The sequence below is a fragment of the Balearica regulorum genome, chromosome 10 (assembly GCF_011004875.1).
Source record: "Balearica regulorum gibbericeps isolate bBalReg1 chromosome 10, bBalReg1.pri, whole genome shotgun sequence".
NCBI classification, from domain to species: domain Eukaryota; kingdom Metazoa; phylum Chordata; class Aves; order Gruiformes; family Gruidae; genus Balearica; species Balearica regulorum.
This window is the reverse complement of record NC_046193.1, coordinates 16,207,267-16,351,445: the sequence shown is the minus strand read 5'-3', so window position 1 is coordinate 16,351,445 and position 144,179 is coordinate 16,207,267. Positions and strand designations below refer to the sequence as shown.

The 144,179-nt window shown below is 45.9% G+C and overlaps 2 protein-coding genes across 3 annotated transcripts; both read right to left on the bottom strand.

Annotated features, from left to right (window-relative positions):
- Positions 1-22,890: 22,890 nt before the first annotated feature.
- On the bottom strand, positions 22,891-25,759 carry SNTN (sentan, cilia apical structure protein). Its single transcript, XM_075762583.1, has 4 exons — positions 25,605-25,759; positions 24,939-24,973; positions 24,029-24,168; positions 22,891-23,185 (listed from the first exon to the last, which is right to left on the bottom strand). Exons 1-4 carry the CDS (start codon positions 25,712-25,714, stop codon positions 23,027-23,029), a joined length of 444 nt encoding a protein of 147 aa, XP_075618698.1. The 5' UTR covers positions 25,715-25,759; the 3' UTR covers positions 22,891-23,026.
- Positions 25,760-32,289: 6,530 nt separating this feature from the next.
- SYNPR (synaptoporin) lies at positions 32,290-143,166 on the bottom strand. Of its 2 annotated transcripts, XM_075762337.1 has the most exons (6): positions 143,134-143,166; positions 142,983-143,048; positions 63,504-63,628; positions 44,076-44,274; positions 34,810-35,001; positions 32,290-34,067 (listed from the first exon to the last, which is right to left on the bottom strand). In XM_075762337.1, the coding sequence occupies exons 1-6, from the start codon at positions 143,149-143,151 to the stop codon at positions 33,801-33,803; spliced, it is 867 nt and encodes a 288-aa protein (XP_075618452.1). In that variant the 5' UTR covers positions 143,152-143,166; the 3' UTR covers positions 32,290-33,800. The 2 variants fall into 2 exon arrangements, with proteins under 2 accessions (XP_075618452.1, XP_075618451.1); XM_075762336.1 differs by lacking the exons at positions 142,983-143,048; positions 143,134-143,166 and adding an exon at positions 78,855-79,183.
- Positions 143,167-144,179: the final 1,013 nt, after the last annotated feature.

Genomic DNA, 144,179 nt, shown 5'->3' with positions numbered 1-144,179 from the left:
AAGAATATCAGTTACTTTGACATGTTAATGGTTTCTTTTTAATTAGATACACAGGCACAGAGGTGATTGCAAATAATTCAGTTGTTGCTGAGCTAATGCCTCTTTACCAGGACAGGTCCCCAGATGTACTTCATTCTGCACCAAAGAGCAATACATCAAGTATGGGGAAGCCCTTCAAGCAAGACCAAGGCTGGGAACACCATCTGTGAAGTGAAACTGAGCCCAAGTGCCTTATTTGCCACAAACTGCCCCGGTTATGGTGGGATCTAGCCTGACCCAGGCCCTCCCCTAGCTGGCAGCAAGGCGGATGTGGCACAAAGCATCCGGGCTCTGGGTGTACACGGGCTGCAGCAGGGAAAGGAGGAAAGATATTTGGGGTTGGGGGGTGAGCCCCTGGCAGGTCACGGTGAGCTGATTAACACACCACCCCACACGCCCCCAGGACATACAGCTGTGCACGCTGCGCTGCGGGTCTGGGAGCTGTGACCGTCACACCTTTAATTATTGAAGCCAGAATAAACAGCAAAATGCTTTGATTTTGTGAAGCTGGGGGATACCTGTCAGCATTTGGCAGGGCTGGAGGAGGCTGCCAGGCACAGCTGACAGCGGGGAGCCTGCCGCCACCGCCTCGCCTCCGAGGGGACAGGGTCCAGCTCCCTGGTCAGGGGAGAGCACGGGTGGGCACCCTCGCCTCTGCGGGAGGCAGCGCTTGCCATGCCCTGGTGCTCACAGACCTACCGCTCCTGCCTTGGGACCGCTGAGGATGGAGGAGGCTTTGAATGGGAGATTATTGCCTCTTACATGCTGTTTTCAGAATGCAGTTAGAGAAATAAATAGATAAATGCTCTTTTGCTTTTGAGCTAAGATATGAATACCTCGAGGAATTACCTTGTCATTACATGGAATATATGATTCCAGCCGTGTATATTTTTAATAACTACCTAGCATTAGCAGCATGGCTTGCTTTGTCAAGCTTTCAAGGTCACTGGGGAGTTAGTTTCTGAGGAACTGCAGCTGCAGGTGTCAATGTACATGAAATGATGGTATCTGTATATGGTGACACAAAGCCTTTGCACACAGGAAAATTTTTAATGTCTTATTAAAAGTCCTTTCTGCAGACCCGTCTTATTTTCATATCATGTAAGCTATGTTTCACAGAAAGTTCAATGCACTTCCTAAAAAACTGGCCAGTGAAGCAGCTTCCACTTCTCTCTCCAGACACTACAGCTGTGACGTTGTGACCGACCATCTTCCCCATAACTCCATTTCCCCAGGAATTTCTTCCTTGCAGCCTGCAGTGAATGCCACTGCGTAAAAGAGAGCAGCGAGCTGTGAACTGGTATTTAATTCCTTGTTTCTAGGGGTAGGATGCAAAGTTGGCTGGATTTCCAGAATGGATGCTGGCTCAGTTAGTTTTTCCAGTGTCCCATAGCAATCCCGTTGGCGTATATTATCCACTACACAGGCACCACGAGCGCATGTACGTGTGTGAGTGCAAAACCTATATGTGCTTCACCTTCTCTTTTTTCAACCTAAATAAGGATAATGGAGCATGGTGTGGAAGATGAGGTGCTGGCTTCACTGGGATTTAAGGAAAGAAAAAATTTCCCTCGTCCCCCTGCCTGCATCCAGCAGTCTCCACAAGAAGAAGAGCCTCTCTGTTTAGCAACGGCCATCCTTGCTCAGAAAGACAATTTTCTTTCATCGAGACATACAATTACTACATATAGCATTTATAAAAACAATGCCGTGTTTAGCAATTTGTAGCATTAAACGTTGAAAGAAATTTTCTCTGATGGAGTTTGACAACTCTGTCCAAAAAGAAAATTAAATTTCTTTAAGCTGCAAATAGTCTTTGGCGGAAGCAGATTTAAATACAAACTAAAATTCCCTCACACTGTGCTGTAAATCACAAGGGAAACATAATTCATTTGCAGCAGTTTTCAACAAGAAAACTTGGCAGTCTTTCAGCAAGTTTCATAATTGCTCTATTTTAAACTTCAGCTTGAAAATGCTCAAGATAGCTTTTAGTTTTATTGAAAGGTTAATTTCACACCTACAGAAAAATATCAGCTTTCCATTAGATCTAACGGAGTGTTAAATGCGAAAATTACAGTCCCTTCATATAAATGTGCAAAGTTTGTTGCAGTTTTAACCTGTCTTTCTTTCCCATAATTTCCCGGCGGAGCCAAGGCGCAATAGGCGGGCGACACCGATTGCACGTACTTGTGTGTTATTCCTGGGTGGGAGCTGCAAGACGACGCCAGCCGCGGTAATTCGGGTGCTAGCGATGCGGGGTGCTGGGCCTTAGCAGCCTGAGCTTGAAAAACACCCAGCAAGGAGGGCAAATGGGGACGTATCCCTGGGACATGCGTTGAATGAAAACACTAATTTTTCGCAGATTTATGCCAAAGCGTCTCAAAAATCACCATTGCATCTCTGGGTTCACCTTATTATTGGAACAGCATGAACAAAGGGTAGGCAAACAAGAAATTTGCCCGTCTCCCTTCCCATCCCATAAGCTGAATTTCCTGCTGGGGCGAGAGATGCTGTTGGGGCTCGGTCTGCTCCTGTGGCCCCTCTTGCATGACCAGGCAAACACAGCTTCTCTCCCACTGGAGGGGTCAAATTAAGGTGCAGAATTAAGAAAAAGCAATAAAATATTTCTGGTGAGTTGCACTCTTGGTGAAACGTCCCATCCCACCGAGGTGCATCAAGTCCATCAGTCCACCCATTCGGGGTGGGGGAATGTGCCCCTGGAGCCACTCCTGAATAGCCAGAGGAGCCCCAGGAGCACACTTCGAAGCATCTAGGGCTAAATATCTTGCTGTAATTTTGTGACACAGCCTGAACTCAGCCCAACCCCCCATGTCCTAGACCAGGGTTTGAGAAAATCCCTGCAAACATGATGCTTTCACGATCTGCGTTTTGCAATCTCCACTTCCTCAAAATCGCCGCTTCCCCCCACCGCTCCCCAGCAATTAAACACAGATAGCACTTGTAGCAGTAGTTTCAGTTACCCCTGATGGATACAAACACTTCATGGCTCCGGAAACCATCATTCCTCCAAGCAACAAGTGTGCGTGTGAGTGCGAGCGTGCACGCTGCCGGAGGGGGCGGAGGAGAGGCAGATACAGAGGAGTGAGTTTGTGCAGCCATATGTGCAAGGAATGCCATGAGGAAAAACCATAGCTTCTGCCTTCAAGAAAACTATCCAGTCACTACTTTATGGGGGGGGGGGGGGGGGGGGGGGGGGGGGCGGGAAATCACACTGAATTTCATTTAGGTATTTTAAATTCGATCTCACCAGAAACTATTTGTTGAGGGAAGAGGAGGGGGGTTAGTTAATCCCAGTGAATCCCAGTACCATGGCTCTGCGCAAGGCGTATTTACCATTGCACAGTGCTCCCTTGAGTGTGAGGCTGACCCAGTCCTTGCCAGGGGCTCCTGCCTGAGGAAGGTGCTGCTTGGGGCAGAGGGATCGTCCCTGGTGCTCAGGTGATGCGCGGAGCTGCCATCCATCTCCTCCCGTTCAACCAAGCGAGATGCAATGCACGGCCACCGGTACGCCGGGGTGCCGAGCCACAGCTCAGCTGGGATTACAGCACACGCGTGGGCTGCTGCGTCCCAGGTTCCCCAGGAACAATTTAATCTCTACTTGCAGACAAAGGACTAATGCAACAGAAGAAACAGGTTTATCGATTGCGAGTTACATCCCCTGCGCGCGTGGTTCTCTATGCCAGCGCAGGGCTGCGTGGGGGGAGGCAGCGCGGCACAGCCCAAACGTGAGCCTCAAAGCACCTTCTCCTCCAAAGCACACGGTTTCCATCTCACTGAGGAAGAGCTCTTGGGTTCGTGGCAGTTTTGGTAATTGGTGACAATTTTTATTGCAAGCTTTAGATCCACACCCCCCAAGAAATAACTGGGGGCACTTCATGCTCTAGAGCGCTGGCCTCAAAGCCAAACGCTCCTCCCTGCAATAGCAAAGCATGGTGGAGACAGCCAGGCCTGCAAATAGCTTGGCCTGGACTCCTCACGAGGCAGAGAGATTTGGAAAACAGCTCGGAGAAGCCTTCACCCAGGTGTCAGGCTGGGAGCGGCCAGTGCTGCAGCAGGGTTTCCTAAGCTGTGCTCCAGGCGAGGTGGCACCTTGCCTGTTTAAGGTTGGAACATCTGAGAAGCAAGGCACAGCCCTGAGAACTGCCAGAGAAGACATCAATAAAATAACTAGGTTTTCTTTACCTGCTTGCTTTCTTTTTAAAATAGGTTTCTAGTTTCTCCCCATAATTATGAAAATCAATAACTTGGATGTCTCAGATTCCCTTGTCTAGAAACAGCAGGAAAAGCGTTGCTTATGAAAGGAGCTGCTGTCTTTTTAAAAATAAGCTTTCTTTTAACATTTGCAAGTTATCAGCATTGCAAGGATCCTGGCAGGGGGTGAGCCATCCTGCAGGAGATGGATGGGCAATTGGTGAACAAAGGCTTGTGCAATTTGGCTGAGTTAGTGCAAAGTTGGGGGGAGGGAAAAAAAGTTCAGTCATCAGCGAGAGCACCTCCAGGCATCCCTCTGAATGTCCCAGGTGAGCACCATCCCTCATCCAAAAGGTAGATAACCTTTATGCTGCTCTCTGGCATTCAGTCTCTGGCCTTTAGAATCGCTGCTCTTCCGATCTTCCCCATGTAAATCATCACACTTCCCCTTTTTATGATATTCTAATTAAGAAAACTGTGATAACAGTAACTAATTATGTCCATAACACATTTTGAAGCGCTCTCTCTGCCTGTCAACACTCAGAATGGGAGTCTAAACTTTGGCAAGGGTCCCAGAGCCAAAAAAGGGTCTGGAGCAAGATGCCACTAACCTCCTGTCATTAATCTTAGATAAAGAAGTTCCTATCAACAACCAGCTATTCGTTTGCCATCAGTCTCCAGGATCCTTGCACAGCTTTTCTGATACAGCTCAGTTACACTCTTTTAATCACTTGCTCTCCAGCATACAGTCACTGCCATGTTACTATCCCATTTTCCTGAATATATGATACCTGTTTGGAAGAACTGGGTATTGGGATGGACTACAAGCAGTATTTTATCTTTTAGGAGACACTGAACTACACCAGTCCTTAAAAAAAAAAATATCAACATGTAACTGTAGGACAGGGGCCGTGAAACAGAAACTATAGAATCAGGTTGAAATAATTAGATTGTAACCAAGGTAATACGTAATGAAGCTAACTGACCATGGCAAGGTACAATGCTGCTCTGTTCCATGTACAGTCCCTACCAAACTGAACAATAGGTTTGGAGATATTAATCTTATGAAGTAAGTTGCTATGGACAGGTGCACCCACAACAAGGATACTGCGCAGGCCTGCATGAAGGGGGTCATCCAGCAGACACAGGTGCAAGACCACTGACGACCACCAGAGACCCTTGAGGACCACCGACTGAAATCACTGAGCATGCGTGACGGGGAGGAGAATATGGAAATGGATTCTAAGAAATGATTATCATAGGACTGCCTTTTCTGAGAAAAAATGATGAATATGTATGTTTTGATCCTACATACCCTGTGTGTTGGTGATCACCTGGCATGCACATTGGGTGGAGCTATCCCCCGTGCATCCAGCGCTGCAATAAAGAATGCCTGCCTTTTAACACTACATTGGTGTTACGAGGTTTATTCCCCGATTTCAGTGACAAACAGATCAATGCGATTGAAAAGCTTCCCCAAATACACGCAAACCCATCAAGTTTTGTCACCTGTTTCAGCTGCAACATCTTCCTCACGGAGCTGCTCAGCGCAGCGTGCGTGCACCAGAGAAAGCACGGCCTGGGGAGCCTTTCGTGCTGTGGTCAGAAGGCAAAGCTTCCCCGAGCTCCAGGAGAACTCAAGACACAGGGATTTCCAAGTTTGAGGGAATCTCATTTTAGCATCATGAAATGGCAAAGCTCTGCAGCCCCTTTGACAGGTTGATAAAGCACTCAAAGAAACAAATTTAAATTTCAGAAGTTGGTGCAATTAGCAGAGACTCTCACATCTGCTTTGTTGGGACATCACCAGAGAAACAGTGGCCCATACATCTGATGGGAGGTGCCTGGAGCTATCATCATTACCAACAAGCCTCCTCCATCTCTAATTCCCCCACCTCTTTGTCCAGCAGCAACACACTCAGCCTGGAGTTGCAACTCCAGCCTCCCCCCACCCCGGTCCTAACCAGGACATCTGCCCCTGCTTCCCCAGCCTCGTCCCCTCCCTTCCCCCCCCAAAGCACTGTAGCCTTGCAGGCATCTCTGGTTGCCTCCATAGGGGATTTTTGTATTTAAAATTACAGAGAACAGACTCCTGACTGCCAACCGGTAGCAAATGGGGGGGGGTGGGTTCAAATCTCCCTATAGCATCTTTGACAAACTTGTTTATACTGTTCCCCCACCATTTTAATTCCTGAGAAAAATCATCTAATGCACTGGATTTCATATTGCAAAAAGAGATGTAAACCGTTTGAATGTCACAGCCCTGGGCTGTACCTGCAACCTCAAAGGAAACCCATCATCTTGACAAATAACGGGTGAAACCTGAAGGTGTCTGGCTGTCTAGATGGTAGGGAGTGCCTCACCAGGGAGCTTTAATATTTCACTCATCAGGCCTGTGAGTTACAGCTTTTTGCAGTGAGTAAATTGATTATGTAGATTCATGTGGTCTACAGAATACGTGCTATGCACAAAAGGTAGCATAAATATATGTTACAGTGCCAACAGCTTGTTTTATTTCAATGCCTGACAGGTTACAACTGACATTGAAGAGAATAGCGATGAGCAGCCACTTTGCAAACTCTCTCTGTAAAAGACAAATCTATCTGGCAGTGGTACTGGTGGGACAAGCCTCAACAGTTTGCAGCTAAATTGTTCTGATAGGGACTAGAGCAGCTCTGCAATATGGTTTCAGAAAGTATCTGGTAATATGCTGTGTACTCTCCTGAGCTCGCTGCAATTAGAGGTGAGTTATTGGTCATTTCTTTTGGATGAACTTGTATCATGTCTGTGTAACACAGTAGAGTCTTACTTGCCATTGAGAAAGCAAAATGTATTTAAAGGACTAGATAATGAGCCTATTAACAGTACAAATTTCACTTGTGTTATCAGGGTTAAAACACACACAGCTATTGCCAAGCTCACGGGTGCAATCAGTGTCTGAGAAACAGCGAGTACGAATCAGACCACAGCAAAGAGCAGCGGCTGGGCTGCTGGTCAGGGCACCCCAGCCAGGTGGGGCAGGTGCTCCCCGTGTCTCTCTCAACACGCTTTCAGAAGAAATGAAACCCCATCCTTCTGTGACACACCATACACCATGAAGAGCTGCAAACTCAGACCCCAAACAGCCTGGTTGGATTCCAAGGGTGTTGCAGCCAAGCTGTCAGCGCCGTGCGGGGATCGGGCTAATCCAGGCGTCTCAACCAGCCTGCTACGCTGACTGCTGCTCTGTGTCGGCACGCTGCAATCTCTGCCCACGGGCTGTAGCGTTTGCATGTAATGGGGACACAACACCGGGATGCAGACTGACCAACACAAGCTTGCAAAGCAGCAGGGAAAAAAATATTAGCCAGGGCAAAAAATGAGTAGTTATTTCCCTTTCATCCTACTTTGTACGCACAACCAGCTGTCACGGGAGCTATTTTATTTTGTTTATGCCACTCCAAAGTGAGAATACAACGTTGCCAGGCTAGAACGGCAGCCCCATGCTCCCACTGTGACTGTAAACAGAGCAGGTTCACCGCTGCTCGAGAAGCTCACAGCAGCAGTGGTGGTGCTGGACTTGCCCAGGGAAGGCGGCAGGTTAAACCATGGCCAGGCTCACGGGGGACAGTTTGGCACGGCTAGTGGGCTACAAAGGTTGATCTGATACTACATAACACCTCGAGGGGTTTCGCCTTCTGATCCCAGGCAGCTGGAACAGGAATGACCAGGTGGAGTCTCTCCCAGGGCAATTTTGTACTAAAATGCAGGTGTCTCCTACAATAATGTTGGTGGGGGGTTAGGAGCATGAATGAAATCAAAAAAGTGAAGGTAAAATTAAAAGAAAAAACCTAAGATTCAATCGAAATGTATTTAATGATTAAAGGAAGCTAAAGAAAAAAAACTGGTTTCCACAGTAAAAAAAAAAGTCAGAACATTTTCATTTCACAGCCAGAAAGTATCATCTTATTTCTAGTGTTCTCTGCTTTTTACTGAGGAGCTAGAAGTTTGCAGGATGAAACAACTCTGGGAAGTATCACTTAGTGGAAAAGCAAAATTTTTGCTGAGAAGCCATTTCTGGGAGTTTTAACCATACAATGGGATGCAACACAGCATCTGCTCCTTTGGCAAACTATTGCCTCACATTTGTTTTGGGACATCAACAGCTTTATTCATTATTAAAGATTATTCACATGCCAAGGAAAGATTGACATTTCTGAGAGATGCTCACAAAATTTCCATGAGTTTTAGCACATGCCTCCTTATTCAAAGTTTACACCAGAAATATGGCATCCACCATCCTCTTGTCCTTAAAAATATTTCTCTCATTCATCAGTGCGTGGTTTAGATCAAAAACAGAAGGCAGAAACAATTCCAGTCAACAATCCCTTGCGTGAAGGATACACATCCAGAAGTAATGAGTTGTTGATCCCTTAGACAAAAAAAAAACCCTGAAAATGCTTTGTAAATTAACTGCTTATTGAGAAAGAGATCTAATTTGCAGCTCATCACCTGACTGTGTCAGCTCCAAATCGATTACTGCCACCGCATTGCTGATGGATTCTCACCATGGCACTTCTCCTTGAGACCGCGGTGCTGCTGTAATGATCCTGCTCTTCACTGCGGCCAAGGCATGCACACGCTGGAGATGCTGCCCCCCAGCTTCACATACATGTGGGTAAGATAACAGGCAGAAAGATTATCAAATCATAGATAAAACCAGAATGGCCCTGGTCTGTGATGAACTGTACATGAAATATGGGAGTTTCGTAACACAGATGCCCTCAAACTCTTCCATCAGATCGGAAGGAAAGCCCAGCTCCTCCGTACACCAGCCCCTGGGTGCCCGCAGGGCTTTACCCACAGCAAAGCTGGGCAGGCACAGAGAGGTTTTGCCCAACCACCGTCCTGGTGCCTGGCAAGACAGCACTGCTCTCCATAGGGAAACCTGGCCAGAAATCCAGCAGAGCGGAAGTAACTCTTCCCAAGATGATAAGCAGCTGAGCTCCATGAAAGTCAGAACTGATTCAGAAAAGGCAATGAGATACCCTTCCCAAACACAGCACAGGGCTGACCCCTTCCACACAGGGTCCCAGAAGGTCCCATCTGCCATAACCCCATCCCAAGAATCCCTTTTAAGCCACAATTTCACAGAACTTTTAAAACCATATATTTGAATATTTGCATGCATATAAGGATCTGCTTCACTACCCTTTTAGGATAATCCAGTTAACTGATAACATCCACCTATAAAATCTGTCTTCTGGCTGCAGCAAGCATCAAGACATGAACAAAATCAAAGCAGCACAAGGGTATGTCTGCATAGCGTCAAGCCTGAGCCAAAAGCCTGTGTTTGTAGCTCTAAACGCTTGTGTACACACACACGCCCCAGGTCTGTATTACCTGTGGAAACAGCATATTTGAGAAGAAATGCAGTGCACGTGGCCTGCTCCCCGCACCTGTTCCCATGGCTGCTCCAGTACATCTCGGGCATCTATCGAGTGGCCACAGCTCCCCCCCCTCAGCAAATGGAGCCAACTTGCATCGGTTGTGCTTTAACGTGTTCATCTGTGTGCTGCAGCAGCTCAGCAGCTGCTTTACAGCTGATTGAGATGTCTCTGCCTCTGGCAGAGCGACAAAGAAACCCTACAAAGCCACCCTTTTTGTGAGTTAGAGCCCAAACACATGCTTATGTGAGGCTCTAAGTTAACTCACTTCATCCACTATGTAGGCGAGGACAATATTCTCCCCCTGCACACACGTAGCCATACTAAGTGTCTCCCTCGACTTACAAGGATGCTCCGTTTGCATCCCTCACCCCCAGGATGTACCTTTAGCCAGGTAACACCATTTATCAAGCATGGCACACTCCCTCTTTCATTGCCTATGGCACAGGAGCTGGTATTTATAGGCTTTCATGGGCTTTGGATACCTTAAATATCTTTCTGTTACTATATACAAAACCAAAGCCATTTCCAATATGGAACAGAGCCAGCTGTAGCATGGCTCCTTCATCAGACAGGCTTAAAAGTCTGTGTTCAACCCTGCAGACAGCACTGCCTAAAGCTGAGACCCAGCGGCAGCGTGGGAAAGATGTACGTGCCGCTAAGTCTCTAGGGGTACTCGCCGTGCCGACGACCACCTACTGACTTTGCTAACTAATTGCTTACATAAAGGTGTGTATACACAGGGAGGGCTCCTTTATGGAGCAGCGCTACGATATTTGCACACACACTTTATTTAGACAGTTACTCCAACATTGCAATACAGACAGAAGCCGCAAGACACGCCAAGGATGCCAGCTGTTTGAGGCACCCAAGTAAAGATGTCCTATTGCACATCCTGTCCCAAATTAACTCCAATTTTAGCTTGGGGAGCCTGAGATCCTATAAACCAAGGCATCACATCTAAAGTTACAGGGTGCTTTCTGCATTTTCTAGTAGATGTCTTAAATTGAGTTATTTGAGCATACAATACTGCAAAGCCTAGGTTATTCATGTTTATATTTGGAAACATTTACCCTTCAGAAAAAGCTGTATTACAGAGACAAGGAAAAAAAAGTCATATATAAGGTGGGGGTAGAATCTGTTGTGCATGAGACACAGATTTCCGCAATGATTTGTCTGGGTAAAGGTTATTTAATTTAGAGAGATATGTTGTACTCAAGTGTTTAAATTAGAAACCTGCTCTGAGCTGAGGATCTTTGATTAGACAAAGAGGAGAACAGTAATCACTTGGAGCACTGCACACAAGGGGCGAGCAGCCACTCAGAATCCCTAATTTGTGACTTAGTTATGCACTGCAAAGCCCACACACCTTAATGGTTTAGATATTCTGCTTTTTGCCAAATATCTAAATGCTCCTTGTGTGAGCAGACAGCAACTCCCAGTCAGGCCATTTATCTTTCAAAACAGCAACAGAGCAATCTTGTTCTCTCTGGTTGGAGGTCTCTCTCTAGGCACAGGCATCTCGAGGTGGCTCCATTTCAATATGCATCATTTGAGAACCTGCTGTGGGCAAGTTCAAGCAGACAGCAAAGTTGTAAAGTTGCTTCTGAACATGCAAACTGTGTATGCTGTGAAAGTACCAGCGTGCCATGGTGCGCAGTGACCACAGGAGAGCTACTTCAAGAAACAATGAGAGTTTCCTTTATCCCAGCAACAGACAGACCTCTATTTGTATAGATTACACATGGAAAGCCTGAGCCAATGAACTACCTATTCAAATACATCAGGACCAATGGAGCACCCGCCTTGGGCACTTTAACCTGGCCCCTTCCAAGCCCAGTAACAGGAGCACGGGGCTTCTTGATTTGTCTTCAACTCTAGATCTTTCCCTGGGGTTGAAATGCAGATGTACGAGCTAGGAGCTTCTCTCCTCAGGTTCCAGCACCAGACAGTCACAGCTGCTTGCTGCAGGACCAGAGCCCTCGCAGCAGGGAGGATGCACTTCTTGGGCAACCAGTGCAGGAGGATCACAGCATGCAGCAGGCTCCAGGATGGGGTTCACTCTCCACATCTTGAAAATAAACTCTCTGGAGGGGAATAGCATCACCACTCAAGGATTGATAATGCACTGGTAAAAACCAGACTAGAAAAAAAAATACAGCTGGAGCAAAATAGCTCTGCACCTGTCACCTCTGGCCTAACATCAGCTCTGTGGTAGGCCCAGAGATGGTCTGAGCCTTTTTTTTTTTTTGCTACACTTTTAATAAAATTAGCACTGAGCTAGAGACATCCCCCACACTCTCTTCAGGAATGAAAGACCGCTGCAGCAAGCTAGGTACCCACACTGGGGTCTTGGGCTGTACAGGCTGGTAGGACACACCTCCGTCCTGTGCATTTGGGAGCAGATTCCCAGCAGCCTGCTCTGTCTCAAGCACAATTGCTCACAGTCCTATCACAGGGGGAGAAGAGAAATGAAAAGCCACAAGCATCCTCCAAGGCAACCACAGATACTGCTGTTATCTTTATGGCAAGTTTTAGCAGCATCAGCATGCACCATGCTCAGCAGCGCAGTTGAAGTCTATCGTGTCTGGGATCAGCAGACAGATCTTTGCCTGCTGTCTTTGCTGGTACATTAGCATGTCTTACATTAATTCATCAAATTAAGAGCCCTGCAGTAAAGCAGAGAAAACTTGTTGGAAAAAAGCTTGCTAAATATTTCATGCAATTTTGTTTTCAATACTTTGGCCAACAGTGTCCGCACCCTGCGGCACAGCAGGCACACAACAGAGTCCCTGGGCCAAAGACTGGGCTGGGGGAAGTCAGGAGGGCTCCCTTACACAATGATCACAAACAGCCAGGAGCTGGGCTTGTATGTCCTGAAGCACATGGAAGGAGAGGGCTCAGCATGGTGGCTTCAGGACACGCGATGCTACACTGGATGTAGGACATTTGTTCCAAATGATGGGTGTCGAGGCAGTTTTGCAGCTTGCGCTATTAAATGCAGGCAAGCGCCTACGAGCAGAGCACTGGGAGCTGGGGTTTGGCTGGGCTAACACACACTTCAGAACATGTGGTATTGTGCTATAGATCTCAGTGTGTAATTCCAGTTACCCCAGTACAGGCACCATTTGTCACCAGTCTGTCTCCTACAGCTCCACCAGCAGCATGGCTGTCCTGGGAAGGTCGCATCCCAGGGAGGCCCTGCTCACCCTTCCTCACCCCACCCCACAGGTCTGGGGGTTCAGCTGGCTGGGCTTTTGTTGGCTGCTCCTTGAGCCAGTCCATCACCATAGGGGAGGATTTAGGGTTGTGCCCCTCCTTGAAACCAGGTTCACAGAGCATCACTGGGACCTCTGTTATTGTAAACAATATAAACCTCTTGTGGTTTTGGTCTTGTATTTCTAGACAGGCTCCCAAGTCCCAGCCTTCCCCTTATGTCCCCAAGGACATTAACTAATCAATAATTGAGAGACCAGATTTTGGAGCAGCGTCTCAGAGCTCACTTGAGCACACACCCCACAGGACCCAGCATTTGGCTCCCACCATGTGCACCTGTGAAAGCGGGTCTCTCCAGAAAGAGCCAATGACTCTTCTGTGATAATTACCTTCAGCGAGATGCAGTTGTAATGCAGCAGCATGTTACAGATGAAATGGCAAAACAGCAAGCCTCTGCTATTGTCATGCCCCCCCTCTCTCTGCCATCTCCCTATAAACTAATGGGCTATATTAAAGTGCAGGAGGTTTTGAACAATCAGATTAAAAACAAAAAAAAAAAAAAAAAAAAAAGTGGCCCATGCCAGCAAAACCCACAAACCTTCATGGAATACTTGGCACCTTTTGGAAGCTGATTGGCAGGGAAAGAGAGGAGAGATATTAAGCTATGAGAAAGGCTGACTTTGTACTCTTCACACTCTTACTGCCAATAAACTATTCTTTCCCCTCTCCTGTGAGCTGAAGACAAAAAAAGTAGGTTTGGTTTTTTGTTGTTGTTGTGGGTTTTTTGTTTGTGTGGGGTTTGTTTGGTTTTTAAGATCTTCAGCCACAGATGCTAGCCACAACTGCTGCTGGTGGACAACCCCTCTCTCGTTAACATCAATACCAGGGACTGAGAAATGACAAATGCAATATTGGATACAGGGAGAGGTCTGGGATAGGGGTGGGGGTATGGAGACCTGTTAGCTTCAGTACCTGGCAAACTAGACAAAAGTTTTGTTAAGAGCATCAGCAGCAGGGAGGGACCAGGATGGCTCCTGGCAGAGGAAGGCACGTTGCACCAGCACACTGAGAGGAGCAGTGACCAGCAGAGTGGTCGCCTACTCCATTTAGCAGCATTTTAATGCCAAAAGGCTTTTGATGAAGCCCCTCCCCAAGCCACTTAAAGCTGCTAGGATGTCACAGGATGAGAGAGAGGATCCTTTAATGCATTACTAACTAGAGGGATAAAAAACCCAAAGCCCACAAGGGTAGGAACAAGCCCTGGTTTTTCCACAGAGGAGGGAGGTAGCCAGGGTTTTGTATCGCTCACTGTAGTCATAAGTGCCATGGGAAGTCATTTGGCAGCGAGACAAAGCTTGTAGGTGACATAATTCAAGGTAGTGAAAACTGGAGGAAATTTAATATATTATACACACACAGATATTTTATACCTAACAAATATATTAATTGCTATATATTATACAGATTACACATATAACGTATATTTAAAATATATATATATACACACACACACATATAATCTAATAGCCACCCCCTTTGCTACAGTCTTTGCCTGGGTACGAGGCACCAGGCTCTCTCGCAGGGAGGAGGCAGGGGGAGGCAGTTAGCGATAGCGAATGCAACGCAGCAGCACTCAGGGCTCTGCGGAGCAACAACAGCAGAAACATCTCAGCAGCAAGTTAAATGCATTCCCTCAGAGGAAGCTAAACGCCAGACGCTGAGCCTGGGCAGCACTACGGTCCCAGAATCCAAACCCTCCTGTTCTCCCGCGGGGCGGCACACACAACCAGGCCACACCAGCCAGCTTCCATCCCAGCCACGCAGACAACCGGGACAGCCGCTCTCCACCGAGAGCCACACAAACAGCTTCCAGGAGGGCCCGTGAAGGCAGCACGTGGTTTTATGAGTCACTACAAAGACCCAAGATGTTGCAGCATTTGGTACGATGGAGTTTAAAAACATAACAGTTTCTGCTCATTTGTTTATTAGGTAGTAATTCAGGCTCTACTCTATTGTTTTAACAAACTGATTGGATACTTCAAATGGTCTCAAAGTACCTATTGGTCACTATTAGCTCATAGTACTTGTTTGGATGCATACATCTAGCCAGAAACTTGTTATGAAATAATTGTCAATAACAAAATGCTCCCAGGTCACAGGAGAGCACACAGATGGCTCATGTGGCTTCCAGCACAAGGGGACAATCCTGCTTTTCCCCCGAGGTCTTTGTGCTTACAAAAAAAAAAAAAAATAGCAGCAAGATCAGACTGGTCCTTCCTGAGGCTACCAGGATGTAAGCTTCAGGCACAAGACAGCTTCACAACTGAGTTAAGACAAGGCCACCAACAAACTCCCCACTCTGATTAATACCAGCATTTATTTCCTTGTATATAATAAATCTCTGATGCAAGGAAACATTTACATACCTGTAAGGCAGTGCAAAACAGCTCTCCCATCTGCTCAGCCTGGGAAGTCCAGCATCCTGACCTTTCTCCTAAAGGCTCTGCAGAAGAAGAGTGTTTTCCCTTTATCAGTATTTCTGAGCTGATTTGAAACACCCAGCAGCTGAGAGCTGCCAGTTAAATGCCTAAGGAAGAGCTGCTAAACATTTTTCTGGGCTAGGAAAAAAAAAAAAAGGAGAACCAGAGCCAAAAATGCTCTGGTTTGAAGCCTCTGACTATAACAGCTCAGGGGGCAGCAGGCATGTCCAGAGCATGGCTACTACCCAATAAAGTTAAAAGCCAGTTTCCTTAGGAGATATTTTTCTACTGTGCTAGATGCCCACATCTAGCATCCTAAAAAAACCCCAGTCATTTCAGATTTCAAAGGTCTCCAGACCCAGCCTTGGGCTTCCTTCAAGTCCAAAGCTTGCTCTCCTCTTATGCCAATGCTCTCTTTACTCCCACAGAGGATGTAAATCCCCCCAGACCCCGCATCAAGCAACATAGACTTGCCTCCTCCACCACACCCCCGAGGTGGTACCTGCCTGTCCTGGAGCATCAGCATGTCATCCGCATCCCAGAGCTCAAACACCCACCCCAGCCCCACTTTGCACCCACACGCTGCCCAGGCTGTGGGGCTGGGACAGCCGCTCCCTCCTCGGGGGGCAGCACCATTGCTCCTCAGGCAGAGCCTGGCATCCCAAGCTCCACACAGCCTGGGATTTGCTGGATGAATTCAGACACATGTGGAAGAACCTTCCTTTTAACCCAGCTCAGGGGCAGCTCTCATCATCCTCTAACAGGGGTAGAAAGTCTGCAGCTCTCCTGTGGTCTCAAGGGCTATAATAAATATTGGAGTTAAGCGTTGCTCTTTTATTTGATATGCTTACCTGCTCTTTCCCCCACGTACACTTAAGCACTCCCAGCATTACTTTGCCTCAGGATGCATTCAGCAGAAGGCTTTAGGTGCTCATTAATTAATGCCTAATTTGTGTGGGCCTCTGCTTACAATTCTTATGCAAATTGCTCTCAAATTGTGTTCTGTTTTCAGCTGAGCTGAATCCAAGCACTAAAAAGCCAGAAGAGGAAAGACAAATTGAGGAGTGTATGTGCAGGTAATAAAGCTTCTCTGTTCCTCAGAGGCTTTGCAATAACCTTGGGTCATGTGTACTACAAGCATAAATTTAAAGAAGAGATAAAGAGCAGTGTAATGGCTGAATTTTGCAGAACATGCAAGTTAAGAGCTGCTGTTGGAAAGAAATTACTGATAAATGCTCACTGATGTTTTGGTTATTAATGTGATGTTTTTATATAAACTCTTCTTCCTCTAGGAATATAATAGATTTTTACCAGAGGAGGAAAAAAGAGCTTTTCCGTATCATTTAATCATTGTGTATGTTGCCCGGTATTAACACAGCATTTGACAAAGCCACGTCTAGCATGATCTGCTTCTAATTTGTGCTCTTTATTACAGTTTGTTGTAGCTGCCTAATTAAAGTTTGTCAGGGAAGTAATCAGCCTTATTTCCGTAGTGAGATCAGTTTAATAAGAAGCTAATTTTGCAATTTGTTTTCATTAATTAATTAGATAAAACCCTATAAAATCCACACAATAGGGTATAAACCCAGGGAAGTTGTGATGCTAGCTACAGTGTCTGAGGAAAAAAGATGTTTACCTGCTGGTGGTCTGTCCCTGATGTGATTTTTGCCCCTGCCAGCTTTAGAGAAGCAAATTCTGTCATATAATGCTTAACCTGGGTGTCTCTGTCAGTGCATGTTGTCTCCAAACAAAACCCAAAAGATCATCATGTGGGGATGGAGGCAGAACAATTAGATCAAGAAAAATCCACCAGCAGATGTGGGAAATGGGTCAACATCTGTACACAAGCTTCCTCCAACAGCCCCAGGTGTCGAAGTAAACCAATACCGCACTCCTGGGAAAAGGAACTAAAGAAATGGTGGGAGGACTCTCTGGGCCACCACTGGAGGAGAAGGAAAGGTCTCAGGGTTGGGTAGTAGATCTTTCTACTTGTCCCCATTGTAAGAATACTTGGACCATTTCCAGTACTAGCCAGCTTTGTTTTACATACTGAAGCAGAGACCTAGCATACATCAATTTATCCAAAGAGTTGTCCTAGCTTTAGCTGCCTTTCCAGAGAGCTCATATTTCGTTTTGTAACATTGACTAATAATTAACAAGCCACACAGCAATCACATGCAGCAAAGCAAGACTTTCACCAAAGATAATTTACTGTGATGCTCGTTCTCCTTTGCTCTGGTGATGCTACAGTGCCTGGGGGCCAATGAGCTGCTGTGTGCAGGAGGTTGTAAGGGTGAAAGAACTCCTGGTATCCTGTACGTCATTTATCGATCATCTCAGGACAAGCAGGTGCTTGATTTTGCCCACTGATGAACTTCAGCATCTATTTGGGCTGCCGGTTTTATTGGAGGGTTAGAAACATGCCCTCCACCCCAGAGGTCCTGGTCTCTCATTGATTTGATGAGCAGCTTCACAGGAGCATGTGCTGTGGCTTGTGTTTCTCTAGACACCAAGATCCAGCAGACAGCAACTGAGAAAGCTGGATCATGGCAAGAGGAATAAAACAAAGGGGAAATCACAAGGGCAAATTGGTCCCTTGTCTCCAGGGGTTGCACTGTGGCTGGCAGAAGTGTGAAGGTGCCACCTACCCCTACAAGGAGCCGCAGCTCGTGCTGCCATCGCGTGAGGAGCCATCACCTGGGGGACGGCTCGGGCAGCTGGGGTCCCTGCCTGCCCAGAGGCCCTTGGTACTCCAGGTCCTGTTTGAGTCTCACTGGCTCCTTGGTCAACCATTACACACTCATTCACTATAAAACCCAATTTGCATTTTGGCCCAGAGGAACAGTGCACCGCCTGTGATTCCCTGTGCAGGACGCCCTTTCCAAGCTGGCCTTTTGGGGGCCTTTGAACGGGAGGTACGATGACCGAGGCACTACACCACATATGCACAACCAGCCTCTGCTACAGACACCCGGCACTAGGCTTGGGCCAGTCTCACGAGTTTCTTTAGGTTCAGTTTGGGGGATCATGGTTTCACCTCCTCTATGTGCTGGACGTTGGGACTGATTCTCGTTATGGCTATGCACAGCATAAACTAACTCCTGCAATAACAATGAATAAAAGATAAGTCCCATGGCTCTGAATCTATCTATGTCTAATGGTTGTTTTGTGCAGTTGGGGATTAGAGAGACAGCCTGATACATCTGGCTGCTGAACATCATTTGCTGTTTACCTTTGCTGGAGGAGGACTCAGAACTAGGGCTATAAACTCTTGCAGAGTTAGGGAATAGCAGATGAACAAAGCGAGGAGAGAAGACACAGCTTCACTGGAAACCTTGTAAACCACTGACTGCAGTAAAAGTCAAGGCAGGAAATAAAAGCTGTCAGTTCAGAAAGCCATAAAAAACACCATCTCTTCTTTATCTAGCTTCCCTGACTGTGGTTGAAACAAAGATTATTTTTTTTTTTTTTTTTCCCCCCAGGAGGTGTATCAGAGTCCTCCTTTGTGGCTCACAAACTATTACACTGCGGAGAGAATATAGTTCTGGGACAAAGCATCTGCTCTGTAACGAGCTCCTAAGGGGATGCACCACGTAGCATGTTTCTGAGTCATTCCAACATTCCTGAAGAAGGTTTTCCTACTGTGTAGCCACAATTTAACTGCTACCTAGGTGGGCTATGATGCAAACCTCTACTTCTCTCTGCAAAGTGACCTGCTGCAATAACCACTTGAGTGGATGTAGCAAGCAGCTGCTGAGAAGCCTTCACGGGCCACAACACATGGAAGTACTGAGGTAGGGGTGTGCATCACACACATACTTGCAAATTGTGTGCAACCAAGGCAAGTTTTATTTTACATGAAAAAGTAACACAACACTTTGAGGGAGAAGGAGACAGGCAAAATATCTCTCAGACTGCAAGGCTTCCTCAGCACCCAGGCTCCAGTGCCCCAGATCTTACTGAAGATGTAAGAACAGTGAAACGGTTGGAGACCACATTTCTCTTTACTGAAAGATTTATGCAAAGTTGTGTGCACGATGCATGTGGCTGTAGGCACCTGGCAGAAAGCTCAACATGCAGAACTCTACCATGGCTTACCCCCTGCAAGGGGTTGGATGTGAGAGCTCCCCTGCAGTATGGGAGAGCCTACTTTAGAGATTAGACTAAAGCTGGATTTTTCAAAATCTCCCAAGTCCAGTAGGCCATAGAGTTAAGGTGAGATACTAAGTAAGAAGTCATGGGGAGAAGCTGTAGGCGTGCTAATTAAAGTATGAGAATGAACCTGCCTTCCTGAGCTGATACTCAAAAATGGAAGCTGAAGATCTGAGGCTGAAGCTCTCCCTGACCCCCATTTCTCCTCTGGCAGTCATTTGAAAGCTCACATAACTGCAGAGATGACTCAGACTTTTCAGAACAGAACTTTAAACTTAGATCCAAAGTCTGCAGAGCCTCCCAGGGAGGCTGTTCGCACCTGGACGGTGTAGCTGCACAAATCCCGCCATGCCCACAGAGGTTAGGTTTTGACTAGCTGCTCTTCATGCTGCCTTCACTTCTAGGGGGGATCAGATATTGACATGATGTTCACACTTGCTGAGGCAGAGGAGCCTGCAGATTTCATCAATTTAGCTGCCTGCTCAACTCCTTAGCACTTGCGTGGGTTCTGCTATGAGAAATCGATGATGAACTCCCATTGCTTCCAATAGGAGCAAACTAGGAACAAAATAAAGCACAACAGTAGCCTTTTAAGCAAGCTTTTAGCCAGCTCCCCAAGGATGCAGCCAGACATGCTGTCTATGCCAGATCAGCTTCAAAGCCGTTATCTGAGAGTGCTCAGGGCAGCCACAAATAGTCTGAGCTAATAAAAGAGCATCTTCCACAGCTGAGGGGCAAACTTCTGCCTACTCCTGACTATAAGAAGATGCTGGGGCTCTTCCAAGTGCGTCCTTCTGCTTTTGAGCATCAGGCGGGACTTTCAAGGACCGATGCAGATCAAGCCTTGCACATCCCATTCACTTTGTTCAGAAACTATTGCAGAACCCATCATGGTGCCTCTTGGAAAGCCGTGGTCTTCTGTGCGAGAAGCCCAGCATAGACTGGCATCCAGTTCCAGCTCTGCTACCTGCGCTGTGCAAGGCACTTTGTGTATCTGTACCTCTGATTCCTTCCCTACCATTTGAATAACTTTGCTATTGAGTCGTTCAGGAATTGCTTCTTACTTTGGATTTTCACTGTGATTAGTACAAGGGGCTTTTGATCGAAGCCAGAGATTCAGGATGCTAGCTTAGAACACACTGCATTAGAATAAAAAGGGTTTGCGTACGACGAGATGACAGACTGAATTGATCTGATAAAAGGCTCTTAAGTCATTAATTCAAGTCATGCAAGATTAAGAAACGTTTCAGCAATAACAGAAACTGTGTTAAGGCCTTACTGATTTCAAAGAACTCCTTCTTAATTGGCTCCACAAAATATTGTTCCTTTTGGCTTTTTGTTGTAACAGAGGGATACTAGGACATTTATGCTTTCAAAGTCACCAGTGGCTCCCAAACAAGCTTTTCAGGGCTGTGCTGTGTTTACTTTCGTAATAGGAAGGCCTTCTAGGGACTCTCACATTCAGTCCATCTTTCCACACCAGCAAATGAGCATCAGCTGATTTTTTAAGCTTTCACAGATCTTCCACCCGGCCCAAGGGGACAGGAGAAGAGACTGAGCATCACTAGGGATACATTAGCAATATGAAGCTGTGATACCTGCATGCATGAGCCTAACAGATTAAGTCCTTGTTTTGATCTGGGGTCCTTTGTTAAGCTCTGCTTCCTCAGAGGACACAAGCCCAGAAGGAATGGTCTGCAAGAGCGGTTTGCCCTCCTCATCCATTCCTGTGCTGCCCTATTGCATCTCTGGGAGATCTGACATGCACCCCATGGGAGCAGTCATGCTCACAGCATGGGGCCACCGGTCCCTCAGTGGGAGGCATATGGGAGGAACATCTCCATGAGCAAGCAAATGGATAGAAACAGCTGCTTGCTGGTTTTGTCACTTCTTGCCACAGGTTTAATACTGCCTATTGCAAGCCACCATCAGAGCAAGGGACTTGGCTAACACGAGTTTTTATTGGTAGGAAGACCGTTTGTTTAGCCTCCAGGCCAGGCAATGTCATGGCTGAAGTTCAAACCCCACAGAGCAGCGCCTTACCTGCTGATCTTCATTTCAAAACCCACCGCATCCATTTGCATTTCCTCTTTCAGCTCTATCCCATAGTGCACAAAGACACAGACCTTCCCTCTTGAAACAACTGGCTGCCAGCCTCCTGCTGCAATGCGTCTTTCCTTTGCACTGAAATCCGTTACAGAACATCCTCTTAGCTTCTAGAAACACTAAGAGCCTTTTTATGTCAAGGAGTTAAATCTTGTTACTCAGCTGGTATTAATTTCCATCTTTTAACACCAAAGGTTTTGATCTCTTTTAAAAAAATTATGCAGCAAAGCTAAATCATTCTTGTCTTCTCCCTTCCAGACAAGGAAGAAGAGAAAATACAAAGGGTTGCAATGTTTTGCTGGCTCGATCATCTTAACTATCTTGGTAGAGGCTTGTGAAATTCTTAGAGAATATTCTGTTCCTGGGGAGTGAGACTGCTTTTTGTGCTCCAAAAGGGATGTCACAGTGGGATAGATGTTGGCTCTGAGCCAGGACCTTATAGGTAGGAATCAAAACAAAGACTAAGATGATGAGCATTTAATACTGAGGCTCTGGCCCTAGCCAAGCCCATGGCTGGGTGGCCAGTATCACTCAGCTCCAACACCTACAATTTATTGGCCACCCTTTTTCTCTACCACCCCTAGTCTGGACCACCTCTTAGCTTATCTGGCTTCTCCTCTTCACAGTTTCATGAAATAACAGGCCTAGCTGATCGACATGTTTAAAAGTCATCCCTTTGGTCACACGAGCACAGCACTGCCACAGATACATTGCAAATGCTGGACTTGAAATTCCTTTCATAGTGACCAATTAATGAACAAGTCAGCTGGAGAAGGAAATAAAAAATAAATAAATGCTCCTTTCAGAAGGGTTAATGGTGGGTTGGAAACCACACAGACTAAAGTAAACGTTTACCAAAGGCTGCAACAGATTGTGCGGTCACTGCAATTGTGCAACCCGTCACTGGTATCACTCTGCTCAGGGCTGAAGCACCCTGGAGTGACTGGGAGAGCCCTGGGGAGCCGAACAGCCACACCATGCGTGCTGCTGCCCCGAAGGGAGATGGGGCTGCATACTCTTGCAGCGATCTCCCCATCATCCCGCCGCAATGGTGCAGGAGATGATGGAGAGGTCTGGGAGAGCGTGGGCTGCCTTCCCCTGGCACGGAGCTGGGCTGGGGGCTGCTCCCAGCTGCTGACTGGTGTTGGGGCTTCGGCACCCACCGACAACCAGTCAGCCACCCTCCCAAAGCACGTACGTAGCAGACACGAGGTCCTGAGCACCAACACTTCACAGAATGTTCCATGCAGGAGTTCAGCCAGGTTTGGATGAGGCTTTATTTCATTTGAAAGGGAACAGCACAGGGTATTCCAGGCACTCGGTGTTATCTCTGTGTGTGCTTCACTCCTGCTTTCCTTATAAAGCGCAAAGCCATTTCTTCTTTTAAAGCACTGATCATTTTGTGGTTTTCACATTTTTGATCTCCTGGAGCAAGTCAGACATTAGAGTGAGACTGACTAACAAGATCATAAAATCTTCAAAATCAATTTTGTTCTCTGACTCCTCATCCAGGGCAGAAATTATTTCCTGGTATTTTGGTTTGTTTTCTTGCCCCTGTAGAGAATTTTAAATGGGAAAAAAAAAAAAAAGTTAAACATGAAGTTCCTTTATTGCACCATTTAAAAAAAGACATACCTATGTAAAAATTCATGTATTTTCTGTTTTCCCATTCAGGTTTTTATTTCCACATTCATATTAGTTTTTCTACAGGTATCCCAAGAAACTCAAACAGAAATATTATTGCAATCAGGCAGGAGAACAACCAGTCCCCAAAGTTTCCCCCTAAATCCAGAATACATCTTTTAAAAGATACCTAATCATGACTGAAGATCTGGCAGTGACTAACGTAGCTGGTAACTGCTGGAAAAAAAAATCTGCAAGAAGTTTGCAGTCAGAAGTATTGATACAGCTGTTTTTCACCCTACCTGGCTGCCACCGACACGCGGGGTGGGTGATCGATGGAGAGCTGCTTTCTGCTCCCTTTCTCCCAAGGGCCCAGCAGCGCCCGCAGCTCTGCACAACAGGGCTGGCTCTCCTGGTACTGGGTCAGTGCTCTGGCAAACTACCAAACAACTAACAAAATGCAATGGGTTTCTTCTCTCTATAAACGCCGTCTCTTGTCACTTCGTTTGGTGGTTTGGGTTTTTTTTTTTTTTTTTGGCAGTTGCCCTACTTCGTTAACAAAAATGCAAGCAGGCACGTCAACAGTGGTTTATTGCTGTCCCCTCTCCTTTAGCCCTCAACACAAAGCAACTAATTCACTGAAGATGTCTGTACCAACTGAAGTCTCACTTGGGATTTCCCCGTGGACTGATGCCTGCCCGAGCTGCCATTCCTGCACCCAAAGTGCCCGGCCAGTGCCGGCCCAGCGTCACCCGCCTGCCCAAACCCCCTCACCTGTATGAAACCCCAAAACTGGGTTTGCAGCAGACTTTTGGTTTCAGCTTTGCTGAGCTTGCCCTCAGGGTCAGCAGCGTTGTTATACACCAAGGCTGCAGTAGCAAAAGCTTTTTCAAGATCTGAGCCTTTTCCTAGAGCTGGGGAGTGGAAAAAAAGTTATCAGCCTATCAGAAAAAGTAGCATTTGAGATATAATTGAAAGGAATCTGTCAGAACCATCCTGAGTGGGTGGAAATCTGTGTAGTTTCATTAATGTTAATGAGACTGAAGCTGTTTTATACCCACAGAGGACCTGGCCCAGATTTTATTTGGAGTGGGCCAGCAACATGCCTCACGTCCCATGGAAACACACCCCGAAAGGAAGCTTTCGGTCGGAGCTGGGGCAGGGTAACACGTGAGACCCATCTGGTCTGCTCCCACCCCGGGCATCCAGCAAGAACCTGCCCCACCACGGGTACAGGCAACGCCAGCCATCTCATGGGTGCGTTTGGACTCCCAGGATCCTGTATCAGGGAAAACGTGGCCCGTTTGGAAAGCCTGGCTGAACAGAAATGCCCGTGTCGGAGCATCAGCGCTGCGCTTCAGCAGTACGGTACGCTTGGGATTTTGGCTGGATTCATTCCCCTCACTCCTGAGCCACATCCTAAAGGCTGCACGCTCACAGCCCTCAGTTAGCATCAGGTACCACGATGATTTGGGGTATGATTTTAACAGAAAGGCAAGCAGCGGAGGGGATGCAGATCAACACGAGAGCACGTTGCACAGGGACACACGAGACCTCCTCATCTTGCACGGGCCGGGGGGCTGCACAGCCTGCGCAGCTCTGCTAAATCACCAGGGTTTACTGCACTCGGGCTGTGACCTTGGAAGACCTGAACCCCCAAGGGGTAACGAATGGGTCCCCTTACCTTTTATTGATGCCAGCTGCTTGGCTATAGGTATGCTGGTAGGGAGAGAGAAGAGAGGCACTGTTATCACCTGGAGAATTGTGCATGTACATATCCTTTCTCCATGAGTGAGCTTGCTCATTTCTGTTTCATTTAATCCCCCAGGAGCTCAGGGCTTCCCAAAGGACACTGACTTTCCTTCACAGCAGAAAGGAAAGTGGCCTTTACAAGCAGCACACAACATCACGCAGCTCCTAATTCTTCACCTAAGCAAGTAGCCTGGAGTTGTTATTAAAGGTGCTTATTAAATAATTTTGAGAGGGGCATTGCAACATCCTTCAAGTCATTTCTTCAGAAGATGAAAGAGCTCCAGAAAATTTCTCAGTTTTAAGCCCATCCCTGGGGAACTACAGCAGGGTCTGTCATCCCCTGCTCACCAGTGCTCCCAGTTTGGAGCAGACACATAGCTTTTACTTCCAGCAGGACTCACATCTGTGAGAAGCATCTCTCTGCTTTCTATAAAAACTTAAAGCCTGCTTACTTTTGCTGAAGTGCTGGAAACTAATTACAAAGCAGCCAAAACTCAGCAGAAGAGATTGCTTGTGATAAAGACAAATACATCCAGGTAATGAATTTCAAGACAAATGGCACATCACCGGAGATGCAAAGACCAAAATGATGACTTACCGCTTGGGCATGCCTGCTGCAGCCGAAGGGCTTTTTTTGGTGGAAGCAGGAGCCGGCTGATTGACTGAGTATTGCTTCGTGCTGGGAACACTTGCTCTGCAGCCACACATCTCGAGGCTGGGGTGTTTGTGATCTCTAAGCAACTCGAGTAATAGCAAACAGGTGAATTCAAGCTCTGCCCTGTGCAAGCAGCCTGCTTGCAGCCATGCCCTGTCAATAATGTATACCTGGTGATCATGGAGCTGGCTAAATATATCAGGCTAAAGCAGCCCCTGTAAGGCAGCATGCTGGGATGGCAAGTAGCGTGGCTTTTATCTTATGTGAGAATTTGAAAGAAACAAACCAAACTAATGGAGCCTGAATCCTCTTAGATCTGTAGGAATGTAACTTTGCCATCAGGAATAACTAAGACACTGACTCCATTCAGCTATAGGCATTATCATTTTAATTTCTAGCATGGGCTAATGTAACTTGTCCCAAGCCATAAACTGTTCCTGTAGACAGAGTCAGAAACCAAGCATTTCCCAACTCCTGACCCAGCATTTATCCTAGGTGAGCATGCTCCTGCTCTAATATTTATTCCCCCAGTGCAGTGCAAAGAGGAGAGCTGTTCTTCCTCTGAACCGCTTGCAAAGCAGCATCCAGCACGGAGTCTCTGCTTCGGTTTCTGCGCAAACGGATACTGCCTGCTTCCAAAAGCAGCACGGAGCCATATGGCAGAGCAGTCGCACGTTAGAGGAACTGGAAGGGCTCCGATGAACTTTGTTATTTATTGGCATGGATATTGCTATTAGAAAACACACAGCTTGTCACGCTGCCGATCTCTGTGCATGGTCTCCTTTCTGTGGGTCCTTTGCCTAGAGGTGTCCAGACAGGATAACTTTGACCTAAAAGACCAAGTGGCCGTTTTAATCCCATGGTGGTCTGTTAATAGATAGCGAGTGACTTCAGCTACCTCATCCAGCTCATCATTCCTGGTGAGAAGATACAATACTGATGTTAAAACTACCCAGAATGAGACTTTATGTAACAGGACACGCAAAGGAAGACTGCAACAGATGGCCTAGAGAATTAAAATGTTTTCCTCATTTAGCAGAAGCTAAATTACTGAAGGCTAATGAATAAGGATGTTCACCACCTTACTGTTCCTGGATTTTAATTATCTTAAAAAGCATGGGAAAAGAGAACCTTTAATTTTCCATCTAAGAGTGTCATTACTCAAACAATTCAGAGCCTTTTTCTGAGAGGTTTAAGCTGTCTTAGATCTCTAGTGCGTTCTTTAGGACTGGCTCATGAATAAAACAGAGCCTGTAATTGCAATGACGCAGCCAAAACACATATAATCAATGCTCATTATCCCATCAATTAACACACTAAAATTAAACAAGAATTCAGGCTTAGTAATCTGCCATCAACTAAAAAAAAAAAAAAAAAAGAGTCTTGATATCATGTTGAAGTGATAATTCCCTTTCACATCTGTTGAACCATACAACAAGGCATGAAAAGCCTTACATCCCGGTTAATCCGCAGACTGGTAATGTTTGGTCTTAGCATCCAAGGTAAAAAATGAGAGTGAGAAACAGACTCTGTTGCATGTTTATCAGCTACAGGCAGTGCTGGGAGCTGGCTGGCAAAGCCAGCCCTCTGCGTTTTGGGCTCTTTCCACCGTAGATCAGGTTTCAGCTCACAGGTTTTTTAATCTAGCCGACTTTTGAAAGCCTGAGCTCTAGAACAGGTGATTTGCTCTGCTGGGATAGTAACAAGTTCAAGCAAGCCTGGGGTACGTTATCCCTCTAGGATATACTAATTAGCGTACGCAGGAGCGTTAGTGCCTAACAGTTAAAGCGTAGCATGAGGATAACCCTTGCCTTTGCAGATGATCAGCTTTGAAGACAGCAAGATTTTGGCTGTATGTGTTGCTCGAGTATTCTGGTCAGCAAGGTGTGCAGGGAGCCAGGCCATCTGCTCTGTATCTATTTTGATACACTCTATTTATGTTTGAAATATCCAGGTGCTTTTATCGGTCAATTTTTAGCATGTTTCACACATGAACAACGTTGTCTGCACAAAATATGCAACTCAGTACTTAAAACTGCAAAATCTTTACAGGCAGTTCACTTAAAATAATTGCCACTGCAAAAAGCCACAGTCTCCTCTTCACTGCTGGTATTTTCCCAGAGTTTTCCCAACCTTTCCAAGTACTTTCTGCAATTCAGGAAGACTTATGTTGCGAAACAGTTGCGTGTGATGGAGCCCCGGCTCCCTTAGAGATGACCGTACACTCGGCAGGGGCAGGTGTGGGCATGCCCGCGGCGGGCTGGCGTAGCCGAGGGACGGAGGCACGAGGGAACACTAAACCCGAAGATGTGTTCACACCATTAGCTACTCAGACTTCATTTCTTCAGTGAACTCTTCGGCAGCTGCAAGAGAAGTGCTGCTAACTTGCACCTGGGGAGGTAATAGCTTTGTGGCCAGAATACGGTCATTTTGATTCTTACATGATATGTGTATTTTTTTCCAAAGAGCCAAGACTGCAGAGCCCCCCACTCCATCCTAGCCCAAAGCAGGACCGGCTGCCACCGCCTTATACTCATTTCCTCTTGCTCTATCCCTTTGAAATCAATTACTTACTGTGGGAAAAGCTCGCAGAAGCAGCAGGTCTAATGTGCTCGCTGCGGTTGGTCTCTCAACACCAGCCACAACCCGTGGTGCCCCCGCGCTGCCCGTGCCCCTCCTGCCCAGGCAAGCGGGCTCAGCCCCGCTGGGGAAGGACCTTCTCCTTCTCTTCTGCACGGTGGAGTGCAAAGCGGAGGTGCAGCCCAGAGCAGGTTAAGGGGGGATTTAAACCAGCTCAAGGGATCGCTAGCCATGCTGCTGCAACAAGCAGTCTGCTTTGCACAAATTAAGTTAGCTGACGGCCACTGTACCCCTCTGGTCGCAGGGCCAAACTGGCTCCTGTTCGCTGGTAGCTGGTTTACCTGTGCTAACATACTGCTCAGCATCTAGAAAAAAACCCCCAAATCTCACCCCTTGCATTTTTTCCAGGAGGTAGGGAATGTGGAGGATAAATAAAATCACAGGGTGAGTGTTTCCTACCCATTTGTTTCTCTATCACCGTGCCTTTTGAGGTGCATGTTACTGCTCCCACCTGTGCTGGGATGGCCTAAGTGATGTTCTGTGTGTCCCAGGAACATTTGCCTCTTGGCCATCACCATTTAAAAAAAATACCTCTTCATAGTCAATTTGGTTTCACTCAAGGGTGAAATCTGCCCCAGTATTTATCTGTTACCAGTTATGCCAGGCGCAGTTTGCTGACCGGTGCCTGACGATGAGCCTGCACTCCCCTGGGTAACGCAAAACGCTGCTCCGCAGGGCACGCTCAGCAGGTCTGGGCAGGGGTTGGGGTGAGGAGTTGTCCCCAGCTGGGAGGTGCGGATGGCTCAGCCCGTCTCCCCTACCACGCACGCGGGAGATAGCTCAGCCTAGAATTTAGCTCTAGGTCACAAATGATTAAAATATTTATAAATCCATTGCTGAGACAGAGCAGGTAAAATGTAGTTTAAGAAAAGCTATTAGAACTGGTCTGTCTGCAGGGAAACATCATTTGTCATCTCACGTCCAGGCATTCTTCAGACGTGGTACAGCACTTTGGCCAAAATATGCTCGTGCCTCCTATGGGGGCTGTCAGGGAGCAGAGCGGCTGTGGGGATCCCCTGCGTGCAGGCACTCAGCTCCTTCGGTTTCTTTGAAGATCTAATGGGTAAGGGATGAACACAACATTTTTGATATGGTATTCATTTTCAGAGGGAAGTCTGAAAATATTATTACCAAAATTTAACTAAGAAATGTTTTATTATAGGACATTTAGACTTTAAAAAGGCAGCTATATTAATAAAAACCTTACTAAAGGACACAACAATAAAAATCTAAGAAAAGGAACTGGTAGCTAAAATGCAACAAATGGGATGTCTTCCTGCTCAACTGTTAAAATGTCATATCAAAATGCTAACATCTTCATATTAAGGATGTATGGCATTGACAAATGATGGGACAATCGGCACCAGATATTAACGCTAAAATACAGATTATTCCTGCTGTTAGAACATTCCAGGAGGAAATGCTCTTGCATTTAGTAGAAGGAGGGAATAAAAAGTCATCCTGAAAAAGAATAGTTAAGTCAGGGAGAGCATAAGCTAAGCAGCCCATCCGTTCACATATATAAAGATTTTGACTCAAATCTGGCTTAAAACTAGTAGACAGAGGACGAAATGCTCATGACATGATATGGCATAATATGAGAAGAACTTTTTCAGAAAAGGTTGAAACAATACGTGGCAGTTTTTACTCAGTAGTTATCTGTCTGTAATACTAACTGCAAAACTCTGGAGATATTGTCAGGAGCAGACTATACACAGGTGCAATGTGTGTTACATGGGACTGCCTCCTTCATCAGCACATCGGTTTCAGCCAAGAATTATTCAGGGCTAGAGCCTGAATTGCTCGTTCAAATTAAGAGCATATACAGATTGGAAATAATTAACCTAATCAGGTCAGGCAATTGCAATATGAATTTATGCAACAGGAGCACAAACTTTCTCCAAGTCCCGGCCGTCACCGAGGCAGCTTGATGGCCCCAGTGAAGGAGATTTGATCAGTCATTGGGACAGTATCGCACAATGAAAAAATACCCTGTCAAGTAAGGGCACAGCCCTCTGGGCTGAGTTTGCATCTAAACACGTCCTTGTCTCCCTGATGTGCTGGGCAGGGAGCAACGCTGGCTGCAGAGCCACTGGGTACCCAGAGTCGCTCCCTGCCCCCTCCAGCACCTCCCCACGGAGGGTACGATGCTGCAGCTTTGCAAACTGCCTCCCCTCCCCAGTCAAGAGCAATGGGGAAACCCTAAACCAGCCTGTGAGCGTGCCTATTCCTTGGCCCCTGAGGCACCTGGAGAGAAAGTCCTGTGCTCCCACCTCCCCTGCCACACTCGCAGAGGTACCTGCCTCTCCTCCACAGCTCTACACTTGATAATGCAAATATGCTCCCATCTCTGGTAGCTGAGAAATGGGCTATAAAGAGAAACACATGGGAAAACAGGAGGGACAGCACAGAAGATCAAGGAACATGGGTGGGTTTTGTTTTTTTTTTTCCAAGCTGACCTAGTTATTTAACTAACTGGCAGAGATACTCACTAATGATGAAGTAGGAAAGCAATCAGTCTGCCGGCAGCAGTATCACAGAGGATGCTTGAATTTGCTTAGCTATTTGTCTTAAACCCAGGAAACATCAAATACAGTCTTTTCCATCTTGCTGCTCAACACTTTGCTGTACAGTCACTATTCCCAGTTCAAATAAACTTGCAATTTCTCAACGATTGCCAAAGGATGTGATAAGACTCGAATCCAGAGGAACACAGAGTGAAACATTCAGATACATTTTCTTATATAATACAGACAAGCGCATGCATCATTTTTGTTTTCACTTTTGCTGCTGCCACACTATACGAATCTGATAAGCTATAGATGAAGAGATTTTTCATCCCTCTTAATTCACAGTGAAGACAACAGTCCCCAATGGACAACAACCGCCTCAACTGTTCTGCATGGCAGCAAGGAGCTAACGTACCTGTGAATGTCTGGGCAACTGGGTAAAGCAAAGGGTGAGTTTTTCATGAAAACATGGGCCTCTCTCACTACTTTTGCCCACGCTTCCACCAGCTCTGCCCTTCATGAAAAAAATCTTAGATTTGGAGATCTGCAAAAAAAATACCCAAAATAAGGCATCATCTTAATTCTGTCCACAGTCTTGCATTAGAAACTGCCCTTTCTTCAGGGACATCACCTCCTGAGGGTTTGGAAGCTGCAATTCCTCTGGTCACATGGTTACACAAGAATTTCAGCTTGTTTGAAATGCAGAAATGAACCTAAGCAAAACTCAAGTTTTTTATATCCAACATTGGATACAAAAGTTTGGAAATGGGACCCTGCTGATCTAGGTGGAAAAGCTGGATAAGAGAAAGCTAGCTGACACAAAAAACTCTATTTCTAGTGGAGAGGCTTAGATGACCCAACTTGGGGTATTCCTGATCAAATTAATACAAAGTGAATTTAAAAAAAAAAAAAAACCAAAATGAGAAGTAGGACTATGTGGGAGGGGGCATGAAGAGCATACATCCCATCCATTGCCACACACACAGAGATTTCACTTTCTCCTGCCTTGCCTATATTTAACTTTTTCCAAACTTAAAAAACCCCAAGGAATAAAGGAACTGAAAGCCTAGAAAGTTGTATTTTGCTCCCATTTGGAATACCAGGACATTTAGATATTCCGGTTTGTCCTCTCTGCAGCTCAAACATGGCTTTCCAGCAATCCACAGAACTGGGGTAGTTAGCACAGTACTGGGTAGTCCTATTGACAAGTGGAAAGAGAGGTAAAGAGGCAGGCAGGTATTAAATTGCACAGTTTTAATTATTTTTTCTTTAAACTTGTGATACTGACCTTTAATGACAAGTGTCTGTAGAAGTGTCACACTCCACCACACATTAAAACAACCCTCATGAAAGTGTTTGAAAACAGTAAGAATATGACCAATAAGGTCAAGCACTGGAACAGTTATTTATCTTTAATAGTGTTCTTCTTAGTTATTTTGCAGTTACATTTTAGTATTAACATACTCTGAAAACATGCATTGTATGCAATAACTTTATTAGGGTCAAATAGATATCACAATATAGATTCATCCACCGAGTAGCCATAAATTGGTTACAACAATCATAGAAGAGACTACGCTGTTTTAAGCTAAGATGCTTTCGACATTACAGCTCATACAATAAGATTATATATTGATACACTTTGATTTAGAAATGCAGATGATCAGTTTTGATTAGTACATTGTGCTTCAGGCTTTCAGTTGGGTCAATGCATCCCGTATGCTGTAGTGAGGAAGGGCTGAATTTCCCAGGAAGAAATCCGAACGGGCTACAAGTCTGGCTCTGGCTAATTTAGGATGAGTTCCTCTGAGCCTGGGTTATTTGGTCAATCCAGTTACATTCTCCAGTAGCACCGAGCTAGCGCTCAGAGCAGCGACACAACAGAGGGATACCTAACAATCTTGAAACAGCATGAATGAAGAGGTTTTCTTATTATAAGAGGGTATAAAGGAATATTTATGCTTGGGAAGGTCACAACAATACATGCGGGTTTTGTGTGTTGCTGTATTAAGCAACAGGGCATTTTCACATGGTTTCGTATACTGATATCTGCACCTCTGTTATCTTAGTTAAATAAATACCTTTGTAAACATATAACACAGTTACTTGGTCCTTATTTTCCACAGCTCACGTTAAAAGATTCACAAAACATCCATAGAAATAGTGATTTATAGAATGAATATTTAGCTGAGTTAAATGGAATAAACATTGGTCAGGTTCCATATATACTACTGAATGCCATTTCAAGGAAAAACATTTTAGTTACAAAGCATTCAGAACTTGGGTAAGCCATATATTCAACTCTGCAAAATATATAAAAGATGCATACTTCTTTGAAACATACATTTAACAAAATGTAGTGGCAGAAGTTGAGAAGTTCCATTTACACAGTCCAGACATTTGGTAGTATGAAACTGCTTATCCATGCACTAAATTACGGATGACTCGGTTAACTGAAATAATAGTAAAGTCTTCTGAAACGAAAAGGTATAACCAAAACAAATGCTCTGAAGAGTCACAGACTTAGTTTTGAAAATTTAGGTGCAAAGTTACATGCATGGATATACAGAATAATCTGTAGAAATAATAGTAAAACACTTTTGTTTCTCACCAAAATGCAGAAGGAAATTCAGTTATATTATGCATGTTAAATACTACAGACTTGAGGCTACAAAATGCGTCTACCATCTTAACACATACAAAACTACCATAAAGTTATCTCTACAGTATGTACTACAACACTGACTCCAGGTCACCACCTGTGATGAGCACGTCCCCTGTATCTGGCTAGTCAGGGTAAAAAAGGCCAACTCCAGCCCACCGGCCACCTCCCACCTGCCTCAGGAGGTAGGCTTAGATCTTCAATAGACATTAAACACCGTGTTGTAGTATTAATTTACGTAAAACCCTTAAAAACCTGGCGCCACAAACTTGAGACCTGTTAAACTCTCTACACGTGAGGGATGCAAGAGCTCGTGCTGTGTGAACCCTAAATTTGATTAGCGAAGGAGGTTGGCCCGCTCTGGCCGTAGCTCTGGGACTGGCCATATTCACCCACCTGGCCGTAGGAGCCCGGCTGGTTGTAGCCACCAGCCGGCCCGTAGCTGTCTTGGTTGTAGCCACCTTGGTTGTAGCTGCTGGACTGCTTCTCCATGGTGTCCGGAGGGTGCCGCTGGCCCGAGGAATGCCAGCCTGTCTCCTTAAACACAAACCAAATGTTGCCTGCCCAGAGGATAAAGTTCAAGAAGCCAAAGACCTAGGTGGGGAGAAGAGGAGCTCATCATCAGGCAGCCACAGTCTCACGGCCCAGCCTAACATTCTGAACCCTGCACGGTCCTGGGAGAAGTCAAAGCTGCTCCCAAGTCCATCCTTCTCCCCACATCTGCTGGAAAATTTTCTCAGCTTTCGAGCAAATTCCCAAATTCACCTCCCTTAGCTGTAGCTTGCAAGGTGCCTGTTTTCCCTTTTGTTTCCAAAAAAAGGTTGAGGTTTTAGGTCAAAATTATTTTTTTTGTTTGAAAACATAATCTAGCGTAAAGAAACGGTGGGAAGATAAAATTGAAAGAAAATATTTTAAAAGAGGAAAATTAATTGCTCCGCTGGCCTGAAGTAATTTTTTTTTAAAAAAACATTCTGAAGACCAATTTTATGTTGTTTTTTTGAGGATTTTAAAAGGAACCTGAAAAGCACAAACCCTTGTCTTCCTAAAGGAGTGCACAGACCCTCTTCAAAAGCATTGCAGCCAGCAAGTTAAAAGCAGACAGGCCAACCAACGCGCTCAGACAGACACTTTGCTTTCTCCCCGTCCCAACCCTGCACGCTCATCCCACTGCTGCTGTGAGTCACGCTCTGCCTTTCCCCGCAGCAAGACTGTGCTTCCAATTAAATCATTTCAGCTAACTGGTTTACACCAGCCGACGTCGGTCAACACGCGGGTAAAAAGAGATGAAAACACATCTGTAAGGTAACGGTGAAAAGAAGTAATCAAAGTCACTTACAACCGAAGTGTTGAGGCTTGACATAACAGGGCTGCGAACAGGCAAGCATTTGTTGGACTGCTGTTTGCAGGCAGACATCAGTAATAGCACTTCGTCTGGGTCGGTCGCAATCTTTACATCTGACAGTCCTTTAGCCCAAGCAGATGAGCCCACTAGCCACAAGAACGAGAAGACCACTGTCACAATGAAATCCTAAAAGACAAATCAGTTAGAAGCATTATACTGGTGTGTCCATTAGCAAGAAAAATATGAAGAATCACCAGAAAACTGAAAGCTTGCATCAGAGGAGAAAAAAAACCCCCAAGAACTTGTTATTTCATGGAAGGTTGTGATTACTATCATCACCTACAGAGCTAACTTTCAGAAGCGCTTGATGCACCTAACGGGGCAGAGCCCTTTGGCTCCCATTTGCATCTCCGACACCAGGGCCAGATTCCCAGAAGCGTGTGGTCGTACCCAGGATGCTGAGCTGCCTCGGAAATCAGGCTGTTCACAACACCTAGCTGACGAATTGGGATCAATTAAAAAAAAAAAAAAAAGCCTGGAAAGAAGCTGGGCCCTCCTGAGGGCTGGCTTCTGCCCCAGGTGCTCCTACAGACAGGCGGGGCGGGTTTCTGATAGGAAGCTTTTCCATCTGTGGTAGCATCTTAGAGAGAACCTGAAACTGGCTAATCCTCAGCTACCAGATGAGGAGTTTTCTCACCAGCTACAGGTAAGGCCAAATGTCCCTGCTGCACGAGCCGTGCAGTCGCTAATTATCACAAGCGAACAAATAAACAGCAAGACTTGCCAAGCACAGAGAGTCCTCAGCTCCTCTCTGTCCCAGCAAAGCATTTGCTCCTAACTCCCATCCACGCGAAAAGAGGGGAGAAGGGGTGGCGGTCCCTCCAGGATCCAGCGCCTCCGAGCAGCTCTGCTCTGAACCACTCTGCTCATTTTCCCTCGAAAGACTCTCGGGAGCACACACAGGCATAAACTTCTCCCTGTCTTAGCCAGAACAAGTGGCCAAGTGACACTGTTGTTGTGTGGGTTTGGGGGGAAAGGAGGGAGGAGGTGTGATTTTTCAAGCTTTCTTGTGTCTTGCTAAAACAGAAGAGCCTTTCTGCTGTCATATTTCATCCCATCTGTCAGCCCACACCAGATGGTAGAGGTGCCAAAGTCTAACATACCACTAACTGCATCGCTGCGTCTTGATATCCCACCTCCCATGGGAGCTGCTTCCCCTTCCCCCTTACGAAGTAAAGGTGTACGTGGAAGGAAGAGAAACCGTTCATTAAGAACACAACGTTTCGGGTTGCTATCCAAAGAAATAAGTGATCCCTGGGAAACATCATTCTCCTCTACAAACACACCTGACATTTGGGGAAGGAGCTCTCCGCGGCACCGTGGGGACGGAGGACGCGAGCCTCCATCACGATGGAGCAGGCACCAGTCAATAAACCAGGCGCACAAGTGAGCCATGAACAAAGGGTTTCTCCGCTCACGCAGATGGGATTAAATTAACTGTGCTTGGATGCTTTCCCAAAGGATACATCCTTCTCTTTTAACAGTGCCACAATTTGTTTTCGGCAGGCTTGTGTCTGCCACCATGCTTTGAGTTCCTCTGACCTCCCTTCGTGCTGCCCAAATGGGCGCTCTCGAAGAACGTGAAGCCCAGGAGCTGACAACTGTCTTAACACCCAAGGAGACTCCGGGTAGGCAGAGGCATATTGCCCAGAGTAATTTTTCTTCTCAGGAAGATTTCCAGCAAAAGAAATTATTGTATCTTGTATATCCTAGCAGAAAATGAATGAGAAACGGACTCCTAGAGGCAACAGTTCAATTGCACAATTCCAGCTAGTAGAAACACTGGATATTTACTGAGCTATGGATTATGACGGGATATGGTCTTTAGTTGCTATGAGGCTTGACGTGTCATCTACCTGGAAGCCAAGCCCCCGTATAGGCGCTGATTGACACAATAGATGGGGACACGCCAGAGTTTTGGGGAATACATTTTTAAAATGACAAGCAATTCTCTCCCAATGCCACCACACTATTAGAGTTTGCAAGCTAAAGCGAGCTCTGCAATCAGTACGTTGGCAGTAACAATAAAATGCATAACAGCAGGTAGAAATTTGAAGCAAACAGAGACAAATTGACCAAAACTAAACAATGTAGCAGCTTAAGCTTGCTAAAAAGAGGGAAGTTTTAAAAGTGAGCAAAGTTCTTCAAGTAGGTGACAGGAGCAGGGGTTCAGACCTGCTGTCGAGCTCGCAGAGCCTGACCCCACGTCGATGCGGCATTTGCACAACTCGTGGCACAAATAACCTCAATCTGCATGAGTCCCTCCCTCTGATTGCTAGTAGCTCATGTCTTGGGCTGTAAAGTACTGCTAGGAACACTCAAGATCACTCTGCAGTTGAGGGGCTGGTTCTAAAAGGAGCATTTCATGTTATTTCTCAGGTCTTGTCTTCTCCATCTCACCCCATCCTCCATCCTTCTGCTGACTTCCTCTGCTCCCCTGCACCAGGGCATCCACACAAGGCTAACCCTGCCCGATCCTGCCCTCTCTGCCACTAATTACCCCCTTTAGGAGCAGATCAGAGCTTTGGGGGAATCCACAGAAAGGGTCCCTGCTCCTGGGGACGGGGGCTGGGATCAGTGTTTGCAGCCCTTTTATAGAGGAACTCCCCAAAACTGTAAAGTCTGGCTGGGTGCGAGGAGCACACCAACCCAAAAGGGAAAGATCGTGCAGCGGGACCCGGAGAAGAACCCCCCAAGCCCCTCCGCCAGCTGGAGGACATGACCGTTCCCAGAAACACGTTACAAGACCAACAGCTTGTCAAGAAGACAGGACAGAAAGGCTAACGAAACACAAGGAATTTCTCATTGTGTGCTCTCACCAAGGCTACCTGGCCAGACTCGGGCTCTTGGAGTTGTTGTTGAATCTCCTGTGCGCTGTGCAAGGAGCAAAACATACAGCTAGAGCAAACTTGCATCTTCCTATTTATTTTGAATCTTTGCTAACCTTCAGTTTTGGCTGGAACTTGAACTTCTCTTGTTTTCAAGTGGGTTTGGATTTCTGGCTGAACATTTTCACAGCTCTGGGTGGAACCGAGTTACAAGATAATGACATGCTGAAAATAAAAGTGAATTTCAAGCTAAGCTGTTCTGTGTCTTAATGTCTATCTGGGGAATTATTCCTTGGTAATTAAAGCCAGAGTGTCTGCATACTAAAACAAATCTTGGATTTGAATGTTTAATATCCCCACAGCATGGGTGATTTTTATTTTTTTTTTCCTTTGGAACAAAGTAATTTTTGTAGTTGCTCTCTTGAAATGGTGTCTACAGATCTTTTCAGTGTGTATTGTTGTACAGTTACGCTATACTCCTAACTGCAAAGTTTCTTTCTCAGATCTTAACGGAGATACTTTGGTCTGCTTACAGGTGCCTTTGGGAAGGAGGCAAAATAGGAACGTGTAGGAGAAAGCAGAAAACAAGATTTAAAATATGCCAAATATCCAAGGAGGGAGTTTTTAAGAGCCTGAAGTATGTGTAACAAAAAAAAAATTTCTTGCTGCCTTTTTCAAGTTGAAACTTGCTATTACCCAGTTTGCCAAAAATGCCTACTTGGAACAATTTTATATATTATATGTTTTAGAATAGAACTGTGAATGCGCCTTTTCTTTTCATGGTAACTGAAACATTTCTCCTTGCTATCGAGCTACTGGCTGTTGCAAAATGCCCGTCTTTGGAGGGGGTAGTCGCTTAAGTCTCCCGAGCACAGTTTGAGATCCCCCAGTGTCCAGCACGATCTCATCCAGCCAAAAGCACCTGCAGAAGCTGTTTGGTCACTCGGAACGGGGCTGCGCGTCGCCTGCTCTGAGCCAGTCAGCGGCTTCAGCAGCCCCCGGAGCGTTGTAACACACGTGTCCCCGCGTGCTCTCCATGCCCTGCTCTCCCTCCCGGCCAGCGTGATCCAAGTTTGGCACAGCAGCCCTGGGCTGTTATGTTTGAAAACATGCAAAACCTGCTGTGCCCCCTCCTCCCTCGCTGAACCGCAGCTGCTGGCCCCGTAACTGGCTTCCACATAGATCTTCCAGTGCCTCTCCACAAGCGTTTCCATCTGCTAACGCTCACGCTACAAAAACTTTTCATTTGACAAAACCTTCCCGTACAATTTACGGCGAGGGAGCAACTCCTCAAACGCTGATGCCTACAAACCTCCCAGCCGGAGCCCGGCTAGCCTAGCGGCACTGCCAACAGGCTTCATGCACAGCCACGCGGGAGCAGAGGGAGAGTTCTTTACCCCAGCATAGGCAAACTGCTCAGAGGATTTGCTTTCACAGTCACAACTGACCTAAAAATTCAAGAACCACCCCAGCAAGAGCCATATCCCCGGCCCCAGCCCGGGAAAGGGGCCAACAGCAGGTTGCTGCAGGCAGCAAATGCCTTCCTACAGTGGCAGTTTAGCTCTTGTTTTGGTTTGAACAAGGTCCCACCCCAGATTTTCTGCAGAATGAAGCTTTGAAAGAATTACACACTTCTCACAACGGTGTATGGCCTTGCAAGCTTGCTTCCGACAGGGATGTGCGGAACCCTTCGGGAGGCACCAGTGTGTACAGCAAGGTCACTGTGGCTCACATTTCAAATAGGAGATGACAAAAGTGAGCTGGAACAGCTCTTTGAAATGCAAAGAATTACTCAGGTTATTCATAATTTCATTTCTTAACTGCAAAGGATTCAGTCTTTGTTTTTACAGATGAGTCTTTTATTCTTTTCCTATCTATTTTCTAAAAAGCAGCTCAAAGGGGAGGAAATAAAACATATTTAATTGAAGACATCTCCAAAGAGCAGACTACAAGTGTACTTAACTCATTTGGTCTGTAACATATGAAAAGAACCAAATGCCTTTCTGCTTAATGTGATTATTCACAGGACTCCAGATGCAAAGGAAAGATCTCATCTTCCTACATATAGGCATCTTTATGCATTGTAAGAATGAGATTACCTAGTAATCACTATAAAAATGAAATATCTCTTTTCAGGGCTATGTCAGTCACTTTTCTTGGCTAAATAATTTAATGCTTTTATATTAATTGATTGGAATACAATTTACATTTATACGTGAATGCATGTGGTTTTTCATGGTCAATCAATAACTTCCCAAAGACAAACCCCAAGGCCTATAGAGAGTTGTCAGAGTGTGGGTTTTAAGTGGAGTACATATGGGGTATAGAAACTATGGAAAAAGTAAGTCTGAGTGATGGGTACTGATACACATCGACCACAATTATTCTTTCCTTTATTTTCCCACTCCAGAGAGAGATGGAAGCATCTACCCCGATCCCTTAGAACTTCAGTGCAGGACTAACTGCAGCAGGCAGCTGCAAACAGAGATCTGAGCCAGGGCATCAAGGCAGAGTGCTTGGGGCAGCAGTCGCAGGGAGCAGCCCATCTCTGCTCTCACTGCAAACCAGCAATGCCTCCCCAGGGTACACGGCATCACACAAGTGGACATCAGCTTAGGTAAGGCTTAGAGATGCAGATATACTGACAACTGCCGAGATTTTGTACACTACATTCGTTAACATTTAAGTCACCATCTCCAATTAATTTCTTTAAAGTGTTTCTGGCTCTTGAGCGCTAATCAGTCATTTGAGAAACTGGCTTGCACTTGTAACCACCGAGGCGAGCCCCCAGCTCCTCGCTGCACGCGTGCATTGCGCAGGAGTTTGCACGAAATTAAAATTGCAGCTGCGGTTTGCAGAGCTCAGAAACACATTGCACGTATCTATTACATATTTAATCCCTGGTAAACTGATCCTTGTTCCTTTAGGAACTGGGAATCCAAGGTCCTCTCTCAGGTTCATCTATCTAGCACGAACCCCCCCAAAATGATCTCTCCGTGGAGCCATCGAGGCAAGCGGAGGGCGCACGTGGTGAGGGCTCGCTGCCGACAGCCCCGTGGGAAGGGGTGACTCCCATCTCCATTGCAGACAAGTGACATAACCAAGAACCTGTATGACCAAAAGGAAGATTTTTATCCCCAAAACCTGACAGGCAACAATAGCAACAGGCATGGCTCGCCACGTAGTGAATAAAACATGCCGGTGCCATCCAAACAGCCGTGGAAGGAGTTAACGGCTTCTCCTGCTGGAAATATTCCCTTGCCATGATGTCTCACTTCACACTGAACATTAAAATATTTTTTCCACAGTAAAAGTGATGCTTCGCTGAGATCTCAGCACATGCAGTTGGGTTTCCCTACATTTGTATAAACAAGGTAAACTTGAAATGTTTGCGACTGAAATTTTCTCTGCAAGTTTCTCTTGACATAGTGGTCATTAAATTCTTCATAATCATATATTCTGCATCCGGTCAGGCCACTGCAAGTTGGTAATGCCTTGATGGTGCTCTGACTGCCTGTGCAAGGGTTTTTTCAAAAAAATATTTTAAAATTTCAAGTGCAAGGTTGGTTTTTTTTCCTCCCTCCACTTCTACTGTCATACTCCTTTTTCAAATCCTGAAAATTTGTCAGGAGGAAAGGCAGCCAGCTCAGAGGGTGCTGCTTAAAGGCAGATGTCATCCCAGACTGAGCAAATATCAAGCCAAGAGGAAGTATAAGGCTTAAAATGGGAATGGTTTTAAAAATATAAGACTGTGATCAGGCACTGCAGCAGAAGCAAGGAGAGATGAAACTATCATCTTCTCTTCACTAAGAGGCAAAAAACGGGTAGTCTGGAAATGGTGCCTGACACACGGTGACGAGGAAGGAGCGAGGACTGCCCTGCCACCTGCACGTGCTGAGTGACTGCTGGCTGGACTCAAGCATGCACAAAGCACCCCAGATTTCTGCAGCACTTTTCTTTGGGAGGAACAATCTCAGGGCTAAGACATACTCACACATCTGATCTGATACACGTGTGATCTTGCTGGGTACGTCAGCTCAGTGTAGCATCTGCCTGGAGCTGGAGGATGCATCGCTTGCCTCCTTTGCACAACGCATTACATCTCTTAGATGAGTCCTGCGGTGGTGGGAAGCTGGTTTTCACTCTGAGTCTCCCTTGACCCTTGAATTCCTCCTGCCTACAGCTGCTTGCTTGTTCTCTGCCCGAGGCTCTGCATTTTCCCTACGTCTCCTCTGCACAGTAGGACTCACACCCATCATGACCAGGCTGTGATGCTGCAATCATTGCACTGGGCAGAGACCACCAGGGACACTGTCCACGTGAAAAAGGATCTTTTTTCCTAAAAAACCCAACACCACGGAGCTGGCAGTGCAGAGGAGATGCTGGAGCAGGTATAAGCTGAGCATAACCGTAGGCCACTCCCCAACACCACTCACCAGCAGGAGCTGCTTTCGCTATAGGACACACAGAGGCATCTTTATATTCTGAACAAATAAGGTAATTTAGGTTTGGTTTAAAGACTGGGAAATTGCAAACAGCAGCTTTGGTAACAGACAGTGGTTAAATTTAACCTGTAGATTCAATTACAATCCATTACACAGAACAAATTCAATCAATGCCACATTAATGCTGCAGCAGATCGCACCACACGTCCTGTGACAAACACAACTGCAGCAGCTGTATCAGGAAAGTCCTGGACAATGGCAAAAGGCCAGATCACAATCTGATATATTAGCATTTTTTTTTCTCTTTCCTTTTTCTATGGCTACACAGGATAACATGGTTGGTCAGAAGGAAGAATTATTTTCCACAAGAAAATTAAAATGGCAGCTCTCTGCAACTAATCCTTTGCTGAGACAGTTTGAAATATTACTTGATACCAACTGAATCAAGCAGAAGCAAGGCACTTTATTTACTGTTTCTGTAGGGACCTCTTAATCTCGCCTGTTCTACCTCTCCTCTGTGAAGATTTCCCCTCCTTTCTTCAGCATTTTCTAAGGAGAAAGCAAAGGTCTCAACAACTCTGAAATGAAGAGGATTCATTTCCTTTGATGCAGAATGAGAATTTTTCTTTCTGTATCAATGCATCAGTTTTGAATTATGCAAACTTAAATAAAACAACTCCCATCTCCTCGCAGGAGGAAAATCCTTCCCTCAAAACCCCGTGATGCTAAGATTACCTTCCTACAGTTTAATCTTTTGCTTACAGTTACTGTAGTTATTTCCTTTAACAGGTGCAGCCTTTCTGTGCTGGTGATTTATTTTCCTTTCTATTATATTTTTCTGATGCTCTTTATCGGTGGCTTTCAGTCATTTAAGGCACAAGTCTCAGCCAAATGTCTGGTTTCTGTCAGTCATAAACTAGATTTTTCTGAAAGCCAGACCTAACTCTTTCCTTATATTGTTCCTCACTAAACCCCTGCCGCCTTCCCTTTGAATTGCTCTTCACACCAAGACTTCAGAGAAATATCTCCTCTACCTTAGTGTAACCTCATCCTTGCAGGAGGAGAGGGCTGCTCGGGGAATGGGGAGGGTGAGGCAGCCCTACAGCCCGCACAGACCTGACCCAGCTCCTGCGCAGCGGAGGATCAGCACGCAGCTGCCTAGCAAGACCAAGGGGTGTATCACGAGGCATGATGCACTAACAGGTAATGGACAACTAGAATGAAATAGTTCTCACTGGCTTTAAAGTCTTCATTTATAAGAAAATGAATGCAGAGCAGCACTTGATTTTTATCACAAGCCTTCAGGAATCAGTAAAAGAAAAATAAAGGCACAAATGGCCACAGCTTGATGGGTGCACTGAATGATAAATGGAAGGTGAGGAGTCTCATAAACCAGCACAGACACACAAGCGTGCTGGGAGTTCATGGTAATACTGGAAAACCAGCCACATAATTCTCCAAAGCAAAATAATTTGGCTGAACCCAGCAGTAACTAGCAATAAGCAATCTCCCTGGCTAGGCTCTGGTCAGGGATATGGTTTCCTTTATCTTCTAGGATGATGCCTAAGATCTTCTCTTCCCTTTTTCCCCCACCAATGAAGTGCTGCTGTCACAGATGCATGGCTTGGATCCCAGTCCTTCAGCATGTGTGTTATTTGTGTGAACATCATCACTGCAGGCAGTGGGAGAGGAGCAGGGAATCCCACAACTATATACAAGATTAGGAGTAAACTCCACCTGTATACAGTCTCGGTTACCCTTGATGTTAAAAGTTTAAATCACCATCAAGATTTAAAAAAAACAAGTGAACGTGGAGACACTTTGGGCATTGGGCCACTTGGATCTCCCAGACCACGCCACAGCCTCAACCACCAAAAAAGCAAGAAGTTAAGACCCATGCCTCAAAACACCACAAATGCACACTTACAATTAGAGGCCCTCTGTTGTTTTCACGGTACTTGTTCTGGAAGAAGATATAAACCACAGTGGCAGCCAGCGAGTAGAGGAAGGCGAAGACTGCAATGGTGACAAAGAACTCCGCTGAAGAGGAGAAGTCCCCTATCAAGGAGAGCTTTTCCCGGCGCTTGCCTTCACAAGTAGGAGCATCGAAATTCACTTGATGCAACCTAGAAAACATCCCAAAGAGCAGTAGGTGAAGCATAGAACAAAGAAACTGTTACTGCAATAAAGATATAAACACATTTTCTCTGTCTCCCTATCTCATTCCTGATGGGCATTGATCTCCTGCTTGAATAACTGGCCCTATAAGTAGTCTTGTGGGCTGTGCTCTTCAGAGCTGCTCGTACACGTGAGGTTACTTCCATGTGAACGTCTAGGTGAGACTGAGGACCTGAACTCATCTTTTAATCTCAGAGAAAAGTTGATGTTCCAATGGTTTTGTGCAAACCCCCCCATTACTTTCTGGGGTTTTGCCATGGCAACATCTGAAGAAGAGTAACACCAGAAATGATTTGATTCTCAAATTCTTACAATCAAGGTGGCAGAAAACAGGTCTTGTCTTCTATATTAAGGCCATGGGATACCTGTATTGGGAAGCTGACAACTTTCTTATGTAAAATAGCTCAGTGCACAGCTACCTGTGGCTGTTAGCCCACTGGGCTGTGAGCCATATAGCACCTCCACATTAAAAGCTTTTAAAACCAAGCTGCAGCAGAAACACACAACTTGGGTCAAAGACACAGTCTGCACGCCTTGGTTTAAGCAATCAAAGCCCTAACCTTGTACTCGTGCACCGTTTGCAATCAGTGACTGAGCTAACAGACTTGTGGTTCTGTCTGGCAGCTCCTGCCAGACCCTTCTTTGCTCTAATAATTTTAATTTCTGATTCAGAAAGAGAAAGGGGATCCTTGGAGGGGGTATTTTGACAGGTCCTGTTGCAGGACCCAGATTAGGATCAGTGGGGACATGGGGCCCCAACCAGGGATCGTGCTGTTCTGCTCTGCACAGGGAGCACAGAGGGGACAAAGGCAGCAGCAAGTTAACAGTAGCAATTAAAGAAGTTATGATCTGGTGCAGAGAACTGATCAGGCCTTTTGGGAGACATTCCTCTGCTCAAGGGCAATTAATGTGTGCATCAGCAAGGCAATGGCAGCAGCAGCCATGAATATATGGCTAAATAAAAAGTTAGGTCCCCAGAGGAAAACAAAGAACTCACAGCAGAAATCACAGAAGATGGATTAATGGACGTTGGAGGATTGCATGACTTTTTGCTTTTCCTGGTCCAAACTAAATGTACCCGAATGCGTAGGCAGAAACTTTTCATCAGCAGTTGATGTATAACACCAGTTATTTGCCTCAGGCATTTTCTTCCCTGAGCTTCTGTCGCTATAGTAGGGGTGGGATGAAAACAAGAAACACATCTGCCTAGATTGCAGAGATGAGCAGCAGCTGAGTCGCCTCCCCTACACAAACCCAGCAAAGTCTGATGAAAACTGAACATGAGAGACACTCTAATGCTCATGATCAGACAGCTTCCTGACTTGGCTTCAAAGCTTCCCAGCATCAGTGCACACACTTTTTGTCAGGGCTTATTGTTCTTTCCTAAAGGTGGGGGAAAAAGGGGAAGGAAGATTTCCTAGTGCCTGTCATGCCAATTTTGCAGCCTGGAGAGAAAATAATTTTGTTTTAACCATCACCAGGATTACGGAAAGATGTGGAATGGATGATTTGTATGGTCTGAAAAGAAAGCTTTCTCTGCTTTCCTCATGCACAGCTGCTTGGGTGCTGTATTGACACAGAACAAAACTGGGAACCCAGTTCAAAACCCCTTGAAAACAGTGGCAGCCTCTGTGGAGTTTTGGATCAGTATGAAGCTTGACCCCATCCCTCCTTTCTCAGGGGAATGCAATGCTGTGCAGCCAGAGACTGTGCCCATCATCCTCCTCAGGTCCTATCTTTGGGGCTTGAGGTTGGGTTCAAGCCAGCTTTCACCTTCTACCCAGGGCAGAGGGGACACCTGCGATGGTGTGCAGAGCCAGAGCTGGGGACCACCCTGTGCTCCCGTCCCCTGCCAGACCCGGGTTCCCCTGATCAGCCCAGACTTTGCAACTCAACACAAAGGCATTCAAGGTTGGGTGGTTTTCTTGTTAACCCCACCCCACCAAACACTTAAGTAGCATTTTCTGGTTCTTAAATAACTAACCACATTTGCTGTGTTTGAACAGCCATGCTCAGGTACCACAGCTGCTTTTTAAGGGCCCTGCTGCAGGGTGCAGTACCTGCTTTTCCAGCTGAGCACAGCAAGAAGCCTCCAGCCCCTCACAGGAAAGCCAGGGTTTGCTGCAGTGGTGGGAGCTCCATGGTTTTGTGTTACCACCTCACATTGCAAATAGGCTTTAGAGAATTGCTCTGGCCCTCACATTGCTTTCACAAGCACTATGGAACTGAGCTACGTTAAATGCAGTCCACTTGCTTGGGGTGGGGGGGAGAATGAGGCAATTCTACATGCATTTTATGGTGTAAAACACATCTTTAGGGTGGTTGGGTTTTTTTCTTCTCCCCTGGAGTCCTGAAATAGCACATCAGGCTATGCATGGTGTTGGAAGTAGCAGTTCAAACTGTATACAAAAAATGAAGTATCTTAAGGAATGTTTTTATTGATACTTAGACCAGGTGTTGCTGCCCACCCCCTGCACCTCTGACTGACCACAGCTCCTTTCAGTCTAATCACCAACAACCCACCACCCTTTCTGAAACATGGTCAAGTAACTGAGACCATTTTCCTTATCTATTCCCTGTTTTCCTGACTGCACCTTAGTTGTAAGTCATGCTAAGACAGAAAAAAAATGTTCATTATTATATTAACATCTCATCTGTATCTTCCCAGCAGTGCTTTTGTGGCCAAGCATCTGTCAGTGATACCAGATCACAGAAGCCTTCTTCCATCAAGTTATTTTTATTCACTTGCTTTTCTTTTTAGATTTCCCTAGCCTCTAAGAGGATATACAGTAATTGGTCCTTCTTGTGGCCATCTCACCTGTGCTCAAACAACCAAGATCTCAGTTGTGCAAAGGGCCCCAAAATAGACCATGACTCAGACCTGGGAAGAAGAGATGGTGGCAGGGAAGAGAGGCAAGTGAGCCAAGCCCAGGGTGGTTAGGGTGGATGCTGACTCCACAAGATGCATTTGAAAAGTTTCTTTAAGGCAGGGGAGGATCAGTGACAGAAAATCCAGTTTTACTAATCGAAACCTCTTTGATCTGGAATGGCATCTCAGAGAAAGCTCCGATTTTTCCACTGGTGTTGCTGAGTCAGCCTTTCTGGGGGCAGGATGGCTGGATGATGACTCACAAAAAGTTAATTGCCTCTGCCTCCCACTTTTGATGTAATTCTACATGTTCTGCCTCTTACTTCCTTTGACTTATCCTTTCATCTTCTCTTATCTCTCATTCTTTGCACCCCACCTTTTCCTTCAAGTCATCCTTGGCCAGTGTGTTCCTTCTGCTGCTTTTCCATCTCCAGCACCACCTCTGCATTTCACCTTTGCCTCTCCATTTCCTAAACAAAATCAGGAGCCCAGAGAGTGACCTGCTGCACGCATGCCCTTTGCACTTCATTAACATCTGAGCAATACTGTTGGGCTGTATTAGCGGAAGTGATTTTCACTGATTGATGGACAAGGCAAATAAGGAACTCTTCAGTAATAAATTTACCTAATTAGGGAAAAAAGTAATGAAAAACCTTTCCCCCCTAAGTTCCTCCAAAAATGAGCTGGACAGTGCTTTTTGCCTTGTATTTCTGCATTAATAACAATACTCAATGCAATAAAGCTGATGACTCAGGAAGGTGACCTGGCACCCCACGCTCAGCAGAGCGGCACTAAGGTCAGCCTTGCTGCTCACCACTGCTGACACCACCCCCTTCGCCTGCTGGGTCTGTTTGTTGACAGCAGCCACCACTGCCGAGCCATCCAGGTCTGAATTCCTCAAATTCACTTGAATCTGAAGCAAGTCCACCAAAAGCAGTCAGGTTTCACTGATGAAGTCACAGTAATTAAGGGCTTTTGAGGTTTCTTCTACCATTTGGCAAACCTTCCATTGCCGTGGGAAATATGATGACAAGACAGCTGTATTGTCTAGCTTGACAAGATCAAAAGAGGGCAGAAATGTTTTACAGTGAAAAAAGATTTTTACATTGTTCCACAATAGCAAAAAGCAGTTATGGTTTCAGACACTAATTACCCCTGCTCTGAAAACAGTACATAGAGCCAGACACGCTGAACAAAGCTACAGCTGTTACATGTGGATGGGGGAGCAGAAGCTCTGCTCTCTACACATAAATGTGAAGTTGCCTTTCTTTCCTCAACTTCCTTAGTACAATATTCAAGCTACAATTTGCTTTTAATTATAGCCCCTCTCTGTTTCAAGCAGCCCAGTCCACCTGATGATCTTTGAGCCCAAAAATGGTCAAAGCCAACTGCCTCAAAGACCCATCTTGTCCCATGTCCCACTCTACCAGCAGACACAGAAGAGCCCAAGCAGGAGAATGTGCACCAAGTGATTTAATCTCATCTGACTGACTAAACCCCCCCCTTTAGCAATGCACACAGGGCTTAGAGTTGAAACCAACAGAACATGCAATTAACAGCCAGTATGTGCTCAAGTATTACTGATGAACCAGCAGAGATTTCCTCTCCTGAGCTTTGATCAGTGCCTGGATTAATAAATAACAGATAAAGTTTTGCCTCCAAAAATTCTCAATGGGGGTTAGAATTTCCCCATTCCTTTACTAGGATGTGGGGAAAAAACAGGCAAAAAAGCTATCTCTGTTTTGACAGGTTGTCCTATTTTCTGAAAATAGCATCTTGTAATCCACCCCCCCACCTGTCTATGACATGCTTGAGCAAGATCTGCAACACCCACACACATGCTTCCAAGAATCCAAAGATCCATTATCCTTTCATTGGGCTTTATTTCCCCCTCACTTGTTTCTGGTAGTCAAACTGTCAATTGTATTTACTGTCTGCAAAGCAATGACAGAAATACACCACTGGAAATTCGTTACTGTGGGTAGCGTTCATGGAGGAATTTGTTGTGAAATGTTTATCTTGGCTGATAATCTCCAGAATGAGGGAAAAATGAAATTTCAAATTACGATAGTGAAATGCTGAAATGCACAGGTCCCCTTAGTGAGTCAAACTGCTCTGGCGAGGCACAATAACAGGTCAAGGGTTTTTGCCTTTCTTTCTCCTGGATACAAGTAAAGGCATTTCTTTATTTAGCCCTGGAAACAGTGTGGCTCCCTTGTTTCGGAGAGCTGTGCTGATGTGCTTTCACATCGGTGCCTCCAGCCAGCCAGTCCCTGGGCAAATGCCCCTCCTTGAGGTGCTGAATATGGCTTTTCCGTAGGTTTAGTGGAAGAACACTAGTAAATGAGTCTTCTCTCAGAGTTCATCATTCCCATAAGACTTCCCTAGAGATATTAGCTGCATGAAGAAAAATACTTTAAAAGTGACCTTTAATACTCAAGTGAAAGTAGAAATCTGCCTGAGAAGGAAAGGTCTTTTCTTTAATGTAATCAAGGTCCATTGACTCTTCCAACAGTCTGTGAAGACTGATCTCAAGGAGGAAGCAATGCACACAGTGCTCCTCACTGAAAAGAACATTTCCCCTGGCACTGGGCATTCCTGTACACTCCACGCTAAATCCTGGCTATCTGAAAGACTGTAACACAGCAGGAAACAGGCTTCCTTCCAGCCTTTGGGAGGGTGGATGGAGCTGAGCTCTGCAGCTTTCTCCTCCCCCCCAGATCTGCTCTCTGAGGACAGACTCCTGAGGGGAGAACCCTGCAGCAGTGGATCCACTCTACAAGCTCTCACACGCCATGAACTCTTGCAGAGGGAGCCACTGCTGAGCAGCTGCCCTCAGTCCATATTTTTTGCCAATTATAACCATTATCCAGTAATTCCCATAGGATCTGAATCTTTGCACCCAGGCATCCTGGAGATGTTGAAGTCAGTCTCTTTTTGAGGCAGCCAGCCTGTTAATACCACATTTGATCTGCTTGAAGTCATTAATGCTGAAATTCTCTCCAGCCCTTCAAAGTCCAATAGCTGAAACATTCATAGAGCCCTGGACAGCTGTGGGGATGTGATGGGCTTAGCCCAGCAGCAGGACAGCAGGTACCACAGAGGGAACTACTCCCTGGTCCTTTTGCACCTGTGATGTTCTGGCAAAACCAGAGTTTTCCACCCCTTTGCTAACAGCAACAAGACTTTCTTACTCCAAGCCTCCTCTGACAGCTCTTTTCCCAAGATGAAGAAATTACAAATTCACTTGAGCATTCCTGCCCTCATCTGCCATGATGGGCATCCCAGCACTGCCTGCATATGCCACAGCCATTCAAAACTGAGGTGCTTATCGATATTTCCTAACTGTCCCAGCAATTTTCCACATCTCACTCTACCAGCCCCCAAAAAGCAATACCCCCTCCAGACTCACCAGCATCCAAAATGCCTTCAGTAACCTCCTCTCCTTGGTCTCCTCCCCTTCCAGAGCAGCTGCACATTAGTTTCTACCACATTTCTATCCCTACAAAATCAGTTATTTTTTCTCTGGAGATAGAAAACAAAAATAAAATTCTCTAGCCAACTCAGCAATCCAAGCTTGGTCTTTTGTTTCTTTGCTTTCTAGGCCAAGAAAGAATACAGTTTGCTGATCAAGGAGTATTTGAAAGTATTTTACTTTGAACTGCTGTCCTCTCAATGAAACCTCTCAATTTCTTCCAAAAAATATCCCAAACCCTGTATCTCTCTAGAATTGGTCAACACTACTAGTAGTTTCACACAAATACATACTTCATCTTGCAAACATTTATTCCCAACTCCTGTGCTGGACGTTTGAACATCCTAAAGATCTCCTCTTTGTGACAGCTGCCTTCAGTGGCTTATACTCATCCAAATGCACGTCCAGAGCAGCAGCACCAAAAAACCCCTGAAGACACTGCTGGGAAGCTGACCAGGAAAGCTGTAGCAACCTATACTCTCTCCTGGTTTAAATCCAGTCAAAATAATGGAAAATATTCCCTGCACCCCTCCCCCGCCCCATATTTTCAATTTCTTGTCAGGTTCCCAGACCGCACTTGCACATAGCTGTTGTGCAAACATTTGGCCAGTACTATTTTCCTACAGTACTGTTTTTAATAGGACAAGCTGTCAGCCACAGTTGCTGTCTCAACACACCACATTGCGTGTGCTGTGCTGGAGAGGTGGTAATTCCCCCAGCGCTGTCAGATCAGAGCAGGCACGCCGCAATGCCTACCCAGAGCATCGCAACACGCACACCCTCTGCTCCATCCCTCTCCACCTCACATCTATTCTCCTGTTAACACAGTGAGTCAGAGACCTGTTGAGGTGCTCAGGTCTCCAGGAGGGGAAGCTACAAAACCCTTTGAGGATGGAATCTAAAGACATTGGAATAGGGACAGCCCCAGTGGTGGTGGGGACAGGGCACAAGTGCCACATCTGCAGCCTGGGATCCCACTTGCAGGACCCGTTCACAGTGATTGCGTTCACAAAGCTCTTGGAAAACAGCCTATGCAACAGCTTCATCACACTCCCAGAGGAAGGAACATCCCAGACATGTGCCAGCCATAGCAATGAACCTCCCCAGACTGTGCACGTAACAGTAATGCAATCCCTAGTACTCTGCCGTAGCACCAAAAGGGAAATAAACCAGCTCATTATAGAACACGCGCCGCCGGGAGCGCTCGGAAAGCTGAGTGGGTGATCCCAACCCCACTTCCAAGCCTACATCCAGACCCAGATTTATCTCCTAAGATACTTTCACAGCTCTTCAGAAACATACACTTTTCCTTGCTGTGCAAGCAGAGCATAGCACTCAAAGATGTGCTCCGCTGGGCTTTACAAACCCAAATACCTTCTCAGATTGGGTACTTACACGCTTTGTGGTACAGACTGGTGGCGCTCTGATTACCCTTCACTGAACTATTTTCTTGGGATGAACTGCTTCCTAGTCACTGGAAAGCTTAGCTACTATCTCTGACAGAAGGTAACCCTTGATTATCTTAAGGTCATCAGGTCCATGGAACAATGCAAAGTAGACAGTGCCAGCTGGGGCTAAACCACATCACCTGGAAATGCCACAGGCACATATTTGCATTGCCACATGCACAGCTGTCCAGCATTACCCAGTCCCACCGTGAGATCCTGACTGAACCATAGCTCTGATGTCCCTCCTGCTGCCATTTCCTCTGGACAGACACAGAAATCAGCTTCCAATCTAACAAGCCTCTGTCAGAGCAGAACAAAAGTTTTTATTAGGAGAAAATTCTACAAAAACCTAAACATCTAGAGATATAACATAAGCAATAGAAAGCACAAAGCAAAGGCCTAAAAAAACCAGTCATTGAATCTAGTAAGACCATTTCTGAGAAGCAGGTGTATCAAATCCCAGAGCAGTGCTTTTGCATGGAGCAATGTGGAACTGCTGAGCCCCCTTCCTGCACCCCAACACGCTCTGCTGCTGCTTGCATCAGTTCATAAGACTCGTGTCACATCCAATCCACCTTGCCTACCACAATTAGATGGGCTATGAACTCCACTTAAAATTAATCCAAATTCTTGGACACCACCTGATATTCAGCCAGAACCACCTGAAAGCATAAATCCTTCGCCCTGTGAGAAGCAGGGTTCACATACAGTTTAATCTAGGTCTATAAACCCTGAAAGCAGCAATTTCACATCCAAGACCAGCTGCAATAAATGCAAGAACAATTACAGAAGATGCAGCAATGTTTATTCATTTGTATTGTATTTTAACTATAGTTTTCTCAAGTATGTTGTCCTAAGGTACTTAAAGCAATCAAATTAAGTCCTCTGTAGAGTTTTACGGCATGACTTCAATAAAACTCCCAGTCAAAATATTTTCATCGAGGTACATGTGAAATCCTTTTCTCGGGGAGCCCGTGGGCTCACTCGCAGGTTGAGCAGCACACAGGGCAGGAGCCCAGGCAGACGCGTGGGACTGCTGATTGACCTGCGGACAAACTGCCAGCACCTTCACACTGAGTAACCCACGAAGCGTCACTTCTAGGAGTCCAGACAGGACAGTGAGAAGTACCTCACTGAGTGGGGCTATGCTGGATGGGGTTGGATGCCCACCCTCTCCAGAGTCTATTGAATAAGTAGAAATATTGCATTAAACTCTTGGCAAATAAATTCATGTAGAAGCCAGGTGTGAGAGGAGACCAAAGACATGCTACGTATCCACTTCCCTACAGTCCTGGGGAAACCTTCAGGGCTGCTGCACAGCAAATGCACATTTGGGAGCAGGGAAAAGGGGAAGGACGAGTGTTTGATTGTCCCCTAGCTGGGTCACCACACGCCATCTGGGGTAGGGGATCCAATGCCAAACAAAGCAAAGCCGAAGGGTTTCTGCTTTGGTTGCTTCTGTATTGGCACCATGAAAACGTGCAAAAAGAAATTTGCAAGGGAAGTTGTAAAACGCTTGACTTTTAGAAAAAGCCTTTGTGGCAGGCACAGATAAAACACCATCACTGCACAATACTGCAGAGACTATTAATGAATATATATTAAAAATTCAAATTGTGAAAACGCTGCATATATTAACAAATCCAAAAGTGACTTCCACTTTAAGAACAAATTCTGGCTAAAGTATTAATGAAAATTTTCTGGCAAATACAGACTCTATGAAGCAAAATAAACCAGTATGGATCAATACCATCCAAATTCATCAAGAATCCAATTAGTTTTGGGTGCCAGAAGAAGAGCTTCTACAATTTAACAAAGATGTAAGCAGCAGCATTCTCCCTTCTCTACAGACACCATCTTCAGAAAAGTTGCTACCACTTTCCTTCCCATTTACTCCCCAGCCAGCTGTGTGCCCACAAGCTCTGTGTTCATGCAATGTTTGTGCATGGACATTCGTGAGAGAAGACAACAACTGACCAGTCTGAAGAGCTGCTAGGCAAGCCTCCTCTATGGCCCCAGTTCAGCGTTCAAGGATGTGTTTGCTTCAAGTTTTAAGGTATTAAAAACTACAAAGTAGAAGCTGGAGAACACTGAGTATAGCAGCAACTGAGAAGACCTCAACATCTGAAAAAGTCATCTTGTCTGCAAAGCTACTGCCCCGTGACAAGCCTGCTGGCTGGAGCAACAGCTTCTCCCTGGTTGTGCAACAGACCGGGGACTTCACAGTTTTACAAATATTGGCAGCCAGACCTCCTTCTCTGACCTACTCAAGCAGTGTATCATTGTGCACGGCCCAACACACCAACAGCAAATGAATGAGCAAAGACTTTTCCACTCATGTAGCCACCCTTGGGCTGTGGCTTCTTGGCTGCGTACAAAATAGTTTGGCACAGAAGCTAAGCCATTCAGATCAGCTAGCAAATTGTGGGGGCGGTGGATGATCTCTTCCTTCATATGACAGTGCATCAGCTGTGCTAAGGACCACATGCACTGCAGATCAGCCTCAAAGAAGTTGAAGATGTGGCTGTATCAGATACCTAGTGGTTTTCTATAGATCTCATGCAGGAACAAAGCATCAAGTCACTGGCAGCATCTCCCAGTCCATCACTGCTGGGAAAAGGGTACTTGTATTTCTCCACAGTTCAAACAAAAGTGCAAACTGCCAGTAATAACCACGCTTTGGCCAAATTGCCAATCTTGAAGATTTCTACAAAGTTGGTTTTGAAGACTAATTGGGGTCAGGAAGAGGCACTCAAAACTAGAAAAGCCACAAAGTCATCCTTATTTTTATCTGTTTTAATCAGACCAGCAATGATTTCAAACTCACTGACAACAGAAATTAAATTCTACAGTGTGCTCACAGCCAGCCACTACTGCAGACCATGGCTTGTCCAAGTTCAAAAGCACAGACATTTTCTCCCATTCTACTATCCTCTTAGTGTAAAAAATTAAAATATCCCACATAACTTGCAGGAACAGAGAGAAAAAACAAAAACAGTATTCCCAGAGCCAGTGTGGTCCTTGAAGACCCGTGGACACTGAAGAACACCGATTTGCAGATTTTAATTACTTCAGTAGTTTTGTAGCCACGCACAAGTAAACAAAAATCACATCAGGGCTCTGACTAATGGCATTCACTCTCTAATAATAACTAGAGCTGGTTACAAAAGTGTGAAATATTCTTTCCTAATAAAAACTATGTTCATTCAAATCTGAAAAGAAATATATTTATTCTGCAGACCTGAATCACCTTTTCCCTGGCCCAGGAGACCATGTAAGAGCAAACAGCTCTAAGCCAATAGGTCATTGACTACAGCGCTCAGCTGGGCTATGCAAAATCCATGTTCAGGTTGCTTATGGACTTGCTTGGGTACAAAGACTTGATCAAGGTGTCTGATGCCTCCACTTCCAGTGAAGCCATGTGCTGGGGCCAAACTTTAAATAGCTCAGAAAGTTCTTGCATTCATATCACCATGGAATAAAATTTTTACTATGTTTCCAGTGGAAAAAGACTTTAAAAAATATAGCTGCAATTTTCTGGACAGCCCTATAAATTATCAGAATGTACAAATCACAGCTAAAAAATAACACATATATTTCCCAGTTAAATACACATCTTAATGCTTCAGTCTGCTTTGCATTGTTACATCACATTAAACATAGAATTTTGTGAAGGTGTCACAATTAGAGATATCCATATTCTGAAGGATTTATTTCCTGAATTTTGCTCAGCAGGATGCAACATTAGGCTCCTCACTCACATAATTTTCAGTTTCCACTAACAGTAGTTAAAACCTAGAAGTCCTTGTTAGGCAAACCTATTCAACAAGAGGCCACAATTAGGTACAAGAAGCACTGCTGAGACCAGGGTTTGAAACTGTTGTGGAAGATAAAACCATGACCAAGCCCTTCGTGCCCATCCTAAAGAGCCAGTTTATATAATCAGAGTATCGATGAAAACGTCCAGCTTCACCAATGTATTGTTGAATGCCTTTCCTTGTCAGTTCAGTGCTAGATGAGGTGGTCTGTTTGGCAAGAAAAGGGACTAAATTGATGCATCTTTCCTGGACCAACTGATGTCAGAGCCAGAAGGGACCATTGCAACCACACAGCTTGTGCTCTTCACTGCTGAACTTCACCCAACCATCCCTGCAACTCCTGTTTGTGCAAAAGCACAGCTTTTCAAAAGGCACCAAGTTTTGATTTAAGGAGTTCCAGGATGTAGATTTCTCCATTCATTAAGCTGGAACGGGTCATGCAGAGTTTAACCAGTGCCTCTCACCTTCCCAGGAGCTCTGCCAAGTCCACCTGGGAACTGGGACATCTACATTTTGGCACAGAGCATGCCTGAACTAATGCAACTTCTGCTGGCTTGCCTTTGCTTCCGTCTACCCACAGAAGCATTACGAGGCCATAATTTACCTTTGCAGAAGGGGCATCTTCTGTGTAATGAAGACATGCAAAATAAAACATGAACCTTAGGGAGTTTAACTAACTAGATGACTTTATTCCTTCCTATCTCCTGCCCTCAACTGTTCTGGCAGTCCAAGGCAGCTGGGAGGAGAGCCTGCCATAACTGCCTGAAAGTCAGCGTTGCAGGCAACTACTTAGTTTAAAGACTTCCTATTTATCAGCAGCTCCTGGTCTGCCAGCTGTAATTTATAACCTTTTGGCCAAAATGTTTTCCACTGAATTCTAAAGGAAGATTTACTGCAAATGGATAACAAAAAAAGAAAGCTAGTACACTCTGGCACAGAAGTATGTTAATATTAACAGAGGCTTTTTCCAAAGAAAGATAGTTGCAAAGCACAAAGATACTTTTTTTCTTAATTATCATCTGTGGCTTCTAAGTAGACAATTTAGATCTGGCTGTCATATTCCAAATGAAAGACTAGCCTACCCATGGCATGCAGATGAGGCATAGACTTTAAAGGATGCTCAATGAGAATGTCTTTATTCAAATGAGATGCTTAGAGAGTGAATGAAGAGCTCCCATAAAATACAATTTCCTTTTCTATCACAAGCAAGGATTACTTCCAGGCAGCTTTACTAGCACACTGGAACAATACTAATAGGTTATTTAAAATAAAAGGGAAAACATTTGTTTTGCTCACTGCTGTGACAAAGATGTGCACAGACATATCTTTTCATCAGGCTCTCATGTTAGCACCACCAGGCAATCCCAGTCTGTCCCACTAGTAACTATGGCTCAATTCTCCTAACACCTACGCACATACTTACCTTAACCATTGGCTTAGGTGAGACTGTTTAAAATTTAATCATGTGATCCTCTCGGCCAATGTTTTCCAAGTAGCTTGCAGGATGAATGCCACAAGAAAAGGCAAGATATACTGCAAACAAATTCCCATGCAGCATTTAACTTGGGGATACGCTATGTATGTAGCTGGGCTAAAGCACCTTTGAAAGCTAACGGCAAAGAGATTTTAGTTCAGGATCTGCCTCAAGACTTAACAGACAGCACACTTACGGGATTGTATTGAAATGCTCCTCCCTTCCCATGGCACTGCAGACCTGTGCAGCCCAACCCCTCCGCTCCCGGTGCTCACCCCTGCCACCAGCCCTGTGCAGCATCACCCCACAGCCAGGCTTGAGCAAAGCATTCCTCCCTTGGTCAGGACAGGGATTTGCAGAAGTGAGATAACCACAAAGCAACAGGTGATGATATTAGCAGATAACATCCCTGGCTGGCAGTGTGCTGCCTGTCTGCACAGCACAGCATCATGAGAGCACTTCTGCTATGCAAAGTTTCATTTAAATCAGTAGCTGAAGCCCAAACATTTCAGTGCAACTCTGCCAGTTACAAGAAAAACATTAAGTCTGTGACATGAACAATTATGTAGCAAAAAATCTTCAGTACAGACTCAGTAAGTCAAGCCTGACAACTCAGCTGACAAACAAAAAAATTTGCTTTAGGAGGACTGGTTAAAAAGCACCTTAAAACAATGAATATCAGCAACAAATATGTGCACAGTAGCTGTCTATTCAACCACTTACTATCAAAGTAAGACAAATGAATAGCAAAGTAAATGATAAAAACGTTGCTGGAATCCAAAAATAATAGAAATAAACAAATAGGACCTTCACCAGGACCCTTATTACAGAAAAAATATTGCTTCAGGGCACTTGGATGAGTGACAAATCTAATCTGAAAGGGTGATGGACTGTGAGAGTAAAAAATCATTCCAAGATGCTGATTCCCCCTCACACACTCAAAGAATCATTACTGGGGTGAGGGTCAAGTTGATGAACACCCTAATGTGTGCCAAATTTGGAATAGATTCTGTACCAAGCACAGATCCTAATGCTGAGAAAAACTGCTAGTGCAGAACCAGAGAAGTCTTTTCCATATTTGAACTTGAGTGATTAGCATACTTATCTGTACTTCCTCGCTTCTTCCTTTTCAAAGGGCAAATGAATCCAGGTCCAGAATTAAACTGGGGAGAGAATGCTATTCTGGCAGAAATGAGAACCAACCACCTTGTGCCAGGGTTCATTGGGGGAATTTTTTTGTGCTCCACAAGTTCCTGCTGCCAGAGTTACAACAGCAGTATGATAATGCAGGAGCCAAGCACAACTATCATCTTACCAGACCTTTAAACTAATATTAATTCTTTCTTGATTTTTTAAACTGTATCCTTCAAACTCCCCATCCACTGGAACTAATAATTTGTCTTGAATTCATTTCCATTGTTTGCTGGAGACTTTCGCAACTTGTAAGTTGGGGCTGAGAAAAATCTCATTAAAAGGGTATGAAGATGCTCCTTGGTTTGCAGGAGCATCTGGAGCTACCTGCTGTGGAGTACAATGCTTCTTCAGTACAGTCAGGACTTGCCTGGGGCTATGTGAATCACTGGTTTGAAGTCAGCTTGGAAATCGGTATGTTTTAATCACACATCCCCAGACCCCATCAGCACTGGTTTTGCCCTCCTGCATCCTGCCTTTCTTTAAGGTGATGGGCCCCAGCAGCACATGGTCACAAGTGCCTTCCCTTTCAGTCTGGAAAACTCCCTGTTCTAGTCTTGCTTTAATGGGAACATTTTCAGGCTCCTTCAATCTAATTTCCAAAACATCCAAGTCCTCTTGCTTTGCCAAGCAGTCCTGTTGAGCTTTACAATTTTGTTTACTTGCTTAAAGCTCTTGACACTTAGTGATCAACTAGCTAAGGTCTAGCAGTTCAGCTTCTAGAAGAAAACAAAACTTCAAGCTCATAGCAACAGGAATGAAAGCAGCTGAGAGACAGCTGCATGGGTTGCTTTATTCCAAGTCATGCTGGAAGCCACAGCTCAAAAAGCAGCACTCAGGTATTCACCTGCTTAAGTGCCACTGCTGACAGCCACAACAGTACTGCAATGTCAGATGCTCAGCAGATCTCTCCTTCCACCTACACCTCCCCCAGCTGTCAGCCAATAATCAGAACACTGAAGGCATTTGAAAAGAAAATGCCACCTGAATATGGACTTATTAAGACCTGGATGCAAGACAGCTGGTGGGAAACTCATCCTACCTATACAAAGCCTACATGTCCATGCAGGCAGATAAGCTTCAGAATCACAGTCTTGATGAGGGAGCCTGAACTTAAAAGGTGTCTGCTTTTTCCAAAGGTATCAGCTGCTCCAATATGAAATACTACCTGCCCAACTAAGCTCACGTCTGTTTTTAGAGCATCCCCTCTCCATTCTGTGAAATGAGCGTTGGAGAACAGCAGAAAGAGCAAATTCATGAGGAAGTCACAGGAATATTTAGATTAAACAGTAAAATGACACCAAATTCCACAGGTAGCACCAGGCCAGATTTTCCAGGCACATATCTGCTACCCCACATAGTCTGTACATTTTTGGAAACTTTCTGCAGGTTTGCATGCAAAGCTCCAAATTGCATAGAAAGTTAGCATCTTCATGCTTCTCCCAGAACACCAGCTGGCTAAGTGTCACCTCCCTTCTCACCTGCAAATTACAGGTATATTTCCTGCACATGGGTCAGGGCAATCCCAAACACAACTACAGGCTGGGCAGAGAATGGATTGAGAGCAGCCCTGAGAAGGACTTGGGAGTGTTGGTTGATGATCAATATAACCCAGCAATGCATGCTTGCAGCCCAGAAAGCCAACCATATCCTGGGCTGCATCAAAAGTGTGACCAGCAGGTCAAGAGAGGTGATTCTGCCCCTCTACTCTGCTCTCATGAGACCCCACCTGGAGTACTGCATCCAGCTCTGCAGTCCCCACTACAAGAAGGACATGGACCTGTTGGAGCAAGTCCAGAGGAGGCCATGAAGATGACAAGAGGGCTGGAGCATCTCTCCTATGAAGACAGGCTGAGTCAGGGCTGGTTAGCCTGGAGAGGAGAAGGCTCCGGGGAGAACTTATAGCACCTTCTAGTACCTGAAGGGGCCTACAAGAAAGCTGGAAAAGGACTGTTGTGTTGGTTTTGCGTGGCAAGGTTTTGGTAGCGGGGGGGCTACAGGGGTGGCTTCTGTGAGAAGCTGCTAGAAGCTTCCCCTGTGTCTGACAGAGCCAATGCCAGCCGGCTCCAAGACGGACCCGCCGCTGGCCAAGGCCAAGCCAATCAGCGCCTCTGGGATAACATATTTAAGAAAGACAAAAACAGTTAGAGAGCGCTTTTGCAGCCAGAGAGAGGAGGGAGAAGATGTAAGAACATCTGCAGACACCAAGGTCAGTGAAGAAGGAGGGGGAGGAGGTGCTCCAGGCGCCGGAGCAAGATTCCCCTGCAGCCCGTGGTGAAGACCATGGTGAAGCAGGCTGTTCCCCTGCAGCCCATGGAGGGAGGATGAGGGGGTGTAGAGATTCCACCTGCAGCCCGTGGAGGACCCCACGCTGGAGCAGGTGGAGACACCTGAAGGAGGCTGTGACCCCGTGGGAAGCCCGCGTTGGAGCAAGCTCCTGGCAGGACCTGTGGATCCGTGGAGAGAGGAGCCCACGCCAGAGCAGGTTTGCTGACAGGACTTGTGACCCCGTGGGGGACCCACGCTGGAGCAGTTTGCTCCTGAAGGTCTGCACCCCGTGGAGGAGACTCACGTTGGAGAAGGCCGTGAAGGACTGTCTCCCATGAGAGGGACTCCATGCTGGAGCAGGGGAATGATGAGAGGAGTCCTCCCCCTGAGGATGAAGAAGCGGCAGAAACACCGTGTGATGAACTGACCGTAACCCCCACTCCCCGTCCCCCTGTGCCGCTGGGGGGGGCGGAGGTTGAAGCCGGGAGTGAAGTTGAGCCCGGGAAGATGGGAGGGGTGGGGGGAGGTGTTTTTAAGATTTGGCTTTATTTCTCATTCCTCTACTCTGTTTTGCTTAGTAATAAATAAGATGAATTCCCTCTCTAAGTTCGGTCTGTTTTGCTCATGATGATAATTAGAGAATGATCTCTCCCTGTCCTTATCTCGACCCGTACGTTTTCTTTCATTATACCTTTTCTCCCCTGTCTAATGAAAGAGGGCAGTGATAGAGCGGCTCTGGTGGGCACCTGGCCCTCAGCCAGGGTCAACCCACCACAACTGTTTACAAGGGCATGGAGTGATAGGACAAGGGGTAATGGCCTTAAGCTGAAGGAGGGTAGATTTAGATTAGATATTAGGAAGAAATTGTTCCCTGTGAGGGTGGTGAGGCACTGGCACAGGTTGCCCAGAGAAGCTGTGGATGTCCCATCCCTGGAAGTGTCCAAGGCCAGGTTGGATGGGGCTTTGGGCAACCTGGGCTAGTGGAGGGTGTGCCTGCCCATGGCAGGGGGGTTGGAACTAGATGGGGTTTAAGGTCCCTTCCAACCCAAACTGTTCTATGATTCATGTGGCCAGCCATCCCACTGTACATGCCATGCACCCAATCTTCAGGTGCAGGCTCCTCCTGATATCCCAGTGCTCCAAGCACTCCTAGCCACAGCTGGGAGCCACATAGACAGTTCAAGGGCCAGCTACAGCCTCAGTTGCATCATTTCTGCAAATAAACCCTATTTTGCATCATCTTTCCAACATGTTGGAATGCTACAGTTACCCAGCAATATTTCCAGTTTCCTAATAAGCAAGACTGTGGGACATTGCAGATCCAGCCACATCCTTCCAAAAGCAATGGTTGACATGCCTGGTAAATCACCAGGAGATACTTACTGGCTACATCTCTGTTTTATAAACTTTATATATAAAGTACTATTTTATAATGATGCAAATTAAAAGCACTTTACTGTAGGTTGTATTCTGTAACAAATGCTAGAGAAATGACCTATTTGGAAGAAAATCACATTACAAGTTCACATAACTCAATTTTCACAATCTCTCATGCATACTAACTAGAAATGAAAGAAAATGCAGACAAGTTCAAGACAAAAACCCCTACACATTTGTAATACCAGGCAATGTGCCTCTTTGGAGTAATAAACGTGTGTCAAGGAAGAACAACAGTTCAAGGAATCAAATTCAGTTTCCACTGTTTGAAAGATGCTGTATTTTAGAACACGTTAAAGTAGATGCTATTACCTCTGGTCTGTGCATAGCAATCATAAGCACAACAGCATGTGATTTCCCAAGGAAGCAAGATAATTTGAGTCATAGTGTACTAGGCTTGAGATTGGATTATGCATTCTTTTCTTAATCATCTCAATTCCTTAAAGAAATCACTTATACAGAAGTGAAAGGTTTCTAGAGTGGACTTGACATCTTTAAAGAGAAGACTGGATGTTCTTTTGAAACAGGATCCTAAATGGCATGAACGTTTATATATATATATTTAATCTAACTACAGCTTTCAGACATACTTAAACAAAATAAAATGTTTTCCTAAGTCACTAGGTCCCAAGGTTCAAGTATTCTGGCACCAAGAGATGCAGACAGGCAATTAGTAGAATTTTCAAAAGCATTTCAAAATTCTAGTTCAAACTTGTTTTGTCTTTTGCTTCCCCTTCCCCACAGAGTGGCTCTTCCAGGTCCTTGCTACTCCTCCAGTGATTGGGAATCCTCCCTCATTTGCAGCTTAGTTAATGGCCACATCACAGTTAATGGCTACTTTATCCCCTTTTTTCCTTGGGCTGATGAATTTTTGTTCTTTTTCCTTGCCTACCACTTTCCACCCCGGAGCTGTCCTGACATTATGGGGCTCACCATGTCCACAACTTCTGTCCTCTTCACTGAGCTCCCATTCCCCAGCAGTGCCCACTGCCCCATCCATACCAGCTGTAGCCAAATTCATTCCTCCTGAACACCCAGAGCCTAAACAACATCGTGAGGAGAATTCAGGAGCCCCAGATTGGCGCTTCTAGCAAAAGCTGCTAGAAATAATGGAAAACCCCACTGAAAATGGGCTTCACGTTAGCCCCCAATGCCTGCCTCCCTGCAAACAAACCGCCACGAACCAAACCGGGTTACCTGAAGGGGTAGGCAAAGGCTATGTCAATGTTGAGGTCACTCTCTGACTTGTTTGCACAGTCCACACTGAGGCGCAGTCCTCCAGAGTACCCACCGCATGTTGCAAATGCAAAGATTGCAAAAAGCTGTCAAAAACAAACAACAGTTTTATTTTATTTCGTTTCAGCAACCACCACAAGCAAATCCACGCAGCAGCTCTCGCTGCAGCACTGGCCCCCTCGGATCAGGTTATCCATCACTCCGTGCTTTCAAAGCATTGCCAGATTACTCCTGCACCCTTCCCAAAAGCCGATACAAAGAACCACAAAACTTGAAGGTCTGTTGCCACACACAGACAGAAACATCACCATTTGTCTGTGCCAGACATCTCAGCCATTTGCTCCTGTCTCAAACCCCATTTGGAATTCACAGCCCAGGCTGTGGGATTTAAATCATCCCACTGACAGGCAAACTTGGACAAGAGAAGGGTGAATATTGACTGACCGTAATGAGTCAGTCTTAACCCAAATACAACACTGGCAGAAATATTTATAAGGAGCAACCAGGAGTAGCAATAGTAGACCAAGAGAGTTCATGTGCACACCATGCCATTCCATAGCAATACACAGAATTGTGCTGCCCCTCTTCCATTTCTTGTATGACTTGGAACAAATACAATAGTTAATTCTTTTTCCTAAATCACTACCATAACCCAAGATAGAGGTGCACTCAGCAAAACAGAAAAAATCAAGACTTCAGATAAGCTCAGGCAAACAAGACAGGAACAAAGAGCTTGGGTGGTTCTGATGCAAATCCATATCACATCTTAATTGTCCAGGAGAAAAAGCTAAAGGAGGGAGTGTGCAGGCCAGAGAGACACATCAGCATTTATATCAGGGGGTCAGATAGAACAACTGGAAACAGGCATGGATGTCTTAAAACATCATCGAGGTAGGCTTCCTTGGAAGACACCGAGTGTAAGCAGAGACAGCTTATTTATGCACTTGTAATTTAAATTAAAGGACAAGCTAGATTTTGTTGATCATATCACTATAGATCTGAAGTAGCTCCATCAGCTTTAGCAGTTACTCTAAGATCTACAGTTTGGCAGATATGGAAAATGACAAGTAAACCCCTGATCCCAGTCACAATTAAATAAGCTAAAAGTCAGCAACCCAGAGGAAACAAACAGTGCACGCATCTGGAAAAGAAAACATGTTCTTGGACACTGAAAAATTACACAGCAAGCAGATGTAATAGCAAAATAAAGGACTGAATGATTCAGTAAAAGCAATACGGGAATATAATAGAAAAAAATAGGTCTATTTTTTCTATTTTAGACCTATCCTTCCTGCACAAAGCTCTGCAAAACATGCCATTAATCTGAGTTCTCCCACTTCACAGCATGAGCAAAGCCAGGCATTTCAGCAGCCTCCTTGGACTTCAGCTTTGCATATGCATCTTTTCCCGAGACACTGCCAGGTTACAGGGGCAAGTCCTGAGCACTGGGGCAGGGAGGACCTCCCCGGCTGCAAAGTGATGTGCTGAGCACAATGGAGCGCAGAGAATAACAGGAGAATAATGCAAGTTCCCACCCTGCTACTCACTTCCAATATGACCAGGGCATATCACCAACGATAGATTTGCAAAGGTATTTACATGCCCAACAATAAGGAAAGTTGATAAAAACTTTGATTGAATCAGCTCTTCATGCTGAGCTCACTGAAAAGAGGAAACCTGAGCTTTACTGTGAATTGACTTGTTAAATATATGCCATGAAATAAGTGTTTCTACTATAACTTGACTAGTGTTCCTTCATCTTAAATGAGACGCTTTCTCTGTAAATACAAGAGGTTTCTGCCATTACATGTAGCACAGCTCTGAAAATTAGTATTAATCATCTCAGTTTAATTTGCGAGGTGATGTCAGAAAACAATATATTAAGAAGAACAGGAGGAATTAGTGCTGACCTGCTTTCTGGCCTAATTAATGTAGTTGCAAACGCAAGTGTTTTACAGATGCACAGGGAGTCACAAAGATTAATGCAGCGATAAATAGAGAGGCAACTGAAGGGCTGCAGTGCAAGACAGACCTGCCATAAAGGAAGAGCCATCATCTCTCAGCTGCAGCTCTCTGCATGGTGACAGACAGAGGAAAGATATGCAATTGAAATACATCTCCTTTAATCAAGTATTGAAAATCAGTATGTACATGTGCTGATGTATTTAATCACCAAGGCCACAGTGCCATGCCCAAAAACACTGCTCAGGCTGTTATACCTCAAAAAGAATCTCCTCCAGAGTTCCTAGTTTTACCTCTCCTCTGCTGAGAGCATCTTTGATGCACTTAGGCACCTGAAATCTCAATTCCTCAGACAGTTTACTCACCCTTTAGTGCCATGTTCAGCTTTTAACCAGATGCTTTCACTCACTCAGCAAACCCTTCGGCCTCCTTCCTCTCCAGCCACAACCCACCAGGGCTGCCCACGCAGTTTCCATCCTTACTCAGCAGATGCTCTGCTACAACCACCCAAGCAGCATCCACAAGGCAGGTGGGGAAAGAGAGAAGAAACCAGCTGGGGATTTTTATACCGAACTTCAGCAAGGGCTCAGCCAACCTGAGCTTGGCTCTCTGCTGTGGCTGGATCAGATGCTGCTAACGGCTGGGATCACCCAGCTGCCAGTAACGCCGGGCTGGTTCCCACAGCTGCGTGCAGAGGCCTTGCAGCACCTTTTGGAAGCATATTTATGTTTTGCATTGCAGGAGAGCAGGGTGAGGGCTGTCAATCTCTGGTATTTCCCTGGAGTGTCTTGGCTAAGTAGCAGGCATAACTCTCCTCTTGCCCAGGCAAACTTCTCCTCCTACCTCTGTGTTTTTCCTTTTTTTTTTCTTCTCCCAAGTTTTGCTGCTTTATGTTGTCAGTGGAGTGCCTGGTGCATTAAGCCAAGATTTACTCGTTGTGTTTTGTGCACGCTGTAATTCTGTGGCAGTTGCAGGAATGCTGTAAACACCGCTGTATTTTATTATAGCAGGATTTGTGTAAATGGCAGTTGTAAACCCCGTAATGGGAGCTTTATGGGCCAGATTCAATAAAACCTCCATCTGTGAGATAATTTTATTGAATCTGGCCTCTCCGAAATTGAAAAGTTTATGGAGAAAGGGAAAGCGTTTCCCTACGTTCCTATTTACTCTTTGCCTATAAATCCACACTCAGCACTAGCCCCATCTGCAGTGTGCATGCATATCGCTTTTCCCCTTCATATTCGATAAATCTCCACAGCACGCGGTTACCTCTGGTTATCGCACGGCTGCTGCCTCTCAAGGCTCAGCCCCGACAGCCAGTGCTGCGCCTGCCTTCCCCGGAAAAGCGGCAGCCGGGAGAAACACTGTGCCCTTGAGGCAACAAATCTTTGTTGCTGTAGCTGTGCCGGGCTGCTCCTGCCCACTGGCATGGGAGCAGGGCAAAACGCAGCCATCCCCTGCGCACCCCGTCCCTCCCGTGACAGTGGGTGTTGCCCTGTGCTGGCCTGACGATGATGCAATGGGAGGTCGGTGCCTTCACATCCACCTGGATCCTTGCAGGGAAATGGAAAATGCCTGTCCTCAGCCTGGATCAATGGTCCATGGTCGATGTGGGATCACACCCCAAGCAAGCATCGCACTCGTTCCATGTGCACTACCGAAGCAGTTACCAGCCCACCTGATGAGGCCATAGACCGAAGGGAGGAGGAAGAGGAAGGAACATTATTTGAGCTCCCTGGCACGGACCAGAGCAATGCACATCTCCTGTGTCCAGTCCAGCCTGGCTGGAAGATGACCCTTCTTCCACATGGTTTCAGACACATCCCCTGCTCCTGTTATGGGATATTCCCTCTATGACCTTGTAGCCTTGACCTGCACTATTGGTATATTTTTGTAAGGAAATCAGGTAAATCCGATAGTCTAACTTAATCAACAGAAATTATATTTATTATGGTACTGTGCAATAATAAACAGCCTTCACTGTCAAGTCAGATTAGCACGTTTTAAAGATCAGTCGGCTCCTTAGCACATTGAGAAAAAATAGCGATATGATTTCCAGCAGAGCATGTGCTTCTCACACCAGCTCAGGCAGACAACGGTTCATCAGCTGAATTACAGGATCAGCTGGAAGCCCTCCTTCTTCTGATGCCAGGCTTCAACGCAATGGCAATGGATCCCCTAATTCAGTATTCAGGAGCTGTTATTTATCCTGACTTCAGACTCAAGGCTGGTCCCCTCGTTTCCCAGCCCAGCTGTCCTCGGTGGCCGGGGGCTCGGGGCGTGCGGTGCCCTGGGGGAGCTGACGTCCCAGCTGTGCATTAGACAGTTGGCAGTGCCTCGGCACGCGACCTCGGACATCACTCATCCCGCTGCGGAAAGGAAAAATGGGATGATTTCCCATCGCTTCTCCACGTTTGGCTTTCCAACAATTCCCCTCAACGCCTGCTGAGCGACAGGCTTGCTGTGTGCACCAGAAGAAGGCAGAACGGTTCCTGACAAGGCGAGTTAAAAGGCTTATGTAGAGCATGTTACAGCTAAAACATCCCGTTAGGAAGATAACACTGTCATTTAAAATTGATGAAACTTTTATATAAGCCACTTGCTTTTCCCAGGAGCACGTCTGCCCCGAGCAGCAGACTTTGGCAGCTTGCTGGCAGATGATTTGGAGCTGCCCTGGGCATGCACCCCAAATCCCCCACCAGTGCAAAGAGGAGATCCCCACTCTGCTGAGGGCTCCTTGGCCACTTCTCCAGGATGGTGAGATCTTACAAAGAAACTGTGTTGGTCTCGCCTGGAGCTGTGCTGGCCAAAGACAGGCTGTAAGGGACATGCAGCTCACTACGTGGGTTGGCCTTCAACGCTTTCACTCGGGGCTGAGCGAGGAAAATGGGAACGAACCTGCTGGACACTTTGCTGGAGAGCCCCCCCCAACCCCTCACTCCTGCCCTAAAAATAGAAAGCCAAGGAGAACTCCTGACACTGTTAAGGAGCAACGTGAAATATTTGAACTGCCTAGTCTTTATTAGTCATTTTACATGTTCAAAGTGTTTTACAAAGACCTATTTTTCTGGCATCATTTCTGGATGTAAGACTTCTCTTTGTCCAGATCGCCGTAATAAAGAGACTGCAAAATGTTTGCCAAATGTTATATTGCTTTACGCTTTCTCCTGCTCACGGTGGCCAGTGGTATGCGTGAGAGCGGGGAGGGAGCGTGCTGCTCCGAGGGCCCCCGAGACATCCCCCCCGCAGCCAGTATCGCTCACCCAGCAGCGTGTCTCCTTAAACTGAGATTATTTATTTATAGAGCAGAACCAGTAATTGAACATTATTATTAAGACTGTAAAGGGAAGGTTTGAAGGCACTAAATGACTGTACGGGAAAACATTTACTGCAGAGCTGATGGCCCAAAATATGTCACCAGTGAAGGATTAGGAAGCACTCTCTCCTCCAGGTCTCTGCCTGTTTCTTTTTTAAAATCTGGCATTTTTCCTGTGCAGATCTGAGTTGCAGACTTCCTGGAATCACTTCTCCTACATACAAGCCTTTGTGCACTGGAGATTATCAGATTATTGACTTTGGGATTCCTAATTATATCAACTTGACTGGTTGATGAATTGGAGGTGGATAGCATCGCAGCCGACGCAGTGCTGGGGGGGTAGGTGATGACTAGCAGGAGTCATTTTCCTCCAACAGCTATACAGGGAGAAAGCTGAAATATATTCTGCTCCTGCTGAGAAATAAACCCTAAAGCAATTGTTCACTAATTGCTGGGATTTAGTGTGCCCCCTTACAAATAAACAGCAGCACTGCAAAGAGCGGACCTGTGCCTGCCCAGACCTGGTCTGCACGGAGGAGAAAGCCCAAGGATAACGGAGCACCTTGGAGTTTGGGGCTTGAAGAACCACACATCCCCCATCTGGGGAACGCTGTATGTCTGCCCAAACATCGAACCCAGCAGTGCCTCAGTTTTAGCACACTGCTGAAGGACCACTCAAACGACTGTCTCACACCAGGAGGCCACTCACAGACCTTGGGCACCTTCAGGATGTGGTGGCAGCTGGGAAACGACTTTTGGTGTCACCATGCTGGAGCTGGGCACGTACAACCTGTCCAGATCTCACGCAAAGCACCTCACAGCTTTCACTTGGCTATCAGACTTAACGTTTCTAGTGTCTTCTGAAAGGGGAATGCAAATGCAGCCTCAGTGGTGTCGGCAGAAAATCTTTGCATCGACAATTTCGTTTGGCTTTACACTGAGCTAAGCGAATGAGGCCCTTTCTCATGCGTGCGGTGTGGCCAGGAAGGCTTTTGCTGGAAAACACCGCGTCCTCCAGCCCCCGAGACCAGCAGGACCCACACAGCACGAGCTGCCATGTCCCCAGCCAGTGCCACCCACTTGGAGGAGACCGACCCACTGCAAGATCTTCCCACTTGGCTGGGGGCTTCGCGGGGGCATTTGCAGCAGCAAACCTCTGTTTTGCATTTTAGGGCACCCCACAGACACAGCCCTCAATGCCACCGGCTGGATGGAAAGACCTGACCCTGCAGCAGGCAGGAACCCCGCAGCATCCTCTGTTTACAGCACAGCGTTTCATTTAATGCTTCACATTTTTTTAAATGACAAAAAATACTTAATTTGATTCTTAATGGAAAGATTTATGGAAATGAAATTGGGGTATTTTTAGTGAGTAAAGATCATGTTATAATAATTTGGTTCTACAATACTTTAATCCCAAGGAGACAATTTTCTTTCTTTTTCTTTGAAGAAAACCTTTATCTTTTTTATTCATCTTTCATCGATTATTCTAAAAATCCCATTTAGCTCCACCACATAATGGTATAGTAGTCTTTTCTCATTATATTTTAATAGAATAAAACCCAACTGTATATGAGAGGATTACATAGCCATTCGTTGAGGTAAAGAACATTGTTCCTCCAGATGGTCAGACAGAATCTGTGTAATACCTTTCCTATTTATTAAGTTCAAAATGTAATGCAAGCTGATAAGATGTGTTTCATCCAGTATTTAATGGGTCAGCCATAAAGTTGAAAGCTAATGCTAAGGTTGGCAGCATGCATGGAAGAGTTAACAGGCAGAAAATAAAGATGTATCTAGACCGTCTCTTCTTGGACTCAGTGAAATGAATAAGTTGTCAGAGGACAAAGCTACTTACACAAGTGGGGCAGAGACACTAAGCTCTTCCAGCCCCTCTAACCATTTGTCAAAGGTTTGAGATAACCGAAGATATTTCCAAGGACCTGAGGTTTGGGGTTTTTTTGTTTATTTATTGTATAAATTGCTTTCTGTATGTGGCCATTGACAGATTGGCAACAAGTCTTCCATGAAACAAAATACACCGATACTTGCTGCAGACAGAATTAGCAGTACCTGGGGTAATTACTGGGTGTACACCGCTTCGTTTGGGATGTATCACAGAGCGGTAGTTTCACCGCGCTTACAGCCTGCAGCCCTTTTCCCCCTGAGCTGTAGAGCAGTCTGGAAGTTACAGCTCTTCTCTGCAGTCTCCACAACTCCACATTTGTACCCTCTTCTTTTAAGGACGTGGGAGCACAAGTTGGACAGATTTGTTTAGATTTGTACATATATGATCCCTGAATAACTCATGTTGTGACATATATCACTTCAGCAGAGACATGCGCTACTTTTTGGGCCTGAAAGCTTTTCCAGTCCTAGACTGCTAGCAAAAAAAGACAACCGTGATGTCTCTATCAGGTTCTACATTGCGACAGTGCCCAGAGCATCGGAGGTGCCAGCTCAAGAGAGCAGCCACCCCTGGGCTGTGTCCCCTTCCTCTTGTCCATGCCAGCTGTCCCCCCACGTGCCCACATCGTCTCATGAGGTGCTTTGGCATCAACCACGTGTGACCACCATAGGCAAAAACCCAAGGAAATCCATGGTCAGCTAAAGGAGAGGTTTTCTAACAGGTCATATTAATTCTTATTTTATTAACAGGTAAAGTTCAGCAACCCAGCAAACACTCAGGTTCATGCATAAATGTAATTCTGTTCCTGCTCCCTATTGAAAACACAGGTTTTGTACAGGGTGATTATATGGGATTTATTGTGTAACAAGTGTAAACATTTAATTATAAAATAAAAAAGGTTGGATGGCTGCTCGTTTCCTTGCTTGCTTGGTGGGTTTAAAAGCATCTGGGTTTAAACTGGCCCACAATATAACATAAATGCACACAGAGCGTGCCCTAAGTTATTAAGTAGGATTTACTCCCTCTAATAAACACAGGGATTTACATTACAGCTGAGTGACATCCACACATGGGAAGCACTCTGCGAAGGGAAAGTGCCCCTAAACTTAATGTCACTAAAACCTTGATGGTTGATACAGCCTTAGGGGCTCAACAACAGTCAAGACTACACCATATCTCCTCTGCTGCAGTGCTGGATGGCAGGAGACTGCAAACCCAGCTTGCAAATGCAGTATGTACATGGTGCACATACTGACTGCCCCAGGCTGGGGCTGGGATAAGTCATCTCTCCCAGCTGGGGAGCCCAACCCCATCCCCAGCTCTCCCAGCATCAGCACCAGGCACCACCAGGAAGGTTGAGGGCCCTGGCAGCACTATCTGATGGCTGCTGTAATCACTTCCTTATCTAATTTGGTCTTTGTTCTTCCCATTAGCTTCAGCTCCTCTTTCCCAGCACTACCTGGTGGACCTGGGCTCTGGTGGAGCATTTTCCTGCTCTGATGACAGATGCACACAGCAGAAACGAGAGGTGAGAGCGCTCATCTGACCAGAAAATGCTCCGACAGCTCGGTCCCCGCAGCGCGGCACGGCATGGGGGCTGCAACAAAACCCTCCCTGGTCAGCACCGACTGAAACTGGTTATTACAGGAAAGGCTCCTGTCCTTCAATCACGCTGTATTATTTATGACCTAATGATTGCCGATTGACTAGCAGGGATTATGCGTTCTCTAAGATGTTTCTGGGTGAATGAAAGGGCATTAACCTCATTATTATCTCGTCCATGCTCATCAGAGGCCATTAGTAGCTTCCTCTCAGCTCCCCGTGCTGCTGTGTGCTACTATTTGGTGTCATCTGCTGCCTGTCCACCCGCCTGCCCCACAGGCATGCCTGCCTGCATTTGCCTCTGTCTTCTTTCTCAAGCAGATTTAAGGAAATAGGTGAAAATTATTTTGCTTGGGAAGGAATCCAGAAAACCCTTGGGATTAATAATCTGGCACAACAGCTTTTCCCTGTGAGGATTTGAGAGTGCTTTCAAATTGCTATGCAATGAGACCTCCAAACCCTTCTTACACACCCAGCAGCACTCTTTCAGATGATGTTTGGCCATTTTTTCCCGTTTTTTTCTGTTCTACAATGTCCATACAAGCAGGACCACTGAGAACCAAGGCTCTGCTTTTGGAAAAGAATGGCTGGTTTTCTAGGCAGTGTGGCTACAAAGCCCTCCAGGAACCAGCCAGCCCTGGCCACTGAGGCCCATTAGAGGTGTCTGTCATTAATCTGACCATCACAGATGTCCTCTTCTTGCTCCAGACCGAGCCTCGTCATGGCACCTTTTACAGCGGAGAATGGCTCGAGCCCTCTGTACCAGAGCTCTGTCTGGCATCCCATGCAGGTGGGACCCAAACGTGGGATCTGTTGGCTCATCTCAAACCAGTTTTGGATGGAAAATTCCACTGGAGCTTGCTCCGACCTCAGCACCCGCCTCCGTGCAAAAGGCTGGAAGAAGAATTTGCTTCTGGCTAACTATCAGCCCACATGGTAAAAATAATTTCTTTTCTAATAATTAAAATGATGGGCTATAAATGAACGTTTGCTTTGCTGAGCTCTGGGAATTCACAGGGAACATTTTGAGCAAGAACCATTTTTAAATTAAAACCTCCCTTTCCTCTTCCTTTCCACCACTCCTCTGTCCCCAGAGATTGCATTGCCCTCCTTCTCTACACGTAGTCATAAAAAGCAACACCTAAACACAAACATTTTTATGAAATGCTAATGACAGTGTCCTTAAATTGAAATTAAATAAAATATTCCTTATCTCACTAGTTCTTGACACACTTCATCTGGACAGCTTAAGCTGTCATGTTTCCTCTACATCCTCCCCCTTACTGTGCTCCTCCACATCTCTTGCCTATGTCTTACTCTTTTCATGCCCTTTCATTCACATTCCCTGAAATCTGCAGCCATACCTGCTTCTAAACACAAAAAAGATAACAACAACAAAAAAAAAAAGCAGAACAACTTGGCAAAGATCTTGCCTGAATGTTCTCTATTTATTTCCTTCGTAGTTCAAAATACTTAATTCTGAAATAACCAAGCGTCCTTTCCTTTCTCTCAACTGCTAGCAGCTGCTGTACATCTTCTGTGCCACTTCCCAAGGTACTTCAAATCCTCCCAGACCCCAGAAAAAAGCATGCCCTCATACAAAACCGATAATGCATCAATATGTTTTTCGCTGTTGCAATCTTTATACTTGCAGTGCTGGAGATGATTATCTAGCTTTTTTTATCTGTAGATTCAGGTCTATGGAATAAAACCGGGGCCAATAAAATAAGGAAGTGAAGAAAACACAAGCAGAATGAAAAAAGCAATTGAACATGCTATAAATTCAGAATCAGGTGAAAGCTAATTATGGCCATGCTCACTAAAAAGACGAGGACACAGCGAGGGAGATAGACTTATTAATTATTTGTGTTATGATAGCACTTAGAAGCCCCAATCCTTTATCTGGGACTAGCTGTGCTATACATGGCAAACACTCAAATACATCTTTGGGTAATTGCACACAGTTTTAAAGAAAATGTGCAAATGCTCTGTTCTTTTCACCTTCAGTGGTTTCTGGTTTGTTAATGCTGTTAAAGGAGTCCGAGTTCACCATCAGTCATTCTGAGCAGCTCGTGGGATTGTCTCATGGGTCCAAAACCAAATAATTCAGCATCAGGGGAGCCTCCACCCGTAGCTGGATTGGGCAAATCACAGCAAACCCCCCAAAATGGGCACGAGATATATCCATCACTATCCCCATCCCCTGGCATGGGGGACAGAGCGCTTGCTGTTGCCAACAGGGATGTTTCATCCTCATTGACTCTGTGCAAGTTTGATTGCTTTTCTAATTAAGACACATTTTATGGTAATCTACCGAGCCCTTAGACTAAATCACTCAGTTAATCTGTTGTTAGTGCCCATATGTTTACAGCTTTCCAGCCTGCTGCAGCATATTTGCTTTGCCACAGCGCCGAAGAAGTTTAGTGACAGATGAGCCGCTGCGCAGCCATTCAGGTGGGGCAGAGCCCTTCCACCAGCCTGCACACGGCACGGACAGACGGACGGACAGCCCTGGCACCCGGCGGTTTGGAGAGGAGAGGAAAGGTGCAGCACTGCAGATATACACTCCTGCCGATCACCTGTCTCTTCCCCTGTCTCTTACAGAAGGGCGCAGCACATCTTTCTCATTTTCTTTTCTTTTTTTCTTTTTCTTGTTCTTTTTTTTTTTTTTCTTTTTTTTCTCCAGAATAAGAGGTAGTACATGACAGGGGAGGAAGGCTGAAGAGTTTCACAGTATTGTCATGTCTCTGGCCCCAGAGCTCACTTACCAAGGAGTTTCACTGCAGGTTCAAGGGCTCCGAGTAGCCCTTTGAGTGAAGGGCAACAATCTCATTTGCAAACTGAGGACAGGCAGTCAGACCCTCCATCTGCACTGGACACTGAATTAGATAAAAACTGAGAAAGCGCTCCACAGTTCTGCTCCCGCTGACCCTGCAAGCCTGGGCAGGAGTGTGTGTCCTCAGCCCCAACCTCGCCTGCAGCCTAGACACACCGATGGGTCCCTTCCAACTTCTTCAGGGCTGGCACTATGCCACTGCACGCCCTGGCGAGGAGCTAAATCTCTCCTTCGGGCTTGCCTGGGCTCTCTAGCAACCCTACATCCCGCGTACGGACACACGTGTGCTGTGCTGGCAGGCAGCAGCTTCATCTCCTCATCTTACATCAGGCTGCCCACGCCGGCTCTAGACGAAGGATGGGCTGAACAGGGACGTGGCTCTCGCCTGTCCCCAGTCCACGGCTCTCCTCACGCCCTCCCACGTGCCTGCATCCCACGGTGCTACCCGTGCAGGCAGAGCTCAGGCAGGGACGCAGGGACCCCAGTTCTGCTCAGAACTAGCTGGGCTGAGCCCCCAGCCCACCGCACACGAATGTGTTGTATTTACGAGGGTGTACCATGCTACTATTTGAAATTACTTGTGCTCAGCTTGCTGCGGGAAAGAGAGCCCAAAGGCAAAATTTAGGAAAGACCAAACTCTAGGTCAAGTTGCCATCTGCCATCCTATGTACAGGGAAATATTCCTGGAAAAAATGGTCATATAATTGTACAGGAACTCCTAATCAAGAGTGACATGAAGAATAAAAAACCACCTGCCATCACCAGCAGTGACAGGCGGCTGCTATCCAATATCAACACGAATACCTTTCCCCCTGTAGAGTGCCTATTGATCTGAACAGGATTAACAGAGGTGAGGAAAGTACTCATTAAGTCTTCCAAGGACTTGGCTAAAAAAAGAGTATCGGGCATTCAGGAGGAGCCAGATATTTAAGAAATCAATTTTTTAAGAATTTAAGGAATTTCTCTAGGAACTGTTTGAGCTGCTAGAGGAGCAGCCAAGGAGACAAGTCTCAAAGGAAAAGAAGCTCCCCCAGAACCAGGCACCCCTAAAATAATGCCTCAAACTCCCTTCAAACCCGGTGCACCTGCTAAAAAGGGACAGCGACTCCTCCATCCCACTGGCACAAATCTCACGTTTTCTGCCCTGGAGCTTGTGAAGCACCGTGCTGTGAACCTGTACCTGCAGCTGCACCAAGCCCTGGTATGCACATCAGCCTGAGGTCATCTTGCAGAGAGGATGTCATGCTCCTGGGGAGGTGATGGAGGCTGCTCCATGGTCCAGGAGACAAGTGGTGGTTGGGGCTACTGAACTGGGGAGAAGCTGTCCCCGGACCTGCTACCGCCAAGTAGCAGGAGATGAAGAAGTACCACCACGCATTGCAACACTAGGACGGGCAAAAGGAAACAGATGGAAAACCATGAACACTGAAGACTTCTGTATGTACATGAGGAGCAGGGCAAGCTCTCCCATCCCCCCTGAGTTTGTCTCAGCCGTATCCTGTAGAGATGGCACGTAGGGCTGAAGGGATCACTTCTATTTAGCCACAAGCTCCTCTGCCAAGGGAGAGTCTTGCAGTGATGGACTTAACCACATTATTCACTTTGTACCTTACATTCCCTTGGCCGCTGGCGACCTGCCTTTGGGGACAGGGGTGAGACCTCCCCCTGCCTGCAGTCAAACCAACCAGCCCTGGCCATTGTTCCTGCTTCAAAGCTATTAAGATGAGCTCAACTGGCTTCCTTAATAAACCACAGCCCAGCTTGCAGGCCAGTCTGGCACCCCTGCTATGATGAGTTATGTGGCACAAAAAACCCAGGCCTTCAGTTTTGCGCAATAGAAAGTGGGAATCGTGCTCCTCGGTTCACGGTACCCAGCCCCTTCCCCTCCAGGGTCACTCAGATGTGCTCTTTGACCATCGTCCTTCTGCTCACCTGGAGGACACCGCACTGAGCCAGATACCAAGGCGCAGCAAAGTTAGAAATGCTTAACGCTGTCCTCAGGCAAGCAGGATTATGCTTAGAAAGTGTGAGAGATGTGCACTGCTCAGACACCCATGCCCTCCACACCTGAGGAGTTAAATGACTATGAAAAAGACAATTAGTGTTACATACCTTGTTCTCTGACACTGTGGTACATAACACATTTTAGGTACTGTGTTTTCTAACACTGGGCTGAGCACATACATTCAAGTTACGCAGCTGGTATATATATATATAGTGTCCTTATGAAACAGCAATCACGCAAAAACCAAAAAGCCACTGAATCGAGTGCCTGTTAACTACAATTTCAGGAAGCGAGCGCCTGTATGACGCCCTGCACCCTGGCTGTGGGATGCTGCGCACCGGCCCCGGCTCCTGCCCAGCCAGGGCTTGGGCAGACAGACCCCAGCAGAGCTCAGAGCTCGTGGCGGGGGGGCATGCTGCTAAATATCCCCATCAGCTGCTCTTCAGGCAAGTACAACCATTCCGTTTTGAATAACAAAATTGAACAATTAAACTGGTCCAAATGACTAAGCAGTTATTGCTAATCTGAAATTTCTCTCTGGAAGAGTTTAGCTTCAACTGCCATACACAACATCCTTACCTTCTCCTGTGGGTTTAATAAACCCAGTTACAGTCTTCTAACATCTTATTAAAGTACACTTCATATGTCTATTAGCATACCCTGGTATCATGAGAGTAGGCAGATTATTCTGGGTCTAATACACTGATTTCCTGAGCAGGTATGTACTCAAGCGTGTTCTCACAGCAGCTCCAGCTTGTGCTACAGCTGGAGTTTTTAAAGACTTCTGAAACACAAAAGCGATCAACTCCCATGGATACGATTCAAGTATGAAAGAATCAAACTGCCAATAAATAAATTAATATAGTGCTGCAATTTCAAGTATTTATTATGTAGTCTGAAAGTATTACAGCTATACATCTTGTTTTCCTCAGCCGTACTATTACAATCACTGTCTTGTACTGCCTGGAAAGCACACCAGGAGCTATGATGGGGAGAGATAAATAACTGCACCTCGCTGTTATTTACAGGTAACAAAGAGGTCTCCAAGTTAGCCGAGAGCGCTGAGGAATGAGGCTACTCAGCTGTACAAAGCAGAGGCAGGGAGCAGAAAGTCAGAGCAACAGTCTATTGACCTGTATTAATGATGTTACACTTGGGGGGAAAAAAAAAAAAGAAAAAGAAGCTATTTTCTTAACTACTTTAAAGATTTTCTTTATTTCATTAATACATTTTGATGAGGAGTGTGTTGCTGCCAATCTGCCATGCTTTAGATTGATCTTTCTAAGGTAATATGCAGTCAGATATCCATACTTCAGCTTGATCAATATTAAATAGCTCTTACTGATTTTTTATATCAAATATTGCTGCATTATTTTTGAGGCATCTTTGATTTAAAATGCCAGAAGAAACATAATAAATCAGAATTCCTCTTCCCTTTAAGCCTCACTCTCCACGTTTCTGCTGTAAAATGAAGTGCAAAACAAGTTTTCAAAGCAGGCACCCCCTCTGCAAAGCAAAATACAAACTGAAAATCTAAAAACCATGGAACAGTTGGGCTCAGCATGAGAGTACAAAGAAACCAAACCTAAAAACAATTTTGTGGGCTTCACGATTCCTGCAAAACCCCACTTCTCCCCCAAACAGTACATTTACACAAGTAAATAGAGATGCATATAACTTACCGGAGCAAATATCACCATACACATTTACAAAAGGATTTATAATCCAACTTGCGTCTCCTGAAATAAAGCAAGGTTTGTCTCATACTAAAAATAAAGGCTCCCAAAAGCTGCTCACAGTAGAGAGAGAGAGGGAGGGAGAAAGGGAGGGAGGGAGAGGGAGCAAGCGAGCACCAGCTCCTTGCCTCGCTTTTTATGAAGCAAATAAGGAGAGCAAGAAAATCAATGCCGAGAGAAAGTGAGATGATATACCAATCAGGCAGCAGCCTCAGCCTTATTTGCAGAGGGATGGCAAAATGCTCATATTATTAGACAATGACTACACACAGCCTGAGTAGAGAAAGCGAATACTTTCCCCTTGGTGAGAGGCTGATTGCTTTGTTGTGGTGCAGGTACCACCACAGCAGGCTGGGAGATGCAGCCCCTTCCTCCCCATCGCTAATGCAACATTGCTTTATTCCTTCTGCGTGCTCTATAGGAAAGAAACAGTTCACAATTCTAGGCTAAAGTCGTACTAAGCTTAAAAAGCCTCCAGACCTCTGGCACTTATAGAGTGTCAACGGAGAAGCATGTCTTTGTCACTGGGTTTGGGGGCTTTTTGGACTCTTGTTATATTTTCAGATGCCTTTCAGTGCATCTCAGAAATCTGCCCCACAGCTGCAGCAAGGAGCCCATCCAGGAAGGAGAAAACACCTCTCAGGTCCCCCATAATTTAACATGCACCGAGCTCCTCCTGTGCTCGCAGACCTCCAAAGCATCTTCTGGAACTTGAGCTTCTGCTCCTTTTTGTGTATCAGAGAAAACCTACAGGAAACCCATGGGTACCCTTGTGCCAAAAGGGAACATTTCAGTGCTACTAACCCACCCAAACAAAACCTCTGCTGTGCTCCCGTGTGTGTTGGCAGGAGGAGAAGGTACCAGGAGGTAAGCTCGTTGCCTCCAACGTACAGGCACCTGCTTGCGAACGGGACACACTGCTGGCAAAGGCATGCCATTTCTCTGGAAAGATGCCACGTTTGTTCCCCCCCCAGCAGCTGTACAAAGACACAAACCCCACGCCCTGTCACCGCAAACTTCCTCACGAGAGGGGCTTCAGGCTGGTCCCACGTCTCCGCTCTGCGGTCAGGACTTTGGCACATTCAGAGCACAAAATGGATCTGTGCTTACCCCCCGAGCCTCTGCCATCACCAGCCCATCGCCCCAGTGATGTAACTGAGACTGTGAATCACGCTCTACACTATTTATTTATCAGCCCCGGGTTTATCGCTGTTTTGCTCTCTTTTCTACACACCGCATCAAATATATTCAAATACATGTGACAACGGATGAGACATAAGGTGAACTTTCTCTTTTATTTGGAGACAGAAGTTACATGCCGGTATACAGAAACACCTGCTGGGTGACAACAGTTCTGTACACAGCAAAATTGGAGCACAGTTGCTTATCCCTGGTGGCTTGGGATTTACATTGTGCAAGGAGAGCTGGAATTCATAGGTAAAATCCTGAAGACAAAACCAAGGAGACTGAATTCATCTGATAATTCAATTTATCCTTTTGGGGCTTGCACTTCTCGCACAATCCAGGCACAGAGAAGACTCCAACAATGAGCACTGAACCTCCTTTATGAGCACTGAACCTCCAGGCCCCTTTCCCACGAGCAGGAACCGCATTGCCACGCTGACAGATGTCACTGCTGACGATGTGGCCCCGCGATTCCAACAGATACAGCCTGATGCTGGCTGATGCTGTAATGAGGAGACATCGTGGTGCTGACAGAGTTCTCCAGGCTGAAGCACTGCTCTGCTGCTCCGTGCATTTTAACGTACACAGAAGCATCTGCCTGCTACTATTCACGCTACCCACCCCAGTCCCAGCCACAAAGATTAAACAAACAACTCGTCGCCTCTGGTCTGCAGAGCTGGGCAGCATTTGCCTCCCACTGCACCGCAACCAGCCCTTTGATGCCTTATCCACGCAGGAACTGCGCTCTGCAGCCATGCTCACACCACACAGGCTACAGCAATGTCTCAGCATTCGCCTGGTCGGCATTAGCCAGCGCCTTCCTCCCCGAGAACAGGGCTCACACGCGCTTCTTCTTCCTTGCCATCTCTGGAAAAGACAGAGCAGCCCAGACAAGGCATGGAGGACGTTTTGTAGGGATAAGACAGACCTGAAGAGGAATACGAACTAAAACCCAGCAATGGGCAAAGGCAACTGAGGACCACACAAAACTTACCGCCCACTGGATCAGCACAAGGGGCAATGCTGGCTCTCCCACACCCCTGGGAGAGCTCTTCTCCACGTGGGTTGCTCCCACACATTGGCAGAGGACGTCAGGATGATGCTCAGCCTGCCTGAGCTCCTCAGCTGAGATATCTCATTGCTCATGGCCTTTTTCATTGCATGCAGCTCTCCAGCTGGCACTGAAACTCAATGTATCTCATGGTGACCAGCCTCTTGCTGCAAGGTGTGACAGTAAGTGAAATGCAAACACCTCTCATTTTCATTTTCCAGTGAGATAATTTTTTTTTCCCTTCCCACAGCTACACAACTGCTGTTACTTAAAGTCACTAAAGTCTTTTGAAAACTTTGAAAAACATCCACTAAAATAGTTTTGCAGAGGCACCCTTGGGAGCAGCTGTGTCTCAGCCACCCAAAATGTGCCCACTTGGGCACCTGCGTCGGACACAGGGGTGCAGCATTCTGTTTTAGCCAGAGCATGATGGGTTGCAGCAGGCGATGACCTGTCCTGTTGCACAGCTCCTTCAAACAACACTGCAACACGGACTCCACAGCATAAGGATATCAAAGCCTGCTTTTTGTCTGAACCAGAGACACGCCATGAATTCTGTGGATCGGGTCTAACATTGCTGAAAGCAGATGTGTTGGTCTTTGCTGACAAGGCAAAACACTTGGGCTGTGGCAGACCCCGCGGCACTGCAAGCTGGAGCTTTCTTCAGCTTTATAAGATTCCTTTGCAAAAATTCATCTGAAATACTGGACGGGGCACTCGGCATCATCAAGCATAAAAACAGCTGCTGCCAAGGCCAGTGCTGTTATGCCATGTCTCTCTGTGCTGTTCACAGCTTTCCGCTTTTGATTTTTGAGTTGGTAGTTTCAAAGCAGACTGAAAAGCTTCATAGGATTTAAGCCCCAAACTCCTTTAGATACTACTGAAAAGCTGTACACATCCAGCAGATTTCCACCAGCTTTACCACATCGCTCAAGGGCCTGGAGAGATTTAATCCCCACCTGCTCACAGCCAATGTAGCTAAAAGGGGTGCAGCGACACCAGTAACGGCAAGGTCTGCAGCCTGGGCAGAGACTTCTCCTCCCCAGGTACCGCAGCAGCCACAGGAGGCATCTGCACCAGGACAGCATGAGATGGGGCTGCTCTTCTGGGTCCCCACCACGCTTTGCTCTCCCTTCCCACAGCCCCCAGCCCACTGCAGGGTACCTAAAGCCCACGTAGCGGGACCCCAGCAGCACTGGTTACACTCAGACCCTCTCATTCCTGTGTTGCTTTACTCTTAGCACACTTGCTCTTATTACCCCAGGAGCCCTGTTCACATTTGCCTGTATGCATCCAGTTTTATAGATGCCTATAATATCCCACACTGCGTGGTAGAAATGAAGTTTTATTGCTCCTGCCACGGAGGACCTGAGCTGGAGATTTTTCAGCACCGCGGTCCTCAGCTCTGCCCGAGGCTGCGTCACACCTGCGCTCACCCCGGTCTGGCTAAGGCAGGAGCAGGCAGCACCACCACGGGCCCTTTGCACCATGCCGCTACATCTGTGCCCGCTCCACATTTAACAGTATCGGAGCCTCCAGCCCACCCGTGCTGGAGAGAAAACATTGATCGAGGCAGCAGCAGCCGTGTGAGCAGGCCGGAGCCTGGCAGAGGGGCTGCAGCCCCGGCTAGGGAGAGGGGCATCGGCCAGCCTGGAGCTGCTGCTGCAAATAACTTGCCAGCCCAATAAATATTAAGATGGGCTGCCTGTTTGCCAACAGAGATTTCCACATTTCCCTCTCAATCTTTATTTAAAATTGTGAAGACAGAAAATTAACGAAGTCTGAGGTATATAACTGGAAACCATTTGTTTTTCTTGTGGAAATGGAATGTTTCCTAATGAACCTCCCCTCCCCCTGTGCCGTTCGGCTCTGGATGCAAATATTGCTGCGAGTTTATCAATCTGCGGCTTGTTTCACGCAGTTTGCAATGCTAATGAGTAAACCAATTTTGACATATTATGTAAGCCAGTTTCTGAAACAGAGATTCTTGGCAAGCCAAATGTAAACACAGACACCCTCTTGCATCCAATTTAAATGAGCATGTTGCTGAAAGCACTAAGGGCTTGATTCTGTTGACTTATTCCTGATTTACTCCAGTGCAAAAAAATAAAAAAAGAAAAAAAAGAAAACCAACAAAAAAATCACCCTTCGATTCAATTACTAGTCTAGCAGCAATTTGCAAAATGGATCTAATTTTGTAATAAGGAAATGTGCTGGAATAAGCTAATACAGGGTGGTGACTCGGGCACTGTATGAGCATCAGCACAGCACACAATCAGGAGCACACATGCCATTCCAGATGGAGCTAATGGGGGAGATGACAGCCTTCCTCTCCCTCATCCTCCTGAGCCAAATTTAGTTCCAGGTAGTGCCTCATGGGTTGGGCCAGCCCAAGGGTGACTCCTTTCAGCCTCCCTCCTCTTCCACCATGGCTTTGCAGGAGAAGGACATTGCCTACCTTGGCAGCAGGCAAAGACCAACAGCAGCTCCAGGTGTTTCAAGCCACAAGCTGCTCCTGGTGCAGTTATGCTGGAGGTGGTGGGAAACCAGGGCACGAGGGAATATTTGTCTCAGCAGGCACTGCAGGTCTGCACCGCACCAGTGCATGGCCAGTTGCGGAGACCCCACGAACCACTCGCTACCTTGTCCACTTGGCCCAAAACTGGCCCCACCACCGAGACAGTTGGACACTCTGATGAATGGATTATGTCCAGTTTTTACAGACTATGATCTGAGCACCAGAATGACATGCTGGAATGCACGTGCATTGGATGGCAGACTGCAACAACCAGCAGCGCACCTTCCAATGACACAGGGATGAGCTGAAGGTCACAAGCTCAGAGGCAGGAGTAGCAGAAAGGAGCAGGGATGAATTTTACAGGCCTCTATAAAAAAAAATAAAAATCTACCAGAGAAATGAACAGGATTTATTAAAGTGAGGAAGGGCTGGAATCAAATCTTTCATTTGCACTTTTCCCAGTACCATCTGGAGCATTCGCATCTGCCAAAAGCACAGCGTATTGCTGTTGACAAGTGGAAGCAAATGGGGTAGCAGCATACCTGGAGGTGGCCTTTGTCCTGCTAATGGCTCTGGGCATCTCCAGAGTGGTTTAAAACTAAAACATGAGTGTGAAGTTGAACTGTGATGTTCCTGCCACGGCAGAGGAAATAAAATAAGAGACATGCTCTGCTGTGAGGTCAGGTGTGCTGCAGCAGAGCATATTTATTGCACGTGTCAGAGGTCCCACCAGGCACCGGAGGCTGCAAAACACCACCTCACACTCACTCCCCTTCACAACATCAGGACCAGGATATCATTTATCATACCTGGCTCTTTTACATTATAAAGGAGAGCAAGAGGAAGAACACTTTCAGCCTCCAAGCATATATCCCATCCTGAGCATTCAATGATGAAGGCAAACCAGAGAGCTCTTTCCTTTGTGCTGTGTAGGGCTTTCAAGCTATGATCATAAGCAGCTGAAATGCCACACATTTGCTGGCTCATCAAGTTTTACCCTGCAAGTTTGGAAATACACAGTTGCTGAATTCATTCAAGTTTTTACGGCACAAAAGAAAAAACTTACCACTGTCTAGACACAAAAAAAGGACGGTGCTTGAAAGGAGGGCAGCTGACAAGTAAGCATCACTTGGGATGTAAATGACAGGGAGATGAAACGCCTGCACAGCCCCAGAGTGCCGGCACGTCGGTGCACATCACAGCACTGCGGGGCTGCAGAGGAGCAGCAAAGACTGGGAAGAGAAGACACCCCGCAGACCTGAGGGACTGCGCAGGTTCCTGCCTGAACTAGTACAAGTCCAGCTCTTTGCCAGCTGATGAATACCCACCACCACTCACGCTGCCATCCCAGCACAGAAGCTGAAGTGGGAGCGAAGTCCAAAACCAGATCACTGCATCGACTCCCATCCCACCCTGCGAGGAAGGTGAGGGCAGCGAGCAACTGGTGTACAGACTGATGCACGTCCCCCCCCCCCAACAGCTTACCTACACATGGCACGTTACAGTAATGGGCAGGCAAAAGAGTACTTAATTTCTAACATCTCATTTTTACTGTAATTTTAAATCATTTAGAATAACTCCTGTGGTTAGAAGTCCAGCTGTTATTCAGGGTGAGTCAATTTGTAAAGTCCTCACTGTCCATCCAAGCATCCTCTGGACTTCTGATGCTCAGAAGAGCATTACTGCCACTCCTTTGCTCTTAATGTTGAAAAACGCAGAAAGCAGTAAGTCCTGTTTCTGCATGTCTTAAATACCAGACACTAAAAACATATAAAATAATAATCTGAAGGCCAAATGGGCACAGACTGGATGATGAAAACAGCATGGAATAAAAGAGAATCAGATTAATTTCTATTGTAATTTTTATAGCTATTTAACAGGAAGCATGAAAAAAAATCTAATTACTGTCAACTGTAAGTTTTCAGCTACCCAGCCAGCAGAGCGCTGTTATTAAACTACTGTATAATTGCCTCTTTTACTCTACTTCCCACAGAAGTTGTGTTATTTCACTCATAGTTAATCTCATAATATTGGCTTCATAACTAATCCTGTCAATCGAAATCCCCGGGGGTTGGTGCGAGGATAAAAATAGCAAAGAGCTGTTTCTTCCCTCAGCTTTTTTTTCAAAGCCCATTTCTGCAAGTACTGGGGCTGTGGCTCAGCAGTGCCACAGGCTGCTGCACCCACCACTGACACGTGAACGCTGCTCCTCCAGCTCAAGCAAAGCCCAGGAGAGGGACGGGTCCTTCAGCAGGCAAATCATCCCCCCCCACACTGCATGTCTGTCCTGGACAGGACAAATCCTGTCTGCCTCTCCCTCCTGACACAAGCAGCTCGGGTAAGGCATCTGATGTTGCATTGCTGAGCCCCATCTCCAAGCCCAGATGTGACTGCCTACCCCAGGACATCGTGCCAGCACTGGAGTTCAGCTGACACCTGCAAAGTCTGTGGATGCATGAAGAGCATGGGTTTCTTCCTTCCCTGAACACTGACTGCTAGGATGGGGGTGTCACACACAAAACCACACTGAAACACCCAACTACATGTTCAAGCACCAAAGACATCCCCTGAAACGGGCACAATTTGTCTATGCATTTACTCAAAGCATCAGATTTTTTACCCATCCAAGTTTTGTAACCTCTGTCTGAACCCCTGCTTTCTCCCTGTGCATTGGACTGACGCTCCTTGCTAACTCCTGGTGTGATCCTTCCCTGGAGACGGCGGTGGATTTGCTGCAGAAGACCCAGGCAGGGTCTCTTGCCAGAGCTTCCCATAGCAGGACATCCAGTGGGATGCTCCTCTTGCCCAGGACACAGTGTGCACGGTGGGGCTAAACCCACAGCTCAGCTCAGGTTTAGGATGAGGTAATAGGGCTGGAAGGGGTGAGGGAAGATGCATTTGGCCTCGTACCCAGACCTACCATCCCTGCCTCTGTCTCTCTGGAGACAACAACCCTGTGCTGGGGTTGCTCTCTGGTGGGCACAGACAGAAACTGCTGAGAGCAAACAACACGTTTCCCAAAGTGGTGTCCCAGAGTGAGGGCCCGGGGTGCCAATGCCAGGAGAGAGCCAGCACCAGGGGTCCGCATGCACCTCTACCCTGCTCAGGCACTGCTGGAGCAGCCCCTTGCTTTGCTGTGACAGTGCCCGACAGCACAAAGCCCACCAGCACTCAAGAGGGACCCCAGGGTTCCAAAACCGCGAGAGAACATGAGTGTGCTCGGTGCGACCCTCTGCAGGAACACAGCTCTTCCCTCAGCTGTCTTACTCCTTCCTCCCTCCATCACATCACTTTAGTGTTTGAGAGAAGAGGATAGGTGGTCTTTTATGCCATTGCCCATGCTGCCAAGTGGCATCACGGTGCTCCCGGGCAAACCAGGAGAGCTCCCAGCAAGCCCAGCCTGGAGATCCCCAGTGTTCCTGGGGGCTGGGGGGAAGGTCTCTTGTCCCCAAGTGCCTCAACACTGTGTATGACTGCCTCCCAGGAGGTGGTCCTCAATGCCTGCAGACAGTGGGACTACAAGAGGACAGGCCCGGAGCCAGCAGGGCCCACAGGACGGCCTTGGCCAACAGCTCTCAGCAGCTCCTCAGGTATAAAATAAACATGGCCTGGCACAATGCTCGTTTTCTTACTCATGGTGTTTGTGCAAATGAACCCTCAGGCTGATGGATCTCCTCACCCAGAAAGCCACAGATACCCAGAGAAACTGTGTTACAGCCAAAGTTACCCCTGGCAATGGCTCTGTCACCAAGCTGCCAGCCCCTGGCCAGCGAGCAGAGCCCACAGCCTCCACATCTGTGCCAGGCATAGAACAGATGAAGGAGAGAAGCACCAATGTATCAGGGCTGAAGCAAACCCATTAGCACAACTGAGAACTATCCCTGTGTCCAAGTACAGGATGAGAGAAGAGTAAAGGGCAAACAAGAAAAACCGAAGCTGCCAGGCACAGGGGCAGCAAAAACTCCTACAGGAGCAGCAAAAACTCCTACAGGAGCAAGTGTTGGTGATGGCACAGCACGCAGAGAAGCTCAGAGCACCAGAGCAGATAGGGCGGCAGGAGCCAGCACGCCTGCCTGCACTGGTGGTGACAGTGCATAGCCCCCCTTTGGATGCTCAGCCACATCCCCAAGGAGAACATGGCAAAGCAATCACTCTTACAAACACAGGCCTTGATATCTAGATGAATGTCCTTGGGGTCTGATTCTTCAAAAACTGCCAGGGGCTCCTGATCTTCCTCCATCTCCCCCAGACTCTACTACTGCTCGTGGTGTGTCCATTTAAACTTGTCAACTCTTCATCCTCAAAGAGGAGGAACGAGCATCCCAGGCTATCCTGTGCTCCTCCTGATGCGGCACAATGTGCTTTGACAACTTCCCATCAACCTGCAGTAGATCCTTCGGGAGGAATCTGAAAGAGAGCACAGGCTGCATAAGCACCGGGAAAATCAAGGCCAGTCCAACTTTCAAATTTGCACAGTGGTCTGAGCATGCAAGAGAATGTGTGCAGGGTCTCACCATTCCCCAAAATAAAGTACAACAGATAAAAGGGTGAAAATGTATTTCAATTGACTTGTTGGCCAGGGGAAAAGAAAAACAAGTGCATTCCTGCTTCCATAACATCTAATTAGCAGTGGGATTTTAGATGCAAAAGCAAAGCATTCATCTTGCCACCTACTTTTCATTTAATATAGTTCAATCAAAGAGGCTATCAACCTTCCTAGATGGAAGTAATTAAGGAATGCAAGGGCTGCTGTGTTTCCAGTCGAGAGGGGCACCTTTCCTTTGGCAAAATCTTACGCCCCTGGATGCATCCAGCCCACCAAAAGTTTTCAGCTAGCTATTAGCCCAAGGCTTGTTTCCAGATGTTGGGCACCCCACTGCTCCAGCTCCCTCAGATCAGCAATCCTTCCCCTGCCGCACGACTACATCTGTTATGGGAGAAAAACACAGCTGCTTCTGGTGAGCATGCACCACGCGACCGACATGTCTATGTGCCTGGGTGCAGGGGAGAGGAGTCATCTTGCAGACACCCATCTCATGATGCAGGACACTTGCACTTTGGCCCTGTGATAGATGCACTTCTAGTCACACCCAGAGTAGGTGGCCCCAAGTGACAAGACCAGGGAGCACTGAAGAATCCTTACGTGGAGAAAGATGCTGGAGGAAGGTAAAAGGTTGGCCATTTGGTGAAAGACTACACCTCTCCAGGTGATGCCCAAGCAGACAGTGCAGTGCAAGACCAAGAGGGTGGCTATACTACTGTGCTGGCTATCCATTTAGTTCTGAGACACACTGACCATTGAATGTCATGAGGGTATCTTGTACAGTCCCAATGCTCAGAAAAATCAGTTATGTCCCTGACAGCAAGTAATATAGCTGATGCAAAAAACCAGATAATATCTTACCTGAATCATCATCATCAGGGGTCTTCCAAACATCAGCTTCAGGAAGGTCAGGTGGTGAGGTACTGCGTTTCCCCTGTGAACGAAGGGGAATGGTGCATCTTCACTGAAAGGGTTATCAAGCACTGGAACAGGCTGCCCAGGGAAGTAGTTGAGTCCCTGGAGGTATTTAGAAGACGTGTAGATGTGGTGCTTAGGGACATGGTTTACGGGTGGACTTGGCAGGGTTAAGTTAATGGTTGGACTCGATCTTAAGGGTCTTTTCCAACCTAAATGATTCTAAGTTTTGTGTTAGGCAGCCACACAAGTGCTTTAGGTGGACTTTCCCTGTGGATCGCAGAAGACTGTCCTTGTCCAACGACCAGAGGGTTTCTGTGCAAAACAGCTCATTGTCCTTGGGCTTTTGCACATTTTCATACGTATAAGATTAAAGTGTTTGCTATTATTGCTTGAAGTGAGGAACCCCCATGAGCACTTAGTGGGTTTGCATAGAAGACAACACTCTTGCACAGTGGATACAAGCTCTCATCTATTGGGTCTGAATCAGTCATTTCCAGTAAAGTATTGCACAAAAGTCTGGGTGTCCAGTACAGGCTTGTTGGGAATTTATGCAAATTTATTCTACAAATAATCTTGACAAATAACGCTAAGAGTGAATCTGAGCTGAGACTGTCTGAGATCGAAGGTGTGTGTTAGGTTATCAGACACAGTGGGTGGCATGTTAATGAGTTCACTTCTTAACTAGTGGGTATAAGCGAGAGGCTTGATCTACAACTGAAAGCAAAAACTGAAAGAAAAATTGAATTTAGAGCACAGCAGCTATTCCTGAATAGATTTGCATGTGGGGAAGTGTTTTATCACAATGCCTACATAAATATGCATGGAGCTACTGTTTCAGAGTAGCCCTGTGTACGGACAAGGCTGTAAAATTAAGTTTCTGGTCTGAATATTAAAATTGACTGTCTGCAAATAATATAAGGTAATAGTCTCTTACAAAATCACTGTTTATATGCATTTTACTGGCATCACCTTTGTTTATCTGTGTAATATGGGGAGGGTGAGGGGAGAAGCATCAAACAGGCCTGATAGCCAGCAAAATAAATTCATAGTTACTTTCAAGAGGACTGCTTGTCTCACAGTTAAGAAAATGCACCAGCAGATAGAAAGAATAAACCATGGCAGAGATGGGACCTACACCTGTTCTTCCATGTAGAAAAGCAGGATGTATTTCTTGCATCAGACACAAAGCATTTTCTCTTACTTTAACCAACCCTCATTTTTCCTGAGCAGTTACATCAAACCACTCACAGTTCTTTACATCCTACTGTAGCTTTGTTTTACTGTAACTGGTTTTGGTCCCGTCGTTCCCCCCCGCCCCAATAAAAAAGTACCTTCCCTCATCCTTAAAGTGATTAGAAATGTCATTCATGTTACCCTCTGGATGTGAATTGCGCTATTCCCAACAGCCACTCAAAAAAATACATAATCACCATAATTACTGGTGGCATCTAATTAACATTCAACTTCCTCTCTACAACAGCTACAGCTGGACAACCCATTTATTTCAACCTAAAACTAATGCTCTCCTAATTATTTTCCACCACACTATGCAGCCCACCTGTGTCCATCTTCACCGACAGTGAGAGGACAGAGCGAGCACCTCCGCAGGCACCACGTGCGCTCAGCCTGCAACAGGCTCACTAACAAATGCCCTGTGCAAACACTGGGACCTGCTCCCACTAATCACACAGCTGCTGGCTCTATTAGCTTCCTTGACCAGGATTAAAAAAAAAAAAAGTAGTAAAAAAGGCAGAGGAGCTGCCTACATGAAATGCAAAATACCCCCCTGCTTGGCACCACCATAGGGGCAAGAGGCTGCAGCCACCTCAAGGTACTCAGTGCTCCATGTTTGACCTCATAGGAGAATGCAGAGGATAAACAAGCCTGTAAAACACATGTCCCTCTTGTTCCTGAGGATGCTGGGGGTTATTTGCCCCTTTCCCATGTCCGTGGTCCACCCTGACTGTCTGGGGTACCGCAGCCGAGCAGGAGGGTCTGCCTACGTGCGCGCTACCTGTAGCGGGGGCACCACTCTGTGCTCACACCAAAGCTATTTCGCACTCTGCCAGCTGCCAAAATTTACTGCCATCAGCCAGGAGGCCATGGGGTCAGGGTGGGCATGCTGACCACCCCAAACCCTGGTGCGTCCTGGTGCTGCTCTCCAGGATGACACAAACCCTCTGCCATCGCCCTCCTTCTCCTTCCCCAGCCACTCTGTAGTAGCAACAGGATCAAAACTGTTCAACCCAAACATGATTTTAAAAATACAGACAGAGATTAGATAGATAAAGCTACCTGGTTTTATGAAGTGCCCAGTATCAGGCACACAGTCTGAATAAACTGAAGTACATATAAATCCATGATACCTCAGCTGTTTCAGTCTACTCCTAGTTCTTCTTTCTAGTTCTTTCTACCCATATCCACTAATCAGGCAACTTTTTAAATTCTCTTTTATTCTCCAGACACACATCACATCTCTGGGTAGGAAAGCAATGCCTGCTGCTGCCATCTAGATGAGCTCCAACTCATTAGCTCTCTGTTTCTTTCCAAAACCCGGCTGAAAACTTTTCTCTTTTGCTCATGCCTCTCCATTTTCCTCTCTGCTATTATCTCTCTAATTATATTATTTCACCCTGTAATGACTGTAGCACTCGTAAGAATGACGCTCTGCAAAATTACCTCGTATTTGCATTTACATTTGAGCTTTCATCATTACACCAACCAGATATATAAAGGGGGATGAGAAGGGAACTGGCAGTTACCGGGGGAAGCTCTGGCTGAACTTCTCCCGAACTCGGGAATTACTCACATCTCTTTCTTTTCTTTCTCCCCCGCTTCCATTTGTCATCTTTGGTGCGAACCTCTGCAGGCACCAAGAAGTCTCTGCTCAGCCCAGCCACCTAGGGTCACAAAACCCACTGCGACGCAGTATTTGCCCCCAGGCAAATTTGGTTAAGACAGGCTAACGAAGTTCAAAATCTATGGGGAGAAGGAAGGAGCTCAGACAGCATTATCTTGTAGGCTTCATTTGCTTCAGAGATCAATGAGAAAAATACAGAAGATCAAGAGTTGTCATGGATGGCCTGAGTTTCAAGGATTAAAAAAAAAAAATCAGTACATGCAGATTGGTGGGCTATTTATGCAATAGTCAAGTAGTTAAGGTTTTGATGCCAACACAAGAGCTGCAAACCCCAGTTAAATTCAGAAATTCAGCATCTTTAAACTCTGCATGAATTTCCCCCCCACCGCCATCACCACTTGCTGAGTGGTAAAGTGCCTCCAAATTGAATTGTCCAGCCCTTCCCCAAACAAATTTCCAGCTCCACAGAAGATAATATCATCTTGAGAGCTGGCTTGTGAAACATTTTAGACAAGGCTATAAGCAGATGATCAAACTTTATGAAAATGCCCTAGCTCTTATCAGGGCAAATCAAGCTAAGAAGGATCAGAAAATTGAAGTCTCAGCGTTTCATAAATCAAAGAGCTGCCTATGTGCTCTGCTGGCTGTCCAGGAGCACTTGCGTCTGAAGAACTAATTGCAAACCAGAATATTTTTCCTTGCTATTTTTCCAGAAAAAAAAAGCTTAACAGAGTTATCACAATGATGCTATTCTCCAGCCAGAAAAACACTGCTAACATTGCCCAGGTGAACAACGTGCATTTACCTTCTCAACGCAGCTCAGGTTTGCAGACACCTGGTTTTTGGGCAGCTCACCCCGCACACTGTCCTGCCCAGCATCCCACCACTGGCTGGGCTCAAACCTCCCACTGCACATCAGTTCTCCTGGGAAAGGCACCCAAGAGCCTCAGCAGGGAAAGAGTCCTTGCAAACCCCAGAGGTCCACAACTGGCCTGGCAGAGGACGAGGTGCGAAGGTGTCCAACAGAGCACAGCTGCCTTGTGGCTCCACCACCACCAGAAGGACCCAGCAGTGCTGACAATCAGCCTGCCACCTCTCACGTTCAGCAGTTTTGGCTCCTTCATGTGTGCTCCCACGGCCAAAGAAGAGACATGGCCTCTGACAGAGGCTACTGCTGTCAAGCCACGTGCCATTTGTTGCTCCAAAGAGCAGGCAGGCGCTTTTTTGAAGGCAGGAACTGGCAGTACTATGAAATTGGGGAAAACACATCAGAGCAGAGAAAAGCATGAAGCATTAAATCCCAGCAGTCTCCTCAGCCCCTGGCTAGCACCAGCAGCTCTGCATTTCAGCCGATTAGGCTTGGGTCTGCGGGGCTCTGCCAGCACACACCAGACCTCAGCGCTCTGTGCTTGCCTGTTTAATTGCCAATGAAGTGGAAGAAACCAGCTCTTCCCTTCCTCTTGCATTAGCCCCGGACACGGCATGCTGTGTGCAATGTCCCACCACACAAGTCCTGCTTCTCTGGATGCGGCAACTTGTTTGTGAGCACTAGGGCTAAAGAAGCCCCACGGAGCTGCCTTCCCAGTCCTCTCCACTGTGGATTCTCTGGTGTCTATAAGAAGTTTGCACGCACACTACCTCTGCAAGTACGCTCAGCTGGGGTAGTGTGGGAACTGGTTTATTTATTTACTTCTACAAAGCTTCCAGAAATGCAGACTCTTTGAAACCACACCACCCTGTCCCATCAAGTTGAAGCTGGCCAGCAGGTTCAAAATATATTTGTACACCTTGTCGGGCCGCAGGGAGGCAGCCCCCACACAAGCTGAGTCACAACCAAATTATTTCAGCTGATGCTTAAAGACAGGGCTTGCAGACAATAAAACAAACATTCCCTTCAAACTAATGGCCCTCTCCAAAAGCCAAGCAGGTAGCAACCTATCACTTCAAACCTCAGCTAGCACTCGCCTACATTCCTAATTGCTTTTTGTCTCCTCTTGAGGCAATTAACTCCATACCCACCCTCTGACACTCACTCACTCCAAAAAGCAGTTCCCATTTTACTGGCACAGGGCTCTGCATTTGGATCTCAAGCTTCCCTGCTTATTCCCTTTCCTCCACAAGGCTCTGCATGTGTTTGTGTCTGGGCATGTGTTTTCTTCACCCCGATGAATTCATTATTTATGGGGCTGAAAGAGCAAAGCTGCTGAAATGGTTGTTCATCATTTAGCTCTTCTACATGTCTCTCAAAGGCATAACAAACGTTATGGGAAAACAAATATCAGACTCGACGGGGTTGCTTGAGTAAAAATACAGAAATGAACCTGCAGATGCTGTGCAGAGTGTATGCCAACATGTGCCATGGTTCCCTGCCTGGCATGGGGCTAAAACCCTCCTACCTGGAAGCTGCCAGGTTTCAGCCATTCCCAGCCCCCCCGGCACGATGCCCAGAGCAGCCCCAGACTGGCACAGATCAGCGTGTGCTCCAAGGGATGCTCTGCGTGAGGCACATTCCCAGGATCACCAATTTGTTAGGTTTTAACAGATTTGGCAAATGGCACTAGAGGGCAGAGCTGTTTACCCTCAGCATCTCTGAGACAAGGAAAAAAAAAAAAAAAAACAAACCAAACTATGACTCAAGCAGCTCCTGAATTCTCTATAATTCTATCCAGTATCAAAAGCCTGTTAATATGCAAAAGCCACCCAACGTATTTCCACTTAGAAGCAACAAGCACAGGCGTTAATGAACCGAGAGCCTGCACTTCCTTGCTTTGACTGTCTTTACCAAGGTTGGAAGACCTCCAGGTGTGGGACAGCCTCCTACAAATGCAGCAGCAGCAGGCAGGGCCAGCCCTGCTTCTTGCAATCCAGAGTGCACAGGGCAATACGAATAACCTCTGCAGAAGGGAGAGAACAAAGCTTGTTTTCTTCCCATCACTGATGTTGATAAAAAGGCTTTCCTCATCAGGAAGCTTTGATCACAGAGACCTGAAATTATGGGCCACACTGATTACTGCCCAGGCTTGCTGCTAAACTTCTCAACAGATGAGAGAGGCGGGGGGGGGGGGGGGGGGGGGGAAGCAAAAAGCTTCCAGCCAGACAAAACCTTCCAGGCTTTGTTCAGCTTTGGTCTTGAGCAAATGACCATAGCCCATGGGAACCCTGTAGCTGGGCAAGCAGGACTACACTACCACATCTACAGCAGGATCTATGTTCCAGAGAGCAACTCCACCAGCCACCACCCTAGAGCTGCCAGACCTCAGCTCACTGTGCCTCGCTCAGGAGGGCTGGGAGGGACCATAATTTCCAAACCTGACACACTTGTGCTGTTACATGCAGAGGTTTTTGGACAGTGTACACCTGCTGCAGTGCTCCTGGTACAGACAGCTCCTTCGGACAAAGATGCCGGCCCCAAGGATCCCACTCCAAACCACTCACAAATCCTTTTCTTATTTCCCTAGCGCACACAGTGTGCTTTTCTTTATTATTATCAAAATTAGTCATCCTGCAGGGCTGCCTACTGTTGAGTGGGGAAGTAAAGGAGTCTTGCATCAGAAAGTCACTGTTTGTTCCAAGACCGGAGGAACTCGTTCACAAAGTACCACGCTGCATTGTAGCCGAGCTCTCAGCTCTGCTGCCTACAACGGCACTTCAGAAGAAAATCTCTCCTGAGAGGGGAAGGAAAAGGCCTGCAAAATATAACTCAGAGCACAGTGCATGAATGGCTTAGGCAACAGCACAGAATAATGCTGGCTATCTCAATAGCATGAAAAAAAAAAAAAAAAAGAAGAGTCTAGATTAATATTTAAAGAGAAGGAAGGAAATAATTATATCAGTTTCAGCTCTCAGTCACATTTTGCCCCTTGCCACAGCTATTTTATCCCACATGTCTTCCTCCTGGGTACACCCCGTATCTCCTTCCTTGCAGCAGTCAACACATTGACTTATTTTCGTGCAGAACTTGCTTTCCGTGTCATCACGGCAAAGAGGGTTGGAAGGAGCCTCCGAGCAGAGGCCAGGCAGCCCATCGCCCTGCCTGAGGAGGGGTCAGCTCTGTCGTTTCTGGCAGATGTTTGTCTAACTTCTGACCCTCAGTGATTGCAACTCCACAAGTTCCCAAGGTAAATCTATTCCACTGCTCCTCCAGCCTCATTTTAAAATTATATATCCCTTAATATCACTGCTTCTCATCCCAGCCACCACAGACACAGAGAACTGCCCATTCCCTTCCTTTCTGCAGCAGGTCAGGACAACTCAAACACAGCGATCTCATGTCCTTGCAGTTTGCTCTTCTTGAGAGTAAACAGCCTAAGTCTCACAACTTTTCTCCCCACAGCCTCTATTCTCAACTCATTTTCGCTGTACCTTTCTGGACTCTGTTTCCTCAATCATCTCTTCCTTTGAGGATGAAGCCCAAAGCAGGATGTGTTCCCAAGGTCTAAGCAGCAGAGAGTAAAGCAGGAAGGATTACTTCACATCCTCATTAGGCATCCCTCCTGGTTTGCTGTAACCCCATACCTATTTGGCTGCTTTACTATAGCATACCTGTTACTTCCAGTCTATGAAGCATCATGTCACAACCAAACCCCTTCCCCAAAACTCACCTCCCTGCAGTCCCACCCCAGGCTGTACCAGTGAAGCTGTTCCTGTACCTCCCCAAAGGATGCTTACACAAAATCAGATGGCTTCAGATATTTTCTCAGCAGCAAAGTCATCTCTTAAATTACCTTAAGGAGCAGCTTATCTCTTTCCACTAGCTACATAAAAAGCTGTCAGACTACACAGCACAATTTAGTTATCCTGAAATCTCTTGATCCCCTTACTCACTGGTCACTTCAGCTTGTCTCATGCACATTTTCAGTCCTGCCCCACATATCTCTGCACAGGAGTTGTTTGTTCACATGCTGCAGAAGAAACCAAGAGCAAGGACCAAGCAGGTCTGACTTGCACAAGCACATCAGCTTGTAGCTGCACCAGCCACTTGGTCAAATGTGCTGCTCATTCTCTCTCCCTCCCTTAAAAGCAATGGCTGAAGCAGACTCCACAGATGCAATTAATGATGGTCTCTTAATGATGGTCTCTTAACCTTTCAGTCCAGCTGACCTGAGCTCACCTGCACTGACTTAGGCATTCAGGGTTTGGCTGGGCTTCTCCGCAGCTCATCAATCACTGCTCGCTCTCTCCCTCGACACCCCTCTCGGCCTCACCGAGAGGCTGTGCACAACACAGGCAGCTTTGGGTTTCTGCCAAACTTGAGCAACATTTAGATTTGCAGATAAACTTCCTTTGCTCCTTTCTGTGTACTGAACAATTTGGCACGCAGTTATCTTTAAACAGAGTTGGGCAGAGCGCTAAGATGGATACTGTCCCTGTTCCCCAAATAATTACTAACAAATTACTCCTGGAAGGCAGCAGTAGTATACTAATATTAGATACGTTTCTTTCACCAGCTGCATGGGCATCCCTCTAAGTGTGACTGTGGTTATCTAGTGTTAGAGCACTGTGCTGGGCTCATTTAACTTACACTTTATCTCCAGGTCTGCTGCAAAGTCTCACGACCAGTCTGAAAAAACAACTTCATTTTTTTCATAGAAGCTGACTCTGAATTACAGATCACTCAGGGAAAAAAAAGCTTATGAAAATCAAAAGTCATAAATTGTATATGCATACGAGTAATAAATTAAAACAATATAAAAGTATTAGCTTCCTCTCAAGGAGAACACAAAATACTAGCACCCCTGCATAAAATGAAATTAAGCCAGACAAGGTTTAAACAGCATTACCAAGATAAGACTCCTCTAATGTTAATGACCAAGACTGAGCCTGGTTCCAGCCATCCTCCAGGTTTTTAGCATATAGCAATTCTTGACTCTAGCCCAAATGTACCTGCCAAACCTGCTCGTATGCATTTGCAGCAACTCATATGGCGGCTGTGAAACAAAATATCTGATTTGCACATGCAAATTCTCATGAAAATCATCAATACACAATTAGCTTAGACAATTTTTCAGTGCTCAGAAGCTGTTTGACAATACAATCATTTTAAGTGTAAAGCACCCTTTTTATTACTGCAAAACTGTGGCCTGTCATGAGGTTATAAATAAAACGCATACAAATCGCTATCTGAGGAGTATGAACCATCAAAGCCAAAGAACACCAAGGCCTGGATGGATTTAAAATCAGAGCAGAGCTGGCATGAATCAATAGCGGTAAACAAGAGTCTTCAAACAATTTAATGCATGAACCTCTATGGGTGTGCATTTGGCTATACGTATTATCAAATTAAACGTGACATGTATAATTAATGCTTATGTAATATTTAGGAATAGCTGGCCATCCAGGAGGAGCTTGTGGAGGGAGCGTGCAAGTGCCGTTTCAAGCAGCGGCTTCGGAGCAGACCGTGCCCATCCTCGCCTACGAGATGCTTCCCGTGCCCACAAAGGCTGCCTCTCCCAGCGCCCGAGGACGCAGCCAGCGCTGCATCCCACGGCGGGAGCAAAGGGACCCGGCTCGGGGGCTCCGACGCAGAGCACCGGGGTCCGCAGCCTGGGGAACGCGCCCTTTCCAAGCAGCCTCCCGAGGCAGAGGGAGCGGGCGGGTGGGCGGCAGGTAGATGGGTGCGAGCAGCCGCGCAGCGGGGATGGGGTGGGCCACCCTCCGAGGCGAGGGATGGCCAGGGGCAGCAGGCATGGGCGGTGGGAGCCAGCAGATGCCGGACCGCTCTCCCCGTGGCCCTGGGTGGCTGGCTCTATCAGGCCTCTGCCTCGCGCCTGCAGCTCACCTCTTCTTCTGTCTCATGCGGCTGCTGAGTCTTTTTGAAGAGTTCTCTCATCGGTTAGGGAAAAAAAAAAAAGGATTAAAGAATATCAGACGTGACATTTAAAAACTGAGAATCACCTTGTAGCTGCAAATCCACATAATTAACAAACCCATTTTCTCCATTTCTATCGTGCAAGTATTTTTAAATTCAGGAATACCAGCTTTAATAAAAACCATGCTCCATATGAAAGAAAAAAAATCGCTTTATTTGTAATGTAACTATTTGATTCTCTTCTCAAATATTTGCATAGTTTTGTTTAATTTTGTAGAAACCCAAAATGGAAACTGAGATCAAAGAGACTGATTTCACTAGAGACGATAGGTTTTATAGAGCTCTGCAAAGTTCTACCATCCCCTGAAGATGTTTTAATGCAGGAAAGATCTTTACGTTTCCAGCCTGCCAGCTTCAGTTAAAACTAATTTACAGTTGTAAACAGACTGCTGGTTCTTACCTGAACTGTGATTTTGACACCTGGTTTGGAGGCAACATCTTTGTGTTTATACTGGGCAATTTGGGGCAGGGTTAGGAATGTTTCTACCAGCCAGGTCACCTACAGCAGACGACACCAGGGCTCATGTTTTGGATTAACTCAAACTGCAGATATTTCACTGTACCTCGAGAAGGTACGAGTGGGAAATAAGGAAAAAAAGCTTTAGTCCTATGTTTATTTCAGCCAATCATGTAGCATTACACTACTTTATTAAATTTTCTTTTCATTATTTCTAACTAGAGTTTGCTGGTCCTCTGTATAAGGATTGTAAGCAACAAAATTCAGTAATATTCTGCAGTACATGACTTCAAACATACACAGGCTTAAACAAGGCTTTGTAGACAGCGATACTAAGGGGTGTCAAAGCGAGTGCTTTCATTCAGCTTTGGGGGAACTGACACTGTTTGTGACTAAAACTACTTGCATCAAAATCAAACAGAAGTCAGACTCTGCCCTCACTTTTACATCCATTAAATGCAGGGAGGTGATGGGGGAATCAGGCCAATATTCATATGGCATATATTTTCAGCCAGCCCACTGAAATAACCACAGCACTGCAAAATTACTTACAGTTATTTCTTTTTTTAAACCATCATAAAAAACCCCAAACGCCCTCCCTAAAAATGGCATATCATGTTTTCCCAGCCCACGGCTAAGGCTCTCTGCTGCCAGCACGTTCCCACATTAACGCTGGGAAGTGAAATGCAGTTCCCGCAGGGGATGCTGCGTGTGGCCCAACCTGGGGCCACGTATCCACATGCTGGAAAAAAATCTCTGGCTTCTTCTGCAATGGTTTGCCTTGTTTCTCTGGAGTTTGATTATCCTGGGAGGGCAGAGTTCAGTCGCTATCCGCGCCAAGCTGGTATGGCTGTACTGAATCTTCAAGATTTTAACTAATTAAAGAAATAGAGCAAAGGAATTTTGCTTTCTCCGTCTCCTTGAGTTTCAGACCCAGGAAAGGCACAGAAGCATTGAAACTGTCACACGCATGACTCCTGGGAACGCTGGCTTTGCTGCCGGTGGGGTTTATTTTGGCGCCAGCCCGCTCTGGTGTGGCCCCCCCCCCCCGCCCCGGAGTGCTCTGCAGTCGGCTGGAGGCACGGCCAACACTCACTGCTCCACAGGAAAGCAGTCCTAGAGGTGCTTCATGCAGAGGAATTCGTGCAGAAATCTCACAGGCTATAAAAACATGCAGTTCTCAAACACATCAACCCCTCTTTGAAGAGATTTTTTGTTAAAAACCCCACAAAACCTATTTGTTCTCCAGCTCTCTGTCCCCCTCGGGTCCTCAGCACCCCCTGACCTGCCAGATGCCCCCAGGCAACGTGCCATGGCTGGTTCTGCTGCAGGGGCTCCCTAAACCCCGGCTGGAGCCCGTCGGGTACACAGCAGTTTATCGCAAGGAGATCCAGCTCCACCAACAGAGGTGACACTGCCCCAGCAGTAAGTGAGGCTCTCCTCCAGAGCTTGGTTTGCTCATCAGTCTTCTCTTCTGCAGATCCGCCTCGTTCTCCCCAGGTTTCATCTCAAGCGGCGTGGCAGTTCCTGCTGCCGTTAGGGTCACACGCCGCTCCGTTAACCATGGTCCCCGTTTGGTGCCTACAGAGATCGTGTTGGACCAGAGCTTCCCGGGGGAAGGTCAGGGTGGATGTGTGACCTGGGGCATGGGCCAGTGTGTTTTGGAGGAGGTGGGATACAAAAAAAAGAGCAAAGGTTGCCTCTTCCACAGAGCTTACAGCAAGTAATAACATAATGCGAGTATTTAGCGATCTTGTCATTGCTATAATCCAGGCAAAGTCACAGCTGAGTCCTTATGGTGCTTTGATTTTAAAGCTCAATCCTCGTAAACAAGTTGGCTAAAGATACAGATAAAGGCAGCGGGAGGCTTTTCCTCTGCAAGAGCAGAAAACAGTTTGTCTTGAAAAAAGAATTAATCACAAAACCAGGCCTCTATTTAAGCAATTTCTTTCCAAAATTTTGGAAGGGATTTCATTTCCCCTTGAACTCGACGTGAAAGCAGATGCTACATTTGGGTTAACAAGCACCAGAAGTAAAACCAATTAAAATTTTACTGCCACTGAAGACAGAACCGACAGGGTATAACAGCCTTGCAGATTTTCGTTGATGCGGTGATGAAACACAAATATTTATGAGCTGAATGCTGCCTCCATCATCATTCAGAAAGACTCCTTGTGCTCCAACCAACACATCAGGATTACAAGAGAGGAGGTTTGCAACGGATAAGCTCTTCACCTCAGCCCTCCCCGTAAGGCAAACGGCAGCAGCAGCACTTTATCACCACATGTCTCTTCTTCATCAGTGTCAGGCAAAGGCAAATAAAAACGTGAGGCAGGATAATACTGCTCAATAAAGAAAGAATGAAAAATCTGGAGATGACTTTGAAGTGATGAATCAAACTACTGCACAGAAATATGCAAAAGTAAGCCTTATTTATATCACAGCAATGAGGCTGGTGCATTATTAAAAGGAAGAGCCTTGAGCTCCTGATAGAGGAAAAGAAAATCTCCTCGTTTACAGCTGAGGCAGAAGAAGAAACTGCTCACCAGCATCTCACAAAGTCTGTGACCCAGCCAAGAACTGAGTCCAGATTTCTCAGTGGCAGACCAGCATCAAGAACACATCCTTCCTCTCAAAGGAAGGCTGGAAGAAATGCCCTGGCAGTGCAAATCCATACAAGAAAATTAAGCCTACCTAATTAAGAAAATACTCCTCCATGTCTGTGAAATCTATTACTGCGGGTCAAGAGGAATTTGTCTCGTTGTCTCATACACGGCACGCGTGCCTCGCACTGCTCTGCGCTACCTCAGCAACGTGTTGGGAGAGGTCGAAAGGGGATGTGGAGAGAAACATGGCAATCGTGGCACAGCACCGAGCAGCCGCTCCGTGGCATCCTCCACAGGGCAAACAGGAACGGCCACCCGGGGTCAGCCCGCAGGTCCACCTAGCTCAAGGTACAGCTGAGACACGACCGATGCCAGCTAATGCCTAGGAAAAGCGAGGAGAGGGGGAGAAGCAGGGCACGCGCAGCCCGATTCGCACTTTGCCTGCTTCTATCCGTGAGTCGGTTAAAGACTTGGTGAGCTGTAAACCGTCTTCGTAAAAAGCCTTTTTTTCCCCTTTTCCTTAAATTTCCCTTTTCCTTTTTGCTTTTCACCTTCATGCCATTATCATGGAATAACTCCTACAACTTCATTCAACTTCCCTCAAATAAAAAGCTATTCATTTATTCCAGACTCAGCTTTTTAAAAGACTGTTCACCATTGCCTGCTATTATATTTCCAGTTACACGTTTGAGTTTAGAAACTGAAGTGTTTGTTTTCCATATCATTTCTGCAACAGGTGCAGTACTACTGTTATGTGGTTATAGCTGTAACTGAATAGTTTTTCATTTTTTTTGACATACTCTATCGCACGCTTTTCATGTACAATATAAAAAACTACTCAGCTTAATTTATGTCAAAGCACACTATCCTGAGACTGACAGTCATCTGTTTCAAACTTCTATCTTCTTCTTAGCATGTTACACCCATGAAATAAATGCAAATAAGTAGTTGGGGGTACTGAAGCACTGTTTTCCATTTAGGAAGGTAATGGGTATCCATCACGGGACATACTGGGAATAGGGAGGTTAGATAAATCTCTGCCAGGAATAGTTCAGGCTGATCCTGTCTTGGGGCGGGAGAATGGATGAAATGAACTCTTGAGATCGAAGAGGATGTGAAACAGCTCATTTTGCTCATTGGATGGACAAAACTGAGCAATTACTTGATTATCTTCATATTTCTCTAAATGAGAAGAGATCCTCTAAAGCCAAGTGTGGTCACATTGCTGTGGAAAGAACTGCTCACATCAAGCATCCTATTCCCAAATTCACTATCTGTGTCACATACCTACTCTTACGTAACGCTCACAGAGGAAGGGTAGTTACAAACCTGTAGGAAAATGATTCCCTTTGTATCATGATAGGTACTATCTCCAGTGTGTCCTCAGGGGGCTGTGGAAGAATATAGCAGCCAGAAACCAGAACTGGGACAGTTATTAAGTTTGAGCAGCATGTTAATTAAGGAAAAAAAAATCTCCAAACCCTTAGGAGTGATGGAGGAAAACCACTACCCCATGTGCCAGGTCAGTTCAATATCCAACTGCAGGAAATACTCCGAAATAGGCAAAATGCTGTGTTCTTGCCTGGGATGGTGCAGGACTCGGCTTTTGTTTCCTGCCCAGGTCATTCCCTTCTCCATATGGAAGAAGAAGGTACAGCTCCAACCTCTAGAAAATATAAGCAAGAAACCTCACCTTAAACTAAAGGAGGGAGATTCCAGCTTGACCTAAAGGGAAGAACTGAGGGTTAGTTGAGATGCTGAGCAAAAACCCCTTTACAAACACCATACTACTTTTGCCCATTTTTGTTCTGCTTTCATAAATAAGAATTTGCTATCACACACATTATTTTACGTCTCTATCGGGGTGATGTACGGACGTGAAGTGTGTGGCAGAGCCATACCTCACTGGCAGGGGTGGCTGCTCAGCTTAATAACCGCCCAGCCCACATCACCCCATAGGTCCCGGACAGCACGGCATCGGTCTCCCCGCATGATTCACGGGCAAGGTAAGGAGTGTGGTGCTCGGGAGAGGAACAGGGATTTTCTGATGATCAGCAACGAGCAAGAAACTCGTTTGACATACCACAGGAAAGCAGGGGGTGTGTCTGTAAAGCCAGGGAGTTTGTCACAGTTGCTTAAACAAACATAAAACAGAAAACAGATGCTTTGCTTTAAATTCTATTGTAAGGGAGCACCATTTGTGCACTCACTGAAAAAAACACACTAAAATGCTTGTAAAAACTATGGAGACTACTGAAATGAAACTATGCAGTACATAGGTAGGCAGGGAAAAAAATTTCAATTATCATTCCCTTAACCTGAATCGATATGTAATATCCAGAGGCAAGTTTCCCAAGGTGTGAGCGTGCGATTACTCACAGGACTTCTGCAGTGCCAGCCTGACTTTGGGGAGCATCTCCCTGGGTACCGCTTCGGCAGCTGAGCTGTGAAAAGCTGGCAACACAGAGAGGCACTTACCCTAAAAAGCTCGTGGAAACAAAGCAACAATGGCAGAGAATTTTGCAGAGCAAACACGTGGTGGCTGGGATGTGGGTGGTGCCATTGGAGGGGCATCACTGGTCAGGGGCTGGGGACGGTCCTGCCTGCACCCCACTTCTACCTGCTGGGAAAAGCAGCAGCAAGCGAGGAACAGCCGGAGTGATGCCTTCCTTGTGATGGACTTCAGACAGGGCTTTTTAAGTAGCTTCTTCAACTTATCTCTAACTTTTCTGACTCTCTGGATGTGCACAGAGCGAGGTACTTTTGGCACACACAGAGCGCTCGGTGGGGGATAATTTGCTATACCCACGTCTTGACGAGGCAGGCTTTTTTGTATCACCCCTCTGGCGCTGCAGACAACTGGGTAATTTAATAGCTTGGAGCACCAAGAAGCACAGAAAGAAAGTCTGTTAAAAAAAAAAAATAGAAAGCAAGGGATAACTCCTAAGTGAGTTACAGAGCCACCGCTGCCGGGGAAAGCTGCAGTCACCACAGATCCCGTGAAGGACATGCACTGAAGTTCATTAAAGAGCTCTCAGCAAACACTTCTTGTGTCAATCCTGCTCTAGAGTTATCCTCCATCTACACTGGCCACATACCTGGTTCCTCTGGGCTATTTCAGAGACGAGCAGCTCTCAGGACAAGGCATTGCCTCGCCGCGCTGCCCAGGACAGGCCCAGGACATCAGCAACCTCAAAGTGGTGAATCATGCTGGGGTAGAGCCCATCAAAAAAAGTTTGATTTTTCTCTAACCTGTCCCTGCTTCACAAGCAGCAGCAGTCGATTCCAGCAGCCAAGCTCAGTCTGTTAGCATTTTTCTGAGAAAACAGCATTGGATCTGGACTGCACCGGGGAAAGACGTATTTGTTCTTTTTGTGTTCTCCATCCAGGAAGACAGCCCCTCTGGGCCAGGCTTCCAGCATGACCACTCTGAACACAACATACGTACATCTGCTGAGGAATAGCTGGATGTGATCCTGCCTTTTAAACACAGTCGCTTATCTGTCATCAGTCCTCGCTGCTAGAGGAGGTCAGGCTGCCTCCTTTCTCACCTCCAAGCTTCTGTGTTGAGCCCCATGCAAAGAGCATCCTTGTACTTGCCTTTAATATGAGGGTGGTTGTAGTTTCGCAGATACGTATAGATTCTGCTCGTATGGAATTATCCCCCATGGCACAGGTTCAGTCGTGACAGGAGCAAGAGGATTTAAATGTGTCTCAGTGCTGTGTACATTCAATATAAGGCTGAGCCCACAAACTGCCCCATAGTCCTTTTCTGGTTTTTATTTTGGTTTGGTTTTTTGTTGGTTAATTGGGTTTGGGTTTTTTCCATATTCTTAAGCCATAGACAGCATTGGGGATGGGGAGATAAAATGTGGCAGTAGGTGAACAGGCAGGGGATTTACCACATTTTGGATGTTACAGGAGAAGAACGTGGGAAATTGTGGGTTTCTCAAATCATTACAACTCTACAGCTGCTGCCAAGCACAGGAGCACACCCAGGAGGAGAGGATGGGTTGCATGCAAACCTTCACCCTCAGCATCTCACTGTCTCACTCCAGCAACACGGGCTCCTTCAGCACTATTTCAAATACCATTAAAATATCACTCTTACCACACCGTACACACAAATATGTACTAATCCACACACAGGAATACTTTAGCTGACTCTGATACCAAAGTTATAACCAATGGCACAGTAAATGGGGACCACTGCTCTTCATACCAAATAGCTTTTCCCTGTATTCAACTTCATCACAAGCAGGTTCTTATATGCTAAATTTATGCAAACAAATGCTATTTTGGCAAATTCTTTTGTCAGCACTTTTATGACAACAGATACATACATAATGCAATGAATCCATCCTGCTGAAGAAAAAGGCAAGCAGTTCTGAGAAAAATAGATTTAAAGAAAAAATATTCTGGTCTGGAATGACTGTCAGTATCTTCATAAAATTATTCATTGGTTCCTTCACTGGTGAAATTTATTGCAAATGAAGGAAAAGAAAACACAATTAGGGAGAAGCAGATAAGTCTCTTGCTGACGACCCTCTGCAAACCACCCCTCGGAGCTTGCTTGCCCTTCACAGCACACCGGAGCACGCAGGATGACAGCGCTGGTTTCCCACGCGAGCTCGCGTAACACACGGCCGTCAGCAGCAAAGCCTCCCTCTTTGGAGGCTTTCCAAGGCCCTGATTCCCCATCGCACACATCTGTAGCACATTAAGCCGTGCATTTGTTATCTCTGAGCTTTGAGAATAATGTTCCCTATCTGACTAAATAAAATCACATTACTGCTTCAAGAGACATCACCATAAGGGCTCGAGACCCAGGCAGATCGTGTTAATGGAGCTCCTCAGTCCAGCGCCTTGCAGGAGCATAATCCCTTCAGTCAAACCTTGAAAGCCCAGGCTGCCAGCAAAGTTCAACTTGTTGCACCTGGGCTCTGCTTAGGGCAGAGATGTTTGGATGCCCTGCGAGCAGAACATCCTCTCCCTGCAGTGGCATTTCCCAGCACCAACCATGACTGGTGGCTTTCTGAAGTGGTTTCTAAACCCCAACTGCAGGCAGACCTGCAGCCTTCAAGATGGCTCCATCCATATTTCAGATGAGAGTGCAAAGCAGTCTGTTGCATAGATAAGGCCAGATATCTGCTTTGGGTTGTTTGGTTTGTTTTTGTTTTGTTGGGTTTTTTTTTTTTTTCAAATACACCGTGATCTACTGATATGTGCAATGCAGATTACAGACTCTGTGTACGTGTAAAAATGGCTACTTGCTTGGTCAAAAGGTCAGAACCACAAGGTTGCCCCAGGTCATGAAAAAAAGGCAACACCTTTCCTTAAAAATTTTTAAAAAATTAATTAAAATTAGTGACTTAGCATAACCTGGTGACACTGCACTAGCTGTTCAAGCTGAGAGATGTTTTCACAAAAATGCATTCTGTATTTGGAGTCCTCCATCCAGGTGCCATAACCCAAACCACAGCATTTTTGACCTGGAAAAGTCTCTGCAATTATGATCCCGTCACTGTTCCCCCTAATAGGTAAGAAAAGAGAAACAACTCTTTTTTGTTTGCTTGTAGCAACATTTTATGGGATTCCATGTAAATATAGCCACCTGTGCAAACCCAGGAAACTTCCATTCAAAATAAGCTTGATTGCCAAGATGACCCAGCTGCAATAAAGCACAAGGAAACACAAACTCCCAGCCAGAGAAGGAAACATCAGTTTTCCCTCTCTACTCCACTTTTCTGACACATGTGCGTGAAAGGCCACCTTCCAAACCAAACCAGGGACAAACTGCCAATTAAACATGGGGTTTATATCTTCATATTCCATCTGAATAATGCAGTACAGAATTGAGTTTCAACGCTTAATATTTTCACCTTTATTGAGATGGAGCATTAAAAAACCCTAATACGTACTCGGAACAGTTCCAAAAGCCTACAGCGATTCCAACAAACACCCGATGGATCACAACAGATACACCTGGCTGGTGTATTATTTAAAAAGTCACCTAGACTGGACAATATTACTGTCTTTGTCTATCACAGAAGCCACCTGAACTCAAAAAGACATCTCTAATTATTTTAGACCAGGAAAACTCTTTACTGACAGTTTCTGGGAGGTAGACATGGCTTGACCTTGACTGGAAACAGTTGTCATCTTCATCCATGCACAGACTGAGCTGCTTACACACTATTATAAGTGTGTATATATGTAAAAAAAGTAGTATATACTATGGCATATTAGATATATATATTAATAATACCCTGGACTTCATAAAACAAGCTTACACCAGTACATGCCTCCCCATTGTCCTCTGCACCAATAAAACTACACAAGTAAGAGGCTGTACACTTAATAAACATGGTTACACTATTGTACAGAAAACAGCAATACACGCAAAAGCAGACACAAATCTATTTTCAGCCCACCAGGATAAACAAAAAGATAAGGACACAGATAGAGTGATTTTGATATTACCGTGCCTGGGAAAGCAGGGAGATAATGAGCTGTCACAGCGAGGAACAGCTCAGCACCAGTGATGCGGCTCTGAACGGTCACAGCTCCCAAATAATAATGTTTACTTCAGCATTTCTGTCGAGATCAACTTGACGCTGCAGGCGGTTTGGGGAAGAATCATTTAGTCAACATGCAAAATCCAAATTCAAATGGAGGAAACTAATTAAACAGAGAGCATAAAAGACTTCAAAAACATTAAATAATGTCTGAAAAGACACTAGCACAACTGAACTGACTGGATTTTGGAAAAGTCTCTATTTCTCTGATCTTAAAACACTGGGGGTTTTAGGCCACCCAAGAAATATGTTTCATAGCTAATCTTCTGCAATAAAGCCATCACTGGAGAAGGACATCAGCAGTGATACCTTCTGAATAATCCTTGCATGTCACTCCTCTGATATAATGATGCTACACATTTCTGTTGACCAGAAGATGTGATTGTAAAGGATGAAAAGTCACTTTCAAGAAGTCTTCATAAATATTTTAATTGCTTTTCATTTTACAGGGGTTTGGGACTGGAACCATTTTACTCTTCGAGACACAGAAGGATCCCAACCGCAGCCTTGCTGAGGTTCTCCCTTTGGCTCTGTAGTAGCGATCACCACCCTGAACGGGGGCTGCTGCTCATCCCAAACCGCTCCTCCATACGCGCACAGCCCGGGAGGCTCCGGGTGCGCGCAGGAAGGGTGCTCGCACCAGAAAGGGTCAGTGACCACAAATGTCCCCTAACTGGGCAAAAATATCCTTCCAAGTTAGATGCTGGGAAGCGTAGCAGGTATGGATAAATGCAAGCATGCTATTATCTTCTCTTTAACTGATTCCCTATGTCTCTATGAGCCAGACACTCAGAAGCGGTACAAAACTTATGTATCCTGCTAAGTAGAAACGGCATTTAGTTGCTCCAAACTATACTAGATAAGAAGTCAGTTGAGCTTAACCTCTCCTACAGCCTATTCTTCCCCAGATTTCTCATCCTTTACAGAAAACACACTCCAGGTGATTTGAGAAGAGGGGATCAGCTGAATTCAAGCAGCTAGAAAAAGGCATGGCCAGTCTCAGACATCATCCTGCCTGTGCAGCCAGCAACCACGTCAGAGTCGGGATGCTCCTGTCGCTGCACACAATTACCTACCAGGTTTTACCACTGCAAAACCCTGGAAAACAATAACTCTAATGTGCAGCATTTTGCCCTTGTCAGAAAACAGCAGCAAATTCTGCAGAAGCACATTTAAAGAGCAATTGTGGAATCTGGGTCAGGCAGAAAAGCGCCTGTTTTCTGGCAGGTTCCGCAGCCAGCCGGAGCCTGCCACCAGGTGTCACTAACTTCTTGATTAACGCAGATCAGATCTGAAAATGCTCCTTTATCAGGCTAGTTAGTCCTCAAGGGGATGATTTTCACACGTCCCACCAATAACCAGAAAAGACAGTCACTTTCCCCTCCAAAACGGGGTGCTGTTTCTCTCCGTTCTTGTACAAAAGCTTTCAGCACAATTGCCTCTGGGCAATTATCTTATGTGTGCAGTCATTCCTACAGCCTGGCACCGTACAGAAAAGGAAAACCTAACCTGACCGCTGAGTTCAACTCTCATCCCCATAAAGGACGTGGGGACGCGGGGGTGTTGTGTGCTGCCTCTGAACAAGGCAGATGGAAGCCTGACATAGTCTTTGAGGAAAGCCAGTATTTCAGCCTCTGCTTTACTCTCAAAAAAACAACCCACAGAGCAGTTATGGTCCAGATTTCCAGAGAGGAACTGGTTTGGGTCATTCCCACAACTCCAGCTGAGGGGGAGTTAGCTCCCAGATGTGTAAAACAAGGTGTAAGATATGAAAGTTAAAGAGTACCTTGGGAAAAGGTAAGTGATAACTGTAAAAAGCACAGTTATCTATCCTGGTGTCTGGGGTAAATGGTGCCGAGACAGACACTCCCTATGTCAATCCAAAATAACACAAAAGCAGGAACGACGGAAAGAAAAACAGCTCAGATGGGGGAAATCATCTTTCCAGTCTTGTATCTTTGTGTACAAGCATGACATTTCTACAATCAGCACAATGTAAGAACTAGAGAGAAAACAGGAGTTACTAATACTTCTGCATCAGTTACAGAACTACCTGGAAAAAAACAAGCTATCACAGGAGACAGATAACGTATCCCAGGCCCCCAGTGCAATGCCATGCGTGGAGGCAGGGACACACAAAAGCAGCGCCCAGCACTAACCCTGGGAATGCTGCCACCATCCTGGGTGCCTACAGACATTGCCACACTTTGAAGATGATCAATGAGGAAATATTCTTGCAGCATCTTGACACTGCCTCATCACGTGAAAGACAGTCCCGGAGGGACTCAAAACTCTCTTTTTATTCTGATTTGAGCTGCCACGGATACAAATGTCTATAACTGGGAACAGACTTTCCTTACTGGTTGATAAGCCCCAGGTCCTTTGGTTGAAGCAAGCAAACCCTTGCAGTGTGACAAAACTTAACAGCAGCCTTGAAACCCTCAAAATCATATGAAAATTAGGACTTTCTGTTCTTCCTCTCTCTCCCTCTGATTATCCATCCCAATGCCAGAGCCTTGTCAAACACCCCAGAACTTACAGCATCCATCTGGCAGGTCCTCATGTCATCATATTCTTTTGAGATTGTCACTACAATGTCAGCTGAAGGCACTGTCACTGCAGGCACTATCCATTAGGTTCAGGGAGAATGTTGTCCATATAAGACAATTCCTGGAATCTGAATTTTTTGAAGGTGCTTCATTAGGCCATGCAGATGCTGAATTCGAGAGACAGACACAAGACCAGAAATGTTTTACTTTGTTTTCAAGGCATCACTTTATATGGCATCCATTCCAGGAATATTTTCATTTTGGATGGCCACCAAAGCCCCACGTCCTTGACATCAAGCTTAAGCTATGATCTTCGTACCAAAGCTGCAAGAAAGCCTTCAAGATTTTCAATTGTATTTAAAAATCTGAAAATTTTCAATTCAATGCAAAGCTGTAAGTAAAAATGCCTCCGATCTGTACTAATTTCAAAGATTCTACGTAAAATTTGCAGCCCAACCTTGCCAGATAGCAATGCAAAAGGGTATTGTACAAGGTATCAAAAAACCCCTTGTTACCTGGGACAGCAGAGATTTTGACAGTCTGAAAAGCAGAGGTGCTACCTGTGGTTTTAGGACAGGCATATTAGCTGAATTGTGCTGGTAAGATTGTAAGTAGTGAGTGACCTCGGCACGGTCAGTTCATTTGTCACCAGGCGTCACAAATCCAGCACTGCTCTGGTTCTCTGCAGAGCCAGAAAGACGCTGTATTCTGCACGGGGAAACGCACACCACGCCTTTGAGCCCACGGCACGTTTCACACTGCATGTTCTGCTGCGAGAAACGTAACGCACCATGGAGACGTGCGGCGAGTGAGGCAGAAACATCCCAGGTTTGGTGCTGCTCCCGCAGTGGATCAGGGCAGCATCTTCCTCACAAGCCCAGGATCAGGTCCTTTGCATAAACAGCACTCAGAAACGGCTGAGCAATGTTCTCCGTGAAGGTACCTTCTCCTCTGACAGCGCCTGGCTCAAACAAGGAAAAAGGGCTTGTGTTCTGCTTTGATTTTGCATCTCGTTATCCCACTCTTCACAGTGAGCAGATGTGAGGAGGCTTTTCACTTTTCGGAGCATTTCTGTATCCAGACTGGGTAGAAAATACTGCACAACACCAGACAACTGCCCGAATACATCCAAGTGCTATATCCTCTTGTCCCTTAACCTACTGGTTAATTGAGAAGTAATTCCATACCTCCTCTTCCATTGAATTTTTGTTTTTCTTGCTGTATGATGAAACCCAGCTTTGTTAGCAGCATCAGTAGCAGAAGACGGTTGTCGCATCATTAAATCAGTGATGGGGACCTGGGAACCCTGGATTAAATTCCCAGCTCAGACACCCATTTCCTGCATAACCAAACACCAGCCTTTCCTGCCCCTTGCTTTTCCACGCATCAAACAGAGGTGGTGACTGTTTCTCCAGCCTGTAAAAGTGGGGAGGATATTTGGCAGCGCTTACAAGCCACATTTCAATACAGCAAAGGGTGAAGTGAATGCCTAACCATACTGAAGGGTTTTAATTGTGTTTTTATCAATGGTGAGGCATTGCAAGTCAAGAGCTGTGACAATATACCCTAAATCACACAGGATTACTACATTGTGTCAAACAAACATATAATTAAGCAGCTTTAATATGTTAACAGTTTGGAATCAGATTAGTGTTGTATTAGGCTAATAGAGTTGGTCCCCATTAATCCAGATCCATTGCTCAACTCAGTTTATTTAAGATTTTTTTTCAGAAATTTAAAAACATAAATCTAATTCTCAGCAGAACACGCACATGCTGTAGGGCAGGATGAATTCATCAAGATATCTGGGCACGTGGATAAACCAAGTGCAGCTTAACTGGTTCAACTGCACAATGCAGAACTAAACCCTCTAATCCCCTGTGATGAGATTTTTGTGCTGCACGAGCAAAGAGGATACCACAAGAAGAGATGATGTATCTGGGCAGCAAGGTCCCAAGGCACTTCTCCACGTGTGCAAACGTTACCGAGCCCCGTGTGGCTTAACGCACCCCCAGGACGAGCATTAGAGCCCAGCACCACCTTACGTCGCAGGCACAGGTAATGCTGCTTTTGTAGACAAAAATGCAGGCATGCAAGGCACAGATGCATGCAAAACCTGCTGCCCGGCTTCCCCATGCTATCCAAGCTTTAAATAGGGGGCTTCAGGGATCACGCACATCATGAGAGCAGTGCTGGGATGTCTGCACATGTTCATCATGAACAATCCCAAATGCAGGGCTTGCACTATAGCAGTCTTGGTGAGCCAGCTCAGAATGGGTCTTTATTTTCCATCCATACGCTACTCTTCAGGATGACTACATGGAAGCATCCAGCTAAAGAGCTCCTGTGAATAATGGAGCAAGAAGGGAGGCCAAGGGCCAGCCCATATTGCTAATGACCTGTACAGCACTGATGAGATTTAATCCAGCCTCATTTAATGCAGCCTACTCTTGGCACATCAAAAGTACAAACTGCAGCAGCGTAGCATCTTGCCCCGTTAAGGTTGGGTACAGATTTCAAGCTCAGAGGTGATGCTTCAAATCCAGATTCCTACAGCCACTCGCACGTGAACTCTCTACTTAATTTCTATATGTATGTACACACACGTGTGTGTGTAAATATATTCTCCCTACATACACACATTAGCTATAATCTATACATAGATGTAGTCTATATTGCAACAGGGCAATGGCAAGATTTTACTTCTGTAGTTAATCTGGCTAAGGCAAAATCACACATTATAGATGCAATCTCTTTTAAGTCAATTTTATATTACTTTATACTTGCAAAACATAGAATAAGTTTAGACAAAAATCAATGTATACTTCTCTTAACAACTGGATCAATTGTCCACATTTTTCTATATCACTGCAAATAATTAACAGTTAATTTAAGCTCATAAACAACGCAGTCTCTGACAAGACAATTTCTGAAGTTATCGTTTACGTTCAAGGTAGCATTCAGCCAGCGAGAGAGGGATTTGATTTACATTGCATGAGTGAGTTGCCCAAGCACCCATAAAGCAGACTACACGTGTAGAAGTTAAATGCCAAAACGCTAATTCATCATACCTTTTCTGAGACAAATCCTGCGCTGCAGAAGGTAGGATGCTATAGTTACCTGACATGCGGACACCAAGCTGTATTCATGGCGAGATGTTATTCTAAATATAGAGTACCAGGCCTTGAGTTACAAAGCATAAATCCTGAACCACAGTGTTTATGCTACTGGGGACAAAAAGTCTGCTTAGAAACATTGCCGGGAAAATGTCAAGCAATGAGCTATACATGATGGAATGACATGGAGATGATGGGTTTTGTGCTGAGAGTAAAATGGCAAAATACAGAACGTAAATAGGTTTGGATGGCACTGTTTTTTCCAAAGACTGAAGCTCAGCACACAACACTAAAAAGAAAAGCCACTTGCATCTGTTTTGTTTATGATGGAGTCATAAACAGCAGTCAAACGTTTTTTTCTTTGCTATCAAGCATTTATTGATGTGTAGCTCACTAAGATGAAAATATTTTACAGCATGACATTGGTGAGCATCCTTGCACCAGCAGAACACCACACTGTGCTGAAGCAATATGGTATCAACACTTCTCTTCACATATATTGGTATTTACAGCACGCAGCAGTAAACGACACATAAAAAACATGGCCATAGACACTTACCTTCAAGGATAGCTTCAGCAACGTGTCATTAACATGTATTTGTTGACCATTTTGAAAGCAAACAGGAAAGCCTGAGCTGCACTATGCTGGCAGACAGCCCACCAGTGCAGCTCTAACCCCCCTCACTTTCACCACTTTCTGATGGCCAGACATGTGTTCTCATTAATATTAGCTACAACGCTAGTACCGGACACGGTGCGGCACATGGGCAGTCTCCCCTGAGGGACAGGAGGCTCCTCTCAATTTGGGACCGCACCTTCGGTAGGGTGCACTCACTCCTGACCGCTCTGCCCCCATAGCCGATACGGAGGTGCCTGATGCTTCTGGAGGGGAAAAGATGGACCCACGAGGAGGCACCGTGCAAACCCATACCGCCCCAAACACCAGCATTTCTCCCAAGATGACCATGTGAATCACCCAACAGGTGCCACCCCAGCCTTCACTCCTCCTTACCTTCTATGTGCAATCAGATGTACGCACAGAGCCAAGGCTGCAGAGCTGCTGGCTCCTTGGTTTTGTCCTTCCATTTCCAAATGCCTCAATATTTCTTCACTGTTCACCAGATAAAGCCGCATGTTCCACTGGGACTGTGGCAATGGTGCCATCAGCCACATCCTTCTGAAACCTCCTGGCTTCTGCTAACCAAGGGCAGCGGTGGGAGATGATTTCCTGAGAGGTCCCCCAAGCACTGTCAGGACAGAAGACCCATCTTCCTTTCCCATCAACAAGAGACCGGCTGACTGAGCCGCAAGAGGAATTACCATGGATTCCCAAAATATGCTACAGGTCTATACGAGACAATTTCTTTTTCATTAAAATTGAAATAATGTGTTAAGCAATGCAGCTGGAAAGGAATTTCCCAAAGAACTATTATTGTGCATGTGTGTTTTCCCCTTTAAAACTTCAATTTGCCACAAATAATTGCAGACAGGAAGGATGACATGTTCTGTACAGAGTTTTTTGACACTGTCAAAATTCTTGTTCTGAACTGTTTCAAAATGAACAGTTTTGGTTGAAAAAATATTGTGTTACAAAATTTTAACACATATAAAAAAGAAAGTATAATGGATCAAAATACTTCAGTTGACCAGATCTGAGTTTTGGGGTGTTGGTATCTTTTTCAAGGCAAACAGACTTTCGAGATTTCAACATTTCTTCCTGACTCAAAACAGACAAAATTTTGGCAGTCTTGCCTTCTTTCGGTGAGACGTGAAGGCTGTTTCACACGTGGCTTTGCCAAGTGTCATTGAGAAAGAAATTACCCTCACGTGTAGGGAGAGGGCAGATTTTTCTCCTCCCATGCCCTGCACTCTGCAACAACCCCTCGAGAGCGCGGTGGTGGCTGCAGAAGGAAATGCCCGGCTGTGGTGACCAGGGCCACCCTCTGCCCCGTCCTGTCCCAAGGGCATCCCAACCACTGCGCTCTCCTGGCTCTCACAGGGCTGGAAGCAACCATGAGGGTCACCAAGTCTCCTGCTGCTGTGGAAGCACCGCATCATCACTCTCAAATTCCTTACTTTTCTCACAAAACTAGCTTTGCTTCCTTTCTTCTCACCATGCTGGCAAAGGAGCTTTGTCCTCTCAAGGGCTGCAGTGTCCCTCTAATCTACGGTGTGCCTACAGCCACACAAAGTTGGTTCACTAGCTCAAACAGCTGTTCTCCCCTTTATGTGTTTAAAGGGCAAAGTTATTTTTAAGTGTGCCCATTACACTAGAAAAAAACAAGCCAAGCCTTCTTCTGTCTCCCTCTTGCACAGCAGTCTCCGTTTCTCATCACACCAACACTTTTTCACACCTTTCCTTGCTATCAGAAAACAATTTAAAATCACACACCAGGCAGGAAAGCTCTCCTCGGCCACTTCTTTTGCTCTTTTTGCAAGGTATGGCCCAATGATAAACATTTATCTTCCACAAATAGTGCCTAACCTTCACAGATCAGAGTATTTCAGCCTTTTTGGTGTGATTGCTAACACATTTATCACCTCCATCTACTACCTGGCCTATGACACCATTAAGATTAATTCAGTTTCTAGTACATTGAGAAACAGACCATGCTGAGGATGAGTTTTTCCCAGAAATCAGACTTTTAGCAGCATGCAGAAGAAAGGGAGGTACAGGAACCCCCGGCAAGCACTCCACTATCTGCTCCAGTGAGCTGGCCATGGGTGTCTACCACACCCCAGCATCCAAGCAGTTTGATGCTCAAGGGGAGACCAAAAGGTTGATGCTCCCTTATGGAGGTACCACAAACATCATGGGCTTCATGCTCAGCCTGGCAAACATGCGTTTGTTGTCCTTGTGAGCTTCTCCTTCTGCACTTGAAACACGTAGGAAATGCTGTTGTACCCCTGCAGCCAGGACACTTGTTACACCTGGACCACAAAACCCACAGCCAAACGTTTTGTCCCACATAAAGGTAGAGATTGTGGCTGCCATATCCAGCCCAACCTCTCCACTTTAGCACTTACATGTATCGTTTGAGGATAATGAGCCTTTAAATCATTGCTTTTAAGATGGCCACTTTCAATAAATCAGATGGGGTCTTGGTTTGGTTTTATATTTTGGAAAGGAGAAGGAGGGAGGCTCTGATACTGCCAAAACAACAACAAAAAAAATCCAACAAAGTCAAAATAAACCACTTGCTTATCAGTATCAGAAGCCTGAACTAGCATTTTATTTGTGTTTATATACAGCGATGACATTCAGGTAAGACTAATAATGAAGTACTAAGCGTCACAGGCTCAAAAGTAATGTTTTGTAGGTAACAAAGCATTTATGAAAACAAATCTGCATCGCACTTTCATTCATACTCAAATCCGAGGGAATGAGTTGACATAATTGACAACTCCATCTTTTTGACATATTTATAATTTGCTTTAAAAAATTAATGCAAACACAAAGTAAAAACGTTCAACATATAGAATGAAGAAACACACAATCAATGTCTCCCGCTCCCCTCAGCTGGAGGCAACACATTCCCTCAAACACAGTATTTATCTTCACATTTCTAAATTATTCGTTATTACTGTTTTTTCGTTTTTCCTGAAGACATGCCAAGGTATTACTTTCCGAATTACTGGCTTCTATTCTTAGTTACCTTCAATTTCCATCTCCTGCGAAAGTCAGAGCAGTCACGTGGAGCTACAGCCTGGAAGCGTGTGGGACTGTTTGCCCATGAACCCCATGGCCTTCAGGATGCCATGGCTCTGGGACTCCTCCAAAAACACACCATGAGAGCTGCTGCCCATACTACAGGAGCTGGGATCAGAGAGAGGGGAAGGGAAACAAAGTCATGGGGCTGCCACGTCCCCGGGATCACCCAGGAGAAGGGGTGGGTGAGGCATTCTGGCCATCGACCTGGCCAATGCCTGCTTTCTCCCCCATGAGCAGGTTGTACGATGAACACATCACCTCGCACGTGGCTACGGCCTCAGCAGAACATATTGCTTAAACAAGTGCCAATTGTTTGGCACCTGCGAGAAATTTGGCCAAGCCCCATTAGAAGATGCTGTTTGGAATCATGTTGATGCGTCATCCTCTTGCCATGGTATTTTTAGAGATATATGTGATTTCTAGCCCTTTCCAAGCTAGGAAAAAATCCCGCTTTGGCCATGATGAGCACGTGTCAGGGAAAAGCAGCCACGTAAGCACCATTGTACTATGAATATGTAACAAGCGCTGGTACCCTTTTGCTGTAGAAAAAGAGGGAGCAGACAACCGGAGCATTGGGATCCAGATCTCCTTCCTTCAGGTACCGACTTTAAACATTTTGCAACAGCTAAAGCAGCACAAGGATTCCACATTCAGTTCTGAACTTCTCCCTAACCTTTGTGGTGGCATTAGCATAAGGCAAGGAGACATATTTTGACTCCCATCTGTGAAAATCCTCCCTGTGCTGCAGAATCAACATTCTGTCAACCAATTATTTTATGCTGTATCACAGCACCGAGGCGGGGCGGGGGGGGGGGGGGGAGATGAGGGGGAATCATCACACCTACAATCAAAAGAGCAAGGTTTTGCAACATAGCATGTACTAAAGATGTCTGTCTTAAGTCAAACTAGCAGCCATATTTTATTCAAGAAGCATGTAAACAAATCTGGCACATTCATTATAAAAAAAATTGTGTACCTAGCATGTTCATCACATTTCAGATATTCCATTCCTCCCTCCCCACTGAGCTCCATGGAGACAAGTCAATCACAGTTAACCATCTGGTAATCCTTAGCCCAGGCTGTGCAGCTGCTACCTACCATTTTTAATCAGGGCTATGTCTTCCATTCATGCTAAATAGGAGGCATGAACAGCTGCTTGGCCAACACTTTCAAGCAAGCTCACTCTCTCTCTTTAGTATTCCTGGCTTCTCTTCCTTTCAGCTTTACATTTTGCCCATGTTTTACAAGCTTTCACTTAAAAAAAAAATATTAATAGTGAAACAAGAGGAAAATGCTTCTGATCATTTAATCTTTAGAGGGTATCTCTGCTCTAAACGAGTTCCCGGGGGGGAGGACAGACTGCAATTACAGTCTCTGCCTTCAGAAAGTAAAAATCAGTGCATCCATGGAAATTTATTGGGTTTCTACCTACATAGCCCTGCAGAATGGCTCTCCATTGCACATTTCAGGTAGTAAAGTTCCAAGTACGCCAGAAGTAAGATAAATTTAAATTATGAATATAGGGATTTATTTTTAAAATGGGCACAGTAATTTCTCTAGCTTACAGGGAAGGTTTCCGACAGGCTTTTCTGTATCCCAGCACCCAAGCAGAAGCCCCCCTGCCTGCAGGAGACACAGGGCAAGGGCACATGCCGAAGGCTTGTTATCCAAAATCACCACCAAATCAGGCTGTCTCTCTCACCTGCTTTGCTCAGATCCAGATGAGCTGCTCCGCTGTGAACCATGCCTTAAGCTTCTCCCATCATCCAAAAAACTTTGGTTTTATTTTTGTAGGAGGTCCAATTTTTATAGCAACTAACCATCTTTTCCAGAGATCTAAATATTATAGCATCAGCACGGTAGTATCCTAGCTGCGACTGCTCTGGAAAGCAGCGTGCATCCTGCTCAGGTGACAGGTACCAGCCCCGCTCCACGCCAGGCACACACGTGCAATCCCTCATTCTCTCTTGTATTCATCCAGAGCCGTGCCTGTAAATGTCTTACCACAACAACATGAAAAAAATAAACTTTTATCCATTGCCAATGACAGATTTGCTGCAAAGTCAAGAAGATGGTCACAGCAATCTGTGATGATGCCACCCAGTAGAAATGACTTGGAGAGAATCGCCACCCAGCCCAGCATGATTTCCACCCAGATTTTGCAAGTGCAGACACTGAGGTGTTAGTTTAGCCTGTTTGTTTAGGCCAACTCCTCCAGCATAGGCTGCTTTAGTGAAACATTTATTTGTGTTTGTTTTCTCCTGAAATCCTCCTTCAGCCAAGGAGATGCATTACTTCTAACGGCCTCTTCAGAAGAGCGGTATGTTGGAATAAGGAAATCATCCATCACCTCCACACACCGTGCAACAACAACAATCACAATTTATACCCCAACGCTGTTGTTACAGATAGTGTTATAACATCGCAGAACATTTTTACTTGCCCAACCTAACAACAGACAAAACCAACATGAAGGTCACACTGAAAATAATAATATATAAAAAAAAGGCACAGTGCTATAGCTATGAGAAAACAATGTCTTTATTAATGACATGTCACTGCAGAGGTCAAATCTTGCATGGACAAATTAATCAGTTTGCCTTAACAGCAAATAATCAGAGGACATTTTCAGTACAGAACAATGCATAAAGGTTAACGTAATCATGTATTCCTTCTCCTAGCCTACCATGAATTCAGCACTTAACTTCTAAGAATTTGTCACACATTAAAAAATAAAGAAATACATTAGATAACAGGATGGTGCTTCATCTCATGGAATGAAATTTCCTCCAAAACACAAAACATGTCAAAGCAAATTTTAAGATAAAAATAAAAAAGGTCTAGAAATGTAATAGAAGGACCCTATGAAAAAATAGCTCTAGGATAATGAGTGCCATCAAATAGATAAAGTTCACTTCTCTTTATGGTCTTTATGCATACACACACATAAAATTATTATAAACATTCTGCTTTAATGGCATCTTAATATTTCATAGGGGATAAAAAAAAGTCTTCACTGCTGTATCTAAATGTTTAGATTCACTTCAACTCTTACATCAGTCAGCACGGATTGGAAAATCTTTAAGTTTCGCTGTTACAGATTGAAGAACAAAGTACGCCCTTTTGGGAAGTTCTCTGGTAACACCCTTCCCCCTGTGCATCTGTCCCTATTATGGAAGCGAATAAAATTTAAATTTAGGATAGAAAACACAGTAAAAACTAATCAAAAAATTACTTTCACTAATAACAGGTACCATCAAACTAGAGGAGTATTAGGAAACCATGAGAGCCAACAGATTTTACGGTACTTGCTCTGATTGTGCCAGCTGCTCTATCCGCTCTACGGACAACACTGAGAAAACCGATGTTTTTCCAGAGGCAACGACATGGCAGGAACTGAGGCTGTGCAGCACCACCTGAACAGCGCTTACACAAACTACCACAGGGCAAACAAGTGCAGAAAACACCTTCTATGGCTGAAGCAAAGAACAAGAGATTTCCTCGGTCACGGTACCACTACAAAGTCGTATGCCCTGGTTGTGGCAGGGATAGAGTTAATTTTCTTCCTAGCAGCTGCAATAGTGGTGTGTTTTGGATTTAGGATGAGAATAATGTTGATAACACACTGATGTTTTAGTTGTTGCCAGGCAGGCAAGGACTTTTCACATTCTCATCCTGCCCTGCCAAGGAGAAGGCGGTGGGTGCACAAGAATCTGGGAGGGGACATGGCCAGGACAGCTGACCCCAACTGGCCAAGAGGATATTCCATACCATATGACATCATGCTCAGTATGTAAAACTTGGGGGTGGGCCAGGAGGCAGTTCAGCACAAGAAGTAGCTGAGTATCGACTGCGATTGGTGAGCAATTGTGCTATGCCTCACTTGTTTTGTGTGTTCTTTTATCACTATTATTGTTTTCTGTCCTATTAAACTGTCTTTATCTCAACCTACAAGTTTTATCTTTCTGTTTGTTTGTTTTTCTTTCCTTTTTGATTCTCTCCCCCATCCCACTGCGGGAGGGGGGGAGTGAGTGAATGACCATGTAGTTGTTTTAGCTGCCTGCCAGGTTAAACCACGACATTGTAAAAAGCTAAACTTTGCAGCCGAAATACTCTTAAAAATCGCCCTAAGCAGCAACGCCCATGCTGTAGCCAGTGGTTGCTATTTCTGGCAGAAAAGCTGATTCTCTGATGACACTACTGCTACACCAAAAGGGACCGTCTTTTCTGATAAGGAAATGTTTCCCTAGCCTTTTATTGCACTGTTACAAGATGAGGCAAGCGATGTTACCCCTTCCCCAAGCCAGGGATGTCTCCTCTAATTAGGAAAGGCTTATGGCACTTAAACCCATTGATAGGCAAGTGAAATCAGTGAAGTACCATTAATCCTCACAGCAATTAGTTCAGTGTGGAGCAAGCCCTGGACAGACACACATTCACCACTGCAAAGGCTCAGAATGGCTATGTGCTTCCACACTGGCATAAAATGTGCACATCTACCTCAGATTAAAAAACTCCAGTGTGTAAATACTGGATGCTGAGCACAAAACCCACACAATAAAGGGTGTGGATTTAATAATTTAGTCTTGTGGGGGTTTTTGTCATAAAATAATACCTACTCTTTGGAAAAAAAAATCTCATTTTTACAGAATGTAGTCCCAATAAAAGAATGCGTTTTTCCTTAGATTGACTCCTGAATAAAAACCAGCTTGGCATCTTTGCTGGTTGAGACAAAATCAAATCGCAAGCAGCCAGATGTGAGCTATAATAATGGTGGTGGTGATGATTTTGAGTTTGCATCTCCCCCCCACCCCAAGTATAATAGTTATGAAACAGAGACTAAAAGGACTGAAAGACAATTTCAGCATCTTTAATTAAGAAAACAGAATAAACTAGAAATCTGGAAAAATCACTTCTGACTAATATGCAGATTTTATCAGCTTGTGGATTGGAAGCCACAGTTTGCTGGAAGTTGTCTCCTTTTTTGCTAATTTTCCTCAGATGAAAAAGGCACTTGTGTTCTCTGAGTGCTTTGCCTCCATGCCTTTTGCAGCATATGCTCAAGTTTGCAGTTACTATTGATAGAATGGGAAAGAATTACAATTCCTAAGATTTTATAAAAAAATCTGTTTAAGCTCAAATGCTGCAGAATTTAAATTGTAATTCAGATATTCACTCTCAAATATCAGTCCTGGCACCTTCCCTTGCAAAATTACCACCATAGATGGAATTTCATTTAAATAAAGCCTGAAATGCTGCAGACGTTTACACTGTGGCCTCACCGGAGCCTGCGTGCATGTGTGAAAGCTGGCGATGACAATAAAACAGTAGAAATGTTCAGACTATTTTAGACCAAATGTCCAGTGGGACACTTGAAAACTGCTAATTTGGAAGAGGATAGACACATGACCTGAGAGCAAGAAGAGACGTCTGCTCTGTGGTCATTAGCTGAAACCCTGGGAGTATCTGCGTGATTAGCAGAGGAGCGGCTTAGCAAGAGAGCGTGGGCTGGGAGAGCGAAGCCCCACAAGTGAAGGATGCCCATGCTCTACGTGCCCCTTTCTATCAAGCATTTCTTCAACCCACCAGCCCCCACGCTAAAGAAAGAAGTAAGGTGAAGTCATCAATAATAATCTGCAAAAGGGACAAAACCTCTATCGCACACAAGATTACTCCTGCAGGAGCGGGGCTTACAATGACTCTGAACCACAGTTTTCTGCAGGGGTCAAATCCTTGGTTCCCTCACCGCCAAAAAAATAAAATATTAAAAAAAAAAAAGAGGTAAAATAAAAGCATCTGCTAAAGTGCCAAAGCACTAACGCCGATGGACTCTGGAGGGCATCTCAGAGGCTTGTGGCAGCAGCAGTAGATTTGGTCCCCCTGCAACAGGGACAACCGCTGCCAGAGCATTACCCCTACGCCTGGTGTTGGAGCAGCACTTCGAGTTTGGGGGAGAAAGTGCATGAGATGGTAATCCGGGCCCAGTGGAAAGAGCAGCTCTGTTCTGGCCATTACTCAGCTCTGAGGCTGCAGCCAAGCCACAGGACACAGGATGTAAAGTGCAGACGGGGCATTAAACTGCCCACCTCTGTGTTTCTTCCTTCAGCTCTGATCTGAGAATTTTGCAAGACATTTCAATCAGAAAATGCTAACCAGGCCAAACTTAGATCCCATCACTGTACCACAGCATATAACTCTGAATAGGAAAACTGATTCTGATGTTATTAGGCATGCAATAAACTAAAGGCACCACAAATAGGAAGTATATGCATCTAGCTATAGGAATGGCTTTGTTACACTTGAGGACTGTAACTATGAATTAGACCTGGAAACACTTCCATTTCCTAAGCTTTTTACTAAAGCACCATCATACAGATACAGGCACAGATATACAAGCTCACGCAATCTCTAAGATAAAGTGACTAAAGCTATGATAATATGTACGACCGGGTAAGAAACGTGATACCGTCACTCAGTTAACAACACGATACACGAGAATGTAACACAGAAAATGTATTCCTAAGGAGTGTGAAAATACCTTAACTCCTTGATGCTCTTCACAATCCATTATCAGCTACAGAAGGCATGCCATAATATCCAAATCCTGAGTGTCAAAGATTAAAGACATGATACCCAGCCATAATCAATTTTAATTACATTGTTTTATTTACAACCACCCTGTAAACAGGTCGGGAGCTAACTGGATCAATAAATGAATTCCATTGAGTGCAATGAGCTGCACATTCAGCAGGCTGAGTTATCCCTGCCTATGGCTACAGAAAAAGAGCTCGTTCTCAGCATTATCGGGACAAGATCACTTTTAAATTGGCTCAAGCTGCAGATCACAGCGTTGCCAGCCCACTGCTTCCCAAAGGCTCGCTGCAAAGGGCCAGGCTTTCAGAGTGGCTGCAGAGAGCTTACGTACCCACCACAGTGGCCTTCATTATATTCGGTATTTGAAGCATAAAACATTCAACAACAGGATATTTTAACTCCTAAAACCAGTCAATTATGTTTGCTGAATTAGACTGTGTGACTGAGTTGGTAAGCGCGACGAAGGAATAAGAGTGGAAACAAAAGCGCTGTTTGAAATAGGTCGCTCCTTTAGAAAATTTTGTAATTACACACTGCAAATGCATTTGCATGTTCAATGAGTAATACATGTTTCTTGCTATGAGAAACCCTGGAAAAGCTTAATCAAAGCCTAGCTTATCAGCAAAGGCTAATTGGCTTCCATAGCGCATCATCCGGCTGAATCTAGCATTAGTGCAAGCTTCGCCAACCATTAGTTGGCAGAAAATCCCAATTTATTTTGATAACAGAGGTCGTACCTCCGGGGGGTTTCCATGACCACATAATCAGGTGGTGCATCAGTGGCCCATCCCATGCCCTCCAGTCTGCATCACCCAGTTAATCAACTCGACAGCCAGGAAAGATGGGAACTGACCATGATGCAAAGAGTAATTTGGGAAGGAAGAAAGGTATAAGGGTGATACATAATGAGTTGAAATCTTTTTCTTTTAAGAAAGAGTGCAAAATAGAAACTAATTAATAAACTGCCATGAGTAATGCAACCCAAAAATGCAAAATAATGATGGACTGAAGTTTTCCCTACAGGGAGCTGTCATCTCAGTTTGTGAACTGTAAGGCTGATTTCCCCAATGTTATGCAAAGAAATGGCCCTTTTTTCCTTTCATTTAGACTTTATATTTTAGCTGCTGAGTCTTCTTTACGGAGGTGGGTTTGCAGGCAAGGAATAAACCGAACTCTTCTCTTCCTGGGCATGCTCTGCCTGTGCAAAAATGTGGTAATATTCTGGGGAAGCACATCTTAGTACTTCCAGACTTGGATTTCCACCAGGATGACACATGACAACAAAAGACAAAAATCTAAAGAAAGTCAGACTTTATGGGGGTGTGGGGGTTAAACACATTTTATATAAAGATTAATTTATTCATTTAACACTCCATTTGAGATCATCTTACATCTGTGTCACAGCTCGAAATTGTTATAATCGACCTAGTAAAAAGTATCACAAGATATCATTTGCTTGGTGCAAGTCAACAGCAAGGAGATAGAACCAGAATCTATTGCCATACTAAACCTAGTAAGGAGGATGTATTTCTGTCATTTCAATTCAGTGACTAATTCAAGGGTGAAGAATCAAGACCCACCAGCATCACCTGTAAGCATCACATTAGGACCCAACTCATCCCCTCCACATGGCATTACCTGGTGTTGAGTAGGTCCACCAGCTCATCCAGAGCCAGCCAAGGCATCTCTGGATGACGTGTGGTGCATGTCCTGCTAACGTTTGTCATTCAAATCACCCAGCTACAAACCTCCACCTACAACAGTTAAACACAAGCAAAACAATTGAATTTTGTGCTTCAGAAGACCAACTACGAGTCCCCTCACCACATGTAAATCCAAGTGTCAGACCTGGGTGATTAGGACCGCGTGTTTCCTAGGTGATAAGCCTTTCATTTTTCTGGAAGACATTTGAAATAGAGCATAGGAAGATTAATTCTCCCCAGAGAAGGGAGAGTTCACTGGCTAATTTCTCTCGCATTTAGATGTAATAATTAGGCGTATTGATTCTTCTGCTTTGTTCCTTACCATTATAATGAAATAATTAAGACAACTTCAAGGAAATATTTGAAAGCTCATTTCACATTGTCTCTTCAAACATGGGCCACCTAACACTTATGTGTACACTCAAAGGGAAAAGCAAAGGCAGCCTCTCGCCTTATTTATCTCCGTAATTCATCAGGCACCAACTTCAGGCAGCAAACTGCTGCCTCAGGCTCCACTCCATTTGCTGCCTATCATGACTTTGAACAGCAACACAAATGAGATCCATCTGGTGCAACCAGGGCACACATTGCTCTGCTAAGATCTCACAGCAACTTGTTATCAAGGGGGACTGGAGAGAGTTATGAAGAAAAAAAACCCAACCCAACAAACCAGTATTTGTAAAATTCGTAATTCCCCTTGCAGAGCCTCACAGTAGCATTCTTACAAAATATTATGCAAATGTTATTTCTAGTGCGAATTTTTAAGTTTAAGATTCTTGGTAGATAATGCTGAAGCATCTACACTGAAGAGCACTCATGATCTCCATCCTCTCATTCAGTAGCACAACCGGGTTTTTTCAAATACAAGTATGAAATTATACATGGAAGGCTCAATCTTTGCACTGCATCCACAGGGGGAAAACGTATCCCTGAGACAAGTGGGTTTGGGGGTCCCTGATGGTCCTCAGGGACGTGCAGCTTGGCTGAATGGATCAGGGCCTGAACTGTATGCATTGTGCACATCTGCGTGCGTACTCAGGGAGAGCCAAAACTGGAACAATTATTAGAAGGATGAATGAAGATATTAAACATGTAAAAAGTTCTGAGAAGAGCCACTTAAATTGAAAAGGATTTTCTCATGTCTAATTCAACATTACTAATTCAACAGTTGATAAGAGTTCTCTGATCTCCCCGGCATGTCTCAGATTTAAATAACTTTTGGCAATTTTGTATTAAATAGCCTTTAAAATATTAATCCTGTAAAAACACAGGGAAATCATATGCATTTTAACACATGCTTGCTTCAAAAATACCACTAAGCCCAGCTGATACAAAAATCATAGTTTCCTTATGCTGAGGGGTAAAGGGGATGACTGCAAAGACAGACCTCACTCCCCAAAAGCATGCAGATACGCTGTCCTGGAATATGACACCAGATGTGTCAGATGTGGATGGGCATTTAGGTCCAAAGCACGCACCAAACTTTGCAGAAGTGAGGCATTTACTACAGACTGAGATCGCTGGAGCCTCTTGACTCCAGAAGCAAAGTCGCAGCCTTCTCTGCCTTTTCCCTTCGTTCAACGTTCACTCGGAGCCTCATGGCTGATGTAGCTCTGGCACAGCATTAGCTGTGAACATTTAACAGGTGTCTCCGGCATCTAGTGGTCACTCTGACAGCACAGAACTGATGTTTATGATTGAACACTTCAAACAGAGATCTTAGATATGGCTACCTCTCAGGAGGAGGAAACATCTGAAGAATGTGTTTCTCTAATATTTATATTCCCTTGGAATTGAAGGGTGTTTTCTGTATGACTCACATCCATGTTTTTCACTTGTGATATTTTTAAACTCTGAGATCCAGCACTGATTGGAGTGCAAAAAGTGTGATTTTTCTCCCATCCTACACCGAAGGGCCTTTCAGCCAGGTACAGGAGACAGTAGGAACTGGGAATGGGTCATCTCCATGTTTAATATGGGGACAGAAAGCCTAAAATACATAGCTTTGGGGTTTATGAACATCAGTCATACGTGAAATCTAAAACCTGAAAGGTTTAATTAAAAGAAGTGCTTAGACCCATTTCCTATGAGAACATCATATATATTTGAAAACAAACAGAAAAACCCACCCAGAGTAAGGGCTCTTTTCTCTCCCCTCCAGCCGAGAGTATCTTCACAGTCTAGATCAGAGCTAAATAAAGGCAATTAATTAATTAATTCAAGGAAATATTCTCATGACAGGTGATCCAATGCAGATTGTTTACATTAATCTCCTCTTGCTGCACATCCCTTCTCAAATCCAGCGTGCTCATATGAGAGCATCACGGAGAACCCTGTGCCTGTCATAGCTACGTGGTGGGGGCTGCACCCAGAGCGTCGAGGTCTGAAAGCACAAGTATTACTACCAGCCTCAAAGGGCCAAAAGATGCAGAAAAGAAATACAACAAACCACCGTTAAAGAGTTTCAATGCTTTCAAACTGCTCCCCGCGGTTCAGCTTGGGGAGGGCTGAAGGGTTCCTTGCTAGAGCAAGCCTTGCCATGAAATCCTGTTGGCTGGGCTAAAATGTCTTTAGCATCAGGTGAATGTAAATGCTGCCTTTCTTTAAATACAGTTTAGTTGCTTTATAGCATCATTCAAGAGACATAAATACAAGCCTCAAGCTCAGACAGACGCAACTAGCTGTTCAAAGGAAAATCACGGGCAACATTTTGCTCTGGGCTGAAGGATTTTGCTAATGGTTTTGCAAAGCATTTTATTTCTGCAGAAGCCAGAAAGAAGAGGAGAGTTGAGGCAGAAGAACCATGCAAGCAGTCAGAACAGCGATAAAACCTGGAAACTTGTGAAAAGGTAAGAGAGGGCTTTCTGCCCAGCCGGGGAGGAAGGAGGCTGCGGATGCAGAGTCCCACAATGGATGTAGGAGCGCACCAGGCTCCTCCGTACTGCCAGTGCGAATAAACACGAATGCACTACTGAAACATCTGAAGTAACAACTTCTTTTAAAAGAAGAAATAACCTGCAAAGGTCTGAAAATCTGGCTAGTGATTCAGATCAAGAGGGGTAACTATCACACAAACACATTCAGCTCATACAAAAATTTCTCCAGCTCTCCAAGTGACAGTGAATACACTTTTCTTTGCAGTACCCAGAACTGTACAAGATAAAATACATTTCCATTCAGATAAGTTATCTCTTCCCCTCCCCACTAGCAGCTTTTAAAAGATGCATCTTGAACTTACAGCACTGGAGGGTTTTTTCTTCTCAGATTTTTAATTCAGTGGCATCATAAAGACCTTTAGCAATTGACTGTGTGAAGAGCACTTCATCTTCGGATTGCCCTGCTTTGAGCCAGTTTGTACATTATGGTTACTTCATTACTTACATTGCATTACACAGGGGCAAACGAAGCAGCCGTGCTCCTCTCCGCAGCAGACGTGCCCTGGGGCTGACACGAGCCAGATGTTTCCCAGGGCCCCACATCAGGCCCAGAGGCCGGGCTGCCCGGCTGCTCTACCCCAACTGCCCCTCCGCAGGGCTGAGCCAAACACCACACTTGTTACCCTCAGATTATCTTGAAACTGCGATAAATCAGAGAATACCGCAGGGGAGACAGCCACATCATCAGGCTACACTATTCAAGGTGTTGCAGTTAGCAAAAACCAAAAAGACACCTGCAAACAAATAAAAAAAAAAAAGACTTGTGGGAGACATCCAAACTCTGTTCAACGATGGCAAGGAACACCAGAGGGACCAGAATATGTTTCTTCCTGCCTCTTGCCGGCTATTTGTCCTCCTGCAAGTCAGTGGGACACAAGCCAGACTCCTCAAACCCCGACACAACACTCCCCATGCATGGTTTTGGTGACAGTTTTGTCAGGGGTTAAGAGTCACAAAGTTCAGGTTTAGCAACCGTGACCAACCAACACGCAAAGCTTTCGCCCCGTTACTCGGTTACCATCTAACGAAACGGCATCTTGACCAGAAAATCCCACGGGTTTTCTTCACGCATGTTCAAAGCGGAGCGCTCCCACAGCTCGTCGCCTAATTCCTGACCGCCGCTTCTGCGAGACGTGTCTTTTCCCTGGGCCCTTCCTTCCCATCCGTACATGCTACGTGTTGGCTTTAAACATCGCAAACAATACAGGTGATAAAAACCAGAACAGACTGCAAGAAGCTCATTTTCCTCTTAGAAGGCACCTGTGCTTTCTTGGTAACGCGGCAAGCTGATGAAATGCCAAGAGGCCAGTCTATAGGGAATAGATGAGCACTATACGTGGCACTTTGAATCCGCTTTCGCTGTGTACCACCATATGGAACAGAATCTCAGCGGCATCAAACGTTTACCTAAACTCCATTAATGTCTTCTCCAAGCCAATATTTATAGCATACACACCAGTAGCTGCTGTCAGAGTGTGTATAAATGTTAAACTGAACTGTTAAAGAAACATAATGACAGATGTAGAGATGCTGAAGAGTGCAATCTATTCTAATTTATGATAATTTATTGCCATCATCTGGAGCCCTATTCAGAAGAGAAAGCTGAATGCATCCCAAAGCACATCACGGGGTGGAGTGTAAAAATCCCCAGAAAAAAAAAATCTCTTTCAAACCAAGCAAGAGTACTCTTGTCCTAACACCCAGGACATGCTTAGCAATCTCTCTGTGCAGAAGTAATACAGATGTGGGGTACTCGAGCCCTGCCTCCCGGCAGCCCAGTCACACGCAGGTTTTATTGCAAGTCGGGAATAGCTGGGAACTGTTTGTCCCATCAGAGATGTTTGATCATTGCTGAGTCACTACTTTTTAGGGACTAAGCTGCGCAAAAAACCATTTATTAGCTCTGCCAGAGCCTCTTCAGCTGCATTAACAACCAATGCTGCACCCATAGGTGGCCAGTGCTAACGAGCACATATGCAAAAAGATGGAAAATTATTTTTAAAGATGAGTTAACTATGCTATGGTGAGCTATATGGCAGAAAAACTGTTCAGCAACGCAAGCTGTGCTGGATTGGATCTGCCATGAGACCCAAGCCCCATCTCAGTCTCCTGTTGCTGTCATTTTGCTGTGAAAACACGATGGAGGGGATGAAAAAAAGGAAAGGGAAAAAAAAAAAAAAAAAAGGAGTGAGAGCTCTTGGTCCCCACAGTGGGGAGTGCCGCCAGGCCACAGAGGACCACAGGCAAGGAGCTCATTTTCACAGCATCGTCCCTCCCCGGGAAGCACCATAACGCGCTCGGCGGCGGCAGGAGGCTCTGCCGCGTGGCACGCCCAGTGTCCCCTGCATATGTCGGCCCGCCGTGAAGCCAGCTCCCGCTGCCTGCCAGGGCCTCGCAATCTGGCCAGGCACAGATTTTGTGCTGGAACGGACGCCCTCTCCGCAGAGCCGCCTGCCACGAGTGACAGGCTGCAACGGCAGAGCGGGAGCATGCACAGCCCACGGAGCCAACGCAGCAAAACAAGGAGGCTCACGAGCACGGCTCGCTGATTCTCCGCAAAGTGGACTGTGCTGTCTCTGCACTGCTCTGAAAAACTCCACTTTGACCAAAGAAAGGGCTAGGCGCAAAATATAAACGTAGACTACAACACCGATATGCACATGCTGTCTTAAAAGTCAGATGAACATTTTCCACCAAGACATTTTCTGCATTTTAAACTTGCTCATCTTTTTCCTAAAAAGTTGTCATCTTCCCTCCAAAAACCAGTGAGTCTTCTTTGCAAATCCCAGCGCTAAGGGCTTGCAATATGTACCCTGGGAACACTACTGCTGTGCCTCCAAGGAGTTTGGGTTGGCCCCTCGCGCTGCCCCTGCTCTGTAAATCAGGCTCCCCAGCCAGACTACACCCCACAACGCTTGATGTGACTGTCAGCGACTCCTCCAGGAGAAGCAGGCCTGGGGCAGCGCAAGGGGATGCTCCAGGCTGTGGAGAGGAAGAGGAGATGACTGTTTCTTTACAGAAATATTTTTAGCCAAAATATTGTAGTTTCTAGGAAAAATGTTTCTTTGTTCACAATTGCCATCAGAATGCCAAAGTTTCCAATGGAAATTTTGATTTAAAATTATTCTTGTCCCAAGGAAATTAAATTCCTTTTCCAAATCTGTTCTACCAATGACTCTTTGATGCCATGATGACAGCCGCTTCCCTGGCATTTAGGTACAGCCCAAACTGCAAAGGACAAATACTCCATATGCTCCTCAGTCACCTGCCCCAGGCTATAAAACACGAGGGAGCTCGCTCTAATACTTTGCCTTGCCATAAAAATACTGCACGCTCCCAGTTCGCTTAGCACCTCCTGTCATCATCGAAGCCCAGCCACCAACAGCACAGGGCAAACCTGTAACCACATTTTTATTTGAAGACTTTTCCACACATTTAGAAATCGGCTGCGGTGGGACTGCTTGGCTACATGCCGCTCGGTACCCACGTTTTGCACGGCTGCGTAGAAAGCCAGCAGCCTGCCAAAGGCTCTTAAACCAGGCACTTGGCTGGGACTTATCAATAGATGTGCCCAAAGCCATACAGCGTTGCTTCTGCTCTCAGAGGGATCAAACTTTATTAATTATCCCACTTGAAACTGATTCTGTTTTGCAATAAAAATCTCAGCTCCTGGCCTCAACCCTCTCAATGAGTAATTCCATCAAGAAAACTCTTCCTGCAGCACCATTCACAGAAGGAGATTAAAAACGGGGAGAGAGTATGTTCAGAAAGAAGCTCTACTGAGCCATACTCATGAATAATCCCCCTGTCCACATGCCTTTGGTCACCAATTGGAAAAGTCAGTTTGTGATGCACTCAGTACTTGGCAGCATGTGGCTTCTGCACTTTTATCCACACTCAAACGCATCCTTGCGTCTGCGTGCAAGATTAGAACAAAACGCTGCTGCGACACAACAGCAGACACCATGTATATCAGCTTGCTGAGATCAAAGGCACACAGCAGCAAAGAATTTAATTAAAATGTTAAAATTAAACAGGAAGGCATCCATTGTTTAATTTTTTGGCTGGCATGTTCTTTCAAACCGGGACTTAATTCCACTCCAGCATGCTGACTGCCCTTGGAGATAGCAATCCGGAGAGCTCTGCCGGATTTACTGGCTGCTGGATTTGGCGGTGGGGAAATCCCACACTTGCTTTAGTTTTGCAAGGAGAGGTTTTCAAGCACAGTTTCTGAAAAAGCACTTGGAGAAAACGCTCAACTCCAAAGGATAATTATTGCAATATACATATTCTGCAGTAATAAGGCAATTTCCAGTATCAAACCTAACCTCATTGGGCTGGGCACCATAAACGCCCACGGGCATCATTCCCCTCGCAGTCCCAAGAGGGAGCTGTCACCTTGCCATGTTCAACTGCTCCCAGCCACCACTCCCTCCTTACCAAGGTTGTTTTAAATGGGGTAAAAACCCAACACAAAACAGCGCTTTTTTTCATGTGCAACATCACCTCTGCGTGAGGAGTAGCAGGGGGAAGCAACTATATGGTTTTAAACTCGCGCACAGATGGGGGACTAGCCTTGTTTTGTTTTGCTTCGAGCATACCTCCAGCACACAGCCAGGAAGAAGATTATTCTGAAAACAGTTCAAGTTTGCTTGTTAAATAACTGTAAGATATTTCCTGGCATCATGGGGTGTTTTGACTTGGATACTGAAGGCAGCCATAGACCATAATACAGCCCACATCAGGGAGGCTGTACCAACAAGCTGGTTGTCTCCTTGGTTTTTGGGAACCTGGCAAGGAAGATTTTGCTACTTCTATAGTATTATTTGGGGTGCCATAGAGGCTTTTCACCTAATAATTAGGAAGATCGATAAATGCAGTGTCAAACATGGAGCCCCAGTACAAGCACCCAAAGGATTTCAGCTGAGGCTGATCACTTCAAGCCAAAGATACTTTGAATTTGCATCACCTGAGAAATAACACAGGAGGGCAGAACATTAATGTCAGGAAAAGTGAAGACTGAAGACAGACACAATAAACTTTTTTTTGAAATTCAAAGAGCTACTGAAGAGCTGTTATTATAAATTACTTCCTGATGTATCAATGACCTTGCTGATGTTAGGTAGCATTTCTTTCCGAGATCTTCTGGGCAGAATTTCACCCTCAATACTTCAGGTTCTTGAGCACTTCTAGTGAATTTTCAGTCAGGCTGTTTGCAGCAAGCTCTGGTATTTCTCATGCAATAAAGATCAAGTTGACAGGTCAGGAGTTTTGCAAGACAGTCAAATCAGATTTATTTCTGGCAGCAGGTCTGGGACGGTACACCTCTCATCTGAAAATGTGTAACACTTTATTGAAGTCTTCCTGCCCTTCTCCTGCTTCCTTAACACAGAGGAACAGGACACTGCCTCCCCGCTGCACATCTCAGCGCCTAGGATGCTTGTAGGGGTCTTCTGAGCAAAGAGACATCCCCAGTCCCCCAGCAAAAGCCCCCTGTGTAGAGTGTCATGATCTCTGACCACTGAAAACACCCACGCGAACTTCTGCCTTGCGATGGCACTGCCAAACTGGGGCTGGGACATCTGCACCAGCACTGACCTGGGAAGAGGAGCCCACAGAGCTCCCCCTGACTTTGGTGCCGAGCTCCAGGCTGCAGCACTACCTGCTCCCCATAGCATCAGCTCCCGCAGGCTCTGCCTCTAACACAGCCTCCTCCCCAGATGCCAAGGCACTTTGGAAAAGGCACAGACAGAACAGCCTGTGCAGAGGAACACATTTATCTGTCCGTTAGAACATCACAAAGAAAGGAAAGGTAAAACAATAAAGGGCAATGAGCACATTACTTCAGCCCTTCCCGGCCATTTTTCTTGGATCGCGCTCATACCCCACTGCTCTAAGGGCCAAAGGTGGCATTAGGCTTGTAAGACCTTTCCGCTTTCCTCTCCACGCTGAGGACCACAACACTGCTTCATGCCACAGATGGCTGCTCATCTGGAAAAGCCCCTCTCTTGAGGGGGCTCGTCAGTCTAACCCTCTGCTGATCCTTCTCCCCAGCAGCATTGTGAAACACTCAACCGCGGCAGTAACCGAGCTGTCCGATGCAAGACTCCCTGCCTGGACCTCGCTCCCTCTCACCACAGCCAACCTCTGAGCCTGACCGACAGGAGTTCTCACCTCACCGTGCATTTCAGTTTAGGTTTGAGCAGTTTGCAAACGCATGCAAAAATCTTCTGGACTGTGCGCTCATGGATGTGCCCACATCCATAGGCTGCTAATGAGGTAACACCTAATATTATTTTATATAAAAGGTTCATAGAGAACACTTCCTTACTTGACTGAATGCCATTACCAAATCCTTTCAATGCCATAATTTGTATTTACAATTATAATCACTGAAATCCCCATCATTTTATGTGATTTAAGCATTTCCCTAATAATGGGGAGCAGTATTAGCTCTTCTAACCGAGTGAAGTATTCTGAATGGGAGAACACTGCTTCCAAAGACAAACCCAAGAAGTCTCTACAATGGCCAGAGGATAAAACCGTGCAAATTAAACAAAGAAAAGCTTACAGTTTGTCTATATTCAGTATTCTTTTGCTTTTGCCAAAAAGCAAGCAAGCTGTCACCTTAGCAACTATGTCACACTTTGCAGTACATATGCCACTTTGGACAAACACCTTAAAAGCAGCACCTCCACGCTGCACGTTCCTTTCCGTAATGTTCTTTGCAGCACTTTGCAGATCCCCCCTGAGAGTAAGAGCCATTAAGACCCCTTTGGCCAGTTGCCGGGCTGGCCAGCCAGCCAAGCGCTGTTTTCCACATGGCGCCCCAGGACCATAACACTACTGAACCGCTTTTATTCGGTGCCAAAGGAGAAAGCTGCGCTCGCAGAGGTGTGGCGCGAGCACTTTGCCATCCATCGCCAGCCCTGTGCAGAGCCCAGCGTTACCTGCTTTCTGCCTCTCCCCTTCTCCTGCCTCAGGAGGAGGTCCTCTCTCCCAGAGCAGAGCGGAGACTTCAGCCAGCGACCAGGAGGTCTCCTGCCCGTTGGGATCACATGTAGTGCCATGAATCCAGGTTAACTCAGGGACCAGAGGATCCAACTGATGAAAGGGTGTTATCGCAAGCACCTCCAAGCCTATCCTCTCCCGACCGCGACATTTGAATCCAGAGATGTCAATATGCAGGGCTTTTACCCGGGGCTCCAATTATGCAGATGCTGATTTACAGGAGTGATGACAAACATCTCCCTCACAAAAATTGGCAAGGAGACTTTCACTGCGTATGTCTAATGGCAGAATGCTCTATCTCCATGCATCTTCTTGCTAGTTTGAAAGTCAGATCATTTTTGTTCTTCCTTTCATAGAAACCTGGTTTGCATATATAATAAAGTTTAGCATTAATGAGTCTCTCTCCTCATCTTCTATTCCTAACGCTTTGAACAGCCACATTCAGACAACACCAGCAGATGCTGCCATCAAGAAGGTGGCTTACCATGAGGAGGTTTTACCAGTTTCACCCAGGGATCTCCATGGAAGCAGGACATAACTCCAAACCCCCTGCCTCCTCGAGCACTGTATCTCGACCACACGTGCTAATCCTGCATCACTCGTTTATACCACCAGGTCCCGCTCTGGGCTGCTTGAAAATCATCAGGATTTGAATGAATTGTTAGGTGACATTTTAAAATCAATTCCTCCATGACCACAACGTGAACCTAACTGGAAAATGGTAGGCACTTTTCAGATGAAAGATGTCATTTATTTGCAATGTGGTCAGGCATTGCTGACCTTTTCTCCTTCCCTCCTTGCCTGTGCCAGCATTTGTACCATTTTAACAGCAACTTTTTGATGGGACAAGATTAGCACAGTTCTCAGTTTCCCACAAGAGATGCATGTTTATCTGTGTGCACGTGACCAGTGCGGGGAACAGCCAGCTCTCTGCAGTCTGCCTAAAACCATAGGATCACAAGACAGATTTTTCTGCTCTTTCACTCGTGTTCTGGGTTTTCAGTCTTTAGGGCTTCCATCCTTCTTCTGCTACCCTGATCTAAAAACAAATGGTTTATCAAAGCCAAAGGTTTCAGTATCACAAGACTCCCAGAAGCTGAGGCTTTAAGACCACACGGCATCATTACTGCTTCTGCTGCCTTTATCCCAGTCCCACTGACAGAGCGACATATGGCTTTCACATCTGTCTTCACCGAGACTACAAAAACTTTTCAGATCTTTCCTATCGCACACAACAGAGCCTGATGTCTAACAGCAAAATCCACCTCCCGATTCTTCGTAATAAAAGTAACTTCTCCAACACAGTTCCCTGCCTGCAGATTACCGATGCCCCGACAGGTGTTCGGAAGTCGCACGCCCAATGACAAGGACCGATAAAGCGGGTTCGCAGGGCTCAGGTCTCTTGGACGTTCACATCTCGTCATTTCACTGTGGCAATTTTTGTCTGTACAGAGCTGCAGTGTATTTTGCATGCATTATGCTAAGCTGCCTATAAAAAAATCATCCAATTAATGGCAGCTTACAGAGAAGGGTTAGTTACACGGTAATTACCTTTCTAATATTAAAATACCATAGAAATGGATTTACATTTTTTGATTAAGTGGCACATGTTTTATTGGCCTGACACTACACATACAAGGTCTTTGAGGTAGCAGCTGGGACCAGGTTTTCAAGAACAGCTGGGTACCTACATCCCAAGGTAGACATCAAAAAAATTGACAATACATTTTTTACATGTGTTTGTGTAGCTTGCACATCAAGATGGATGGACCCAGCACTGAATGCAGCATCTGATCCTCACATTGTATAAGCAACATAAGCAGGCAGAAAGAAATATTCTTTTTATTAAGGCTTTTCTTTCAATATGAGGGTAGAGAAGATCAAACGCTTAAGTCTTCCAGCCCTGCACCCATGAGGAGCGTTAAGCTTCAGCAAGGTTACCCCGCTCCACCCCCTGAAGTCTCTGCCCATGCCAGAGTAGACAGCAAAAACCAAACAAGCCCAAGCAAACGTGATGAAGAGTCTCGAGCAACTATAAAATATCTCAGGCTCATAATATACTATACAGAGCAAACTACTACTCACACACATCTCATACAAGCATTACCTTCTTAATTTTTTTTTCATTTATTTTCAGCATCTCAAGATATCTAGGTTTTTCTAGGACACACTTGAAAGCATGCAGCTACTTATGTCCATTCATATGCATGCAAATACAATCCAACAAAAGCACTCCACGGCCAGATGAGCAATCAGCATTAGGACAAAAGACAAGAGTTATTATCAGTCTTTCAAGATTCAGATTCCCTTTGTCTTCCAAACACACATCTGTTTGCAAGGCAAGGGGTGCTAACCCTTTCAGAAGCTATACAATCAAAGCAAGCTTGACTCTTGCCAGGCTGGCGACAGCCTGGCCTTTTTCCTGGCTCACCAGTCAAACGATCACATCGTGAAGGCAAGGAAGCAAAGCAAGGTTAGCTTGGTCCACGTACACACAGATTTTTGAAACTGCCTTGCAATTCCTTTGTCCAGTTTCCACCAGAGATGAATGGGGATTTGTTGTCCAAAAGCCCTGAGCTGTTTTGGAAATCTTTGGCACATCCCATGAGGATGCTCACGAACAGTGATGATCTGCAGTCATGCAAGGCCTGGAATGTATTTTTTCTGCACAAAGGCAAGAATTCAAACTCCTCCTCAGATACGCTTGGGTTCACTGAACATCCTAACGTCCACTTCAAGTTGTCCTACTAAGAAAAGCCCCAAGATTTGTGCTGCTACATAAATGACTCATATCTGCGCTGATACAAGTAGCACTGGCTTAGGCAGAGGTCTTTGTGCCTAAAATACCCCCCTCTGTTCACACCAGCCCAGACAGGGCTGCAAGCTGGTGGAGCAGGGAGCTTGTTGCACGGTATTCTAAACCAACAACCTGCAGATAATCACCAAGGCAATCACAATCCCTCCCATGTTGTAAAACGATGGAGTTGCTGCATCTCTGCTACTTATCAAGGATTACAGGGAAAGGTGTTACGGACAGCACTGCAGCTCCTGTTATTTTACACGGAAACTGGACAAATGCCAGGTTGTTTTGGGTCTGCAGGGGGAAAGTTGTTTGTGGCAAATTACTGTGAGGAAGCAGAAGTAGTTACAAACCTCAGCCTAGCGATACAAAGTTTTCATTTTTACAAAAATATTTTCGCACCTGATCATACATAAAGCAGTTCACACACAGATCACACTGCCACGCACAGAGCCCTGCTTTTCACTTGATTTGCTTTTGTAGGGCTCCAGAGAGGCGACAACTGCAAAACAAACAGACACAACTGACAAACTTGCTCGTCTTGCTCACTTTTTGCAGACCCCAGTAAAAGTGGTCTAGAGATCCACAGGACTGAAATTAATCCAAGGAGACAAATGAATGTATTTCTTCTCTTTCACGTTTCCTTATTCATTATTGTCAGATGAGCAGACAGGAGAGTCATTTCTCAAGTGAAGTTGTAAGAGTGTTTGTGACATTGCAACAACTGGTTGTAGTGCCACAGTAGATTAACATGAGAAATAAGCTTCAGAAGGACACTCTCCTCTCATGCAAAGATCTGTGGAGTAACAGCCAGGGGAATAAAGAGGAACAAGAACAAACAGAGCTTTTAAACAGTTTTTCCCTGCCCCCAGCACATGCCATGAAACAAGAGTTGACTCAAAGCTGGAAACACCCAGGGCCTAACCTATAGAGCTGTGTGCAGTTTTCCAAGCCCAGAGCATGCAAAGCACAAATCTAAGTACACAATCTATTACACCAAGGTAGAGTTCAAAAAATGCCGCTTTTGCTTAATTGCTACAAGTCACTTTACTTTCTCTTTACTTTTCCTGGACCTGAGCCAATGTTGTCTCTTAATGGCTTCTAAATGCAATTTCTTGGCTGAAAATAAGATTAGAAAGTACATGGGAAATACAAATGAAAACATATTACAGTGCTGTGAATATTCAGAAGAATCAGTCTTATTTCAGCATCTTCTCTCTGGGTGTTAGGTGATAATCAAAGCAGAAGACTGAAGAAGGTGAGATAAAGTCCCTGCTCCTCAAGACAGAGGTCTATGTCCGAGGCAGACTACAGGTAAGCTGGAATTTGCACACCTATAGATTGCTTCTGCAACAGTTATAGTTTCACACCTGAGAAACCTACAACCACCTCAGTTGTCTCCAGACTTGCAAATGTTTGCACTCATTAATACACAAATTTCAGCAGCACCGCTGTACAAGAGGTTTATTAATAGAGACGCACCTACCCAAACTGCCCAAGAGACAACAGTGCAAATTCCAGGCTGGACTGCCTGGCCCAGCTGAGGACCTACACCATCTCCACCCCACCAGCCCTTCTGAGGAACCCCCCACCTCTGCCATCTGTGCTGCAACACCACAAAGCCTCCCCCCAAGCACGAGAGCCACCCAACACCCCGAATCAGTGCGTCACCAGCTGGGCTATGAACTTTATTTCTTTGCAGATGCAATCTAGGACTCAAGTGGGAGGTGTTAAGAGATGCCAGGAGTAGCATATGGGCCATAGTACACAAACAACAGGGCAGAAATGCCAGTTTTCCCCATCTTAGATTGCAGAAAGGGCTTTCCCCACCTCTGTGCTCTACCTGCTTGCTTTTCACACTAGAAAGTCAAAACTTGGCTTTCTGGGAAATAAGCATTAAAAAAAGCATAAGTTTTCCAAAAGCAGAAGTTAACACCTCCCTTTTAGATGACAAATAAGCCAAAAGAAGGCAACATTAAAATTAGTTGCACTTGCTTTCCCAAATCCTGAAACTCTGTAAAACTGGGCGTTATGATTCAGCTGCCACGTCACTCACACGACAGCGGTCACACCCTCTGACAGGTGATTACTGTAAAGCTCAAAAAATACTCATCAGCGTTAACAAGAGCAGGTTTAATAAATTCCACTGTCACCAGCACTTTCTGCATAAAAAGCCCCACTCACACATCATTTAACACCCAAAATGAAACAGCTGTAAATCCAGCAATTAGCAGAGTAATTTGACTGTTCTGATCAAGTCCACCGAGGGCTGTGAGGCTGCCGGGCAATGTGGAAGCGGCCGCAGAATCAGCTGGAGCATTTGGTCTTTTTTTTTAAAGTTTAAAATGATAATTAGGCTGAAAAAAGAAGTCTGAGGGAGAGATGGACGCTTAGTTGAGATCGGAGATGGCAGAGAGAGGTGGATAGCAGTTGGTAGACCTGGGGAGAGGAGAAGGAAGATGGGAGCAGCAAGGTGAAGTGAATAGAGCTGGAATTTGGGTAATCCAAAAGGCCTTTAAAGTATATATAAAAAAACCCGACAAACAAACCACCTCACCAAAAAGGTCCTCCACACTCTGACATACCATACACTAAAATGTGCTTAATTCTACTGACACATACATGTCAAAAGGGGAAAAAGTAACTTGTCACACCACCTTAAGTGTTAACATGCTCTGCATCCTTCTCCCACATTCCCTTACTGCCAAGGACCGATAGACCTCAGCCGTGTCGGAAGAGCTCTGTTTACATACAGCCGCATGTGCATTTATATATATATATATACACACACAACCAGGCAGATAGAGCAGCCAGAAGATTTCTACGTGTGGATTTCAACCATGACAAAGGCAGCTTTTATATTCAGCTGTTGAAAGAAGTTACAGACCTCAGAAACTGCCAAGAGAAAAGAGTTCCCACTTGCTGTCCCGAGGACACCAATGCACCAGGGGGAACAGTTTCCTCGAAGGGCACAGCCTGCACCCCCAGCCCAGAGCCCTTCCCACCGGAGCTTGCTTCCCAACCACCACCAGACATAGCTTCACCGAGCAGACAGTCGAAAGACCACACTCGCAGCAGCTATTTGCCATAGAAGTAGCTTTGCTCCCCATTCTTCTGCTCCACAGTGAGAGATGCAGAGCGCCTGAAGCACCCCCAGACCAGTGTCTGGGGCTCAGCCCCTGGATGCCCTGAATTCTCCTCGAGCCACGAGCAGCAGTGCCGGGTGGGTTTGCAGGAGCTCTGGGCGAGGAACGCAAGGGACCTTGTCCATCCTCCACGTGGAGGTCACCCTGCTGCAGGGCCACCTCGTCCCAAGCCTGTGGCATCACCGCATCCCCGTCACCCGGCTCCATGGGACCTGGTGCTTCAAGGTGCCCAGGGGGAAAGAGGAGCTGCTGACCATGGGCAGGGACCGGGTCTGGGGCGAGCAGCTGCCCCCAGCACACCAAAACACCCCCTCGCAAACACCCCGTGGCTGGGCTGTGCGCAGCAGGTGTGAACATGTGGATAAAAGCACCCGCACATGAACGCGCCCCCCAAAATATGCGGCTTACATAATTCCCCAGCCAGTCGGCGTTAGGGGAATGTGATTAATCCTCCATGACATGTTCTGAACTTTCCGTTCAGAGAGGCTCTCTCCTCCCGCAGACCTACTGGCGATGAATGTCATTTGACCTGCAGACTTCACTACGAATGAGCATCAGAGCAACAAACAGTGACATTGCTCCGCAAACCAATTATCTGCCTCCTTCCCCGCTCGGCCCAGAGACAAGTTTGCTAAATGCATAATGAGGATTTTCTCCCCCCTCCCGTTTTTTCTTTTTGTTTTTTAATTTATTTTTAAAAAATCGTTTGCATCCAGCAGAAGGATGAGGGGGGGCACTCACAAACCCAGCCCGTCCCATCGCTGCAGGATGAGACCCGCCCCCCCCCCCAGCCCCTGTCCCCAGCCCCCGTCCCAGCCCGGCTCCCACCTGTTCCGCGGTGCGCAGCGCCGTGCGCGCACTTTAGAGTCAGCACCCCCAGCCCACCCGCGACCGAACGCCCCCCCCCCCCCCCCAGCACTCACCCACTCGAGCACCCTGAGGAAGGCCAGCGGCTCCTTCACCACGCGGAAAGTGCCCGCGGAGGCGAGCTGCGAGCAGAGAGAAGCAGTCAGCACCGCGCCCGCTCCGCGCTCTCTCCCCCCCCTCCCTCCCCCCCCGCGGGGCTCCGCGTACCTGGTCCACCGCCTCCATGGCGCCGCAGCCCCGCGGAGCCGAGCGGAGCGGAGCGGAGCCGCCCGCCAGCCGGGGATGCGCGGCGCTGCCCCCACGCACGCCGGGCGGAGCAGCCGGGCGGGGCCCCGCACCCCCCCGCACCGCCCCGCGGAGCCGCCCCGCGCCCGGGCACCGCTCCGGCCTCCGCCCGCTGCCTCAGCGCCGCTGCGCCCGTCGCTCCGCCGCTTTTTCAATTTGTATTCGCTTTTTAAAAATGAGTTTTATTTCGGGGAAAAGGAAGACGTCGGGGAAAGAATTTAAAAAAAAAAAAATAATCAACAACAGAGGAAAACAAACTGCCTCCCCCACCGCCTGCAAAAAACCTGTTAATATTTTAACGGGCGGCACCACGTTGCACCGTGTCCTCCTTTCCCCTCTCGCCCTCCCGGGGCGAACTTGCCTGCCGCCCCCGGCCCCCAGCTCTGCCAGCCTGCTCTCTAAGCGCTCGCTCCCTCCTGCTTTTGTGGCATTTCCTTGACAGCAGAATAGCACTTTCTGTCTTGCGATGCTGCCTTTCTGGCTGCGTTTCCCAATTATAATTATAATATATCCTGGATGGCACAGCCTGGCAGGAGCAGCAGTTCCCTATGTCTGTCCACACTTGTGTTGCTCTTGCTCACTGACAGCATTTCCAGTTCCTTGTGGCATTAAAACATCACCACAAGGGTTTAGTGATGGAGCCAGGTTCTGCTCAAGCAAAAGCTCAGGAAAGTGCTGAGGGCACAAACCCATCACCTCATTTAACAGCACATGCCCAGCAACTAGATTTGGGCCCTGATTCTGCAAACATTTGCATATTCACTTAACTACTGTGCTGACGACCAGTTGTGCCAGCAGAAAGACACCAGTGCTCAAATAGGATTTGGACCCTAAGTAGGTCAGAGACTGCAATATCTGCCTAAAACATACCTGAGGCTTTACATCCTGTAAGGAATCAGCCTTCTGCAAAAGTTTAATAAGTCAATTAGTTTTCCTCAGCCTAAAGCTCTATTTAAAAAAAATATCCA

Coding starts and splice junctions, on each gene's coding strand:
- SNTN (XM_075762583.1), bottom strand. CDS start 25,714: ATGTGTGGCTGCAGAGCAAGTGTTCCCAGCACGAAGCAATACTCAGTC. Junction 24,974..25,604: donor GCAGCAGGCATGCCCAAGCG/GTAAGTCATCAT, acceptor TCTCCCTACCAG/CATACCTATAGCCAAGCAGC. Junction 23,186..24,028: donor AGTTTTGGGGTTTCATACAG/GTGAGGGGGTTT, acceptor AATTCTCTACAG/GGGCAAGAAAACAAACCAAA.
- SYNPR (XM_075762337.1), bottom strand. Junction 35,002..44,075: donor ACAACAGAGGGCCTCTAATT/GTAAGTGTGCAT, acceptor TTTGTCTTTTAG/GATTTCATTGTGACAGTGGT. Junction 34,068..34,809: donor CAAGCCTCAACACTTCGGTT/GTAAGTGACTTT, acceptor CTCCCCACCTAG/GTCTTTGGCTTCTTGAACTT.